Genomic DNA, 144,179 nt, shown 5'->3' on the forward strand with positions numbered 1-144,179 from the left:
AAGGCCTTTGATTTTTTTGCGACATAAGTGAGAAAAGAGCGAAAATTGACTGTTCTGTTCAGATGATTCCCAACAAGGTTGGAGAAGCTGAGCACAACAAGACCCCGACCAACAAGCCTGTAACCCTGACTGTTGGGTTCAGAATATTCTAGATGCCAGAATGCCAGAGGCTCAGAATTTCGGGGGATCGGCATATAACACGCACCCACGATTTTCCCCTGCTTTTAAGGGGAAAAGGGTGCGTGTTATATGCCGATAAATACGGTATTTGCACAATTTTATCATAGAAAAAGTGTTTTTTGTTTTCACAATTTTCGCTCTTTTCTCACTTATGTCGTAAAAAAAAAAAAAAAAAACCCAGTGGTGATTAACCACCAAAAGAAAGCTCTATTTGTATGATAAAAATGTTGTTTGGGTACAGTGTGGCTTGACTGAGTAATTGTCATTCAAAGTGAGAGCACCGAAAGCTGAAAATTGGTCCGGGCAGGAAGGGTGTACAAGTGCCCTGTATTGAAGTGGTTAAAAAAATAAAAAAAAAAAGATGGATTATCAAACGTACAATATATAATAACTTAAAAAAAAAAAAACATGTTGGTTTGAATACCCAAAGGACATTCAATCCATCAACTGTTTTGAGGAAGTCTCTAACCATTACATAGAACTTAAACACTTGCTTTTGTCAGCAGATTCCATTTCCATTGCCTACTGATATTTTGCTCATGGAAAAACTGTGACAAACACTCTTCAAGTTGACATAATGATCCTGTAATGAGAATATTTTTCAAAGCAAAGTGAAAGGAACATTAGCTTTGACTTAAGAAACTTCCGAGCTGCCTTTAAAACATCCAGAAATTATGACACCAATAAAAATGAGGAGTGCCCATAAGTGTATCCATTACAAGGTAATACAAGCCATGATTAAAAGCTTAGAACCACTCCCTGATTTTTAAGAGATGTAGTAGAGATTAGATTATTTATTTCCAGATACCTTTGATGGAAGTGTTCTCCTCTTTTAATGGTTGTTCTCTCGTACTTTCATCTTTATACACTAAACATGTCAAGTGGTTTATCTAGCCAGGATGTTCTGGTTTTAAACAGCGATGCCAGGCAACAAGGAGATACAATTTGTAAGCTACGTAAACACCTTAGCTGTGCTAAAATCAGACATTTTGCTCAATATGTCGAGTTCTCTGTAACCTACGACGGTCAGGATTCAGAGAAGACCTCACGGGGGCTTTAGGAGCATCCAACTTGAGGCTGCTTCTAGTATCACCAGTCGATTTAACGACTTTCAGCCCCGGACCATTTTGCTGGTCAAAGACCAGACCACTTTTTGCGATTCGGCACTGCGTCGCTTTAACTGACAATTGCGCGGTCGTGCGACGTGGCTCCCAAACAAAATCGACTTTCTTTTTTTGCCCACAAATAGAGCTTTCTTTTGGTGGTATTTGATCACCTCTGCGGTTTTTATTTTTTGCGCTATAAACAAAAATAGAGCGACAATTTTGAAAAAAACTCATTATTTTTTACTTTTTGTTATAATAAATATCCCCCAAAAATATATAAAAAAACATTTTTTTCCCTCAGTTTAGGCCGATACATATTCTTCTACATATTTTTGGTAAAAAAAAATCGCAATAAGCGATTATTGATTGGTTTGCGCAAAAGTTATAGCGTTTACAAAATAGGGATAGTTTTATAGCATTTTTATTAATAATTTTTTATTATTTTTTTTTTACTAGTAATGGCGGCGATCAGCAATTTTTATTGTGACTGCGACATTGTGGGGGACCCATCGGACATTTTTGACACATTTTTGGGACCATTGTCATTTATACAGTAATCACTGCTATATAAATGCAGTGATTCCTGTGTAAATGACACTGGCAGTAAAAGGGTTAACCAGTGGGTGGCAGTGTAGGGGTTAAGTGTTCCTAGGGGTGTGTTACTAACTGTGGGGGGTTGGGCTTTCATTTAGTGAACACTGATCTCTGCTCCAATCACATGGAGCAGAGATCAGCGTCACTAGTTGCTAGGCAGAATGGAGAAATGCTGTTTACACGGCATTTCCTCCATTCAGCCGTCCTGTGAGATGATCGCGGGGATGCCCGCGGCGATCGAGTCCGTGGGTCCCGCGACTGGACTCACGGGGGTCCCGACCAGCGTGGGAGCGCGCCGGCGGCGGCGCGCTCCCGATGGCAGGGCGGCATTGAATATTGGACGTACCTGTACGCCAATATGCCTGCCCGTGCTATTCTGTCGACGTACATCGTTGTGCGCTGGTCGGGAACTGGTTAAACTTCCAAGTGTAGGAACCTTGACCCAACTTAGTGCTGCTGGACAGTAACCAGCATCACCCTGCATTTATAGTTCTGATTTCTGTAAGTTTTCCACTAAGTTATAAGTTATTGTTTGCATTTGCCTGCTGCTGGGGAGTGTCTCTATGCCACAGTTGGGGGGGGGGTCAGGCTTAGAGATCAGTAGCTATAGCAGTCAAGAGGCTCCCACCAACCAGCTGGAGATAAGTACACAAGCAGGTTACCATGACGGATGACTTATGCCGCGTACACACGATCGGAATTTCGGCCAGCAAAACGCCGATGAGAGCTTTTCATCGGAAAATGTGACCGTGTGTTACGCTCCATTGGAAATTTAGCTGGCCGAATTCCCGCCAGCAAAAATTTGAGAGCATGTTCTCAATTTTTTCAGACGGAAAAACTTTTTATTGGAAATTCCAATCGTGTGTATGCAATTCCGACGCGCAAGAACACCACACATGCTCAGATTCAGCAAGGAGATGGAAGCTATTGGCTACTGGGTATTGAACTTCCTATTTCTAGTCCCGTCGTACGTGTTGTACGTCACCACATTCTTGACGGTTGGAATTTGGTGTGACTGTGTGTATGCAAGTGAGCTTGAGGGAAATCCCTTCCGGAATTCCATCGGGAAAACCATCAGAGCTTTTTCTGACCAAAATTCCGATTGTGTGTACACGGCATTAGGCTCACCCAAGGTGTGGGGTCTAAGCACTAACCGGTGCTCACCAGAGCTCCTGCGTGTCATTACCAGGTCACGGTCCTCAGGATTGCCTCACCAGGAGCAGATATAGCAGGTAGGAATCAAGCAGAAGCATAGTCGGTAAACAAGCCAAAGGTCAGTAACAAGTGGTTGTAGTTTGGGATGTAGCAGAAGAGTAGTCAAGGAACAGCTCAAGGTTGGTAAAAGAATAGTAGTGAAGATATGGACAGCAGCAGGACCGACAAGAGCAAGAGATTGGCTGGAGAGAGCATTATAACCTGGCAAACAGGAAGTGCAAAGCCATGGCCTAAATAGAAAGTTAATTGGAGGATTTGGGATTTCAAGGTTCACCAGAAACAAAGGCACAAGGTAAGATTGTACAAAAGATCAGACAGCTTGCTGTCCAGCCTCTTAGGAGGCTCAGCATTAAGAGCTACTACCAGGCACAGCAGAGATCAAGGGGTTCAGATCCTGATCCTGACACTCTAGAAATAGTATAAGAATATCCAATAGCCTGAGTTAAAAATAGTTATGTCTCCCAGGCCAACCAGTAGGAGGTCTATTGGCAATGGTGCATGCTGGGGAACAGTATAGATATTCAGGAGAGCTTTCTAGAAGCCCTCTTGCTTTTCAAAGAGGCTGTGTTTACAGTTGTTCTCTGAGAAATCACCAGAGTATCTACCGTGCAAGCTAGAGGATCCCTTGTCTTGGCTATGAATTTATTTAGCGTGGTTGAACTTGAAGGCCAGGATAATCCCCATTTTTGACAGATATTTTGAAAGATCTAAATGTTGGCATTGATGGCTTAGAAAATCTGCCTGCCAATTGTCAGGTACTGTGGACTGCTGAGAGAGCTGAAATATAAGTTTCTGCTCATGAAAGTAATACACTAATTTCTTTTAGGGCTGCTAGGCTTCTGTTACCCTCTTGGTGGTTTATGTGGGCCATTGCTTTGGCATTGTCTAATTGTATTGTAACTGGGAGAAGTTGCAGAAGAGAGATGCAATGTTGTAGAGATATTGTGAATGTTGATGGGATGACTCCCGTGGGAACAATGTCCTCTGAAGAGTCAGGGAGTTGTATCACCCGGCTTGTAAGGCTCGCATCTGTTGTTAACAAGTTCCAAGTCTTGTGAAAGAAAGACGAGACATGTGCAATTCGTTTCGGCCCTAATATAAATTTGGACAAATTTTGGGTTATTCGAAGATTGCATTTGAATCCTCCAATGAAATAGTAACACATTTTGTTGATATTCCTTTCATTTCGTTTCGTAATATTAGTTTCCTAACAAATTCCAAAATTTTGTAACAATTCGGATTTGGATCGCTTGACAAAATGAATGACCGATTCAAATTCTATGTGAAGAATAGCTGGTTGTTAACTAGCGGGACGGGAAGCCGGCCATTGTGTCCTTAACAACGGAAGACTCAGCTGTCAGCGGGCTTCCCCACTGAGAGCTGAAATATAAACAAAAGAATACCGGCAATAGAAAATTCAGAATAAACCAGCCAAAATGTAAAAATAAAACTGCATGTACCCTCCCCCCCCCCCCCCCCAATCCACACCAGACCCTTATCTGAGCATGCAGCCCAGTAGGTCATTAAAAGGAGGGGAAGAGTGAGTGCCTCACCCCCTTCTGAAACATACCAGGTCAAATGCCCTCAACATGGGGGGGGGGGGTGCTAGTCCCCCCTGCCCCAAAGCACCTTGCCCACGTGTTGATGGAGACAAGGGCCTCTTGCCCACAACCCTGGGCATTGGTTATGGGGGTCTGCGGGTGGGGGCTTATAGGAATCTGGAAGCCCCCTTTAACCCCCCTTTAATCCCCCCATGTGAATGAGTAGGGGTACATAGTACATACTACCCCTACCCATTCACCCAAAAAGTGTAAAAAATGAATAAAGACACAACACGAGTTTTTGACAATTCCTCTATTAAAAAATAAACAATATCCATCGTCAATCACACCGTCCACCACACCACCAGACCCGAAAAAAGAAAAAAAAAACCCTCTGGCCTCCTCATTGACTGAATGTTCCGCCATCTGACATCAGTGACGTCACAAAGGGGGGCTTTTAGATTCCAATAAGCCTCCCGTCTGCAGATCCCCATGACCACTGCCTAGGGTTGTGGGAAATAGGCCCTTGACTCCAGCACAGCAACCCCCCCACCCCATATTGAGGGCATGTGGCCTGGTATGGTTCAGGAGGGTGGGGATGCTCCTCCCCACCCTTTCTTGACCTGTAGCTGTATGCTTGAATAAGGGTCTGGTATGGATTGGGGGGGGGGGGGGGCACATTAATTTTTTTCTCAGAATTTTCTATTGCCGGAACTCTTTTGTTTCAGCTCTCACTGACAGCTGAAGAGCCATCGGTTGCTAAGGACACAGCGGCTGGTTTCCCAGCCTGTTCCTAAACAACCAGCTATTCTTGACACAGAATTTGAATTTGGAAATTGATAGAAAATTAATACCGTATTTGCCGGCGTATAAGACGACTGGGCGTATAAGATGACCCCCCTATTTTTCAAGTGAAAACATAGGTTTTGGGCAATACTCGCGGTATAAGACTACCCCCCTTCTGAGACAACACCATTTTAAAAAAACATTAGAACGATTAAAAAATACAAAGCAAGAATGCCAACTACTCATCCGCCATGCTGTGATATGTCATAAAGTAAATCAAACAATAATAACACAAACAGATCTATTGAATGCCACAACACTGGAAAGTAGAATTTTTCACTAACCAAACCTATACCACTTTTGGGTTACATTCTATTGGAATTGTCCACCAAAATGCATTTAATAACCCCCCTGTCATATGTCCCAGATTTACCTGTCCCTCTTGGGTGCCTGGGACCTCAAAGGCAAACAGCAAGATGTCTAGTAGTAGGAGATCAGTGAATGGATTTACCCAGGGAAGTATGGTGAGCGGTGTATTATTTTAATGAATACAACTCCTGCTTGGATTGGCAGAGGCTGTAGCATTGTCAGCCCTTGCCTCTCTCTCTCTCTCTCTTAATAGAATACATCGCTCGCTGGGATTGGCTCAACGACGTATACTGTTTGTAGCTGCAGCCACATACAGTATTAGCAGACATTTGGGGGCTGACATCCATCGGGCAGCATTGTATACCTGTATACCCGGCGTATAAGACGACCCCCGATTTTGGGGCATTTTTTTTAAGTGTAAAAGGTAGTCTTATACGCCAGCAAATACAGTAAACTAAACAAAATTAAACCAAACTGAACAAATTTTGAAACAAATCAACAAAACTAAATTAGTAACATAACAAATCTATCTGAAACGAAACAAATGTCTCTGTTCTGCACATGTCTAACCCTGGGTTTGTAGACGTAGTAGTCAAAAATTAGGAAAATATTTTTCTGAACCCTTGGGGTGCGGAGAAGAGCCTGAGTGACAGCACCACAAACTGGAAGCGCTGGTCTCCAACAGATAAAAATGCAGGAAGCATCGGTGTGATGGGAAATATAGGGATATGTATCTTGTAGGTCTACTGATGTAAGAAATCCCCGTAGTCTGAAGAGATGTCATCTGAAATTTTGGAACACAAAGAACTCTGTTTAGTGATTTTAATTCCAGTATTAGGCAGATTATCCAATTTTGTTTTGGATTTGTGAACAGGTTTAAATAGAAATCTTAAAACTGTTCTGATGAAGGAACTGTTCAACCATTGTGCCTTAAGGTAGTGCAACACCTTCCTTTGGTCTGAATTTGGTAGATTTGAAGATGAAAAGTGAGGAGGGACTTGAGCTGGGATAGAAATTCTATTTTGCACCTCTTTGAAATGACAGATTGGACCCCGAGGTCGGGGACTTCTCCGATACAGATTGGTGCTAATGCCGTCAAGACGTCCCTTTGACTCCAAGGAGAGAGGGCGTCTCTTCATTGTGAAGAGGGTTTTATTGAAGGCTAGGTGTGCCTGAAGGTAGCAGAAGTTAACCCATGGTTTATGAATACCAGTCCTACAGTAAATCCTGTACTGTATGATAAGAATAGGGGGGTTTGGTGAACTGGTGCACCACGCCATTACCTGGATAAAAACCTAAAGTACCGAGCAGCTAGGCTGTCCTCAAGGTTTCATTTTATACATTTTTCTATTTGTCGTTTTAATGTTTGGTTGTCAGGTTAAGAGAAAGAGTAGTAAAAGTAAAATAAAAAAAAAAACAATACTGGAATTTTCTTTTTTAGATGGACTTAGATGGTTTGTGGAACATTTTTCAGAATTTCAAAGCAGAGAGGGGTCTACCAGTCCCACCAAAGCTTTGACCTACAGTATCTACTCAAATCGGCAATTTTTTCCGCCTTACCTAGTGAATCCTGATTTTGATAGGTTTGCCTTTTAAATTACTTCTGTATAATTACAGTGTATTTGTAAAACATCTGCCAGCTGGACCACACATAAGCATTAGAATCCCCATTGATGTCTATAGAATGAGGAGGACCACTGGTGGACAATCTTTCCATGAGGAAGCTGTGTTGGCTGCACAGCTTATTGAAGAGTGTGGGGTCAAGTAAAGTAAGTATAGAATTTGGGAGGAATGATGTGGGAGGTAGGGTTTATTTAAAGGATAAATATGCCAAATGCATTGTATCCCATAATGACCAGATCTTCCTCCTGAAGGACTTGTAAGAGAAGTGAATTGACTTAGTCAATAATTCTCTCTTTTCCTCCCTCATCTCTCCAGCTTATACTGTATCACATGTAGGGCTCTCTCTCTTTCTTAATGAATCTTGTCATTGCTGTACATGTCTTTGCCATAGAACTGTATGTACTTGTCTTGGAAACAATTCATATACAGTGCGTCCGGAAAGTATTCACAGCGCTTCACCTTTGCCACATTTTGTTATGTGGCAGCTTTATTCCAAAAAGGATAAAATTCATTATTTTCCTCAAAATTCTACAAACAATACCCCATAATGACCACGTGAAAGAAGTTTGTTTGAAATCTTTGCATATGTATTAAACAAAAAAAAAAAAATCCCATGTACATAAGTATCACAGCCTTTGCTCAATACTTTGGTGAAGCTCCTTTGGCACCAATTACAGCCTCCAGTCTTGATGAGTATGATGTATGATGTATGATGAGTATGATGAGTATAATGAGTATGATGTATGATGAGTATGATGTATGATGAGTATGATGTATGGTGAGTATGATGTATGATGAGTATGATGAGTATGATGAGTATAATGAGTATGATGAGTATGATGTATGATGAGTATGATGTATGGTGAGTATGATGAGTATGATGAGTATGATGAGTATGATGTATGATGTATGGTGAGTATGATGTATGATGTATGATGAGTATGATGTATGATGAGTATGATGTATGATGAGTATGATGTATGATGAGTATGATGTATGATGTATGGTGAGTATGATGTATGATGTATGATGAGTATGATGTATGATGTATGGTGAGTATGATGTATGATGAGTATGATGTATGATGAGTATGATGTATGATGTATGGTGAGTATGATGTATGATGTATGGTGAGTATGATGTATGATGAGTATGATGTATGATGCTACAAGCTCGGCACTCCTAGTTTTGGGCAGTTTCTTCCATTCTTCTTTGCAGGACCTCTCAAGTTCCATCAGGTTGGATGAGGAGCGTCGGTGTACAGCCATTTTCACATCTCTCCGGAGATCTTCAATCGGGTTCAAGTCCGGGCTCTGGCTGGGCCACTCAAGGACATTCACAGAGTTGTCCCGTAGTCACTCCTTTGTTATCTTGGCTGTGTGCTTCGGGTCGTTGTCCTGTTGGAAGATAAACCTTCATCCCAGGATGAGGTCCAGAGCTCTCTGGAGAAGGTTTTCATCAAGGATGTGCCTGTACATTGCTACATTCATCTTCCCCTCTTTCCTGACTGCAGGAGGTCCCCGAGTTACCAACCTCTGACTTACGAACAACTCCTACTTACAAGCGGCAGGTGGCATCGGCGGGCATATCTGAAAACAGCGGAAAACAATGTCGGAAAACTATGTCGGAAAACTATGTCGGAAAACAGTGGAAAACATCAGAAAACTGTGGAAACCACCTTTCTGCGCATGTTCCTCCGAATTACGAACAAATCCGACGTAAGAACAAACAGGCAGTCCCTAACCTGTTCGTAAATCAGGGACTGCCTGTAGTCTTCCAGTTTCTGTCACTGAAAAACATTCCCATGGCATGATGCCACCACCATGCTTTATTGTAGGGATGGTATTGTCCAGGTGATGAGTAGGGATGGCCGAACAGTTCGCCTGGCGGTCGTTTCGTGGCGAATTTCGGCTGTTCACGGTCCGCCAGTTTGGCGGACTATTGGCGCCGTTTGCCCGGCGGACTTCCGTGTTTTTACTGTGTAAAGGAACTTTGACCTGATGACACATCCATCATGGGGTACAGGACAGCCAATTGAGACATGACAGCACATGGACACTTGGACATTCCCCCTAACTTATAAATACACCCGATCCGGCGGCCATTTTACATTCTTTCTTCTGTCACTATAGGGAAAGGTTGCTGTGTGGAGTAGGGACAGATAAAACGCTAGCTATTTGGTACACAAAAGTTCTTTTCAGGACTGGTATAGGTGTTAGGTGTATATAGGTTTGCTGTGCTACTAATTGTTGCAGCAGCCTGAGTGTCTTTTGTCAGTTTAGAGAAAGGGACAGGACGGTGTGTGCTGCTATTTTAGGGACAGCCAGATTAGTCATCATCATCATCATCATCATCACCATTAGATGTTACTATCAGGTCCACAAAAGTGCTATTCGAGTAACCAGTAATTGTTCCAGTCTCCTCTGTTTTGCAAGTTTGTATAGGGACAAGAAAGGAAGCAGTGTGTCAGGCAGTGAGGGTCAGTTTAAAGAGTTGCTGTTCCTATTAGTTCCACAAAGGTTCTTTTCAGGACTGGTATCAGTGGTATGGTAATAGGCTTGTACACGTATAATATTCTTTCTTCCAAATATAGAAAGAATATTATACTTGACTGCTGCCCTTCTGCTGCAGTCTGCTAATCATTCACAACTCACTTGTTCCACAAAGCTCTTTATCAGGACTGGTAACTTGGTCTGTCTAGGGTGCTACAGTACATAGGGTTGAGTGAGGTACAGTCTGCCATTCTGTAAGGACTGGTATCGGTCCACAATAGATAGGGTTGAGGTGCACCACTGCTGACCGCTGCCCTATACTGCAGCAGTCCTTCAGCAGTATAGGGACTGACGTACAGTCTGCTAATCAGTCACACACAACCTACTTGGTCCACAAAGGTCCTTATAAGGACTGGTAACTTGGTGAAGGGTGCTACAGTACATAGGATTGAGTGAGGTACAGTCTGCTGTTCTGTAAGGACCGGTATCGGTCCACAATACATAGGGTTGAGGTGCACCACTGCTGACCGCTGCCCTATACTGCAGCAGTCCTTCATCGGTATAGGGACTAAGAGTTTTGTCACAGGGTCATTTAAAAAATGACAGGCAGAGGAAGAGGCAGGCCCTTCCGCAGGGGTGGTAGGGGTAGGGCAGGAGCAACAGGCTTGAGCCAAAGTGGGAAGTTGCAGAAGGTGCGTTCAATTACTTTAAAGGACGCACCAGATTTGGTTGAGTGGCTCACTCAGCCTTACTCTTCTGCACCCTCCTCATCCTCTCGATCTGCACCCTCTTCTTCACTCTCTGCTATGTGCACCCCCAAAGACACTACCACCAACAACAACACCACCACCACCACATACCTTCCGCTTGAGTCACAGGAATTATTTTCCGATCCATATCAAGAGGACATTTCTGATGCGCAGCCACTCTTGGTATTGGATCAGGAAGAGGAGGTAGCAACAACCGCTACTCAGCAGTCTGACGACAGTACCCAGATCAGCCCAAGGAGGAGGTTGGTCCCCGGTGTTGCTGCCTACTCCGAGATCTCTACTTATAGCGGTGGGGAAGGTGACGTTGATGATGACGTGTCTAGTGATGTCACGTGGGTGCCCACAAGAGAGGAAGAGGAGGGGAGTTCAGAGGGAGATATGGACCAGCAGATAGGGAGGAGAAGCAGGAATAACTTACATTGCACAGGAGGGACAAAGCAGACTGCAAATGTATCAGGAGCGAGTCATTGACCATGTACAGTCATATCTGGCGCTCCCAGGACACCGGCACATGGCTCTGCAGTGTGGGCTTTTTTTAACGTGTCCGCTGCTGACAGTAGCGTTGCCATCTGCAATCTTTGCAGTCAACGCATTAGTCGCGGTAAGCCCAACACTCACCTAGGGACGACCGCCTTAAGAAGGCACATGAGCAGCCATCACCGAGCCCAGTGGGAGCAACGGAATACACAAAGCCACACTCCAGGCTCTCACCGTCCAGCCTCGTCTTCTACTTCTCCTTCTCCTCTCTCCTCACAATTGTCCTCCACTACACCTTCCATCAGGCCAAGCTCACATTTTTCTGCAAAAAGGCAGGCTTCCGTGGGCCTAATGTTCGAGCGTAAAAAAATGATGACGCCGGATAACCCTCTTGCCCAACGATTGACGGCTGGCTTGTCAGAACTCATAGCCCGCCAACTACTGCCATATAAACTGGTGGACTCCGAGGCCTTTCGCAAATTTGTGGCCATTGGAACACCACAATGGAAGGTCCCAGGAAGGAAGTATTTCTCAGAGAAGGGCATCCCAGAGCTATATGGCCATGTTCAGCGGCAAGTGAATGTATCTCTGGCACACAGTGTCGGTGCCAAGATACATCTGACCACAGACACGTGGTCTAGCAAACACGGGCAGGGAAGGTATATCACTTTTACTGCCCACTGGGTGAACCTTCTGACGGCCGTCAAGCATGTAACCCGTGGCACCCGTGTAGATTTGGTTTTACCGCCATGGATTGCATGCAGGCCTGACTCTTCTTCTCCTCCTCCTCCTGACCGCTTGTAGAGAAGTGTAGAGTCCTTTATCCAGGGGGGCACCCAGATAGTTGCTCGGCTGCATCTGCTGCGTTTGCCATTTCTTTGGGAGGAGATGGAAAAAAACATGTTCTCTTTCTTTGGGAGGAGATGGAAAAAAACATGTTCTCTTTCTTTGAGAGGAGATGGAAGGAGAACATTTGCCCTTTCTTTGGGAGAAGAACTTTTGTCCTTTCCTTGGGAAAAGATGAAAGGAGAATATGTGCCCTTTGTTTGGGAGGAGATGGAAGGAGAACATTTGCCCTTTGTTTGGGAAGATATAGAAAAATACATGTTACTCTTTCTTTGGAAGCAGATGGAAAGAGAATATTTTCTATTTCTTTGGGAGGAGATGTTAAAAACATGTACTCTTTCTTTGAGAGGAGATGGAAGGAAACATTTGTCCTTGTTTTCGGAGGATATGGAAAAAAAACGTTTGCCCTTTTCTTTAGGAGGCGATGGAAAGAATATTTACCCTTTGGTTGGGGGGAGGTTGAAGGAGAACATTTACCCTTTCTTTGGAAGGAGAAGTAAGGAGAACATTTGCCTTTTCTTTTGAAGTAGATGGAAAGAGGACATTTGCCTTTTCTTTGGGAGGAGATGGAAGGAGGACATTTGCCCTTTCTTTGGGAGGAGATGGAAGGAGGACATTTGCCCTTTCTTTGGGAGGAGATGGAAGGAGGACATTTGCCCTTTGTTGGGGGGAGGTTTAAGGAGGACATTTGCCCTTTGTTGGGGGGAGGTTGAAGGAGAACATTTGCCCTTTCTTTGGGAGGAGATGGAAGGAGGACATTTGCCCTTTGTTTGGGGGAGGTTTAAGGAGGACATTTGCCCTTTGTTGGGGGGAGGTTGAAGGAGGACATTTGCCTTTTCTTTGGGAGGAGATGGAAGGAGGACATTTGCCCTTTGTTGGGGGGAGGTTGAAGGAGGACATTTGCCCTTTGTTGGGGGGAGGTTGAAGGAGAACATTTGCCCTTTCTTTGGGAGGAGATGGAAGGAGAACATTTTCCCCTTCTTTGGGAGGAGATGGAAGGAGGGCATTTGCCTTTTCTTTGGGAGGAGATGGAAGGAGGACATTTGCCCTTTGTTGGGGGGAGGTTTAAGGAGAACATTTGCTCCTTCTTTGGGAGGAGATGGAAGGAGGACATTTGCCTTTTCTTTGGGAGGAGATGGGAAGAGGACATTTGCCCTTTGTTGGGGGGGAGGTTGAAGGAGGACATTTGCCTTTTCTTTGGGAGGAGATGGAAGGAGGACATTTGCCCTTTCTTTGGGAGGAGATGGAAGGAGGACATTTGCCTTTTCTTTGGGAGGAGATGGAAGGAGGACATTTGCCCTTTGTTGGGGGGAGGTTGAAGGAGGACATTTGCCCTTTGTTGGGGGGAGGTTGAAGGAGAACATTTGCCCTTTCTTTGGGAGGAGATGGAAGGAGAACATTTTCCCCTTCTTTGGGAGGAGATGGAAGGAGGACATTTGCCTTTTCTTTGGGAGGAGATGGAAGGAGGACATTTGCCCTTTGTTGGGGGGAGGTTTAAGGAGAACATTTGCCCCTTCTTTGGGAGGAGATGGAAGGAGGACATTTGCCTTTTCTTTGGGAGGAGATGGAAAGAGGACATTTGCCCTTTGTTGGGGGGAGGTTGAAGGAGGACATTTGCCCTTTGTTGGGGGGAGGTTGAAGGAGGACATTTGCCTTTTCTTTGGGAGGAGATGGAAGGAGGACATTTGCCTTTTCTTTGGGAGGAGATGGAAGGAGGACATTTGCCTTTTCTTTGGGAGGAGATGGAAGGAGGGCATTTGCCTTTTCTTTGGGAGGAGATGGAAGGAGGACATTTGCCCTTTGTTGGGGGGAGGTTTAAGGAGAACATTTGCCCCTTCTTTGGGAGGAGATGGAAGGAGGACATTTGCCTTTTCTTTGGGAGGAGATGGAAAGAGGACATTTGCCCTTTGTTGGGGGGGAGGTTGAAGGAGGACATTTGCCCTTTGTTGGGGGTAGGTTGAAGGAGGACATTTGCCTTTTCTTTGGGAGGAGATGGAAGGAGGACATTTGCCCTTTCTTTGGGAGGAGATGGAAGGAGGACATTTGCCCTTTGTTGGGGGTAGGTTGAAGGAGGACATTTGCCTTTTCTTTGGGAGGAGATGGAAGGAGGACATTTGCCCTTTCTTTGGGAGGAGATGGAAGGAGGACATTTGCCTTTTCTTTGGGAGGAGATGGAAGGAGGACATTTGCCTTTTCTTTGGGAGGAGATGGAAGGAGGACATTTGCCCTTTCTTTGGGAGGAGATGGAAGGAGGACATTTGCCTTTTCTTTAGGAGGAGATGGAAGGAGGACATTTGCCTTTTCTTTGGGAGGAGATGGAAGGAGGACATTTGCCCTTTGTTGGGGGGAGGTTGAAGGAGAACATTTGCTCCTTCTTTGGGAGGAGATGGAAGGAGGACATTTGCCTTTTCTTTGGGAGGAGATGGAAAGAAGACGTTTGCCCTTTGTTGGGGGGGAGGTTGAAGGAGGACATTTGCCCTTTCTTTGTGAGAAGATGGAAGGAGGACATTTGCCTTTTCTTTGGGAGGAGATGGAAGGAGGACATTTGCCCTTTGTTGGGGGAAGGTTGAAGGAGAACATTTGCCCCTTCTTTGGGAGGAGATGGAAGGAGGACATTTGCCTTTTCTTTGGGAGGAGATGGAAGGAGGACATTTGCCTTTTCTTTGGGAGGAGATGGAAGGAGGACATTTGCCTTTTCTTTGGGTGGAGATGGAAGGAGGACATTTGCCCTTTGTTGGGGGAAGGTTGAAGGAGAACATTTGCCCCTTCTTTGGGAGGACATGGAAGGAGGACATTTGCCCTTTCTTTTTGAGGAGATGGAGGGAAAACCTTTGCCCTTTGTTGGGAAAAGAATTTAATTTGATGCTTATTTGAACTGTGTGAATATTGGATCTCTCCATAATTCACCTTCCACTAAGCAGAAATGGCAATCTCGTCATATTTGGTTTTATGGTTTTGGATTGCTAAAGTTTGCCTTTGTTTCTTAAACTGAACAGAAAACAGACATAAAGACTTATTCCCAGAATCATCCCAGTAATCTCAGGCCGGATGTACAGTCAGCCCCCGCCCCCGCACTACTCTCAGGCCGGGTGTACAGTCAGCCCCCGCCCCCGCACTACTCTCAGGCCGGGTGTACAGTCAGCCCCCCCCCCGCACTACTCTCAGGCCGGATGTACAGTCAGCCCCCCCCCCACTACTCTCAGGCCGGGTGTACAGTCAGCCCCCGCCCCCGCACTACTCTCAGGCCGGGTGTACAGTCAGCCCCCAGCACTACTCTCAGGCCGGGTGTACAGTCAGCCCCCGCCCCCGCACTACTCTCAGGCCGGGTGTACAGTCAGCCCCCGCCCCCGCACTACTCTCAGGCCGGGTGTACAGTCAGCCCCCCCCCCCCGCACTACTCTCAGGCCGGGTGTACAGTCAGCCCCCCCCCCCGCACTACTTTCAGGCCGGGTGTACAGTCAGCCCCCCCCCCGCACTACTCTCAGGCCGGGTGTACAGTCAGCCCCCGCCCCCGCAAGACTCTCAGGCCGGATGTACAGTCAGCCTCCCCCCCGCACTACTCTCAGGGCCGGATGTACAGTCAGCCCCCCCCCGCACTACTCTCAGGCCGGGTGTACAGTCAGCCCCCGCCCCCGCACTACTCTCAGGCCGGATGTACAGTCAGCCTCCCCCCCGCACTACTCTCAGGCTGGGTGTACAGTCAGCCCCCCCCCCGCACTACTCTCAGGCCGGATGTACAGTCAGCCTCCCCCCGCACTACTCTCAGGCCCGGATGTACAGTCAGCCCCCCCCCCCGCACTACTCTCAGGCCGGGTGTACAGTCAGCCCCCCCCCCCGCACTACTCTCAGGCCGGATGTACAGTCAGCCCCCCCCCGCACTACTCTCAGGCCGGGTGTACAGTCAGCCCCCCCCCCGCACTACTCTCAGGCCGGATGTACAGTCAGCCCCCCCCGCACTACTCTCAGGCCGGGTGTACAGTCAGGCCCCCCCCCGCACTACTCTCAGGCCGGATATACAGTCAGCCTCCCCCCCCGCACTACTCTCAGGCCGGATGCACAGTCAGCCTCCCCCCCGCACTACTCTCAGGCCGGATGTACAGTCAGCCCCCCCCCCCCCCGCACTACTCTCAGGCCGGGTGTACAGTCAGCCCCCCCCGCACTACTCTCAGGCCGGATGTACAGTCAGCCTCCCCCCCGCACTACTCTCAGGCCGGATGTACAGTCAGCCCCCCCCCGCACTACTCTCAGGCCGGATGTACAGTCAGCCTCCCCCCCGCACTACTCTCAGGCCGGATGTACAGTCAGCCCCCTGCACTACTCTCAGGCCGGGTGTACAGTCAGCCTCCCCCCCCGCACTACTCTCAGGCCGGATGTACAGTCAGCCCCCCCCCCCCCCCCGCACTACTCTCAGGCCGGGTGTACAGTCAGCCCCCCCCCCCCCCGCACTACTCTCAGGCCGGATGTACAGTCAGCCTCCCCCCCCGCACTACTCTCAGGCCGGATGTACAGTCAGCCCCTCCCCCCGCACTACTCTCAGGCCGGATGTACAGTCAGCCCCCCCCCCCCGCACTACTCTCAGGCCGGGTGTACAGTCAGCCCCTCCCCCCGCAGTATCCTCAGGCTGGATGTACAGTCAGCCCCTCCCCCCGCAGTATCCTCAGGCCGGATGTACAGTCAGCCCCTCCCCCCACAGTATCCTCAGGCCGGATGTACAGTCAGCCCCTCCCCCCGCAGTATCCTCAGGCCAGATGTAGAGTCAGCCCCCCCCCTCGCAGTATTCTCAGGCCGGATGTACAGTTAGCCCCCCCCCCCCCCGCGCACTACTCTCAGGTTGGATGTAGAGCCAGCCAGCCCCCTTCTGCAGTAATCTCAGGTCAGATGTAGTGATGGCCGAACGGTTCGCCCGGCGGTCGTTTCGCGGCGAATTTCGGACGTTCGCGGTCCGCTCGTTCGGCGGACTATTGGCGTCGTTCGCCCGGCGGACCTTCGTGTTTAATGTGTAAAAGAACTTTGACCTATGATCACACATCCATCATGGGGTACAGGACAGCCAATTGAGACATGACAGCACATGGACACTTGGACATTCCCCCTAACCTATAAATACACCCGATCCGGCGGCCATTTTACATTCTTTCTTCTGTCACTATAGGGAGAGGTTGCTGTGTGGAGTAGGGAGAGATAAATCGCTAGCTATTTGGTACACAAAAGTTCTTTTCAGGACTGGTATAGGTGTTAGGTGTATATAGGTTTGCTGTGCTACTAATTGTTGCAGCAGCCTGAGTGTCTTTTGTCAGTTTAGAGAAAGGGAAAGGACGGTGTGTGCTGCAGGGAGAGTCAGTTTAGTCATCATCATCATCATCATCATCATCATCATCATCATCATTAGCTGTTACTATCAGGTCCACAAAAGAGCTATTCCAGTAACCAGTAATCGTTCCAGTCTCCACTTTTTTGCCAGTTTGTATAGGGACAGGAAGGAAGCAGTGTGTCAGGCAGTGAGGGTCAGTTTAAAGAGTTGCTGTTACTATTAGTTCCACAAAGGTTTTTTTCAGGACTGGTATCAGTGGTATGGTAATAGGCTTGTACACGTATAATATTCTTTCTTCCAAATATAGAAAGAATATTATACTTGACTGCTGCCCTTCTGCTGCAGTCTGCTAATCATTCACAACTCACTTGTTCCACAAAGCTCTTTATCAGGACTGGTAACTTGGTCTGTGTAGGGTGCTACAGTACATAGGGTTGAGTGAGGTACAGTCTGCTGTTCTGTAAGGACCGCTATCGGTCCACAATAGATAGGGTTGAGGTGCACCACTGCTGACCGCTGCCCTATACTGCAGCAGTCCTTCATTGGTATAGGGACTGACGTACAGTCTGCTAATCACTAACACACAACCTGCTTGGTCCACAAAAGTTCTTATAAGGACTGGTAACTTGGTCTAGGGTGCTACAGTACATAGGGTTGAGTGCGGTACAGTCTGCTGTTCTGTAAGGACCGCTATCGGTCCACAATAGATAGGGTTGAGGTGCACCACTGCTGACCGCTGCCCTATACTGCAGCAGTCCTTCATTGGTATAGGGACTGACGTACAGTCTGCTAATCACTAACACACAACCTGCTTGGTCCACAAAAGTTCTTATAAGGACTGGTAACTTGGTCTAGGGTGCTACAGTACATAGGGTTGAGTGCGGTACAGTCTGCTGTTCTGTAAGGACCGCTATCGGTCCACAATAGATAGGGTTGAGGTGCACCACTGCTGACCGCTGCCCTATACTGCAGCAGTCCTTCATTGGTATAGGGACTGACGTACAGTCTGCTAATCACTAACACACAACCTGCTTGGTCCACAAAAGTTCTTATAAGGACTGGTAACTTGGTCTAGGGTGCTACAGTACATAGGGTTGAGTGCGGTACAGTCTGCTGTTCTGTAAGGACCGCTATCGGTCCACAATAGATAGGGTTGAAGTGCACCACTGCTGACCGCTGCCCTATACTGCAGCAGTCCTTCATTGGTATAGGGACTGACGTACAGTCTGCTAATCACTAACACATAACCTGCTTGGTCCACAAAAGTTCTTATAAGGACTGATAACTTGGTCTAGGGTGCTACAGTACATAGGGTTGAGTGAGGTACAGTCTGCTATTCTATAAGGACTGTTATCGGTCCACAATACATAGGGTTGAGGTGCACTACTGCTGACCACTGCCCTATACTGCAGCAGTCCTTCATTGGTATAGGGACTGAAGTACAGTCTTCTAATCACTAACACACAACCTGCTTGGTCCACAAAAGTTCTCATAAGGACTGGTAACTTGGTCTAGGGTGCTACAGTACATAGGGTTGAGTGAGGTACAGTCTGCTATTCTATAAGGACTGTTATCGGTCCACAATAGATAGGGTTGAGGTGCACCACTGCTGACCGCTGCCCTATACTGCAGCAGTCCTTCAGCAGTATAGGGACTGACGTACAGTCTGCTAATCAGTCACACACAACCTACTTGGTCCACAAAGGTCCTTATAAGGACTGGTAACTTGGTGAAGGGTGCTACAGTACATAGGGTTGAGTGAGGTACAGTCTGCTGTTCTGCAAGGACCGGTATCGGTCCACAATAGATAGGGTTGAGGTGCACCACTGCTGACCGCTGCCCTATACTGCAGCAGTCCTTCAGCGGTATAGGGACTAAGAGTTTTGTCACAGGGTGATTTAAAAAATGACAGGCAGAGGAAGAGGCAGGCCCTTCCGCAGGGGTGGTAGGGGTAGGGCAGGAGCAACAGCCTTGAGCCAAAGTGGGAAGTTGCAGAAGGTGCGTTCAATTACTTTAAAGGACGCACCAGACTTGGTTGAGTGGCTCACTTAGCCTTACTCTTCTGCACCCTCCTCATCCTCTCGATCTGCACCCTCTTCTTCACTCTCTGCTATGTGCACCCCCAAAGACACTACCACCAACAACACCACCACCACCACCACCACCACATACCTTCCGCTTGAGTCACAGGAATTATTTTCCGATCCATATCAAGAGGACATTTCTGATGCGCAGCCACTCTTGGTATTGGATCAGGAAGAGGAGGTAGCAACAACCGCTACTCAGCAGTCTGACGACAGTACCTAGATCAGCCCAAGGAGGAGGTTGGTCCCCGGTGTTGCTGCCTACTCCAAGATCTCTACTTATAGCGGTGGGGAAGGTGGCGTTGATGATGATGTGTCTAGTGATGTCATGTGGGCGCCCACAAGAGAGGAAGAGGAGGGGAGTTCAGAGGGAGATATGGACCAGCAGATAGGGAGGAGAAGCAGGACTAACTTACATTGCACAGGAGGGACAAAGCAGACTGCAAATGTATCAGGAGCGAGTCATCGACCATGTACGGTCACATCTGGCGCTCCCAGGACACTGGCACATGGCTCCGCAGTGTGGGCTTTTTTTAACGTGTCCGCTGCTGACAATAGCGTTGCCATCTGCAATCTTTGCAGTCAACGCATTAGTCGCGGTAAGCCCAACACTCACCTTGGGACGACCGCCTTAAGAAGGCACATGGGCAGCCATCACCAAGCCCAGTGGGAGCAATGGAACACACAAAGCCACACTGCAGGCTCTCACCGTCCAGCCTCGTCTTCTACTTCTCCTTCTCCTCTCTCCTCACAATTGTCCTCCACTCCACCTTCCATCACGCCAAGCTCACGTTTTTCTGCAAAAAGACAGGCTTCCGTTGGCCTAATGTTCGAGCGTAAAAAAATGATGACGCCGGATAACCCTCTTGCCCAACGGTTGACGGCTGGCTTGTCAGAACTGATAGCCCGCCAACTACTGCCATATAAACTGGTGGACTCGGAGGCCTTTCGCAAATTTGTGGCCATTGGAACACCACAATGGAAGGTCCCAGGAAGGAAGTATTTCTCGGAGAAGGGCATCCCAGAGCTATATGGCCATGTTCAGCGGCAAGTGAATGTATCTCTGGCACACAGTGTCGGTGCCAAGATACATCTGACCACAGACACGTGGTCTAGCAAACACGGGCAGGGAAGGTATATCACATTTACTGCCCACTGGGTGAACCTTCTGACGGCCGTCAAGCATGTAACCCGTGGCACCCGTGTAGATTTGGTTTTAGATTAGATTTGTAGATTTGGTTTTACCGCCACGGATTGCATGCAGGCTTGACTCTTCTTCTCCTCCTCCTCCTCCATCCTCCTCCCTCTCCTCCTCAGCTGCCTCCTCCTTTTCTGCTGCTAGCGTCTCTTCCGCTGCACCGCCCAAGCTCCCCAGAACCTATTCCACATGCCAGGTGAGACGTTGCCATGCCGTGCTGCGTCTGTTGTGCCTGGAAGCCAAGAGCCACACTGGCCCGGCACTCCTTTCAGCTTTGCGTTCACAGGCAGATGAGTGGCTAACACCGCTCAATTTGACAGTTGGTAAAGTGGTGTGTGACAACGGTGCCAATCTGCTTAGCGCATTGAAACAGGGCAAAATCACGCACGTGCCATGCATGGCACACGTCTTAAACTTGGTCGTGCAGCGATTCGTTGTCAAATACCCTGGGGTCCAGGACATCTTGCGGCAGGCAAGGAAAATCTCGGCCCATTTCAGAAGATCTTACACGGCCATGGCTCGCCTTGCTGACATTCATCGGCGACACAATCTGCCGGTCAGACGTCTTATTTGCGATTGCCCGACGCAATGGAACTCAACCTTCTATATGCTTGATAGGCTGCTCCAGCAGAAACGTGCAGTTAACGTCTACATGTATGAACTCTGCGGCAGAAACGGTTCTGGGGAGCTGGGTTTTTTTTCCAGTGGCTGCTCATGCGCGACGCATGCAGACTTCTGCGGCCATTTGAGGAGATCACCAAACTGGTCAGTCGCAGCCATGGCGCCATCAGTGACATGGTACCTTATGCCTTCATTATGGAGCGTGCATTGCGTCGTGTCATTGATCAGGCTGTGGAGGAGCAGGAGCAGGAAGATGAGGAAGTCGCAATGCTGGATGAATTCCCAGGGGGGGCCACTCTATCTGAGACAAGTCAACAACAGGAGTCTGAAGAGGAGTCAGAGGAGGATGGTGCAGGGGCGGATGAGGAGGAGCAAGAAGAGCATGCTTTAAACCTTTCTGGGATCCCTGTTGTGCATGGATGGGGAGAGGAGAATGAAGAGGACGACATTATCCTGGATGATGAGCAGGAGCCAGGCCACCACACCGCTTCCACTTTAGTGCAAATGGGGGCCTTCATGCTCCAGTGTTTTAATAGGGACCCCCGTATAAAAAGCATAAGGGTCAAGGACCAGTACTGGGTGGCAACGTACTTAGACCCCCGGTACAAACACAAAATGGCGGAAATGTTACCGCCGTCGCAGAGGGCTGTCAGAATGCAGCACTTCCAGGCCTTGCTTCGAGAAATGCTGCATTCTGCTTTTGCGTGCGCTGGCAGAGGAGCAATTCCCACTCCCAGAGAAGGATTTGAGGGTACCAATCCAACAGCGCCTGCAAGAAGAGGCCGGTTTGAAGATGTGTTGGTGACTTCGGATATGAGGTCATTCTTTCAGCTGACCCATCGACAGGTGTCATCCGGATCCAGCATCAGGGAACGCCTAGACCGTCAGGTGTCCGACTACATCGGGTTAACGGCCGATGTGGACGCTCTGAGGAGTGACGAACCCCTGGACTACTGGGTGGGCAGGCTTGACCTCTGGCCAGTGTCCAATTTGCAATCGAACTGTTGGCTTGCCCCTCATCCAGTGTCCTGTCCGAAAGGACGTTCAGCGCAGCAGGGGGGATCGTGACCGATAAGCGTACTCGCCTAGCTCACGACAGTGTTAACTACCTCACATTTCTAAAAATGAATGAGGCATGGATCTCGGAGGAATTCAACACATGTGACCAGTAGACCACGTATATGTCTATAAACTATTTTTTTAATCAAGCACACAGACCTTCTTTCTTCATTTGTTTCTCCTGGGCCTGCTTATTATGAGGGGATCACACCATCCCTGTACTGTGCTGAGTTTCTCCTGGGCCTGCTTACGGTGCTGCTGTCAGTGCTGTATATCACGGTGCTGGTGTGAGTGCTTAATGTCACGGTGCTGCTGTCAGTGCTGTATATCACGGTGCTGATGTCAGTGCTTAATGTCACGCTTCTGATGTCAGTGCTCTCTATCACGGTGCTGCAGTCAGTGCTGTATATCACGGTGCTGATGTCAGTGCTGTATGTCACGGTGCTGATGTCAGTGCTTAATGTCACGCTTCTGATGTCAGTGCTCTCTATCACGGTGCTGCAGTCAGTGCTGTATATCACGGTGCTGCTGTCAGTGCTGTATATCACGGTGCTGATGTCAGTGCTTAATGTCACGCTTCTGATGTCAGTGCTCTCTATCTCGGTGCTGCTGTCAGTGCTGTATATCACGGTGCTGATGTCAGTGCTTAATGTCACGCTTCTGATGTCAGTACTCTCAATCACGGTGCTGCTGTCAGTGCTGTATATCACGGTGCTGATGTCAGTGCTGTATGTCACGCTTCTGATGTCAGTACTCTCTATCACGGTGCTGCTGTCAGTGCTGTATATCACGGTGCTGATGTCAGTGCTTAATGTCACGCTTCTGATGTCAGTGCTCTGTATCACGGTGCTGCTGTCAGATGACTCTATCACGGTGCAGCTGTCATTGCTGTATGTCACGCTGCTGGTGATCATCTCCTGCACCCTCTTCTTTGCCTACTCTGGTCCCTGACCTTCCCTCTCCTCCATTGCCTTCATGCGCTCCACAGTCCTGAATTGTCAGAACAATTTCCCATATAAAAAAAGAATGCTTGTAGTTATCGATCCCAAATTCACCTCATACATGTATTATGTCATTGGCCATGTGGTGGGACTATGTTTGCCCAGCTAATAATTATTTTGTGGCTGCAAATTTGACCTAAAGGTTTGCGAAGTTCGCCTCCCATTGAAGTCAATGGGGCCCGTCGCAAACGTTCGGTTTCGCGAACGGTCGGCCTCGTTCGCGGTCCGCGTTCGCGAAACGTCCCGTCGGAAGTTCGTCCATCACTGGTCAGATGTAGAGTCAGCCTCCCCTGCAATATTCTGAGGCCGGATGTAGAATCAGCCCCCCCCCCTCGCAGTATTCAGAGTCAGCCTTCCCCACTGTACTCTCACTCCAGGTGTAGAGTCAGCCCCCCCCGCAGTATTCTCAGGCCAGATGTAGAGTCAGCCCCCCCCCCGCAGTATTCTCAGGCCGGGTGTAGAGTCAGCCTCCCCCCGCAGTATTCTCAGGCCGGATGTAGAGTCAGCCTTCCCCACTGTACTCTCAGGCCAGATGTAGAGTCAGCCCCCCCCCCCCCCCCCCGCAGTATCCTCACGCCCGATGTAGAGTCAGCCCTCCCCGCAGTATTCTCAGGCCCGATGTAGAGTCAGCCCTCCCCGCAGTATTCTCAGGCCCGATGTAGAGTCGGCCCTCCCCGCAGTATTCTCAGGCCCGATGTAGAGTCGGCCCTCCCCGCAGTATTCTCAGGCCCGATGTAGAGTCGGCCCTCCCCGCAGTATTCTCAGGCCCGATGTAGAGTCGGCCCTCCCAGCAGTATTCTCAGGCCCGATGTAGAGTCGGCCCTCCCCGCAGTATTCTCAGGCCCGATGTAGAGTCAGCCCTCCCCGCAGTATTCTCAGGCCCGATGTAGAGTTGGCCCTCCCTGCAGTATTCTCAGGCCAGATGTAGAGTCAGCCCCCCCCCCCGCAGTATTCTCAGGCCGAGTGTAGAGTCAGCCTCCCCCCCGCAGTATTCTCAGGCCGGATGTAGAGTCAGCCCTCCCCACTGTACTCTCAGGCCAGATGTAGAGTCAGCCCCCCCCCCCCCCCGCAGTATCCTCACACCCGATGTAGAGTCAGCCCTCCCTGCAGTATTCTCAGGCCGGATGTAGAGTCGACCCTCCCCGCAGTATTCTCAGGCCGGATGTAGAGTCGACCCTCCCCGCAGTATTCTCAGGCCGGATGTAGAGTCGGCCCTCCCTGCAGTATTCTCAGGCCGGATGTAGAGTCAGCCCTCCCCACTGTACTCTCAGGCCAGATGTAGAGTCAGCCCCCCCGCAGTATCCTCACGCCTGATGTAGAGTCAGCCCTCCCTGCAGTATTCTCACGCCCGATGTAGAGTCGGCCCTCCCCGCAGTATTCTCAAGCCGGATGTAGAGTCGGCCCTCCCTGCAGTATTCTCAGGCCGGATGTAGAGTCGGCCCTCCCCGCAGTATTCTCAGGCCGGATGTAGAGTCAGCCCTCCCCACTGTACTCTCAGGCCAGATGTAGAGTCAGCCCCCCCCCCCGCAGTATCCTCACACCCGATGTAGAGTCAGCCCTCCCTGCAGTATTCTCACGCCCGATGTAGAGTCGGCCCTCCCCGCAGTATTCTCAGGCCCGATGTAGAGTCAGATCCTCTTGCTGTATTTGCTATGCTGTGTCTAGTGGTCAGGATTATTGAGACAAGACAAATGGTCCCTGGTATGTTGCCCTGAGCCCGGCATCCTGTTCTCCAACCAAAGAGCACCAGAGTTCAAGGAATATGAGATCACCTGAGACTTGTGAAGGGTAAAGCAACAGTCAGCTGTCAGATAAACCCAGAATAAGAGTGTTTTCATGACAGCCCTGGGGAAATCCCCCTCCAGCCACAGGCCAGACCCCCAGGACTCAGCCTAAGCCATTTGTTTTTCCATTTCAGTCTTGGCATCGGCTCACACCAAGCAGCGAGCTGCCACCTCTTGATACTCCTGTGCAATTAGTCCCCAACGCTTACTGGAAGCTGCATAGCACAAACCTTAATGATTCCTGATTTCTCGATTCAGCTCTTTTCTTTCTGTCTCATTACTTGAGCTGTTTCATCATTTTTTTTTCTCTCTTAAATAAAACTGGGCCATGTCTGATCTGGAACTTGAAGATTAATTCCTGCTCACTCTGCACCACTTCCTTCATTCTGTCTTTTACAATGACAAACATATTCCACCCCTCCCTATTCTCTGCAATCGCACACTGTGTCCTTTCCTGGAAACTGATTTTCAGCTTAAAAAAATACATTTTGAAGAGCTCTGCGGTGTAGGGAACTCAGCGAGGAACGTCGAGAAGCTCCACAGCCCCCAATTCTTTTCATCGCAGTGGGAGAGGGCTGAAGGTCCCTTAGAAAAGCCAATGGGCTGGAAATAGGAACAGTTTAGAAAGATGTCTTCTACAATGCACACCAGACACGGAGATCATTGGCCTCCTCTGGATTAGTGGAGACATTCCCACCTAGCATCACCTTTTCGGCATTTCCACTTAACTCCAGATTAAGCCTTCTTAGGCGATGCTGGGGCCCGTGCATCAAGCTGGGGCTCGTGCATCATGCTGGGGCTCGTGCATCAAGCTGGGGCTCATGCATCATGCTGGGGCTCGTGCGTCATGCTGGGGCCCGTGCATCATGCTGGGCCCCGTGCATCAAGCTGGGGCTCGTGCATCATGCTGGGCCCCGTGCATCATGCTGGGCCCCGTGCATCATGCTGGGCCCCGTGCATCATGCTGGGGCTCGTGCATCATGCTGGGCCCCGTGCATCATGCTGGGCCCCGTGCATCAAGCTGGGGCTCGTGCATCATGCTGGGGCTCGTGCATCATGCTGGGGCCCGTGCATCATGCTGGGGCCCGTGCATCAAGCTGCCTCTCTGCAGTTCTCTGACCATCTGAGCTAATTCTACATTGCAGGCATTTTTTTTTGTATTGAGCATTTTGTTGTTGTATTACCGGACATCTTTTGTCTGCATATGACGAACGACAGTTGTTCTTATAGAGCAAAAAATATATGGGTGGCCACAAGGTTGCTTCTAGTTTTAGATAAAGTTCGGAAGTTCTGTTCCCCCATTGAGGAGATTCAACTTCTCCATTGTACTGATGACAGAAAGTCATGAAAAATCCAAATTGTTACCATTTATGTTTGTGGTGCTCAAAACACCAAAACTGTACCAACAAAAAGTGTATGTGAACAGGCAAAAAAAGCGCACTTAGCCCTTGTACACACGATCGGAGATTCCGACGGAATGTTGTGTCCGATCGGAGCGTTTTCAAAGCTATTGGCTACTAGCCTGAACGTAGTCCCGTCGTAACGAAATAACGTCATCACGTTCTGAACGATCGGATTTTCCGACAACTTCGTCCGACCGTGTGTATGCAACAGTTTCGGACAAAATCCGTTAGATTTGGTTGTCAGAATCTCCGATCGTGTGTACAAGGGCCTAGGGTGTGTCATACAGTCCCCCTCCCCCCCCGGGCACAAGACTCCTGACTGTGGCAAGGCACATTAAGGTCTACCTAGTCAAAATGCAGGCAGGTGCAGTTGCCTAGTCTGCCACTAGGTGGCTGTGTTTCAGAAAAGTGTCCAATTACAGAAAAAAGTGTCATTAGGTGCTAGGCTCCTTTTAGTTGGTGCCAGGGGCAGACTGACAACTCATGGGGCCCCCAGGGCAATAGGAGATTATGGGGCCCCCAGGCAATCAGAGATTATGGGGCCACACAGTAGACACAAACACACACACACACAGTATACAATCACACAGTATACACAGACATGTTTCTATTGGCTGAGAAGGTACTGGAGAGGTGGGGCAACTATAATCTCAGGATTTTTAGACCAAAAGGATGTCGGTAAGGGACATTTCAGAGACAGATGTAAACAAAAAAAACACACATTTTTACATTACTGTCCCTGGTTTACTGAGGTTGGCAACCCTGATGGGGCCCCCTAGTGGTATGGGGTAGGGTGCCCACGTGTCCCGGATTGCCCGGGATTATCCCGGAATTTACATCTTTGTCCCTGGTCCCGGGCACCTTCATTCCGGGACAATACAGTGTCCCGGAATGAAACAGACAATCTGGGGCGGACCGAGCCGCCATAGCGCTGGCTCCGCCTCCACCTACCCCTGATCACTGGTTGCTATAGCCGCCTTGTGTCTGGCAACCAGTGACGTCACTGCCCAGCATTTAAAGCGGAGGAGGATTTCACATCCTCCACCTCCGCGCCAGTGCTGCTGGGAGTCACTTCCGGTTCTTTTCCGCACTTGGCTCCAGTGACTGGCTTGCAGCTTGTGTGGGGTGTTTCTGTTCCCACACACTGCGATTACATTGTGTACTGCATGGCATCTCTCCCTTCCTCCCCCCTCCTGCCCACCTCACACTAACACCCGGACTGAAGTCCCCTCCCCCTTTCCTGGGCTCGGATGTCACAGACAGGAGAAGGAGAATGGACACAACAGGACGGGATGTGCTGATCTGAGGTCTGTACAGAATATTAATGCTTGGCACTTGAAGGAGACACAGAGAGACAGGGGCCAAGTTGTCAAAAAAGAATACCTGCAGTGATTTTGGGGGATAAGAGTGTGCTGTATGTGCTAGGAGGCACTTTAGGAGGGGAGAGAAATTGTGCTGGGGGGGTCAGATTTTTTATTCAACCCCCCCCCCCCCCCCTTCCTGCATAATTTCTCTCCCCTCCCAAAGTGCCTCCTAGCACATACAGCACGCTCTTATCCCCCAAATCACTGCAAGTATTCTTCTTTAACAACTTGCCCCCTTCCCCATCTTCAAAGAAAAACTGGCTGCTATTGAGGGGACAATTGTACCGTCTGGAATCCTGTGAACTTTGCTAGAGATTCAGGGCAATTCTGGAGGAGGATGTAAGGGGGCTCTGACTAAGTTAGTACCACCCGAGTGCCCCCTTATAACCTCCAGGGTGCCCCCTTAGTGCCTCCAGAGTGCCCCCTTACATCCTTTCAGAGTGCCCAGCCACCAAGGTGGTATAGCAGTGGCTGACAGACTATCAGGAGGTGGTATTGCACTCCTCTTCCTCCTCTCTCCACTAACTACCCCCCGCCATACACACCGCACTCCTCTCCTGTACATATTACCCCCCTGTCATACACTCCGCACTCCTCTCCTGTACATACTAATCCCCGTCATACACTCTGCACTCCTCTCCTGTACATATTACCTCCCACCATACACTCTGCACTCCTCTCCTACACATATTACCTCCCCCCGCCATACACTCCGCACTCCTCTCCTGTACATATTACCCCCCACCATACACTCTGCACTCTTCTCCTGTACATACTAATCCCCGTCATACACTCTGCACTCCTCTCCTGTACATATTACCCCCCACCATACACTCTGCACTCCTCTCCTACACATATTACCTCCCCCCGCCATACACTCCGCACTCCTCTCCTGTACATATTACCCCCCACCATACACTCTGCACTCTTCTCCTGTACATACTAATCCCCGTCATACACTCTGCACTCCTCTCCTGTACATATTACCCCCCACCATACACTCTGCACTCCTCTCCTACACATATTACCTCCCCCCGCCATACACTCTGCACTCCTCTCCTGTACATATTACCCCCCACCATACACTCCGCACTCCTCTCCTGTACATATTACCTCCCTGCCATACACTCTGCACTCCTCTCCTGTACATATTACCCCACACCATACACTCCACACTCCTCTCCTGTACATATTACCCTCCACCATACACTCCGAACTCCTCTCCTGTACATACTACCCCCCACCATACACTCCGCACTCCTCTCCTATACATATTACTCCCCTACCATACACTCCGCACTCCTCTCCTGTGCATATTACCCCCCCACCACACACTCCACACTTCTCTCCTGTACATATTTCCCCACGCCATACACTCAGCACTCCTCTCCTGTACATATTACTCCATGCTATACACTCCGCACTCCTCTTCAGTACATATTACCCCCCGCCATACACTCCACACTCCTCTCCTGTACATGCTACTCACCACCATACATTCTGCATTCCCTATTTAACATTACCATATTCTGCACTATATAAGTCATCTCAGACTCTCTTTAACAACACCCCCTTTAAGCCAATATTTAGCGCAATTTAAGACATGTCCACTGTTCACCACGACACAATTTGCGCGCCATATTGTTGTTCTTCACGGGTCCGCTGATTTCATACACCCCTGCCCCAAAATTGGCAAAAAAAATGTCAAAAATCATCTTTTTTGGGGCGGGGGGGGGGGGTTGGTGTCCCTGAATGGCAGTTTGGAAATGTGGTCACCCTAGTATGGGGCCTTTGGGCAGTGCCCAAGTGGCCCAATGGTCAGTCCACCCCTGGTTGGAGCCCTCTTGTAGTGCTGTCATGGGTAAATCGGGGGCCCAGTTATAAGCTAGATTGGGAGGAGCCCTGGTGCAGTTGGGGCCTCAGAGCCAAACTTCCCACATCTAGGCAGCTAAACCACTTTCTGTGTGCCGTCTGGTCTGAGCTCAGCAGCGAGCACGCATGGGTGCCACCATAGCAAGCAGCTTGCTATGGAGGCACTGGGCGAAGATGAGGAGGGCATGAGCTTCTCTGCGCAAAACCATTACACAGAGCGGGTAAGTATGATATATTTTTTTTTGTTTTTTTTTTGTTTAAATCTACCTTTAAGTTCTTCCCACCAGCCACACACATACAGTATCTCACAAAAGTAAGTACACCCCTCAGTCACATTTGTGTAAATCTTTTCTTCTCTCTTTTCATCTGACAACACTGAAGAAATTACACTTGGCTACAATGTAAAGTAGTGAGTGTACAGCTTGTATAACAGTGTAAATTTGCTGTCCCCTCCAAATAACTCACAGCCATTAATGTCTAAACCGCTGGCAACAAAAGTCAGTACACCCCTAAGTGAAAATGTCCAAATTGGGCCCAAAGTGTCAATATTTTGTGTGGCCGCCATTATTTTCCATCATTCCCCTTATAAAAATATGAGGGGTGTACTCACTATTGTGAGATACTGTATATGCAGCCTCTCAGCAGGTGGGCTGTAATGCTGAGAGGCCACATATATGCAGCCCTTTGTAAGCATGAGACTGTGCTGAGATTGCGCACCCTGCGCGCTCCCGCTCACAGTCACTGGCGAGGATCAGAAAGCTCCAGATGCATACAGGAACTATTCCGGTCATGTGACCGCTGTGACAGCCAATCACAGCAGTCACATGACTCGAATGCATGCCTCCGCCTCCCTGCATCTAGAAATTCTTAGGGGGCCGGGAGGTGGTGGCAGGAAGGGGTTAGTATCACTTTAATGCCTAAAATGTCAGATTTTTCCTAGTTAGTGCAAGTACCTCCCAGTCTCTACTTAGGTAGACTGCAATATCATTAAAAAAAAAAAATTGTAATCTTGAAACAAATTAGTAGACTTTTTTGGAGGTTAATAGAATAAAACTCTTTCAAATGAAGGTGGTATAGAGGAGAAGCGATTTTCCCATCACATAGACTTCCTCCCACCAACCCCAGAGAATAGAACGAAGCTACTTGCTGACATTTGCATTGTCTCGTCCTGCCTACAATAGAAGGAACGTTTGTACAAGGGGCTTCATTTTAAAGGCTAGGGATGAGCTGAACACCACCCCGGTTCGAGTTCGCATTAGAACAGGAAAATAATTTGTGCGAACATCTAAACACCGTTAAAGTCTCAAAAGTGATCATTTTAAAGGCTTATATGCAAGTTATTGCCTCAAAAAGTGTTTGGGGACCCGGGTCCTGCCCCAAAAGTTTTAATAATGTCAGTTTTTTCGGAAGCAGCGGTTTTAATAATGCTTAAAGAAACAATAAAAATGAAATATTCCTTTAAATATTGTGCCCGGGGGTCCCCTTAGTCTGCCTGTAAAATGGTGCATCTTTCCCACGTTTAGAACAACACCGCAGCAAAATGGCATTTCTAAAGGAAAAAAATTGCATTTAAAACTGCTTGCAGCTGTAATGTATTGATGTATTGTTGGATCCCGGCAATGAAAAAAATGGCTTTGTGGTCTGGTATGGTATGAATATTAAGGGGGACCTTGTGCCAAAAATACACAAAAAAAAAATGGTGTGGATGCCCCCCCCCCCCCCCCCCCTTCAGGTCTGATATGGATATTAAGGGGAACTCCTCACCAAAATTTAAAAAAAATGGCTTGGGGTCCCCCAGGCACTATATACTCTGAATAGCAGTATATATACTATACAGTCTGCCCCATATACTCTGCAGAAAAATTGGGCCTTAGGTGTTGGTGGTGCCACAATACTGTAAGCCCTCAATGATACTCTTGTTGGGTGCTGGAGCGGGCCCTGCTGTGAAATATTATATCCAAAATTGTAATTACATGTTAAACAGGGATAGAAAAATTGGGTGGTGGGGCTCTAAACCAAAAATATTGTTGGAAGCTAGCATCATCAAGATTGAGGAGGAATAGGATAGTCAGCATAGGCAGTCGTCAAGGGATCTCAGATCCATAGCAAATTAAATTAGTTACATCAGCATCAGGTGCTTGATAGCTGCTGATCCAAAAGTGATTCATTTTTATAAATGTCAGCCTATCAACGGAGTCTGTGGACAGGCACACTCTTTGATCCGTTACAAACCCTCCAGCAGCACTGAATGTGGGTTCAGAAAGAACGCTGGATGCAGGACGGGCCAGCAGCTCAATTGCATATTGAGCAAGTTCTGGCCAGTGGTCCATCCTCAAGAACCAGTAACCCAGTCTGTTGGAAAGGTTTCCAAGTCTGCTCTTGCCCCTAGATATTCCTGCACCATATAATGAAGACACTGGCGATGGTAGCTGGAACTGATCAGACCTTGGCGCTGAGGAATGAAACATTGTTTAAAGGCATCGGTCAGCCGGCCACCTTCTCCACCGCTCTTCCTCTGACTGAACGAAGCCTCGGCAGCACGTTATCCAGCACCAGGAAATGGTAGCCTCCCAGGGTCTGGAAAATTACACAAACCTTTCTTCAAGGCCTCCTGAAGATGTTTCATCCTCTGCTCCCTCTGCGAAGGCAAGATGAGTTCTTGAACTTTCCCCTTTTAACAAGAAGGGTTGCCAGGCAGTAATGCACTGCGAGATTGCAGTGCATTGCTGTATGATGATTGGCCAATGCTTTGGCCATTCATCATACAGCAATGCACTGCGATCTCACAGTGCATTATGGGGCGTTAGAACAAACGAACACCCGATGTTCCAGGAAGCTGGCGCAGCCACTCATCGGGGCAATGTCTCTCTGCCTGTGATTAGCGCAGTGCTGCGCCGACTTCTTGGCGGGCTCTGCACGTGGAACATGCGAATACGCCTGAGCTCATCCTTATTTAGTAGGAAGGAAATTTCACAGCTGGATTTATTGCACAGGTGTCAACCTATCACGGTAATATGCTTTAATTCACTGAGCTCCTGAGCGACCCATTCTTTCACCAATGTTTGTAGATGCCGTCTGCATGCCTAAGTGCATGATTATATACAGCTGTGGCAGGGGTGTTGCTAGGTGTAAATACCAATTTACCTAAATTGGATAACCCCTCCCATATTTTAAGGTAAGTCCAGCCCAAGCCCGGCATCATGGGGAGGAGTAGGCTCACTTGCTTGTTGCTGCCTGGTTTACCAGTGCCCATCAATGCAGCCTGATCAGTGCCCATTAATGCAGCCTCACCAATGCTCATCAATGCAACCTCACCAATGCCCATCAATGCAACCTCCCCAGTGCCCATAAATGCAGCCTCACTAGTGCCCATCAATGCAGCCTCATCAGTGGCCATCAGTGCAGCCTTATCTGTACCCATCCATGCATCCTCATCAGTGCCCATCAGCTCAGCCTCACCAATGCCCATCAATGCAGCCTTACCTGTGCCCAATGCCCATCAATGCAGCCTCATCAGTGCCCAATCAGCTGAGCCTCACCAGTGGGGGGGGGGGCTAGGCTCACTTGATTTTTGCTGCCTGGTTTAGCAGTGCCAATCAATGTAGCCCTAATTGTGCCCATCAGTCCAGCCTGATCAGTGCTCATCAGCTCAGTCTCACTAGTGCCCATCAATGCAGCCTCACCAGTGCCCATCAATGCAGCCTCAGCAATGCCCTTCAATTCAGCCTGATCAGTGCCCATCAATGTAGTCTCACCAGTGCTCATTAATGCAGCCTAATTTGTGCCCATCAATCCAGCCTGATCAATGCCCATCAATGCAGCCTCACCATTGCCCATCAATGCAGCCTGATCAGTGTCCATCAAAACAGCCTGATCATTGCCCATCAGCTTAGCCTTACCTGTGCCCATCAGGACAGCCTTGCCAGTGCATGGGGAGAGGAGAGCCGCTGATTTACACAGAGCAGGGAACTCCTGCATACCCGGTGCTTGCAATCACACAAAGTCCCACCTATTGGATTGACTTCTATGGTGGACATCACATGTCCAGCATTAGACCAGTGTGACGTCCATCATAGGAGCTGGTCCAGGAGGCCGGACTTTGTGGCACTTGATAATCGGGAGATCCCCGCTCTGTGCAATCCTGTGGCTCCCGCCCCCCTCCTTCTTTCCTACAGAGGCAGCCCGTGAACATCCACAATCGGCCCTGCATAGTGGCCCCAGGCAGTCGGCCCCTATATAGTCCTGAGTTCCCAGCCAACCCCAGGCCTTGGGACTCTTAGAGGGGTGTCCCAATACTTTTGCCAATATAGTGTATTCTGTAACCTACATTCACATTGCATTCGCATGTCTAGATCTTCATTCTACATACAATAAATCACGCCGGCAAGCACAATCTTTGGCCTTTCACCGCCAAGTGCCCAAGAAGCCAACCAATCCCCATTGTGCGCTGCATCTCAATCTATTCATCTTCTAGAGGGACTGGTTGGCTTCTCCATAATACATTTATTGGTTTCACATTCTAGATGAACAGAAACTGATAAAGTAGGCTTCATGACGGATGAACAGCAGGAAGTCCTCCCTACTTCCCCCAGAACAATGGTATTCTGTGTAGATAAAGCTGACAAATCACAGCGGAGAGTTAAAACACACAAATGGCGTGTTTTGCGGCACGATCTCTGATTCACAATGGCCCATACCGTATGAAGTGTTACCGCCGGAGAGTGGGGAGGAACATGCAAGATGAAGGCTTAGAAAACTCTCAGTATGTAATGTGCATGCTGAACACGACATAGTCTCCCGTAATTCATTATTATTATACAATACTACACATTATTAGACTATATTATTGTATTTATTAGTAGTAATTACTGATTATATATACTCTCACCGGCCACTTTATTAGGTGCACCTGTTCAATGGCTTGGTAACAAAAATTGCTAATCATCCAATCACATGGCAGCAACTAAGGGCATTTAAGCATCTAGACGCGCTGAAGACGACTTGCTGAAGCTCAAACTTAGCATCAGAACCGGGAAGAAATTAAATCTCGGTGACTTTGAACGTGGCATTGTTGTTGGCGGCAGACGGGCAGGTCTGAGTATTTCTGGGATTTTCACACACGACCATCTCTCGGGAATTACAGAGAATGGTGGGGAAAAGAGAAAATATCCAGTGAGCGTCAGTTGTGTGGAGGAAAATACCTTGTTGAGGTCAGAGGAGAATGGGCAGAAATGGTTCCAGATGATAGAAAGACAACAGTGACTCCAATAACCTCTCGTTACATCCAAGGTATGCAGAATACCATCTCTGAACGTACAACACATTCAACTTTGAAGCAGATGGGCTACAGCAGCAGAAGACCACACCGGGTGCCACTCCTGTCAGCTAAGAACAGGAAGCTGAGGCTACAATTGGCACAGGATCACCAAAATTGGACAATAGAAGATTGGAGAAACGTTGACTGGTCTGATGAGTCTGGATTTCAGCTCCGACATTCAGATGGTGGAGTCAGAATTTGGCGCATGGATTCATCCTGCCTTCTATCACCGGATCAGGCTGGTGGTGGGGGGTGTAATAGTGTGGGGTATGGGGTATCACTGATTCCAGCGGTGGTAATCCACTCTTGCTATCCAGCGACGTATGATCATCTCTCCGGGGTCCAGTGATGGATGATCTGATCCAGCGCAGCAAATCCATCCATCTTCTCTCTCCACGGAGGAGACACTGCGGGGATCCCGGCGGCCTGACGTTTGTTATATGCGGAGGGCGGGGCCACCCATCACCTGACCCCGCCCCCTCTGACGCAAGGGGAAACCCGGGCTTCCCCCGTGACGTATGGGTGACCCCGCCCCCCTCTGATGTAACACAGGCAGGTTTCCGTTACATCAGAGGGGGGCGGGTCAGGTGATGGGTGGCCCCGCCCTCCGCATATAACAAACGTCAGGCCGCCAGGATCCCCGCAGTGTCTCCTCCGTGGAGACAGAAGATGGATGGATTCGCTGCGCTGGATCAGATCATCCATCGCTGGACCCCGGAGAGATGATCATACGTCGCTGAATAGCAAGAGTGGATTACCACCGCTGGAATCTTTTTTTTTTTATTTATTTTTATTTTTAATAAAGGACTTTTTCAAAAGTGTGTTTGTCTTATTTAACTATTTTTTACACTTTCTTTGTGAAATGGTACGGGTACTTTTGTACCCCTTACCATTTCAAACAGGGGAGGGCGGGATCTGGGGTTCCCCTTGTAAAGGGGGCTTCCAGATTCTGATAAGCCCCCCGCCCGCAGACCCCCACAACCACCGGCCAGGGCATGCTCCCAATGTTGAGGGCATGTGGCCTGGTATGGTTCAGGAGGGAGGGGAGCCGGTCTCTCGTCCCCCCTCTTTTCCTGCGGCCTGCCAGGTTGCGTGCTCGGATAAAGGGTCTGGTATGGATTTTTAGGGGGACCCCTGTCTGTGCTGCCTACCAGTGCCTATATCTATGCCTCCTATCCATACCCATCAGTGTCACCTATCAGTACTGCCTATCAGTGCCTATCAGTGCCACCTCTCTATGCCCATTAGTGCCACCTATCAGTGCCCACCCGTGCCGCATATCAGTGCCCATTAGTGCTGCCTATCAGTACTGCCTATCAGTGCCTTCTCCCAGAGTCCATTATTGTCACCTATTAGTACCCATCAGTGCCTCTTCATCAGTGCTGCCAATCAGTGCCCATCACTGCTGCCAATCAGTGCCCATTAGTGCCTCATCATCAGTGTCACCTATCAGTGCTGCCTAACAGTGCCTATCAGTGCCTCCTATTCAATCCATGCCCATTAGTGCCGCCTATCAGTACCCATCAATACCGCCTATCTGTGCCCATCAGTGCCGCCTATCAGTGCTGCCTATCAGTGCCTTCTCCCAGAGCCCATCAGTGCCACCTATCAGTACCCATCAGTGCCTCTTCATCAGTGCCACCTATCCGTGCCCATCAGTGCCACCTATCAGTACTGCCTATCAGTGCCTTCTCCCAGAGCCCATCAGTGCCACCTATCAGTACCCATCAGTGCCTCTTCATCAGTGCCACCTATCAGTGCCCATAAGTGCCGCCTATCCGTGCCCATCAAGGCTGCCTCATCAGTGCAGCCTATCAGTGCCCATCAGTGAAGCAGAAAAATTACCTGTTTGCAAAATGTTATAGCAAACTATGAAAACGTTTTTTTTTCCTTTTCAAGAAAGTTATTTTTGTGTGTAAAAAATTATATAAAAATGTCCTATTTGTACAGTGTTGTATGACCGTGTAATTGTCATTCAAAGTGGGACAGCTCTGAAATCTGAAAACTGACCTGGGCAGGAAGGTGGGGGAGGGTGGCAATGCCCGGTAGGGTCAGGGTCTAGAACTACACATTTTTCCCGCTTTCAGCCAGAAGAACAAGAACGAATGTCAATGGATATCTGTATTTTCTGACGCCAGCGTTTCTGGAAACACGCCCATTTCCTTCAATACATAGAACTTCCCGGCCTTGTACACATAGATCCTGGTTACTGAAGCGCATCCAACTCTGTGGGGGAGGGGAGAATGGAGTTGCACGCCAATGAAAGCAAATTAAAAAGAACCAGACTGCAGAGTCCGTTGTTGCGAGATTTTGCTGGCCAATTTTTTAGTAATTTGGCTGTAGCTAATAAGGAATCTCCTACCTTGGCAATGTTATTACAGTCTGGCCGATTAGACAAGCCGGACATCAGTGGGACCAGCTGGCACACCTGCTTATCATCATAGATAATTACAAGAAAATGGCGCCCATCACCGCCTTAGATCTCATGCAGCTGCATGTGGAGAGGACAACGGGGGCTTGCTGGGAGATAATATGCATTCATTTGAAGAGATAAGAGGAGACCACCCCTAAAAAAAAATATTTTTATGTTTAATCTCAGCTGAAGTAAAAAAATCAGCACAAAATGTAATCACAAAGATAAAAAGTAAACCGATCAGCCATAACATCCTGGCCACTGACAGGTAAAGGGAACACCATTGATTATTTTATAACAATGGCACCTGAAATTAGGTGGGATGTATTTGGCAGCAAATGAACATGTTGTCCCTGATGTTGATGAATTCAAATCAGAAAAAATTGAAAGTATAAGGATTCGAGGGACTGTGACCAAATTGTAATGTCTAGACGATTTGGTCAGAGCAACTCCAAAACTGCAGCTCTTGTGAGATTTTCCCAGTCTGCAGTGGTCAGGACCGACCAAAAGTGGTCCAAGGAAGGGAAACCAGCCAACTGATGACAGGGTTATGGGCGGCCAATGTTCATTGATGGAGATGGGGAGGGAAGGCTCATTGATGGAGGTGGGAGGTGAAGGCTCATTGATGGAGGGGGGAGGCTCATTGATGGCGGTGGGGGGTGAATGCTCATTGATGGAGGGGGGGGGGCTCATTGATGGTGGTGGGGGGGGTGAAGGCTCATTGATGGAGGTGTGGAGGAAAGTCTTATTGATGGAGGTGGGGGGCGAAGGCTCATTGATGGAGGTGGGGTGGAAGGCTCATTGGTGGAGGATGGGTCGGCCAAGTCTCATTGATAGAGGTGGGGAGGGAAGGCACATTGATGGAGGTGGGGGAAGGAAGGCTCATTGATGGAGGTGGGAAGGAAAGGCTCATTGATGGAGGTGGGGAGGGAAGGCTCATTGATGAAGGTGGAGAGGAAAGGCTCATTAATGGAGGTGGGGAGGGAAGGCTCATTGATGGAGCTGGGGAGGGAAGGCTCATTGATGGAGGTGGAGAGGGAAGGCCCATTGATGGAGGTGGGGAGAGAAGGCTCATTGATGGAGGTGGGGGCGGAAGGCTCATTGATGGAGGATGGGTCGGCCAAGGTTCATTGATGGAAGTGGGGAGGAAAGGCTCATTGATGGAGGTGGGGAGGAAAGGCTCATTGATGGAGGTGGGGAGGGAAGGCTCGTTGATGGAGTTGGGGAAGGGAAGGCTCATTGATGGAGGTGGAGAGGGCAGACTCATTGATGGAGGTGGGGAGGCAAGGCTCAATGATGGAGGTGGGGAGGGAAGACTCATTGATGGAGGTGGGGAGGGAAGGCTGATTGGTGGAGGAGTGGAGGTAAGGCTCCTTGATAGAGGTGTGGAGGTAAGGCTCAATGATGGCGGTGGGGAGGGAAGGCTCATTGAGGGAGGTGGGAGGGAAGGCTCATTAATGCAGGTGAGGAGGGAAGGCACATTGATGCAGGTGAGGAGGGAAGGCTAATTGATGCAGGTGGGGAGGGAAGGCTCATTGATGGAGGTGGGGAGGGAAGCTCATTGATGCAGGTGAGGAGGGAAGGCTTATTGATGCAGGTTGGGAGGGGACGGCTCATTGATGGAGGTGGGGAGAGAAGGCTCATTGATGGAGGTGGGGAGAGAAGGCTCATTGATGGAGGTGGGGAGGGAAGGCTCATTGATGCAGGTGGGGAGGGAAGGCTCATTGATGGAGGTGGGGAGGGAAGCTCATTGATGGAGGTGGGGAGGGAAGGCTCATTGATGGAGGTGAGGAGGGAAGGCTCAGTGATGCAGGTGGGGAGGGAAGGCTCATTGATGGAGGTGGGGAGGGAAGCTCATTGATGCAGGTGAGGAGGGAAGGCTTATTGATGCAGGTTGGGAGGGGACGGCTCATTGATGGAGGTTGGGAGGGAAGGCTCATTGATGCAAGTGAGGAGGGAAAGCTCATTGATGGAGGTGGGGAGGGAACGCTCATTGAAGGAGGCAGGGAAGAAAGGCTCAATCGTTGTATGTCATATTATCATGATTTTATGGATCTTCAGTAAACTTCATGGATGTGCCGCCACCTTTCTTTGTTTCACGAGGAGGGAAGGCTCTATGATGGAGGTGGGGAGGAAAGGCTCATTGATGGAGGTGGCGAGGGAAAGCTTATTAATGTAAGAGAGGAGGGAAGGCTCATTGATGGAGGTGGGGGGAGGATAATCGATAAGGGTAGGGAGTTAAGGCTCATTGATGGAGGTGGGGAGAGAAGGCTCATTGATGGATGTGGGGAAGGAAAGCTCATTGATGGAGGTGGGAAGGGAAGGCTCATTGATGGATGTGGGGAAGGAAAGCTCATGGATGGAGGTGGGAAGAGAAGGCTCATTGATGGCGGTGGGGAGGGAAGGCTCATTGATAGAGGCAGGGAGAGAAGGTTCATTGATGGAGGTGGGGAGGGAAGGCACATTGAATGAGATGGGGGAGGGAAGGCTCATTGATGGAGGTGGGGAGGGAAGGCTTAATGATGGAGTTGGGGAAGGGAAGGCTCATTGATGGAGGTGGAGAGGGCAGACCCATTGCTGGAGATGGGGAGGAAAGGCTCATTAATGGAGATGGGGAGGGAAGGCTCATTAATGGAGATGGGGAGGGAAGGATCATTAATGGAGATGGGGAGGGAAGGCTCTTTGATGGAGGTGGGGGAGGGAAGGCTCATTGATGGAGATGGGGAGGGAAGGATCATTAATGGAGATGGGGAGGGAAGGCTCTTTGATGGAGGTGGGGGAGGGAAGGCTCATTGATGGTGGTGGAGAAAAAAGGCTCATTGATGGAGGTGGGGAGGAAAGGCTCATTGATGGAGGTGGAGAGGGAAAGCTGGCTCGTGTGGTCTGATCCAATAGAAGAGCCACTGGAGTTCAAACTGCTGAAAAAGGTAATACTGGTTCTAATAGAAAGGTGTCAGAACACAGAGAGCATCACAGTTTGCTGTGTATGGGGCTGCGTAATCACAGACCAGTCAGGGTGCCCATGCTGACCTGTGTCCACAGTCAAAAAACATTGTTGGTGACCAAGTACACCCCTTCATGGAAAAGGAATTCCCTGATGGCAGTGGCCTTTTCAGCAAGATAATGCACCCTTCCACACTGCAAAAATGGTTTAAGAATGGTTTGAGAAACACAATAGCGAGTTTGAAGATTTGACTTGTCCTCCAAATTCCCCAGATCTCAATCCAATCAAGCATTTGTGGGATGTGCTGGAAAAACAAACCTGATCCACAGAGGCCCCAACACTCAAAACTTAAAGGACTGAAAGGATCTGCTACTGCTTGGTGCAAGATACCTTCAGAGGTCTAATGGAGTCCATGCCTCGATGGGTCAGAGCTGAAAAGGGGGACCTACTCAATATTAGGTTGGTGGTCATAATGTTATGGTAGATCAGTGTGCAGTATATTATATTGCTTTAAAGAACCCAACAGTGACATAGAAATGCAGCAATTATGGAGACCCTCTTTGTGTCAGTTGATTCTTTGATTTGGGGTTCCCAGTATACGAGATTTATGCCACATTGTGATGAAATAAAATTTTAACGACACTATATTTTCGGCAATATAATCAAATTGCACCGACTGATTAAACGGAAGCCAACAGAAGGAAAGTTAAAAACAAAACGTTGTTACTGACACATCCATGCTGGACTTGTAAAATAAAATGTTCTATTAATTAGCTTTGGAAGTGTGTGTTTTAATTATGGTAATTAATTACTTCACATAATTAGCAACACAAAAAAAAAAAACTGTTGAAATTTTGTGCTTTTTGGATTTGTAATTAACATTTAAGATCAGATTTCTAGATTGACGTTCCCCACTTAATACTGATATTAATAACTGACGGTCTGCAGGTTATAATTTAAAATTATGAGCAACTGGAGGAAAATATAAAAACATAATAAATGGGGCTGAAATAAAAAGAAAACAGAGTTAAATCATTTCAATGAATAATTTAGCAAAATGGACGATCCAGAATAAAATACAAGAAACAAGCCTACAAAAAGAAATCAAATGCAGCCGCCACATCTAAGGCCGCGTACACACGGGCGGACTGTATGGCCTACTTAGTCCGTCGAAACACATTTCAGCGGACAGTCCGCTCGTGAGTAGGCTAGTTCGACGGACTAAGTATGGCGCATGCTCAGAAAGGATTTACACGGCGGAAGGTTGCATTGCAGTGTATTGGACTTCCTATTTCTAGTCCCGTCGTACGTGCCGTACACGTCATCGCGCAAGCTTTCGACGGAATGTTTGTGCATCCGTGTGTGGTCAAGTCCGTTCATTCGAAAGTATGACGGACTGTCCGTCGGATTGTATGACGGGCTAAGTAGGCCATACAATCCGCCCGTGTGTACGCGGCCTAAGGATGGCAATATATTAAACTCTTGATCTTGGGTTTTAATACCATTTAAAGGATGCTTTTATCTCTTTTTCTGAATTCCTGCTCCCTATGTACCAATATACCATTAATATACTTATGAAAAAATAAAAAATAAAACTTTCTATTTGTCTTACACGCCCCTTACCTCAGTGTCTAGCTGGCTGTATTAAATAAAAATAAAACTTCTCTATTACTTCCTTGAGATGTGACACAAGAAGGAGTTCACCAGTTGGTCTCATTAGCACACACCCTTCTTACGAAATACACAGCTATTAATTGTTCATTTGGCAGAGTGTGCAGGAGCTGAGCGATCAGATATGTGGATAGAGCTGTAGTATTGAAAACAGGAGAAGTAGTCCTGGGACGCGGGGTTGTATCTGTTAATAGATCGGGGCTCTAAACTCCCCTATCAATTAGCCTGGGAGGCAGACCTTGGGGAGACTCTTGATGAGGATGTTTGGTCCAAATGGTTGACCAAGGTGCACAAGGGAATTTTGGACACTTCTCTGAGGGGAGGCGAACTACAAAGTATTGGAACGATGGTACCTCGTTCCGATGAGGCTAACTAAAATCTACCCAGATGTGACACCTCTCAGGGAGTGTGGTCAGGAGGGCACAATGCTCCGATGGTCCCGAAACACGTAGAGTTTACAACTACCAATATGTGTATACAAATATCAACTATGTATGGACGTTCCATCTAGACCTGTTCTTCTTTTTTCTTATTCCCAATAAGTGGCATTTCAGTGGGTCACAAATATGTATAGGTACAGTGGTGTGAAAAAGTGTTTGCCCCCTTCCTCATTTCCTGTTCCTTTGCATGTTTGTCACACTTAAGTGTTTCGAAACATCAAACCAATTTAAACAATAGTCAAGGACAACACAAGTAAACACAAAATGCAATTTGTAAATTAAGGTGTTTATTATTAAAGGTGAAAAAAAATCCAAACCATCATTGCCCTGTGTGAAAAAGTGATTGCCCCCCTTGTTAAAACATACTATAACTGTGGTTGTCCACACCTGAGTTCAATTTCTCTAGCCACACCCAGGCCTGATTATTGCCACACCTGTTCACAATCAAGGCATCACTTAAATAGGAGCTGCTTGACACAGTAAGGTCCACCAGAAGATCCTTAAAAGCTACACATCATGCCGAGACCCAAAGAAATTCAGGAACAATTGAGAAAGAAAGTAATTGAGATCTATCAGTCTGGAAAGGGTTATAAAGCCATTTCCAAAGCTTTGGGAATCCAGCGAACCACAGTGAGAGCCATTATCCACAAATGGCGAAGACATGGAACAGTGGTGAACCTTCCCAGGAGTGGCCGGCCGCCCAAAATTACCCCAAGAGCGCAGCGACGACCCATCCAAGAGGTCACAAAAGACCCCACAACAACGTCCAAGGAACTGCAGGCCTCACTTGCCTCAGTTAAGGTCAGCGTTCATGCCTCCACCATCAGGAAAAGACTGGGCAAAAATGGCCTGCATGGCAGAGTTCCAAGGAGAAAACCACTGCTGAGCAAAAAGAACATCAAAGCTCGTCTCAATTTCTCCACAACACATCTTGATGATCCCCAAGACTTTTGGGACAACATTCTGTGGACCGATGAGACAAAAGTGGAACTCTTTGGAAGGTGTGTGTCCAAGTATATCTGGCGTAGAAGGAACACTGCATTTCAGAAAAAGAACATTATACCAACAGTAAAATATGGTGGTGGTAGTGTGATGGTCTGGGGCTGTTTTGCTGCTTCAGGACCTGGAAGACTTGCCGTGATAAAAGGAACTATGAATTCTGCTGTCTACCAAGAGATCCTGAAGGAGAATGTCCGACCATCTGTTGGTGTACTCAAGCTGAAACCAACTTGGGTTCTGCAGCAGGACAATGATCCTAAACACACCAGCAAGTCCACCACCGAATGGCTGAAGAAAAACAAAATGAAGACTTTGGAGTGGCCTAGCCAAAGTCCTGACCTGAATCCTATTGAGATGTTGTGGTATGACCTTAAAAAGGCCGTTCATGCTCGAAAACCCTCTAATGTAACTGAATTAGGACAATTCTGCAAAGATGAGTGGGCCAAAATTCCTCCAGGACGCTGTAAAAGCCTCATTGCATGGTATCGCAAACGCTTGGTTGCAGTTGTTGCTGCTAAGGGTGGCCAAACCAGTTATTAGGTTTAGGGGGCAATCACTTTTTCACACAGGGCCATGATGGTTTGGATTTTTTTTCACCTTTAATAATAAACACCTTCATTTACAAATTGCATTTTGTGTTTACTTGTGTTGTCCTTGACTATTGTTTAAATTGGTTTGATGTTCCGAAACACTTAAGTGTGACAAACATGCAAAGGAACAGGAAATGTGGAAGGGGGCAAACACTTTTTCACACCACTGTATAAATAACTACGAGTCTATTATATGTAGCAAATTCGCTATGTATCCATAAATATTTCCTTGTTGGATTGTATACTACTGTGCAATATTAGATTCTAATGCAATATAAAATATTGATATATATAGCAAAATGCATTATCATTAAATATGTAAAAATATGACGATTTGAATCTATTAAAGCTGTTTTTTTATTCAATTTATTCATTTGCTTCCGTGTGCCTCATATAAAGTCCCGCCTTCTAGCTCTCTCTTTTTCTAAAATTACTAATATTGAACCGGGAAGGAGGAGAGGACTTTGAAAAAAAAATCTTCTTCCTCCTTTTGTCAATGTTTCACATCTGGTGGACATGCCCAAAAGTCAAAAGGTTGTGGATAAGAATTTTTAACTTGGTTTATTCGGTGATTGTGAGTGAATATACCTAAAAACGTTAAGACAGCCTTATTTTCTGATCTTTCCGGTGAACTGCCCAGACATTTTTGAACCCTCATCTTTTTTTTATCTTTTTGGCAGCTAAGACCACCATAGCACAAGCATGGAAAACCCCTCTGATGAATTTAATATTAGTGAAAAAGAAAATTTCCTGGATCACGATAAATTAAAAATTGACTAGTATCCTTTGTGATCAACAAAATCAGTTTGAAAGGGTTTGAACCCCTGGATTAGATATCTTCAGTCAGGGGTGGGGCGGGGGGGGGGTGGGGGGGTTAGTAGTCCAGAGCGTGGTGATCAACCTCTTCTTTCTCTCTTTTTTCTTTCGCTTACTTCTTCCCCCCTTTTTTCTTCTTTTATTCATTCATACAAACTCTCACTTTGCCACTTTGCCCACACGTTAGACCAGGCTTTCTCAACCTTTTAAGCCTAGAGCAGAGATATGCAATTAGCGGACCTCCAGCTGTTGCAGAACTACAAGTCCCATGAGACATAGCAAGACTCTGACACCCACAAGCATGACACCCAGAGGCATGACGGGACTTGTAGTTTTGCAACAACTGGAGGTCCGCATATCCCTGCCCTAGAGGAAGCCCAAAAATGATTTTCAGGTCTCGAGGAACCTTTACTAAAACCAATTCATCAGGGGTCTTATACTGGTGGTCAATGGGAAGTATGTTCCCCTTATAATGGTGCTCAGAATGCCACCCTTAAAGACAGCTAAAAATATATTTGGTGTCATGCTGCTGGCTTTGCTAAGTGATGCTGAACCTGGAACTCTCTAGGCACTCTCAAAAAGGTAGTTTATTAGCCACAGCTCAAGGAACCCCTAGAAACCTCTGGAGGGACCCCAGGGTTCCACTGAACCCTGGTTGAGAATGGCTGCATTAGACAGTGGGCTCTACCGTTACGTTAAACCCAGCTTATACTAGATTATGAGTTTTCTGTTATGACTCTACATTGGGAAATACGGTTCCACTACATGAGAGTCCCTCTGCGGGAGATGATCTCGGTCTTCTTTTATGGAAGGCTTTTCGGAATCATACAAGCAAAGCAGTCTTGACTTGTTATAAATTTTAATAATATTGTTAGGTATACAGTGAACAGTTTTCATCTATCAGTGAGGTCCAAGTGTCTCATGAATCACCACCTTGTTTTTTGGGACGGGGATGGTTATGGTTGGTAACCTTAATATGGTATAGTTATAAAATGTTCAAACCGCACTGATCTGCCACCCGCTATTGTAACACTGTTGTTGACACGATATTTGTGTTATGGAGAACCTTATTGTCTGTTAAAAACTTACTCTCAATAAAAATCACTGAAAAGAAAAAAGAAGTGTGTTCTGTAAGGGCCGGTTCACACAGCAGGCGAGGCGAGGCGACTCCGACTTGCCTCGCCGCGACCTGCCGCGGCCTCAGCGGCGACTTGCAAATGACTTCTGTATAGAAGTCAATGCAAGTCGCCCCGAGGTCGCCCAAAAGTAGTACAGGAACCTTTTTTCTGAGTCGGAGCGACTCGAGTCGCTCCTCTCAGAACGGTTCCATTGTACAGAACGGGGGCGACTTGCGAGAGCGAGGCGAGGCGAGTCATGTCGCCTCGCATCGCCCGCTGTGTGAACCGGCTCTAAAGCTCACCATACACTATATTATCAAAAGTATTGAGCCGCCTGCCTTTACATGCACATGAACTTTAATGACATCCCAGTCTTAGTCTGTAGGGTTCAATATTGAGTTGGCCCCGCCCTTTGCAGCTATAACAGCTTCACCTCATCTGGGAAGGCCGTCCACAAGGTTTAGGAGGGTGCCTATGGGAATGTTTGACCATTCTTCCAGAAGTGCTTTTGTGAGGCCCTACACTGATGTTGAACAAGAAGGCCTGGTTGCGCAGTCTCTGCTCTAATTCATCCCAAAGGTGTTCTATCGGGTTGAGGTCAGGACTCTGTGCAAGTCAGTCAAGTTCCTGCACCCCAAACTCGCTCATCCATGTCTTTATGGACCTTGCTTTGTGCACTGGTGCGCAGTCATGTTGGAACAGGTAGGGGCCATCCCCAAACTTTTCCCATAAAGTTGGAAGCATGAAATTGTCAAAAATGTCATGGTATGCTGACTCCTTAATGCCGCGTACACACGATCAGAGTTTTCGTCTGAAAAATCTTGGATGGTTTTTCCGTCAGAATTCCACTCAAGCTTGGCTTGCATACACAGATGTGAATGGAGCCTCAGTGTTTTTGTGTAAACACGCCAGTTTCAGGCTCCGGTCACACACAGCAAATTGGCAGCGCATGTTTTTTGGCACGGTTTTCCCATGACATGCATCGAGCAGCTAGTTGATTTCGGTGGGCTGAGCTACACGTGGCAAAGTAGCTCATGGGACGTTTTAGCGTGTTGCCAATTGCACATTTTTTTACTGCTGATTTTGCTACCCTTGTCGCTCTTTTACCACGTGGAAAAATGTATGTTTTGCTTCTGTGTTTGGGGTGCCGTTAACAATTAATGGCGGACCTCCCCTGGAAGACATCCAATTAACCACTTACAGACCGGACCATTTTGCTGGTCAAAGACCAGACCACTTTTTGCGATTCGGCACTGTGTCGCTTTAACTGACAATTGCGTGGTCGTGCGACGTAACTCCCAAACAAAATTGACGTCCTTTTTTTCCCACAAATAGAGCTTTCTTTTGGCGGTATTTGATCACCTCTGCGGTTTTTATTTTTTGCGCTATAAACAAAAATAGAGCGACAATTTTGAAAAAAACGCATTATTTTTTACTTTTTGTTATAATAAATATCCCCCAAAAATATATAAAAAAAACATTTTTTTCCCTCAGTTTAGGCCGATACGTATTCTTCTACATATTTTTGGTAAAAAAAAATCACAATAAGCGATTATTGATTGGTTTGCGCAAAAGTTATAGCATTTACAAAATAGGGATAGTTTTATAGCATTTTTATTAATAATTTTTTATTATTTTTTTTTTTTACTAGTAATGGCGGCGATCAGCGATTTTTATTGTGACTGCGACATTGTGGGGGACCCATCGGACATTTTTGACACATTTTTGGGACCATTGTCATTTATACAGCAATCAGTGCTATACAAATGCAGTGATTCCTGTGTAAATGACACTGGCAGTGAAGGGGTTAACCAGGGGGTGGCAGTGTAGGGGTTAAGTGTTCCTAGGGGTGTGTTACTAACTGTGGGGGGGTTGGGCTTTCATTTAGTGAACACTGATCTCTGCTCCAATCACATGGAGCAGAGATCAGCGTCACTAGTTGCTAGGCAGAATGGAGAAATGCTGTTTACACAGCATTTCCTCCATTCAGCCGTCCCGTGAGACAATCGCGGGGATGCCCGCGGCGATCGAGTCCGCGGGTCCCGCGACCGGACTCACGGGGGTCCCGATCAGCGCGGGAGCGCGCCGCCGGCGGGCGCGCTCCCGATGCCAGGGCGGCATTGAAGATTGGACGTACCTGTACGCCAATATGCCTGCCCGTGCCATTCTGTCGACGTACATCGGCGTGCGCTGGTCGGGAACCGGTTAAGAAACGCGTAGGGAGGGGTTGTGGATGTGACATAACCATGTTCTGACATGTTTGGAGTTCGCGGCCGGAGCCAACTTTGCTTGTAACACACTGTGCGGTAGACGGGTGTCAGTGGAGACACACTGAAATGTGAGTTGTTTTTGGATGGAGACATTCAGCTGTCAGGCCCCATTCACATCTCTGAGTAGCAGGAACTCACACTCCAGCGTGCGTTTTCTTGTGGGGCATTTTTCAAGCGTTTTCACTTGTCGCTTGAATAGGTTGCCCTAGAAGCAACAGCATTAGCTCCAGCATTATTTATTTTTTAGAGCGGAGCGTGGTGCGTTTTTTTTTTTTTTGTACTGTGCTTTTTGGTGTGTTTGCAGTGCGTTTCTGATCGATGCCTGTCATCGCACACGTGTGAACCCGAGCCGGAAGCCGAGTGGTTTCTAGGCAGAGCTGCACCAGATTTTGCACTCTCCCGTTTTAGTAAATCTCCCGCCATGGGAATTGATGTTACATTAAAAAAATATCCACAAGAATCGCTCATATGACAAGCTTGTGGTGAACTACATATTGTAAAGTCTTTAGTCTATTGTAAAATACTTATCTGAGTCATAAAAGGTAATAGATAATGTATGATAATGAAAATACCGCCCGGGCTACGCTTTAGTGAACTGACCTTTGTGGAACTTCATGTATAATACCTCAATGAGATGCAGCCCGGCACCGCCAACTGCTGAGGAGGCACAAATCCCCCAAATTTCAGGATAAATAGGTAATCGCTTGTGTCTGCCTGTAATCCTTTAATGCGATTTTTATTGACGAAATAGTCATCTGGAAAATATCTGCTTGCAACAGCAATATACAGTGCCTTGAAAAAGTATTCACACCCCTTGAAATTCTCCACATCTTGTTATGTTACAACCAAAAAACGTAAATGAGAAAAATTTGAATATGACCTCTAATGGTAAGAAGCAGAAATAAAAATATAGAAATTTGTACCTTCATCCAGAAATCAAATAGTATAGAAATTGGTAGCCTGATCCCCAACCAGGTTACCAGAAAATGGGGGCAGTTTGGAATATTACGGTACAATAAAAACAGTGCAATGAATAATGTAACAAAATTATAATTATAAAAGATACAGATGATTTTATTGATGCCAAAAAACAAATCATCGTTTACATATTAAAAGCAATACATGTATATCGTCAGTGAGTAGTCACAATAAAACTGTTGATCACAGATATCAGTTTCCTCGACTAGTTTCCCTTTCCCTACCCTCCCTTTCCCTTCCTCTTTCCCTTCCCTCATTTATTCTCCCCCTTTTTCCAATGGCTTCGTCCTTTCTTGCCTTCACCTCCTCTTTCCCTATCTTCCCCTTTTCTTGCCCCATGTTTCCTTTTTTTCCCCCATTTCTATTCTCCCCTTCTAACCCCACCCCTTTATCACATAGTGACCACTTTATTCCTTATCTTGTTTCATCACCCTTACCGTTACCTTATTTTAAATTTCACTAATTTTCACTTTTCTACCATCACTTTTCATTTGTTGTTCCTCCTCTTTCACACATTCTCAGTACACAAGTGCAACTGTTCCCTCTTTCCCACTAGTCTCACTTGTGCGTTTTCCGCATTCACATCCATTCACTTCACTTGTTTTACCCCGATAAGCTGATAGTATACTGATTTCTTTTATTTTATTTTATTTTAGTTCATTTTATCTACCTAGACCCCCAATCATCACACTATGTGGCTTCCCCCGAGTTGCCGCGGGGGACTATTTATCAGGCGGTAGCACTATGAGCTTGAAGCCTGCTGGAGCATGGGTAAGCTGTGCCGCTCTTTCCCCATCTTTACCCTTTCTAAAGATCCTCCCAATTATGATGCTGTATGTTAACATTTTATTATTTTTTCAATGTTTTGATTACCTTATTGTTATTTATTTTTTATTTTTTTATCTAATCATAGATAAACCTCCTGATGAAGCTGCAAAAGTCTGTGAAACTAGTCGAGGAAACTACTGTGACATTGGGGTGTTTAGCTCAAGTGGTTAGAGGCATTTTTCAGTCCACATCAGGCATTTATAGTTAAGGGCCTGGTAGCCCACGTTTATTAAAAGGAAAAACAAAATAGTCCATCCAGGAATCCCACGCAGGGGTCCAATCTTAAATTAAGTACACACAATCCAAATGAAAATGCTAGCCCACCTGGCTACTCTTCAGCAGTAGTGCTGCTATAGGTACTTGCCCCTCAAATGAGCTGCTTGGATACACACAGTCTTAGGCTCCTTGGACGCACACAGCTTCAACCCTTCAACGCACACAGCTTTGGGCTCTTTGGACGCACACAGCTTCAAGCTACTCTACTCTACTCTACTCTACTCTACTCTACTCTACTCCACTCCACCATCCCTCACACTCTACTCCCAACAGCCCCTTCGTTATATGGGCTGTGTGCAGCTGGGCTGTCACGTACCTTTAAGCAGAGCCCGGAGTGCAGGGAGTGGTCTCTCGTAGACCTCTGACTCGAGAGACCCTGGTAGTGGTGACAGGGGCTCAGGAGCACAGAGGGGCACAAGTGCCTGACTGGATAGCAGGTGGTAGAGGCAGAAGACCGTTGAAGGAGGAGGTGTATTGTAGTCCGGTGTCTGAATGCAGGCAAAGGTGAGATAAGTTCCAGCAGACCGCAGAAGGGTTCCTGTAGTCCAGCAACGGCATACAAGTGATTGCAGGAAGTGACAAACAACGGAGGGGTATTGTAGTCCAACAACGGATGCAGGTGCAATGGATAAGCGGAAGCGGAAGAGTCCAGTAGTCTGCGGCCAGAGGTGGAAGGCTACAAACGCAGAAGGAGTACAGCCAGATATTGCGGAGGACTGGGAGGTGTCCTGTAGTACAACAGCAAGCAACTTACAGTTGACGGATGGTGTAACAGTCCAGGTCAGGCACAGGCGGGCAGATCAGGTACAGAAACGGAATCCAGAAGAGTAGTCGGGTACAAGCCAAAGTCGGGGGGCAGGCAGCAAACAGCAGAGTCGGGAACAAGCCGGGTTCGATACGGATCAGGGTACAGATACAGATACAGGTACAGGTTCAGGTTCAGATTCAGATACGGATCACCAGGACGCACAGGAACGCTGTTGATCAGGCAGCAAGGCAGTGAGGCATGGATCCAGTTTAAATAGCGCTATTGGCGCCAATTTGCGTCAAACGGCCGCGCTCGCACCCGCGTGCGCGCTCCCGCGCGCACACGCACGTGCACGCGCGCACCGCCGATCGCGGTAACGCTCCTGGAACTGGGCAAGAGATCTTCTGCGACTTTCGCCGCTCGGACGTCCGTGAGAAGGATCTTCCTGACATGGGCACACACCCTGCTCGTTATCATTAAGACCTGGACACAGGGTTGGAGATCCCTCTTTCCTCCAATTTCACAGGGACAGAGCCTCGCTCTGTCACACTACTCACTGACGATATACGTGTACGGCTTTTAATATGTAGGCAAAAAACGTAAATGTATTTTATTGGGATTTTTTATGTGATGGACCAACACAAAGTGTCACATAATTGTGAAGTGGAAGGAAAATGATAAATGATACAAATAAATATGTGAAAAGTGTGAGGGGATGGGGCATTTGTATGGCGCCCCCCCCCCCCCAGAGTCAATACTTTGTAGAACCCCCTTTCTCTACAATTACAGCTGGGATGTCTTGGTTTGGGGGTGTCTCTACCCAGGAGCGGACTGACAACTCATGGGGCCCCCGGGCAATAGGAGATTATGGGGCCCCCAGGCAATCAGTGATTACAGGGCCACACAGTATACAATCACACGGTATACACAGACATGTTTCTATTGGGCTGAGAAGGTACTGGAGAGGTGGGGCAGCTATAATCTCAAGATTTTTAGACCAAAAGGATGTCGGTAAGGGATATTTCAGAGACAGAAGTAAAAAAAAAACACAGATTTTTACATACTGTCCCTGGTTTTACTGAGGCTGGCAACCCTGATGGGGCCCCCTAGTGGCCCTGGGCCCTCGGGCAGTGCCTGAGTTGCTGAATGGTCAGTCTGCCCCCTGTCTCTACCAGCTTTGCACATCTAGAGAGGGAGATTTCTGTGCATTCTTCTTTGCAAAATATCTCTGTTTCAATGTTTTTATTCGATATAAAATTCAATGAACAAGAATACAGGATGGACCAATAGCCCTGGAGCGACCAACATGGCCGTTAAAACATTCGGAGAAAAATAAAGGGTAGTACAGGGCTTTTTTTTTCTCAGAGAATAGGTGCTGGAACTCCCGCTTTTTGACTACCCCCTTGTCTCCGCCCATGCCCACCTCCGAGCACTGTTGCTTGGTTCCATCCCCTACCCACCTCTCAGTACTGCCCTTTTAGAGAATACAGAGCCAAGTAGAATTTTGTGGCTATGGAATTTGTAATGATGAAAAGAAAAGCAGTAAACTAGATCCCCTGCAGCTAGCAACAATAGACCCTCCCCCCCAACAACAATAGACCCTCCCAACAACCATGGACCACCCACAACAAAATATCCCCTGCAGCAACAACAGATCTCTCTGCAGCTAACGTCAATAGACTAGACATGGGCGCCATCAAAAAATGTGTTTCGCATCGTTCCGTTTCGTTCCGTATGAAAAAAAAATCATATTTCGTAATTCGTGTACGAAATTCAATTGGGATTTGCACGAAATACGAATTTTTTTCGTAAACTTTTTCGGTAAAATAACGAAAGTTTGTTATGATGAATTTATCATTATGAGGGGCTCCCTGTGCTGTGTTGACTTCCTGGGTTTTTAACTTTTCGTAACAATTAAGAATGTTCGTTATGATGAATTTATCATTATGAGGGGTCCCCACCATCCCTGTGCTGAGTTCCCGGGTGTGTATGCCCGCTGTGCCTATTATGAGGGGTCTCCACCATCCCTGTGCTGAGTTCCTGGGTCTGTACGCCCGCTGCGCCCATTATGAAGGGTTCCCACTATCCCTGTGCTGAGTTCCCGGGTCTGTACGCCCGCTGTGCCCATTATGAAGGGTTCCCACTATCCCTGTGCTGAGTTCCCGGGTCTGTACGCCCGCTGTGCCCATTATGAGGAGTTCCCACCATCCCTGTGCTGAGTTGCCGGGTCTGTACACCCGCTGTACCCATTATGAGGAGTTCCCACCATCCCTGTGCTGAGTTCCCGGGTCTGTACACCCGCTGTGTCCATTATGAGGGGTTCCCACCATCCCTGTGCTGTGCTGACTTCCTCTGATTGGTAAACAAAACACCATTCCTGTTTCTGTTAATTTGGATCCGAAATTCCGAAATTCATTAACGAAATTTTGTATTTTTCCTATGAAATTCGTAAGCATAGACATTCCCCATAGGGTTCCCACCATCCCTGTGCTGTGCTGACTTTCTGGGGTTTTTAACTTTTAGGTTCGTTAACTTTTCGTAACAATTACGAATTTTCGTTATGAATTTGGATCCGAAAAGTCATAAACGAAATTTCGTATTTCCTATGGAATTCATATGCATAAAACTTCGTATTTTGGATTCAAACTAATGTACGAATTTGCGGAAATTCATACGAATTTCCCAACAGTAGATTCCTCCCAGTAACAATTGACCATCCAGCAACAATAGACCATCTTGATAAATATATCACCTCCAATGACAATTGATCCCCCCAGCAGCCAGCATCCATAGACTTTCCAGTGCACCCCAGCACCCCTTGCCATTACATACAGTGTTGGAGGTGCCGGAACTGCGTTCCCCCCTGCGTTCCTGCTGAAAAGGTAGTGCATATAACAATCACAGTTTGAACATGTAATCTGCAGTACAGTACAATCGATGTCTTCAGATTTGTTATAACGATATGATGTTGAGCAACTGAAATTAGTGAGGGGGGGAGGGTCCAGGGGGAGCGGGGGAGCTACTCCGCCATCCCAAAAGGGACCACAGTGTGGCCGGAGCTCCCCGCGCCTCTGCCCCACCGCCCGAAGGATATCTATATGTTGCTCAGCGTTCTAATGCCCTGTACATACGATAGGATTTTCCGATAACAAAATCCATGCTTTTTTTTTTTCGACAGATGTTGGCTCAAACTTGTCTTGCATACACAGGGTCACACAAATCTTTTTTGGAAATTTCCAAACGTCAAGAACGTGGTGACGTATGACGAACCGCGAAAAAAGTTCAACAGCCAGTGCGGTTCTTCTGCTGGATTGCGAGCATGCGTGGAGCTTTGAGCGTCAGAATGGTGTACACAAGATCGGAAATCCAGATCTCAAATTTTGTGTGTCGGAAAGTCCGATGGAAAATGTCCCTTGGAGCCTACACACGGTCAGAATTTCCAACAACACGCTCCCATTGAACGTTTTCCATCGGAAAATCTGATCGTGTGTACGAGGCATAAGAGTTTAGATCCAGGCCCAAAACAAACCAGGAACAATCAAAAGAAAAAGGCGGCTCTACTGCAAAATACATGGATAACAGGTAAGGAAAGACTAAATCAGTACAAGGAAACAGTAATGCCGTGTACACACGATTAAACTTTCCAGCGGACTTGGTCCAGTGGACCAGAATCCGTCAGACAATTCAATCGTGTGTGGGCTTCAGCAGACTTTTTCTTCCCCAAAGTCCGGCGGACCTAGAAATAAAACATGTTTTAAATCTTTCTGCCGAAAGTCCACCGGGCCCAGTTCCTGTCGGGAAGTCCGCTCGTCTGTATGTTGGTCTGACGGACCAACTACGGTGCAATGGCAACTACAGCCCTTGCCCGCGAGAATGTTTCCAGCACGATCCTATCGTGCTGGTTCTCTGCCACAGGGCACTGTACACCAGGCCTTTAGGTCTGGTATGGAATTTAAGGGTAACCCACTATGCCAAAAAAAACGGCATGGGGGTCCCCCCAAAATCCATACTAGACTGTTATCCGAGCAGCCCAGCCAGTCAGGGAAGGGGGTGGGGATGAGCGAGCGACCCCCCCCGAACCGTACCAGTCTGCATGCCCGCAACATGAGGGAGTGGGTGATTTTGGGAAGGGGGCGCCCTATGGCCCCCCCACCCTAAAGCTCCTTGTCCCCATGTTGAGGAGGACAAGGGCCTCTTCCTAACAACCTTGGTCACTGGTTGTTGGGGTCTGCGGGCGGGGGGCTTATCGGAATCCGGGAGCCCCTTTTAATAACCCCTAACCCTATGTGAATGAGTATGGGGTACATCGTACCCCTACTAGGGTTGCTACCTTTTCTTCATGTCAAACCCAAAAACTTTAGCGGCGCACAGCAATATTTAAATTTTTTTGTATAAACTATGCATATATTTTGGTAATAAATAAAATTTCTAATCATATGAAGTTAATAACAAGAGTCCCCCTTTACATCAGAGTCCACAGAGTTCCCCATTTACATTTGAACTTGCAGAGTTCCCTTTCTTTGTAAGGGGGGGGACTCTGCAGACTCTGATGTAAGGGAGAACTCTGGGGACCCCAACATAAGGGATGCTCTGGGAACCCTGATTTAGGAAGGGGGAACACTGAGAACTCCGATGTAAGGGAAAACAATGTGGCCTCTCATGTAAAGAGGAACTCTGATGTAAGGGGTGCTCTGAGAACCCTGATTTGCCTTAGTGTACTCAGAGGCAGGAGAGAAAAGGGGGAAGACTTCAGTCACAGACAGGGATGGATGGTGAGCTCACTTATCCCGTGGCAGTCAGCACCTCTCATCCAGATGTATCTGAGGCTGCTGGACTTCAAATTTCCAGCCCACAAATGTATTTTCTGAGGCACAGCCCTGGGGATTGGAGTGTGGCCAGACACAGAGGAGTAGGGGCGGAAGGAAGAGGTGCAGATCGAGCCCTCTCTCCTCTCCCGTCTGTGTGTGTTTGTGGGGGAATTGTAAGTGTTGACTTTGGGCAGCATGTAAGAAAGTGTAAAAGACACTCTCAGTTTAGGCAATTGCAGCCAGCAACCATGCTGGGAAGCCATAGTCCAGTCTGAATAATGTGTCCGGGTTCCAAGCAGTCTGAAACCTGGACACTGTCCGGGTGAATCCTGGACAGGTGGCAACCCTAACCCCTACCCATTCACCTGGGGGAAAAAGTGTCAATAAAAAAAACACACTACACAGGTTTTTAAAGTAGTTTATTAGACAGCTCCGGGGGTCTTCTTCCGACTTCAGAGGTCTTTTTCCGACTTCTTTGCTCTTTCCGGTTCTTCTCGCCGGGTTCCTCCATTATCTTCTGCTCTTTTATTAGCGGAGGAGCCCGGCTTTCTCCTTCGTCATCGCCATCTTCTTCTGTTCTTCTGATGTTGACACAACGCTCTCTGAAGAAGAAGAAGAAAGTCCAGAAAGTCAGTTTGTGTGTTTGTGCAGGTCCGCTCGTTTGGAAAGTCCGGCAGACCTCCGCTGCAAAGTCCGGCGGATTGTCCGTCGGACCAAGTCTGCCAGAAAGTCCGATCGTGTGTACATGGCATAAGATGTCTTCCGCATAAGTCTTCTGGCAACCAGGCAACATGCATATAGTAAGGAGAAAAGAGTAACTTGTCCCAAGATGAGACTGAACCCTTACCTTGGCTAGGTCCTTAGAGGATTAGGCCGGAGCCCATTTACAGAGGAGAGAGGCAAGAAAGAGTAGGAGAGGAGAGGTGGGGGGGGGGGGTACAGAGAAAGGTGTGCCGACTGGGGAAGAATATGAGCGCGCTTGATTAACTCAACATTTTGTTCCAGATGTTCCATATTCTAGGGAAACCCCACCACACATGATAAATATCACCCCCGAAGTCACACCTCTGATAACATAGGGGTGTGACCTCATATGGAATTAGGTACCATCTGGATATCACTTTTATACTTGTTTCTATGAGGCTAGAATTGAGGATGCCTTTGTATGATTGGAAAAAATTGGCAAGTTTCTAATTTCCAGTGGTGGGATAGATCCTCCTCCCAGACCAGCGTGTAGGGTGCTTTGAAGCGCCTTGTAGATCACCGTGATTTCCCCCCTCTACTCATCAGCTTGGCCACACCATTGCTCATAGGCCATGATTTGAGGTCCACTGGGTAGCGATTTACAAAGTTTGTGCAATAAGTAGGAGGTCTGGGTGCATCGAAAGAACTCAGAAGGTGGCATGTCTAGGTTACTAACGCAGAATGCTTTGGAGAGCGGGTCCATGGGTCTAAGGAAGTGTCCTATTCTATATAGCCCTTTGTCTAGCCACCACCTGAAGGCTTTGATGTTTAGACCTGGCGGAAATGCTGGGTTTTGAAATAGGTGCTGTAGCGGTTCTGTGGGGGAGGTCAGTTGGTTATTACCCTTTAGGCCGTCCCAAAGGGCGAATGAATGAGAGAGTGTTGGGGATAAAATTGGGGGTCTCAATTCCTTAATGCACCATAGGAGGTAATTTGCAAAATATCTCAAGCTCTGTCAGATTGGATGGAGAGCGTCTGTGAACAGCAATTTTCAAGTCTTGCCACAGATTCTCAATTGGATTTCAGTCTTGACTGTGACTGGGCCATTCTAACACATGAATATGCTTTGATCTAAACCATTCCATTGTAGCTCTGGCTGGATGTTTCGGGTCGTTGTCCTGCTGGAAGGGGAACCTCCGCCCCGGTCTCAAGTCTTCTGCCGACTCTAACAGGTTTTCTTCTAAGATTGTCCTGTATTTGTCTCCATCCATCTTCCCAACAACTCTGACCAGCTTCCCTGTCCCTGCTAAATAAAACCATCCCCACCACATGATGCTGCCACCACCATGTTTCACAATGGGGATGGTGTGTTCTGGGCAATCTGCAGTGTTAGTTTTCCACCAGTGTTTTGCTTATTGGCCAAAAAGCTCAATTTTGGTCTCATATGACCTGGGCACCTTCTTTATCTGACCTGTACCCCCCACATGGCTTCTTATGAACTGCAAACAGGACTTCTTATGACTTTCTTTCACAAATGTCTTTCTTCTTGTCACTCTTCCATAAAGGGCAGATTTGTGGAGAGACGACTAATAATTTTCCTGTGGACAGATTCTCCCCCCTGAGCTGTGGATCTCTGCAGCTCCTCCAGAGTCACCATGGACCTCTTGGCTCTTCTCTGATGAATGCTCTCCTTGCCCGGCCTGGTCAGTTTAGGTGGACGGCCATGTCTTGGTAGGTTTGAAGTTGTGCCCATACTCTTTCCATTTTCTGATGATGGATTGAACAGAACTCTGTGAGATGTTCAAAGCTTGTGATATTTTTTTATAACCTAACCCTGCTTTATACTTCTCCACAACTTTATCCCTGACCTGTCTGGTGTGTTCCTTGGCCTTTATGGTGCTGTTTGTTCACTAAGGTTCTCTAACAAACCTCTGGGGGCTTCACAGTACAGCTGTATTTATACTGAGATTAAATGACACACAGTTGGACTCTGTTTACTAATTAGGTGATTTCTGGAGGCAATTGGTTTCACTAGATTTTAGTTAGGGGTATCAGAGTAAAGGGGGCTGAATACAAATACCCCCACCCCACACTTTTCACATATTTATTTTATCATTTTCCTTCCACTTCACAATTATGTGCCACTTTGTGTTGGTCCATCACATAAAATCCCAATAAAATAAATTTACGTTTATGGTTGTAACATGACAAGATGTGGGACATTTCAAGGGGTATGAATACTTTTTCAAGGGACTGTATGGACTGCAGCAGGAGAGCCAAGAGTGGTATTTTGGCTGGAGAGAGCACAGCAATTTGGCAAACAGGAAGTGCAAAGGAGTGGCTTAAATAGGAAGTCCATGGGAGGAGCAAAGAGTTCAAAGTTCACCAGAAACAAGGGACAACTCAAGATTGTCCAATGAATTGTCCAGGGAGCTGTCCAGCATCTCAGGGGGCTCAGAAAGAAGAGATCCCACCAGACATCGCAGAGGTTGCAGGTCTAGATTTAGGTCCTGAGAGTGGATAAGCCTCCTTTGGCCTTGAGGTTTGATTGAGCCATTCTTAGTTTCTACTTCACTGACTGAGTGGAGAAGCAGAACTACAAGCCCCAGCTTGCTGTGTCGCTGTGTGGCTGCCACATTGCAATCCCAGTAGGAGAACAGAGCTATATTCAGTAGTATACTGTGATTGGAGAGACTGTGCCTGTGAGTGCCCTTATTGTTTCACCCCAGGGACATAACCAGAATAGGGAACTCTGCGTGTTGGTGTTTGGCACAGGAAGCCCTGGAACCGCGCCATTGTTAAACATAGAGGCTGTGTGCTTCCAGAATGCAGGAGGAGGACTGAGAGTCTTGCAGGATTCATGGTGAGAGCCTGAAGACCCACTCATCACATCGGAGGGTGCTCCCAAGTCTTCAGTAGTGGTGAGAGGCATTGTGGCCATCAGAATATTTTGTATTGACATATTTATGAGGGCCTCAGCCAATCCCCAGCAAATGGGCTAGCAGGAGGGAAGGCCACCTCATAAATAGGCATGAGTCCTGCCAGCAGGGGCAGTCGGGGTGAAAGATGGAGATGGAGTGCCGAGGAGGCTGTCGGAGGCCCTCGCAGGGCACCTCGTTTTGGGGGGACCTCTCGTTTGGGGGGGGACCTTGGACCTGAGGCTCGGGTGCTGGAAGGATGCTGGAAGGATCTCCCACAACACACAGGGTAGTCCTGTCCTGGAGGCACGGCAGCAAGGAGAGAACAGCGGGAGCAGGTCTGCATGTCTGGCAGATCTCCTGAGAAGTCAACTGGGTGGCCTGGTGGGTGTTCAGTCTGGGAGGACTGTGGAGAAGTGAGCCAGGAGGGCTAGTGAAAGAGGCAGCTTCTGCTAAGCCGCCTGGCAGTGCCTGAAGAGGTGGTGCTGGGATCAGTAGCCACAAGGATGTTTCCTGGACACTAACTTTTTGCAAAACAACTAAGGGGCCTTGGGTTCCTGCCTATAACAGGCTTTTGCCCAAAATCTGAGGCTATCGGGGGCCCTTGCCAGGGCCGGATTAAGAGCATTATGTGCTTGGTGCTGAGAATTTTGGTGGGCCTTTTACTGGACACCCTTCTGCTTTCCAAGAGCCTGTGCTGGCATGTGCCCAAACTCAAAAGTAGCGCAGCCGCACAGGCATAACACTAGGGAAGACTGGCATTTGATTTGCCAAGTTTCTGTAAGGGCCGTGCATCGGAGTGCCCTCTGAGCTGAAAGAGTGCAGCTGCACAGGCCTAACACTATGGAAGCCCCAGACTTCTGTAAGAGCCCTGCATTGGCGTGCCCCAGGCTTCTGTTAGGACTGCTCATGCAGTGCCCATTATCAATCCCACCACCCTGCCCAGGCGGTGCATGCGGAATGCAGGGGCCCGTCAAGGGAGATCTCTTCCCGTTGACCTATTGCTTTCCATGTCCTTTTTGGGTGGCTGGGCCTATATTAAGGTAGGGGCCTGGAGCTGCAGCTCCAATAGCCCCTATGTTAATCCAGCCCTGGCCCTTGCAGACGCCCCCTAGTTTGGGTGGGAGTGACCTCGGGTCTGGGGCTTGGGTCCTGGAAGGATCCCCCACAATACACAGAGGAGTCCTGTCCTGGAGGCACGGGAGCGAGGAGAGGACAATCGAGCAGGTCAGCACATCTAGATCTCCTGAGAAGTCAGACCGGGAGGGCTGGTGAGTGTTCAGCCTGTTGAAGACTGTGGGGAGACGTTAGCCAGGAGGGCTAGAGAAAGGGCCGGCTGCAGCCAGGCAGGTTGGCATTGCCTTAACAGGTGGCCAGAGGGATCTATGCTGGACAACATAGTTCTGCAAGCAAGCTAGTGCTGGAGGAAGAAGAGGAGCTGTATATAGGACTGTATATAGGAATATTTGTCCCTAGGGTTGCCACCTGTTTGGATTCACCCGGACAGTTCGGGTTTTGAATCATGTGTTCGTGTTTCAGTCCACCTGAAACCCGGACACAATATTCAGACAGGAATGTGGCTTAGAACAGGGCCCGATAGGAGGGCGATGGGGCACTATGCATGCCACATTACTATTCTCTTTGGAGTGCCCAAAGGTGTCCCAGGCCTGTTACAATCCTATAGATCGGGGTCTCCAAAAGAAAGGGCCAGTTTACTGTCTTTCAGACTTTAGGGTGGCCGGACTGTGCCCAGTGGGAGTAAACAATGCCCGATCTTTGGTATTAGGGGGGGAAATAGTTGGTATCCATGTGAGGAAATGTGCCCAATTTTTGTTGTCGTTAGAAGAAATGATGCCCAATCGTTGGTGTCAATGGTAAGAATAATGACTCAAGGGCCCAATAAAGGCAAGCAAAGGGCTGCAGTTTGGAGACCACTGTTATAGTGTATAAAATATACAGTATATTTTTATAGTATATAACCCTAGTTGTCCCTGAAGTTGTTCTGAAGTGGGCATCCCATAATTCCCCAATCCCTATCCAAGTTATTATCAATAAAATAACAAAAATAAAGTACTGACCTGTTTTCTGACTCTGGAGTGCCTGTGACGTTGTGCTGTACCGACATCTTCCATCGAAAACCAGCCTGGTAAAATATTTCAACCTCAGTTGGCGGATGATGTTTGTTTGTTTGTTTGTTTGTTTTTTTTTTTTTTTTTTTTTCCTTTGTTTTTTTAACAAGCTTTGTATTAAAGTCAGTGTCTCGGTCATCATTTATGATCAATTACAGTCGGCGTTCCCCCGGAGAGGCCGCTCGGAACATGGAGAATAACCCTGTCTGTATAGTTTAGAAGCTCATAAGTAAGCTGTCTGCATACATTAGGCGATGCAAATGGAATCAGACAGAGATTTAGCGCTGTGCTGTGTGATGGTTCAAACCCGGAGAGACAAGTTAGTGGCAGCCGAGACACACCAGGAAATCCGAGATCGAATCTAAATGTATATTTATTGAATGATCCGCTTCCCCCCGATCGGGCTTCTCCCATCATTTCCCTAGGCCAGGGATCTGCAATTAGGGGACCTCCAGCTGTTGCAAAAACTACAAGTCCCATCATCCCTCCGCCTCTGGGTGTCAGGCTTGTGGCTGTCAGAGTCTTGCAATGCCTCATGGGAGTTGTAGTTCTCCAAACAGCTGGAGGTCCGCTAATTGCATATCCCTGCTCTATGCAGTCCTCCGAAATGACTTCAAGATCTTCAACACATCGGAGTCAGGGTCACGTTGTACCTGAACCCCAGAAGAACATTCACAATGGCTGAGCTAGATGGACTTGTGTCTTACTTCAACCTCACTGACTATGGAATTCGATGTTCAGGATGTAATATCCCAAAATCTGGGCTCATTAAAGTGATATTAACCCCCCTGCCTACCGGGCATTTTCACCCCCTACCTGCCCAGGCCGTTTTTCAGCTTTCATCGCTGTTACACTTTGAATGACAGTTACGCGGTCATGTGACACTAGATGGACTTGTGTCTTTTTTCAACCTAACTATGTAACTATGACACTGTACACAGATGACATTTTTCATACTTTCTTGCACACAAATAGAACTTTCTTTTGGTGGTATTTAATCATTATTTTTTGCTAAATAAGCAAATAAAAACTGAACATTTTGGGGGGAAAAAAAACTGTTTTATAGTTTGTTATACAATATTGGAATTAGGTAATTTTCTCCTTCACTGATGTGCACTGATGAGGCATCACTGGTTTGCACTGATGAGGAGGCACTGATAGGCGGCACCAGGGATTTTTTTCAGCGGGAATGTGGGGGAACACGATTCCGGCACCTCCTGGACTGACTGTATGTAATGGTACGGGGTGCTGAGGTGTGCTGCAGGGTATTGATGCTCACTGCTGGGGGATCTATTCTAGCTGGAGGGGATCTATTGTTGCGGGGGGGGTCTATTGTTGCTGAGGCGGTCTATTGTTGCTGCTGGGGGACCTATGGTTGCTAGGGGTGGGTCTTATGTTGCTGGGGGGTCAGTTGTTGCTGAAGGAGATCTACTGTTGGGGGAGGGGTCTATTGTTGATGGCTGGCAGAGAGTCTATTAATGCTGGCTGTGCTGAAGGGGATCTATTTTACTGCTTTTCTTGATATTATTACCAAATTCCATACAAATTACTTAGCACCACAAAATGATACTTGTTTCTGTATTGTCTAAAAGGGGCGGTACTGGGAGGTGGGTAGGGGCGGGGGAAGGGGAGTTCCTGCACCTATTGTCTGAGAAAAAAAAGCCCTGGGCGGCACTGATGGGTGGCACTGATGGGCACTGGTAGGTGGCACTGATAGTTGACACTGATGAGGAGGCAGTGATTGGCAGCACTGGTAGGTACAGATTGGCAGCACTGGTGGGCCTTGATGAGGAGGCACTGATAAGAAGCACTGATGGGCACTGATGAGGAAGCACTGATAGGTGGCACTAATAGGTGGCACTGATAGGTGGCACTGATAGGCAGCAATGATGAATGGGCACTGGTAGGTGGCACTAATAGTTGAAACTGATGAGGAGGCACTGATTGGCAGCACTGGTGGGTACAGATTGGCAGCACTGGTGAGCACTGATGAGGAGGCATTGATAGGCGGCACTAATGAGGAAGCACTGATAGGAGGCACTTATAGACACTGATAGGCAGCACTGATGAATGTCACTGGTGGGCACTGGTAGGTGGCATTGATAGTTGAAACTGATGAGGAGGCACTGATGGGCACTGATTGGCAGCACTGGTGGGCACTGGTAGGTGGCACTGATAGTTAACACTGATTGGCAGCACTGGTGGACACTGTTTGGACTGCCTTTGATAATCAGTGCAGATGTCCCTTTTGGAGAAGCCGGTTATCGGCTCTCTTCTCCCCTCCACACGCTCTCAGCATTAGGAAAGGAGTGCCGATAACCGGCTTCTATTTACACCCGTGATCAGCTGTGATTGGACACAGCTGATCACATGGTAAAGAGCTGCTTATTGGCTCTTTACTTTAATCCGTGATCAGCAGTGTCCTCCAGACACTGCGATCACAGAGCATGCCCCACACGCCCAGAAGGGGGCACGCAGCAGGCGCTATCACAGGAGACCATCGTATTGCGGCCTCTCAGAACTAGCTGTTTGCGCTGTAGCCAGTTATTTGGCTATAGCGCGGTCGGTAAGTGGTTAAAGTCAAAATTGTAAAAAAACAAAGATGTTATACTTACCTGCTCTATGTAAAGGTTTTGCACCCCATTTTCCCTCTTCTCGGGTCTCCCTCCGGCATTGTTGGCCCCTCCCTCCTGCCGAGTGTCCCCCAGATCAAGCATGTTGCAATAGGGGCACCCGAGCAGGTTCGTTCCTGAGCTGCAGCTCTGTTTGTCCATTTACACATAGCGCTGGGGGTCGGCACTGCCCCCCTCTCTCCTCATGGGCTCACTGGCTGTGATTGACAGCAGCGGGAGCCAATGGCTCCCTCTGCTGTCTTAGCCAATGAGGAAGGAGAGTCCCAGAGAGCTGAGGCTTTCCTGCACATCGCTGGAGGAAGATATCGGGCTCAGGTAAGTATAGGGGGGGGGGGGGCTGGGGGGATGCTGCACACTGAAGGTATTTTACCTTCATGCATAAAATGTGTGCAGAAGCCCCCCCCAGCCCTATCCTAATACTTACCTGTGCCGCCTCTCGATCCAGCGATGTCAAGGAGAAACCTTGGCTCTCCGGGGACTTGCACTCCTGATTAGCTTTTGGCAGCAGCAAGAGCCAGTGGCTCCTGCTGCTGTCAAACACAGCCAGTGAACGAATCAGGAGACGAAGGGGGTGGGGCCAAGCTGCAACTCTGTGTGTGTGTGTGTAAATGGACACACAGAGCCGCAGCTCGGGAGTGCGCCTGTTTGGGTTCAAAGGTGTCATGAAAGCCATAAGGAAGGCCGATAACTTTGAAAGAGACTTAGTAACACAAAAGAAGATAGTAAATAGAAACATTTTATTTTACTAGCATGGTGGCCGAAACTTCAAAAAGGTTTCCAGAGGCACCTTCTTTTTTCTGTGTATCCAGGAAGCCATTGTGGGTGGAGCATGATTTAATTGGGGGCGGGGAATTCATGTAAAATAGGCGTATCATTAACATGAACGAGATGGGAAGACTCGAGGAAGCAATGTTTGTGATCCATTTTCCCCACATTCTGCCCACATGCATTTTTGAGGCCGCATCCCTTCAGGGAAGCTACAGTAGAGAGCACCAAACGTCAATGTTTTCTGGGGAAACAATGTACTTTCTATTCCAGCAAGGTCAGCAAGAGAGGCAGAAGAGTAATTGATCCCACGGGCTGATACTTAAAGTCTGCGTATACCTCCCTCAAGGCATCCAATGCACAGAGAGAGCTCTCTCACACCAGATACATGTATCTTAGCATGTTGCTTGTGTCGTTAAGGACCCCATTTGGTTGTCTTGAATTGAAACCAATTCTGTTCCGCTTTGTGTTGGTCTATCACATAAAATCCCAATAAAATACTGTGACAGGAGGGCCCGCGGAACCAAGAATCCATTGGAAAGGTTGGGAAACCCATGTTTCAGCTCCCCCGTGCACCTCTTATGTCTAAGTCACCCTGTGCCATCTTGGCACAGGGTGGCTGGAAAAATATATATTGGATTACTTAAAGTGGTTATAAACCCTTACAAACCACTTTGACCTGCAGGTAAGCCTAGATGAAGGCTTACCTGTAGGTCCAAGAAATATCTCCCAAACCTATACGGTTTAGGAGATATTTGCCCGAAGACGGGCACCGCTATCTACTGCGCATGCGCGCGATTGACGACGATGCCGCGCGATGCCGCGCAATGCCGCGCGTCTCGGCTCCCGTGCGCATGCGCGGGAGTGACGTCATCGCTCCTCCGGCGAATCACAGCGCCAGAGCAGCGAGACCCACGGAGACCCCACCAAGAAGATGGACGCTCGGAACTACAGGGGACAGCGGTGACTTCGTTGGCTCCTGTGTCAGGTAAGTGACACATAATGGACTACTATGTGATGCGATGCGATGCGATGCGATGCATAGTAGTCCATTATGCTTTACCTTTGCAGGGAATGAAAGAGGAAGTAACACCCATCAGGGTTTACTTCCTCTTTAAAATGGGACAGTAATATTTATCCACAATATCTCCCAGAATATATGTAAAGACTATTCTTGGTTTGTTTGATGCTGAACTCAACATGTTTGTAAGAGAAACAGTTGCTCCTGTCCATTACGCACTCGCGCGCACACGTGGGCGTCCGCACATACCTGTGCGCATCAATGCGCGGCGGGTTGCGTACAAGCGCTGGCGTGTGCCCATGGTGCAAATTGCTGCCAGAAGGCCTATTTAAAGGAGTGCTCTGACCCCAGATGGTGACTGATCTTCAGCTGTTACCCCGCACTCGCTAGTCTTCTGCCTGATACCTCCTGATGAACCAGGCTTGCTCTGACCCTGCTTCTGGATCCTGTTCTGGCTCTGGTCCCCGGTTCCTGACTCTGGCTATACTTGTGACCTCGCCTCTGCCTGCTGACCTGTACCACGTTGCCCACCTGCTGCCGAACCTGGCTTCCTACAAGACCCTGTTTTCGCTGCTGCTCTTCCTGCCGGTGCCTGCTACCTTGATCCAGCGACCTTCTGCGATCTTCTGCTGTAAGCCTATCAAGGACCTAACCACACTGCACGATCCAGTTCCACTGTTCCTGCCGAGTTCCCCTTTAAGTCCAGCTAATCCTTGGTACCAGACGATCCATCCAGTCCTGACAGCTCACCTGCCAGTTTGCTTCCTCTGCTGCAAAGCTCCGGGTCCCCAGTTGCAGGCACTCGTGTTCCTTCTGGCCCTCTGTTCCCTCTGACCCACTCCCAGTGGGGCCTGGGCGGAAGATACAAGAGAGGTCGACCTCGTCAATTCAGTCTCCTCCAAGGTACGTGACAATGTTAGTTGAGAGAGCTAATCACATTGGCCTCTAGAACTGGGTAGGAGCCGGACAGTCTACTCCTACTATAGTTTGTTCGTTACAAATACATTTTTGGTTTTAACATGACAAAATTAGGGAAATTTCAAGGGGTGTGAATACTTTTTCAAGACACTGTTTGTATAGACACTGCCAGCCCGGTTCACCGTCGCTGTTTTTTAACATGTCGTGGCACCTATAACTCCATCTCCCATCAGACACAGTCACACTGCACACACTCCAACCATTATTCCTAAGAGGACGACTGATTCTTCATACATGTCTCCTTCACAGGAGCCATTTTACCTGAGTGTCCCATGTACCCCCGAACTCTCTATAATGGACTGTCAACAGACATGTACAGTCCTTGACCCAGTTTAAAGTTGTTGCTGAGCACTTTTTTGTCAATGTAATGATCTCGAAGAGCCTACAATGGGCACGCGAGCATCAGAACTGGATCACGGGCCAATGGAAGAAGGTGTCTTCCATGTGTTGGCTTGGCCTCTAGACTCTCCAGATCTTAATCCAATCAAGTCTGGTCCATGAAGGCCCCAACGAGCAACTTAACGGTCTTAAAGGATCTGCTACCGATGGTTTAATTCCACATACCAGAGCATACCTTGAGAGGTTTAGTGGAGTCCACGCCTCAAAGGATCAGGGCTGCTTTGGCAGAAAAAGGGGGACCTACTTAATATCATGTGGGTGGTCATATTATGGTGAGTAGTCATAAAGTTACCGTATATACTCGAGTATAGGCCGACCCGAATATAAGCCGAGGCCCCCAATTTACCCCCAAAAAAACTTGCAAACTTATTGACTCGTGTATAAGCCGAGGGTGAGACATGCCTGTCCATCCCTGTGTGTGTGTCCGTCCATCCCTGTGTGTCCGTCCATCCCTGTGTGTCCGTCCATCCCTGTGTGTGTGTCCGTCCATCCCTGTGTGTCCATCCATCCCTGTGTGTCCGTCCATCCATCCCTGTGTGTGTGTGTGTCCATCCATCCATCCCTGTGTGTGTGTGTGTCCATCCATCCATCCCTGTGTGTGTGTGTCTCCATCCATCCATCCATCCATCCCTGTGTGTGTGTGTCTCCATCCATCCCTGTGTGTGTGTGTCTCCATCCATCCATCCATCCCTGTGTGTGTGTGTATCCATCCATCCGTGTGTGTGTGTGTGTGTGTGTGTGTGTGTGTGTGTGTGTGTGTGTGTGTGTGTGTGTCCAGCCTACCTGTGTCCCGAGCCTGTGTCCCGTGCCTTGCCTCCTTGCCTCTGTCCCGTGCCGTGCCTTGCCTCCGTCCCGTGTCGTGCCTTGCCTCCGTCCCGTGCCTTGCCAGGATCGCCGCTCTTCGTCGGCGCCTCGGCGGACATTCTACCATTCAAACGCCGCGCCTCCGCCTCCGCCTTCGCCTGTGATAGGCGGAACACTGAATTTCCCAGCAGCCTGTGTTCCGCCTATCACGGACATCGTCTCATCCTCGTCCGTAGTACGAGGATGAGACGATGTCCGTGATAGGCGGAACACAGGCTGCTGGGAAATTCAGTGTTCCGCCTATCACAGGCGAAGGCGGAGGCGGAGGCGCGGCGTTTGAATGGTAGAATGTCCGCTGTCTGTCTGCTCGACACGCTGATCGAGCAGGCAGACAGCGATGACTCGAGTATAAGCCGAGGGGGGCACTTTCAGCCTCAAAAAAGAGGCTGAAAATCTCGGCTTATACTCGAGTATATACGGTATGTGTTTCAGCGCTCTGGAGAGCTCAGGAATACATATGGACATTCTAGGCAGCCCAGTCATTATTCATGCATATAGAGGGAGATGCGTAGGCTACCTCTGCTAACGTCTCCTTCTAATCTTGGTTACCTGGATGTTATGTCGGTATTTTAGCTTCAAAACTTTGGGTCACTGACCCAATAGGATAGCCATTATGACTTCACTCTTACTCCACTGGCCACATTTGTGTGTTTATCACATGTTGTCACTGACATAGAGTTTTGGGGGGCAGAGACAGCCAGGCAACCAGCACTTTTAGCCCTTGTACACACAGTCGGAAGAATCCGTCGGAATGTGTCCTATCGGACCTTGTTGTCAGATAATCCGACTGTGTGTGGTATGCATCGGACTGATTCCGTCGGGAATATCCGTCGGACCAAATTTTCCAACTTGCTGGAAATATTTTCCGACAAACTGGTCCGATAGGACATACTCCGATCATGTGTAGAGAATTCCGATCGGACAAAGTGCCACGCATGCTCAGATCAAATTCCTACATCAAAGCTATTGGCTACTAGCCTGAACGTAGTCCCATCGTAACGAAATTACGTCATCACGTTCTGAAAGATCGGATTTTTCGACAACTTTGTCCAACCGTGTGTATGCAACAGTTTCGGACAAGATCCGACGGACAAAATCCGACGGATTTGGTTGTTGAAATGTCCGACCGTGTGTACAAGGGCTTAGATGGAGGTCAGCAATAACAGCCCCTATATTTATATTTTTTTAAACAGCATCATAAATTCAGCAAATATTACCAATGACTGGCCATCTTGCAGATGTGTGATCAATGTGTTAGCCAGTTAATGTCTGGCCGGTGTTCTCTAAATATAACCAACATGGCCTCCACAAAAAAATAGGATTTCCATTGAGTAGATTTTACATCTTAAATATAAATCTTCAGATTTAAAGGTCACAGTAATTTTTTTTTTATTTTTTTTTCCGGCAGTGATGTGACATGTTTTGGCATCTCACCTGCAAGCAGTCGTTTTATAGAACACGAACAAGATCGGTGGTACGTCTCGGTAAACAACGGCTTTGATTCGAGTTTTCTGATTAGAGCAGAAGAGACACTCGAGCTCGGCATGCAGAAGAGCAAACAACGACTTTTCACAGCAATCTAAAAGTCAAAGTACATACGCGCGAATTAACCGGCTTACTTCAGTGTGAAGTCTGTAAGAAAAGACACGATCTACAATTGTTGGATGACAACGAGAGAAAAGTCTAGAACATTCTCTTTCTGTAAACACGACCCGGAGGGGGCTGAGAGAGCCAAGAGATGCTGAACATCACAACAAAACATCATAAATAATACACAACAACACTAATTACTCTATTATGGCCACAGCTTTTATTAACCTCTTGACTCCGGCGCCACACATATAGGAGGACTCGGTTTGATTTGAACTTTGGGTCATGAATGGCCCCTTTTTTCTCAGAGAATAATATATCCATGATTTAATATAAGAAACGTGTTAGAAAGTTTACCTAATTGGGTTATGTATGGCATCAGGAATGGGTGAAGGAGCATTCCTGGCAGTAGGCCCTCAGCATCTATAATTATCTTTTATTAGAGCTATTAACAGTTACTGAGACACACTCGACCTCTGAAGGTGTGCTGTGGTATCTGGCACCAAGCCATAAGTAAGTAACAGATCCTTTCAGTCCTGAGGTGGGACCTCCATGGATTGGACTTGTTTTTCCACCACAGATGCTTGATGGGATTGAGATCTGGAGAACTTGGCTTGATTGGATTTAGATCTGGAAAACTTGGCTTGATTGGATTGAGATCTGGAGAACTTGGCTTGATGGGATTGAGATTGGGAGAACTTGGCTTGATGGGATTGAGATCGGGAGAACTTGGGTTGATGGGATTGAGATCTGGAGAACTTGGCTTGATGGGATTGATATTGGGAGAACTTGGAGGTCTATAGTCAATGCTGCAAACTTGTTGTGTTCTTCAAACCATTCTTGCAGTATGCCAACAATGTTTGGGCAGATGTTCCTTAACCCATTTATGCAGTGTGGCAGGATGCATTATCCTGTTGAAACATATTTTATTTATTTATTTCAGGTACTTACGTAGCCCCATCAATTTACACAGAGGTTTACATATACATTGTTGTCAGTCTGTGTTCTCAAGGAGCTTACAATCTAATGTCTCTAGCTTGCATTCATACATACACATACTAGGACCAATTTAGACAGGAACCAATTAACCTACCAGCATGTCTTTGGAGTGTTGGAGGAATTATCCAGAGGAAACCCACTCAGTCACAGGGTGAACGTGAAGACTATATGCAGGTAGAGTTGTAGTAGGGATTTGAACCCGCAACCCTTTTCTTCTTAGGAAAAAGTGCTAACCACTACACCACTTTGCTGCCCACAGCACAGTACTGAAACTTGGGTTTACTTGGTCACCAACAATGTTTAGGGAGGTGGTTCGTGTCAAGTACCACCCACATGAATGGCAGGAGCAGTGGCGTAGCATGAAGGGGTGCAGGAGTTGCCATGGCAACCCCGTATTTAGCTCCAGGGGACCTGTGGCTCCACACTCTCATTGTAAACGCTGGATTTTTCAGTTACAAAATCCTGGAAACAGAATCCAGCCCTTGAGTTCCTGGTCTCTCACTTGACTCTCTGGCTCACTGGCTCTGAATCCTGTGAGCTCCTCAAGGCTTTTGCAGTGGTATTTCCCTCAAGCGTCACCCACCCTTCCCTGCTGGGTCCCTAGCTTGGCACTCCAGATACCTTTCAAGCTTCACCCCTGCTGACTTGCTCGGTCCCTGGCTTGACACACATGGCTGCTCTGCAAACGTCACCTCCGCTGGTTGGGTCCCTGACTTGATCACTGCCTGAAGTTTCCTGATTCTTCACCGTGCCCGTTCGGTGAGAATGTTGCTCCGGTACTTGTTTCAGTTACTCATTGAGGTCCCTGGTAAAGGTTGGTCCCTTAGTGGCAACAGCTTCCCTTCTACCTCCGACCATGACTACCGTCACTTTTGGTTGGACTGCAAGCCGCAACCAACCCTGCCCTGCTTTCTTACTTCTGGATAGGCCCTCCACAGCCTGGCAGCCTGATGACTTGACCTTGAAATGTCATTCTCACATCTAATGCCACCAAGTGCCCAGCCACCTACTGGCATAAGAGAAAAGTACAACAAGGCCAAACTTAGGGAGAAATCAATGGATCTCTAACAACTATGTACAGTAGCTACTCCTGACAAGGAATTTAGTGAGGAGCTCCCTGACTAAACCCCAGGGCACTACATCTAAATCAATGGGTTTAGCTCCACTTTAAGACCTACCAAAGGGCCTCTGGAAGGCAACGTGATGGGTATAATAGTATAATAGTAAAAAAAAAATTGTATAAAAAATAAATTGGAAGATATTGTTTTCAGAATTGGGAGATTTGTAAAATGTAAGTTCTGGTTTAGCTCTCCAGTTCTGGTCCAATGTCATGACACATGATGGCACAGAGCGACACTGACAGCAGAATCCACTTCCGGAGAACTGATAAAATAGAGTCCACTGTGTATTTAAAACCTAAGTTCACCTTTTACATAAATTGGCAGACAAGGGGCTCCAGTATTTTAGAACTCAACATAGTAAGAAGGGTAGGATGGAGCGCTTGCAAGAGATAAATAAATAGATAGCTAATAGTACTGGTACTCGGCCCTTGGCTGACGATTTTGTGACATACTGCAATACCAACAATTTAGGTCTATCTTTCACGTCAGTCAGTGACCCTGACATTTTAGCCTTTCTAGACCTATAACTCAGCCATACTGACAACATCTTCCATGTAAAAACTTCACAAAACCAACACCAGGTAACTCATATCTTAATTTCTGTAGCTGCCACCATCTGAGATGGATTTCCAATATACCCAAAAGCCAATCCTGTCACTTAAAACATAACTGCACCCGCGTAGAAGATTATCAGGATCAGAGTGATCTCTTCAAGAAGAAGTTTCTGGAAAAGGGTTACCCCGCCCCTTTAATTTAGGGCACTTATAACCATTTTCTGAGTGAAGCACCCAGAAACAACCACCATCAGCCCACCCCATCTTCCCAGACACCCGGATTCATTACCCAGCTCCACACACAGCATAAAAAGATGGAACACATCTTCCATATACATTGGGGCATACTGCGAGAAGATCCCCACCTCCAAAATAGCCTTAGTGATATACCAAAAATCACATACAGAAAGGCCAAAAATATAAAAAGAAAGATAGCACCCAGCAAACTAAAACCCCACAAATCAAAATTAACTTCAACCCCCACTTTCCTAGACATAAAGGGAATGTATCAATGCCATAAGTTTAATTGTCTAACCTGCAAATTTGTCCAACACAGATAAAAACAATTTACTACAAAAGGTAAAACATACCCCCTGGGGGAATTTTTTTAACTGCTCAACGGAATTTGTTGTATATTGCCTCTCTTACCCCTGCGGCCTGCTTTACGTAGGACGCACTACTAGAACCCTACGAATAAGGTTTGGGGAACATAGACGTTCTATTGAAGGCAATAGCCATCCTTAGACGTTTCACCGAATTTCATAACTGTTCCACTAATGGCCTTCAGGTCTGGGTCATTGAGACCATTCCGGGGAGTCTCCCTCGAAGCCGAATGCATAAAGCGTCTGTGAAAGAGGGAAACTTTCTGGATCTACACTTTAGACAGTCTAAAGCCTGGGGGCCTAAATGAAGAAATTGAAATACATTCAATTTATTAACGTATAACAGTACCCTCAGATCTTTCCATCATAATCTGAGACATCCCCTATAAGCGTACCACCAGCCCTCACCCAACTCACCCAACTTGCCAGTTATACCCCAGACTCCTCTAACCCCTTCCTCCCCAACCTACCCCCTTACCCATCCCCCTTTCCTTCCCTCCCCCCTCTTCCCTGCCTGTTCTGTAACTAGACATGTATGGGTGTGGATGTGCTCTCGAACCCCTTCTAAATAGTGAGTTTATTTGGTTTTACTCGCAAAGATTTATAATTACGCTACATAAAAATTAAATAGTAAACAATAACACCAACATATCCTCCAAAATCCAAAATTAAATAATTTTCTCAAAAATAATCTTTTAACAGGTTTTTGTGGCCAGTGAGATTGTCTCAACATATATCTGTAAAGCCCCGTACACACAATCGGAAAAAAGCCGGGCTTTTGCTGACGGAATTTCGGCCAGCAAAAGATTGAGAGCAGGTTCTCTATTTTTCCAATGGGCAAAATTCCTACGCATACTTGGAAACAATTCAACACATACTCAGAAACTTTGAGCTACATATTGTCGGCTCCTCCTAGTGTTGTACATCACCGCTGCTCTCTCTCTCCCTTAGAAATCAACACAGGCCTACCTCTCAAAAGGGTATCCCCTCTTCAGTCTATTGTGAATGTTAATGCCGGACTCATTTACCTTACCAACCGCTCAGTTTGCTCCACCCCTCTCTTCCAATCTCTCCACTGGCCTCCAATCAGTGTCCTCCACCCCGCTCTGCCAACCCCATCCGCTGGCTTCTGCTCAGTGTCCTCCAACAGTCTCTGCCAATCCCTCCACTGGCCTCCAATTCATGTTCTCCACCCTCTATCTGCCAATCCCTCCACTGGCCTCCAATTCATGTTCTCCACCCCCTCTCTGCCAATCCCTCCACTGGCCTCCAATTCATGTTCTCCACCCCCTCTCTGCCAATCCCTCCACTGCCCTCCAATCACTGTCTTCCACCCCTCTCTGCCAATCCCTCCACTGGCTTCCGCTCGGTGTCCTCCACTCCTCTCTATCAATCCCTCCACTGGCTTCTGCTTAGTGTCCTCCACTCCTCTCTGCCAATCCCTCCACTGGCCTCCACTCAGTGTCCTCCACCCCAATGTAAAGAATTAGGTCAACAAACAACAAAATGGCCTTATTTGCACTGGGCCAGGACCAGTGTCAGCTGGTGCTGGAGGATTTTTGGGGGGGGGGGGGGGGGGCGTGGATGGGTCCGTCCAGGTCCACACTGACCCTACGGGTGATGCCCTCCAGCTGTCATGGCTCCCCTGGTGCCCGGTGCTACGGCTTTTGTCTTGACCCAGTCCACTTTCCAGGTTCCGGGTCTTCGGCCTCCTGTCCTGATTGGCCAGGAAGTTGAAAGCCGATGCCTATCTACTGGTATCGCAGGATGGGAGGGTTCGGGGTGCAGAGAACAATGTGAAACTGGCCAATTGGGGCCTTGGGATGTGATCATGTGCTTGTGGGGGGGGGGGGGGGCGATGGACCTGTTGGTTGGTCCGGGTGACCCCACATAGTGCATGACCACACAAATGGTGTGGGCTGGGAGGGGGTGCCCCTGCGCCCCTTGTGGACCAGCCACAACTGGTCGAAACTGGAAGTGACATAATGCCATCACTCCAGTCCTCCTAGACCAGTGGTTCGCAACCTCAGTCCTCAAGTACCTCAACAGGACATGTTTTGGGAATTTCTTTCCAAAATACCAAGCTATTGTGCAAGCACCTGTGCAAGATAAAGGAGAACCTGTAAACATGGGCCTGTTAGAGGTACTGAGGTTGAGAACAATTGCCTTTGACTATAGCGATGAGTGGCAGCCATCTTTCCTCTGCTCATCTCTGTTACCAGCTGGGGCTACCGATCATCCAGGTAAACCTGAGAACCACCAGGAAGTGGACCACTTTTATCGGTTAGAGAATAGCCGGCTGAAAAAAAACATTAGGTTTATGGTGCAGCCATAATCCCGGTATTCCACTTTCAACCAAGGGCGTCTTTTCTTTATGGCCCGGGCAGCAGGTGGTCCCAGGTAACAGCTAAGTATAGGGCAGGGCCATTTTTAATATTGACTGGACCCTGGGCAAACATTTTCTTGGGCCCCCTCTTCCACACAATTTGGCTCTCCACATGCTTTGAGACATAAATAAATAAATAAATAGCAGCTAAAAATCAATTTACTGATTCAGCTCAGGCAGTGATTGCGATTGGTTGCCTGAGGTTACTTTGTTTGTATCATTACCACTCACTGACTGGCTGCTAGAGATTACGGCACACATTATGGCTCACTGTTATTTTCTAGAGGTTACAGCACATGACTTCTGCTTGTTTATTGGTTGCTAGAGATTACTGTACATCAATACAGCTCACTGATTGATTGCTAGAGGTTATTGAACACCTATACCACTCACTAATTGGTTTCTAGATATTACTTTACATCAATACTGATCACTGATTAATTGCTAGAGGTTACTGAACACCTATACCACTTACTAATTGATTGTTAGAGGTTACTGCACATTATTACTACTCACTGATTGGTTGCAAGAGGTTAGTGCACAGCATTACTGCTCACTAATTGGTTGCTAAAGGTTACAGCACATCATCTTCTCATTGCCTGCCTGCGTGTTCACATGCACCAAAATTTAGGGTGCTGTGGCACCATGTTATTTTGAACAAGGGTTCCGCCTCCAATTTGCTTACTTTTGCAGAATAGGCTGATGTTAAGCTTAATGACCACAATTGTAGGCAGGACTTTCAAGCATGCTCCTTTACCTCCCCAGTGGGCAGCATTCAGCAGAAGTAATGGTGGATGTGACCTCAGAGGGATATTATATACATATGACGATTTACATATTACTGCCGCCACTATTTACATTTCAATGCGGGTTATTAACATGTAAACACAGTGTCTGCAGGTGAGTCATCTGTACATGACAATAGGGCAGAGCTGGGCAGCAGCAGCAGAAGTTTATACTGAGATGTCGGGACACAGCACGGGACTAAAACGTCAAGGGATAAGTAAATTTAAACTGGGATAGTTGGCAAGTATGAGGCAGCTGCTTTGGGCCCCATTACAGTGATGGGGCCCAGGGCAGCTGCCCCTTTTGCCCTGCCTTAAAAACGGTCCTGGTATAGGGAAATACATGATTACAATATACAGTTGCAATACATGATGGATCCTGGTGCTCGTGAATTGGATTTTTTTCTATTTTTTGATGCGTTTTGTTTCCCTGAGCCCTCTGTAACACCATTCCCTCAGTCCCATGGCTCTTCACCTTGATGTAGATGAGGCTGTATAGCCGGAACACCCCCGAGGCATTGTGACCCGGTGAGGTGAACTCTTCCTTGTCTCTCTGAGCTCTGCCAAGTCGGTTCTTCGCCTTCTGCTGACAATTTTTTGATGAAGATGTATTTTGAAATTTTGATCTCATGCCAAACACACGAGGAACTTTGCAGAACAATTAATATTAATCAAAGAGCATTGGAGAGCATTGGAGAGCCTTGGAGGAGATCCCGAGCTCCATACTAATCCGTTCCTTCCATTGGAAGAGCGGTCTGACCACACAACGGATTCCTGTTCCCTCTAATGCACGAGGCAGTATATTACGGCCACAACAGAGGAGAGTTTTTATCTGCGTTCCTAATAGTCGTGCCTTATTTTCATACATTACTTCCTGTGCCTAATGAGAGCGCTTATCGCCGGCATGGTAATGAGGGCGACTTTTTTATGCTTAGCCAGCTATTTAATCTACATGCATTACAATCCTCCGGCAATACACCCATTTCTCTGTTCACAAGATGCCGGAGATACGGTACGGGGGTGGTGTGCGCGTATTTTACAAGTCTTCTTGTGATTGGGTTGGATGCTGGATCCAACCCCAAAATAGAAATGGAATATATTACAGCTTAGCGACCCCTAGAGGTAGCAGCATTTCTTTCTTTCTTTTTTTCAGGCTTTTTTTCCCCATATCTTTACCTGGTGGTGTGGTCAGTATAACACTTCCTGTTCTCAGGTGACAACGCTTTCTTATACCTCCCAAATCCTGAGTTTGACAGAGAGGGACAATTTTTAAAGGGGCGGAATGGTGTGCACCTAACACAGCCCAGCAGAATGTGGTGTAGTCAGCTAAGTGTAACGCACAGAGTGCAAGGGTCAGGAGTGTGTAACACACAGAGGGCAGGGGTTAGGAGTGTGTAACACACAGAAAGCAGGGGTTAGGAGTGTGTAACATACAGAGGGCAGGGGTTAGGTGTGTGTGTAACAAACAGAGGGCAGGGGTTAGGAGTGTGTAACACACAGAGAGCAGGGGTTAGGAGTGTGTAACACACAGAGAGCAGGGGTTAGGAGTGTGTAACACACAGAAATCAGGGGTTAAGAGTGTGTAACATACAGAGGGCAGAGGTTAGGAGTGTGTAACATACAGAGGGCAGGGGTTAGGTGTGTGTAACAAACAGAGGGCAGGGGTTAGGAGTGTGTAACACACAGAGAGCAGGGGTTAGGAGTGTGTAACACACAGAGAGCAGGGGTTAGGAGTGTGTAACACACAGAAATCAGGGGTTAAGAGTGTGTAACATACAGAGGGCAGAGGTTAGGAGTGTGTAACACACAGAGGGCAGGGGTCAGGAGTGTGTAACACACAGAGAGCAGGGGTCAGGAGTGTGTAACACACAGAGGGTAGGGGTCAGGAGTGTGTAAAACACAGAAATCAGGGGTTAGGAGTGTGTAACATACAGAGGGCAGAGGTTAGGAGTGTGTAACACACAGAGAGCAGGGGTCAGGAGTGTGTAACATACAGAGGGCAGGGGTCAGGAGTGTGTAACACATAGAGGGCCGGGGTCAGAAGAGTGTAACACTCAGAAGGCACTATTCGGTCAGCTAAGTGTAACTTACAGAGTGAAGGGGTCAGGAGTGTGTAACACACAGAGGGCAGGGATCAGGAGAGTGTAACATACAGAGAGCAGGGGTCAGGGGTGTGTAGCACACAGAGGGTAGGGGGCAGGAGTGTGCAATGCCACGTACACACGACCGGACTTTCCAGCCGACTTGGTCCAGTTGACTTTTTTTCCCCCCAAAAGTCAGACGGACATAAAACTAAAACATGTTTCAAATCTGTCCGATGGACTAAAAATCGGGAAAACCATTCGTCTGTGTGCTGGTCCGACAGACCAAATACGATGCAAGGGCAGCTATTGGCTACTGGCTATTGAACTTCCTTGTTTAGTCCCGTCTTACGTCATCATGTTCAAAACTAACGGACTTTCGAACGGACTTAGTCCTGTCGTCTGTGGCCAAGTCCATTTTGTTCAGAAAGTCCGTCGGACCTCCGCCGAAAGTCCACCAGGAAGACAGTCGGACCTAGTCTGCCGGAAAGTCCGGTCGGTCGTGTGTACGCGGCATAACACTCAGAAGGCAGGGGTTGGGCAGGAGTGTGTAACACACAGAAGGCAGGTTTTAGGAGTGTATAATAAGTAGAGCCCAGGAGTCAGGAGTGTGTAACACAAACAAGGCAGGGGTCAGGAGTGTGTAACACACAGAGTGCAGCGGTCAGGAGTGTGTAATGCACAGATTACAGGAGTCAGGCGTGCGTAACACACAGAGAGTAAGGGTCAGTAGTGCATAATGCACAGAAGGCAGGTGTAAGGAGTGCGTAAAACAGAGGGCAGGAGTCAGGCATGCATAATGTCCAGAGTGCAGGGGTCAGCATTGTATAATACACAAAGCACAGGGGTCAGGAGTGTGCAATTAAGGCCAATTTATAAAGTACAACTGAAAATGACACCCTCCTCCCAGAGTAAAGCCCCTCTCCCCAAAAGCTCATATTCCCAACCAGTACAGATTTCCCTCCACAGCCCCAAATCCTCAATCAGTACAGATTTCCCCTGAAAGCTTAAGCCCTCCCTCAGCACAGACCACCCTCTCAGCCCCTTCTCAATATAGACCCCTCCACAGTACAGACCCCCTCCTTCCCACCAGTTTAGACCTCCCCCCTCCCCACCATGCAGACCCCCCCTCTTCCAGTACAGTGCTCTTCTCCAGTACAGACCCCCTCCTTCCCACCAGTTTAGACCCGCTTTCCAGTTTAGACCCCCCCTCCCCACCATGCAGACCCCCTCTTCCAGTACAATGCTCCTCTCCAGTACAGAGCCCCTCCTTCCCACCAGTTTAGACCTCCCCCTCCCCACCATGCAGACCCCCTCTTCCAGTACAATGCTCCTCTCCAGTACAGAGCCCCTCCTTCCCACCAGTTTAGACCCGCTTTCCAGTTTAGACCCCCCCTCCCCACCATGCAGACCCCCTCTTCCAGTACAATGCTCCTCTCCAGTACAGAGCCCCTCCTTCCCACCAGTTTAGACCTCCCCCTCCCCACCATGCAGACTCCCCCTCTTCCAGTACAGTGCTCTTCTCCAGTACAGACCCCCTCCTTCCCACCAGTTTAGACCCGCTTTCCAGTTTAGACCTCCCCCTCCCCACCATGCAGACCCCCTCTTCCAGTACAGTGCTCTTCTCCAGTACAGACCCCCTCCTTCCCACCAGTTTAGACCCGCTTTCCAGTTTAGACTTCCCCCTCCCCACCATGCAGACTCCCTCTTCCAGTACAATGCTCCTCTCCAGTACAGAGCCCCTCCTTCCCACCAGTTTAGACCCGCTTTCCAGTTTAGACTTCCCCCTCCCCACCATGCAGACCCCCTCTTCCAGTACAATGCTCCTCTCCAGTACAGAGCCCCTCCTTAAGCTCACTCACCTGAAGAGATGCAGTGGAGTTCTTCCCTTGGCTGGGCCCGAGGAGAAACTTCCCTCAGCTTATCATATGAATGAGCTGCAGGGAGATTTGCATATGAATGAGCCAGTAAACACTATTCATATGTAAATCAAGCAGTGTCCTTTTACCCCTCTCTGCCAATCCCTGCACTGACTTCACTTAACATCATTCCTCTCGTGTCAATATATATTACCCATAGCGTTCTCCTTGCCCCTCCCAGGACCTCCTTCTCTCTAGCTCCCTCATCATCTCCTCTCATGCTCACCTGCAGGACTTCTCCGGAGCCTCTCCCATCCTTTGGTATTTCCTACCCCAGTCTACCAAGATATTTTCTACTTTGTCCACCTTTGGGTCACCCCTGAAATCTCTTCTCTTCCGGGAGGTTTATCCCTCCTCCATCTAACAAATGCATTTTACTTGTTTGACTTTTGGCCCTTTAAGTCTCTCACTTCGAGTTTATTACGGCACCACAGTCACTGCACTCCTGTCTCTTTAAGCCGAGCCTTTTAGCGAGGACCAGTAGAGGTATTTTTTTATACCAGGTGAAGGGCCAGCCATTGTATAATACACTGGCACAAATCCCTTACCCCTCTCCTTTTTTTTTTTTTTGGATAGCAGGATTGCACTTTACTGGTGAGGTTTAGGTCCTCGGACTTGCCCTGTAGCTGGCTCTTTTGTCAGTTTCTCCCCCTCCCATGGGGGTCTACCTTCAGGGGAGCCCCACCTAGTACTTGAGTAGATATTGCTTCAGCAGGCCTCCCTTGTTTTGGGTATTTGGACCATACCCCCAGTCCCTGTCAGGTGCCTTGTGCTCTGGGGGGGGGGGGGGGGTCAGGCACATGGTCCTTCTCCTCGGAGGAGGACCATGTGTACACCCTGTGCACTTTTTTTGTGTGCTTCACTTTTGTGTGCTCCTTTTTTATGCACCGGGTGTCCGGTTGTGAGCTCGCTCACTGCACCGCGGAGCTTTGAATATATTGTAGCGCCTCCCCCCAAGGGGCCACTGGATTTTTGAGTCCCTCTATTCCTGCACAGCCAGGCAACACACATTTTCCAACTTCCATACAGAGTTAGTAACCAGTTCATGGGCATGTTTTCATGGTTTGATCGAGGGAAAACAACTTGGATGGGGATGAGGGATTATGGGAGGCCTAACTTGACTTGGTATAACAGCTTGGAGGGCAAACTTCCTTCTCTGGGCACACAACAATGCAGATCCTGGACTGTACTCCCTCCGGAGTGATATCAATCTCTAATAGATCAGTAGGAAAGTTTCGTACTTTCAGGAGCACTATGTCCTCTTGGTGAAACTCACAAAGTCCCAACACTTGCAGATGTAGCAGAATCTCCGACCTCTTCCAGTCTAATGAGAACCTTCAAGGCCAAAAGATAGCCGACATCCTTCTCTAAGTGGTAGGTTGTGAGGCATAGTGGGTGCAAAGGTGGTAAAAGTCATTGGGCGCCAGACACTTCTTGGATGTAAAGAGGTTTTATTATCTTTGACTGTCCTTTTTAGATTTTGTAGGGGAAAGAGGGTTAGGGACAGGACACCCTTAAGTAGATGCAATTTCAAATGGCAAACTCTGAGACTTCAATAGGAGAACAGGGAAAGGCCCCAGCAAAACGCCACTTCTGCACATGCAGGATTGATGTCCGCAATGGTGACAGTTAGGGCTTTTTTTTCTCAGAGAAAAGGCGGTGGAACTCACCCCTCCCCTGGCCACGCCCCTACCCACCCCTAGGACCGCCCCCCCCCCCCCCCCCCCCCCCCAAGAACTGCCTCTTTAGAGAACAGGGATGCAAGTAAAACTTGGGGGGCTATACAAGTAATGTGCAGCAGAGAGACATTCCCAGTGCATAAGAGACAACCACAGTCCAGCAAAGAGACCACCCAGCAAAGAGACCACCCAATCCAGCAAAGAGATCACCCAGCTTAGTCCAGCAAAGAGACCACCCAGCAGAGAGACCACTCAGTCCAGCAAAGAGACCACCCAGTTTAGTCCAGCAAAGAGACTGCCCAGCCCAGAAAATAGACTACCCAGCAAAGAGACCATCCAGCCCAGCAAAGAGACCGCCAGAAAAAAGACCACCCAGCTTAGTCCAGCAAAGAGACTGCCAGAAAAAAGACCACCCAGCTTAGTCCAGCAAAGAGACTGCCAGAAAAAAGACCACCCAGCTTAGTCCAGCAAAGAGACTGCCCAGCCCAGCAAAGAGACTGCCATCAAAAAGACTGCCCAGCTTCGTCCAGCAAAGAGACCACCCAAGTTAGGCCTGCAACTCACATGGACCAAAACACGCGCCCCCATATACTGAGCAAAGACACATTCTCAATTGTGCAGCAGAGAGACATTCCCAGCAAAGAGACCACCCAGCTTAGTCCAGGAAAGAGACCGCCAGCAAAAAAGCCACCCAGCTTAGTCCAGCAAAGAGAACGAGCAGCCCAGCAATAAGACCGTCAGCAAAAAGACTGCCCCGCTTAGTCCAGCAAAGAGACCGCCAGGAAAAAGACTGCCCAGCTTAGTCCAGCAAAGAGACAGCCCAACAGAGACCACCCAGTTTAGTCCAGCAAAAAAAACCGCCCAGCCCAACAAAGAGACTGCCCAGCTTAGTCTACCAGAGAGACTTCAGCAAAAAGACTGCTTAGTCTAGCAAAGAGACTGCCCAGCCCATCAAAGAGCCCGCCCAGATTAATCCAGCAAAAAGACTGCCCAGTAAAGAGACTGCCCAGCCCATCAAAGAGCCCGCCCAGATTAATCCAGCAAAAAGACTGCCCAGTAAAGAGACTGCCCAGCCCATCAAAGAGCCCGCCCAGATTAATCCAGCAAAAAGACTGCCCAGTAAAGAGACTGCCCAGCATAAAGACTACCCAGCAAAGAGTGTCCAGCAAAGAGACAACCCAGCAAAAAACGCCCAGGAAAGAGACTGCCCAACCCAGTCAGGAGACCACCCAGCCCACAGACCACCCAGCCAAGTACACCACAGCACAACCCCATTCAGCAGCATTTTTTTTACACCACACAAACCTGGGGCTAGTGAGGAGGAGGAGGAAGACCGCCTGACAGGCTACCATAACCTACCACTATCCACGATCCATCATCCAACCTGAACTCCCACACAGCACTGAGGGGCAGAGCAGAGCCGCGGAGTTCAGATCACTCCGCCTTCCACTCTAACAAGCTCCATTCGATCCCTCGGGGCAGTGCACAGCAGACGGCATAGGAGAAGGAGGAGGAGCCGGGTAGGACTATACAGATACAGCAGTTTTGTTTGATCCCTCCGCGGGAGGCAGGGTGCAGGCTATACAGTTAGGATTAGGAGGAATGCCTGGCATAGGTGATGGAACGGCTTTCCGTGCATTCCGCCAGAAAAAAAAGCCATGGTAACAGTACTTAAACAGTTCCTAACTCAAAGTAATGCTGCGTACACACGGCCGGACTTTTCCGGCAGAAAAGGTCTGAGGGTCTTTCCAATGGACTTTCGGCGCAGTTCCGACGGATCTTCCGAACAAACGGACTTGCCCACACACGCACGGGCTAAGTCAGTTCGAAAGTCCATTAGTTTTGAAGGTGATGACATAAGACAGGACTAAAAAAGGAAGTTCCATAGCCAGTAGCCAATAGCTTCCCTTGCGTCGCATTTGGTCTGTCGGACCTGCACACAGACAAACGGTTTTCCTGATAGGAATTGAGTCCATCGGAACAGATTTGAAACATGTTCTATTTCTAGGTCCGTCTGAATTTTTATGTGAAAAACGATCGCATTATCCCACACACGATCGGATTGTAGGACCGAGTCTGCCGGAAAGTCCGGTCGTCTGTACGCAGCATAACAGTTCTCTCAGCTGTACTACAACTTCTCCTTGTGGTTCTTCAGCTCCTTGAGCTCCTGGTCTCTCGCTGGACCCTCTGATTCACTGGCTCTGAATCCCGTGAGCTCCTCAAGGCTTTTGTGGTTGTATCTCCCTCAATCATCACCCACCGCTTCCCTGCTGGGTCCCTAGCTTGGCACTTCAGATACCTTCAAGCTTCACCCCTACTGACCAGCTCAGTCCCTGGCTTGACACACAAAAGTGCACTGCAAATGTCACCTCCGCTGGTTGGGTCCCTGACTAATGAGGTATTACTGGATCAGAAATGTTTAATTTACCTTGATACAGTATTAAACTAATCTTTGTACCGTAGGTCCAGTCCTCTATAACTGCATTATTGGGTGACTGGTAACTGTGTCCATACAGGGTGTTGTTTGTATGTTTTTTTAACTATGTTGTAATAAAATGTATACTTTATTTTACTGATTCTTTCTCTCGGTTTCCATACTATGATCTAAATCATGATGGCTCATCGCATCGCCCATGACCCTAGGAAGATGTCACGTATGACGAAACATGTCGGGTGGTGCTATGAGCTGACATCATTACACCATACAGGGTGTCGTTTGTATGTTGTTTATATGTTTTTTTTAACTATGTTGTAATAAAATGTATACTTTTTTTTTTACTGATTCTCTCTCTCTCATTATGTGCCCACAAAGTCCGTAAATTTTTTGACTTGGTCAATCCTTGAATATATATTTTGGATGTTGGCATGGTGAGAGTCTTCCCTACATTTTTTTTTGTATCCAATTTACTGATTCCGGGCCTCTCTAATCTATGTGGTTTGACCAATGATCACATCAAGACTTGACCCTTAGTTCATATTGAGGCTTGGCTCGTTTAAATACGCGATGAGTGGTAATGAGATATAGACTCAGCGCAATATGGTTGCCAAAGAAAAATGAGGCTCGGTTTCCATACTATGGTCTAAATCGTGATGGCCCATCGCATCGCCAATGACCCTAGGAAGATGTCACGTATGACGAAACATGTCGGGTGGCGCTATGAGCTGACATCATTGCACCATACAGGGTGTTGTTTGTATGTTGTTTATATGTTTTTTTTAACTATGTTGTAATAAAATTTATACTTTTTTTTTTACTGATTCTCTCTCTCTCATTATGTGCCCACAAAATCTGTAAATTTTTTGACTTGAATATATATTTTAGATTTTGGCATTTTCCCTACATTTTGTGGATCCAATTTATTGATTCTGGGCCTCTCTAATCTATGTAGTTTGACCAATGATCACATCTAGACTTGACCCTTAGTTCATATTGAGGCTTGGCTTGTTTAAATATGCGATGAGTGATAAATGAGATATAGACTCAATATGGTTGCCGAAGAAAAATGAGGCTCGGTTTCCATACTATGGTCTAAATTGTAATAGCGGATCGCATCACCCATGACCCTAGAAAGATGTCACGTATGACGAAACATGTCGGGTGGCGCTATGTACTGACGTCATTACACCATACAGGGTGTTGTTTGTATGTTGTTTATATGTTTTTTTTTTAACTATGTTGTAATAAAATGTATACTTTTTTAGTGATTCTCTCTCTCTCATTATGTGCCCACAAAATCTGTACATTTTTTGACTTGAATATATATTTTGGATGTTGGCACGGTGAGGGTCTTCCCTACATTTTTTGTATCCAATTTATTGATTCCGGGCCTCTCTAATCTATGTGGTTTGACCAATGATCACATCTAGACTTGACCCTTAGTTCATATTGAGGCTTGGCTCTTTTAAATACGCGATGAGTGGTAATGAGATATAGACTCATCGCAATATGGTTGCCAAACAAAAATGAGGGTCGGTTTCCATACTATGGTCTAAATTTTGATGGCTCATCGTGTCGCCCATGACCCCAGGAAGATGTCACGCATGGCGAAACATGTCGGGTCGGTGCTATGCGCTGACGTCATTACGCCATACAGGGTGTCGTTTGTTTGTTGTTTATATGTTTTTTTTTTTACTATGTTGTAATAAAATGTATACTTTTTTACCGATTTTTTTTTTTCTCTCTCATTACGTGCCCACAAAGTCCGCAAATTTTTTTACTTGGTCAATCCTTGAATATGGATCCAAAAAAATAATATATAATATGTACAAATATAAAATATTAAGTAATAAAGAATAAAAGTTACATTTAAGAGTTGCGAATTAAATCGTAGCACAATAGATCCATATTCTTTGGGAAGAACCATTGTGGAGACAAAACTCCATTTGTTGTTGCCACCGTCCCGCTATATTATATATAAAGGTAAGTACCCCCCCCGGTACAAAAGGGACTTTAAGGGGTGAACTTTTTGAAAAAATACAAATGTTTAGAAAAATAGAAACTGTATTTAATAAAAACCCTGTCATAAACAAATGTGACAGTGATGCATGGATCACAATATACAATATTCATGTGTAGCATATAAGCAAAAACAGAACACTTCTCCTGTAATCGACGCGTTTCGGGATATCCCTTCTTCAGGGCCATAGAGGAGACAATAATTGGAAATGCTCTGAAAATAAAAATAAAATCTAGACTTACAGTAAGAAGAAAGACAATTCAAACATGGAAGACATCATGGCTATGAAAAATGTACATACCAGTGCTATTTCATGAGATAAAATATTAAACTTAGATAGTTTAAGATGGTACCAAATGGGTGTAGAGACATATATCCAGGCAGGGAAGATGGTTACCCAAGTAAAACAACGCAAGTCCTCAAGACTTGAGAGATACCTCACAAGGGTCCCCCCGAGAACAGCATGAGTCCTCTTAACCTCCTTGGCAGTTTTCCCGAGTGTGGCTCGGGGGTTAAATTTCAGCACCATTAGCGGTAACTCCAGAGCCACACTTGGGATTGCATTGCAGGATCCTGGTGCAGTGTACTTACCTTGTCCCCAGGGTCCTGCGATGTCCCTCCCCGCTGTGTCCGTGGGCTGTGTCCTCTGCCCGATGCCTCTGTGTCCCGGGCTCAGTTCCCTGCGAGCGTCGCAACGCACGGGGCGGAGCCCAGCGGCAAATTCAAAAAATTTAAATTTCATAACACAATACACTGGAATCTTCTAGATAACATTACTGTATGAAATAATTTCTGCGTGCAGTTTTATATTATACTGTTCTTTCTGCCTGGAACCTTGAGATTGTCCATAGTAACCAAAAAGCGTCCCTTTACATCAAAAGTGGTTTTAGACCAGCTAGAAAACAGCGATAATAAATTAGAACACTTGAGGGATAGTGAATCCTGGGGAAATTCATTTTATTATTATTATTATTATTTTATAATTGTTTATAGTTACTTATTATATTATAATTTATTATTTTGTGATTCAAACTTTATAATGCCCGGGATGTCTACTAGACTCTGGTTTGGACAGATTTAAGTGAGTTATTGCAAAGAATTACAGGCCTACAATACAAAACACAAAATTTCTGTGCAAAACAATTGTACCGCTTTGAGAGGCAAAAATTTTACAAGATCATCCCGCCAGGGAGGCTACCAAGAAAGTGAAAACTAAATATATAGCTGCACTTGTTGAAGAGAATCGATCCTGCAGAACAAATAACAAAAAAATAAATGAATACATTTTATACTTTTTTAAAGCAAAGAAGGCAAAGCGAGAGCATGTGACATATAACGTACAACAAGCATTGCCCCCATTTTAATAAGAATTCGGATTTATGATAATGAAGAGCAGGGGCATTGCTGGGTCTACAAAAGATCTGGGGCTGGAGCCCATAGCAGCGTAGTAAAGAAAGTCACATGCTTGGGCGGGCATACACGTATATACAGTAATATACGTGTGTGTGTGTGTGTGTATATATCCGCAGAGAGCCCCCCACTTACATCAGAGTCCCCAGAGAGCCCCCCTTACATCAGGGTCCCTAGAGAGCCTCCCTTACATCAGGGTCCCTAGAGAGCCCCCCCTTACATCAGGGTTCCCAGAGAGCCCCCCTTTACATCAGGGGTCCCTAGAGAGCCCCCCTTACATAAGGGTCCCAAGAGAGCCCCCCTTACATAAGGGTCCCAAGAGAGCCCCCCCTTACGTCAGGGTTCCCAGAAAGCCCCCCTTCACATCAGGGCTCCCAGAAAGCCCCCCACTTACATCAGGGTCCCTAGAGAGCCCCCTTCATCAGGGTCCCAAGAGAGCCCCCCTTACATCAGGGTCCCAAGACAGCCCTCCCTTGCTTCAGGGTTCCCAGAGAGCCCCCCACTTACATCAGGGTCCCTAGAGAGCGCCCCTTTATCAGGGTCCCAAGAGAGCCCCCCCTTACATCAGGGTCCCAAGGGAGCCCTCCCTTACATCAGGGTTCCCAAGAGAGCCCCCCCTTACATCAGGGTCCCAAGAGAGCCCCCCCTTACATCAGGGTTCCCAGAGAGCCTCCTTTTTACATCAGAGTCCCCAGAGAGCCTCCCCTTTGGATCAGGGTCCCCAGAGAGCCTCCCCCTTGCATCAGGGTCCCCAGAGAGCCTCCCCCTTGCATCAGGGTCCCCAGAGAGCCTCCCCCTGGCATCAGGGTCCCCAGAGAGCCTCCCCCTTGCATCAGGGTTCCTAGAGAGCCTCCCCCTTGTATCAGGGTCCCCAGAGAGCCCCCCTTACATCAGGGTCCCAAGAGAGCCCCCCCTTACATCAGGGTTCCCAGAGAGACTCCTTTTTACATCAGAGTCCCCAGAGAACCCCCCCCCCCTTTGCATCAGGGTCCCCACAGAGCCCCCACTTACATCAGGGACCACAGAGAACCTCCCCTCCCCTAGGGGACCCCTGCAGAGGCTCGGGGCTATGGGCCCCAGATTCTGGGCTATAGCCCCAAAAGCCCCCCCCCCCCAGTGACACCACTGATGAAGAGGATTATGATAGGTCTCCCTATTACTTCTAGGGGAAAAGAGTAAAAAAGACGAATTATATAGTAATTGTAGTTATGTAAATGGAAGGCTGTGCCTTAGTGGCGGCATTTGTCTCACACTCGGTAGGTAGCATCCGCACGCAGCAGATGCGCCATCCGGGGGTTCTATAGAGACGCCAGCGCATGCTGTCCAATCAAATTAGACATCGTATTGAGACGAGGACCTCTAGTGGACGTTATAAGAAAGGGGTTAGAGACCACTAAAGAGGTACGAAAGGCAGTAACTCAAAGTAACCGATCAGATTTTGAATTGAATATTATCCTTGGTTGGCGGCTCTGGATGGCGGCGTTCTATACGTCTTCATTGTTCTCTTGTCGTGTTTTATTGAATATCGCCATTACCATATATAATACATTTTTATCTTCTTCCTCATGACTTTTCGGAATATTTTACGGCACTTCCCGGTCGCGGTTGCAGCAGAACACATTGAGATACACGGAGGTGTCTGAGATAAATTTCCCGAGCCCGAGCTCTCTGGTTAAACGTCGGGAACGAACGTGCGAGCCATCCAGCGGCGCCCTGTAGAATAGACGCTCCTCCACGGCGGTGGCGGCGGCAGTGGGGGGGGGGTGGGGTGGGATGCGTTTGGTGCAGTCTTGCCTCGATGTCTCCTTACTCCTTTACCGTTCTGTTTTCAAACTGCCTGGAGCTGTTCATTATTTATTGAAGCCCTCAGCCCTGATAAAGATAAACGGCAGAGAATTTGCGCATGATTTACGATTCCTGAAAGGTGTTAAGTAAGCAGTATTACATTTCAGTGCATGCATTAATGGATCCTGAAGGCGACTGCGGTTTGTGAACATAGTTGTAGTGGAATTAAATAAAACACTTTGAAAGGAAAAAAAAAAAAAACAGCGGTAAGCAAAGTTTGTGGCGGTGCAGAATGTCCGTGTCTTGCATTTATGGAAATAAAGAAGTCTCTGAAGGGGAAACAACCAAGTACTTCATGTGTCTAGGATGGAGGAGGGACCTGGGGGGAGAACCTCTGGGGGGATGTAGGATGGAGAAGGACCTGGGGGGAGAACCTCTGGGGGGGTCTAGGATGGAGGAGGACCTGGGGGGAGAACCTCTGGGGGGATCTAGGATGGAGAAGGACCTGGGGGGAGAACCTCTGGGGGGATCTAGGATGGAGAAGGACCTGGGGGTCCTAGTAGATGATGGGCTCAGCAATGCCAACAAAGCAAACAGAATATTGGCATTAAAAAGGGGTCAACTCCAGAGATAAAAGGATAATTCTCCCCTCTACAAGACTCTGGTCCGGCCGCACCTGGAGTATACTGTCCAGTTCTGGGCACCAGTCCTCAGGAAGGATGTACTGGAAATGGAGCGACTACAAAGAAGGGCAACAAAGCTAATAAAGGGTCTGGAGGATATTAGTTATGAGGAAAGGTTGTGAGCTCTGAACTTATTCTCTATGGAGAAGAGACGCCTGAGAGGGGATATGATTTCATTATATAAATACCGGACTGGTGACCCCCCAATATATAAATACCGGACTGGTGACCCCCCAATATATAAATACTGGACTGGTGACCCCACAATATATAAATACCGGACTGGTGACCCCACAATATACAAATACCGGACTGGTGACCCCACAATACACAAATACCATACTGGTGACCCCACAATATATAAATACCGGACTGGTGACCCCACAATATATAAATACCGGACTGGTGACCCCACAATATACAAATACCGTACTGGTGACCCCACAATATATAAAGACCGGACTGGTGACCCCACAATATATAAATACCGGACTGGTGATCCCACAATATATAAATACCAGACTGGTGACCCCACAATATATAAATACCGGACTGGTGACCCCACAATATATAAATACCGGACTGGTGACCCCACAATATATAAATACCGGACTGGTGACCCCACAATATACAAATACCGTACTGGTGACCCCACAATATACAAATACCGAAATGGTGATCCCACAATATATAAATACCGGACTGGTGACCCCACAATATATAAATACCAGACTGGTGACCCCACAATATATAAATACCGGACTGGTGACCCCACAATATATAAATACCGGACTGGTGATCCCACAATATACAAATACCAGACTGGTGACCCCACAATATATAAATACCGGACTGGGGACCTCACAATATATAAATACCAGACTGGTGACCCCACAATATACAAATACCAGACTGGTGACCCAACAATATACAAATACCGGACTGGTGACCCCACAATATATAAATACCAGACTGGTGACCCCACAATATATAAATACCGGACTGGTGACCCCACAATATATAAATACCGGACTGGGGACCTCACAATATATAAATACTGGACTGGTGACCCCACAATATACAAATACCGGACTGGTGACCCCACAATATATAAATACCGGACTGGTGACCCCACAATATATAAATACCGGACTGGGGACCTCACAATATATAAATACTGGACTGGTGACCCCACAATATATAAATACCGGACTGGTGACCCCACAATATATAAATACCGGACTGGGGACCTCACAATATATAAATACTGGACTGGTGACCCCACAATATACAAATACCTGACTGGTGATCCCACAATAGGGGGAAAACTTTTTTGCGGAAGGGAGTTTAACAAGACTCGTGGCCACTCATTATAATTAGAAGAAAAGAGGTTTAACCTTAAACTATATAGAGGGTTCTTTACTGCGGCAAGGATGTGGAATTCCCTTCCACAGGAGGTGGTCTCAGTGAAACTAATGCCGCGTACACACGGGCGGACTGTATGGTGTACTTAGTCCGTCGAAACACATTTCAGCGGACAGTCCGCTCGTGTGTGGGCTTCAGCGGACTTTTTCAGCGTGCAGTCCGGCATACTAAGAATTTCGTTTTTTTCGAAATTCTGTCCGTCATACTTTGGTTTCAGCGGACAGTCCGCTCGTCAGTAGGCTAGTCGGACGGACTAAGAATGGCGCATGCCCAGAAAGGATTTACACGGCGGAAGGGTGCTTTGCTGTGTATTGGACTTCCTATTTCTAGTCCCGTCGTACGTGCTGTACACGTCATCGCGCAAGCTTTCGACGGACTGTTTGGGTATCCGTGTGTGGTCAAGTCCGTTCAGTGGAAAGTATGACGGACTGTCCGTCGGATTGTATGACGAACTAAGTAGGCCATACAGTCCGCCCGTGTGTACGCGGCATAATAGTTATCTAATTATCTAATAGTTTTCAAGAACCTATTAGATAATCACCTGAACGACCGCAACATACAGAGATGTACAATGTAATACTGACATATAATCACACACATAGGTTGGACTTGATGGACTTGTGTCTTTTTTCAACCTCACCTACTATGTGACGGACCACCCAAGGATTAATATTGCAGACCCCGGAGGATGTGACAAATTGTCCACTGTTAAATGACGAGGTGAGCCTACTGAATTTATACTGTTTTTGTATAATATGTAATGTTAAAAAACTCTTTTTTACAAATGAATTCTTGCATGTTAGACAAAGTATTAATGACGTGTTTATAGCTCATATACTATAGATGAAATCATAGACGTATACAGTACCCTGATGAAGCATTTTTAGCGAAACATGTTGGCTACCTCTACACATCTACGAATCTGATTTCATACATCAAATGTCAACTTATGCCGCCTACACACAGCCGGACTTTTCAACAGCAAAAGGTCCCGGCGGAACGAATCCGTCGGACAATTCGATGGTGTGTGGGGCTTCATCGGACCTTTGCTGTCGAAAAATCAGACGGACTTCAAATTTAGAACATGTTTCAGATCTTTCCAAAGGACTCAAGTCTGGTCGAAAAATCAGTTCGTCTGCGTGCCGGGCCGACGGATGAAAACCGGCGCTATTGGCTACTGGTTATGAACTTCCTTATTCTAGTCCGGTCGTACGTCATCACGGTCCAATCTGTCGGACTTTGGTGTGATTGTGTGTGGCCAAGTCCATTCATTTGGAAAGTCCGTCGGAACTCCTCCGAAAGTCTGTCAAAAAATGTGGTCGTGTGTACGCGGCATTATGGTCTAAATCATGTACCGTATATACTCCAGTATAAGCCGAGATTTTCAGCCCCTTTTTTTAGGCTGAAAGTGCCCCCCTCGTCTTATACTCGAGTCACCGCCGTCTGTCTACCCGATCAGCGTGTCGTCAGACAGACGGCGGCCATTCCCCTATTCAAAAGCCGCGCCTCCCTGTCTGTGATAGGCGGAACACTCAATTTCCCAGCAGTCAGTGTTCCGCCTATCACGGACATCCGCTCATCCTCATACTACGGACGAGGATGAGAGGATGTCCGTGATAGGCGGAACACAGACTGCTGGGAAATTGAGTGTTCCGCCTATCACAGACGGAGGCGCGGCTTTTGAACAGGGGAATGGCCGCCGTCTGTCACAGACGAGAAGAGGTGCGGCGATCCTGGCATGGCCGCCGTATATGCAGAAGGACACAGGCTCAGGACACAGGTAGGCTGCACACACAGGGCTGGACACACAGGGCTGGACACACAGGGATGGACACACAGGGATGGACACACAGGGCTGGACACACAGGGCTGGACACACAGGGATGGACACACAGGGCTGGACACACAGGGCTGGACACACAGGGATGGACACACAGGGATGGACACACAGGGATGGACACACAGGGCTGGACACACAGGGATGGACACACAGGGATGGACACACAGGGCTGGACACACAGGGCTGCACACACAGGAATGGACACACAGGGCTGGACACACAGGGCTGGACACACAGGGCTGCACACACAGGGCTGCACACACAGGGATGGACACACAGGGCTGCACACACAGGGATGGACACACAGGGCTGGACACACAGGGCTGGACACACAGGGCTGCACACACAGGGCTGCACACACAGGGCTGGACACACAGGGATGGACACACAGGGCTGGACACACAGGGCTGGACACACAGGGATGGACACACAGGGCTGGACACACAGGGCTGGACACACAGGGATGGACACACAGGGATGGACACACAGGGCTGGACACACAGGGCTGGACACACAGGGATGGACACACAGGGATGGACACACAGGGATGGACACACAGGGCTGGACACACAGGGATGGACACACAGGGATGGACACACAGGGATGGACACACAGGGCTGGACACACAGGGCTGGACACACAGGGATGGACACACAGGGCTGGACACACAGGGATGGACACACAGGGATGGACACACAGGGCTGGACACACAGGGCTGGACACACAGGGATGGACACACAGGGATGGACACACAGGGCTGGACACACAGGGCTGCACACACAGGGCTGCACACACAGGGCTGCACACACAGGGCTGGACACACAGGGATGGACACACAGGGCTGCACACACAGGGATGGACACACAGGGATGGACACACAGGGCTGGACACACAGGGCTGGACACACAGGGCTGCACACACAGGGCTGCACACACAGGGATGGACACACAGGGCTGGACACACAGGGATGGACACACAGGGCTGGACACACAGGGATGGACACACAGGGATGGACACACAGGGATGGACACACAGGGCTGGACACACAGGGCTGCACACACAGGGATGGACACACAGGGCTGGACACACAGGGCTGCACACACAGGGCTGCACACACAGGGATGGACACACAGGGCTGGACACACAGGGCTGGACACACAGGGCTGCACACACAGGGCTGCACACACAGGGCTGCACACACAGGGCTGGACACACAGGGATGGACACACAGGGCTGCACACACAGGGCTGCACACACAGGGCTGGACACACAGGGATGGACACACAGGGATGGACACACAGGGCTGGACACACAGGGATGGACACACAGGGATGGACACACAGGGCTGGACACACAGGGATGGACACACAGGGCTGCACACACAGGGCTGCACACACAGGGCTGGACACACAGGGATGGACACACAGGGATGGACACACAGGGCTGGACACACAGGGATGGACACACAGGGATGGACACACAGGGCTGGACACACAGGGATGGACACACAGGGATGGACACACAGGGCTGCACACACAGGGCTGCACACACAGGGCTGGACACACAGGGATGGACACACAGGGCTGCACACACAGGGATGGACACACAGGGCTGCACACACAGGGCTGCACACACAGGGCTGGACACACAGGGATGGACACACAGGGCTGCACACACAGGGCTGGACACACAGGGATGGACACACAGGGCTGGACACACAGGGCTGCACACACAGGGCTGGACACACAGGGATGGACACACAGGGCTGCACACACAGGACTGGACACACAGGGATGGACACACAGGGCTGGACACACAGGGATGGACACACAGGGCTGGACACACAGGGATGGACACACAGGGATGGACACACAGGGCTGGACACACAGGGCTGGACACACAGGGCTGCACACACAGGGCTGGACACACAGGGATGGACACACAGGGATGGACACACAGGGATGGACACACAGGGCTGGACACACAGGGATGGACACACAGGGCTGCACACACAGGGCTGGACACACAGGGCTGCACACACAGGGCTGCACACACAGGGCTGGACACACAGGGATGGACACACAGGGCTGCACACACAGGGCTGGACACACAGGGATGGACACACAGGGCTGCACACACAGGGATGGACACACAGGGATGGACACACAGGGATGGACACACAGGGACGGACACACAGGGATGGACACAGGGATGGACACACAGGGCTGCACACACAGGGCTGGACACACAGGGATGGACACACAGGGCTGCACACACAGGGCTGGACACACAGGGCTGGACACACAGGGATGGACACACAGGGCTGCACACACAGGGCTGGACACACAGGGATGGACACACAGGGATGGACACACAGGGCTGCACACACAGGGATGGACACACAGGGATGGACACACAGGGCTGGACACACAGGGCTGGACACACAGGGATGGACACACAGGGCTGGACACACAGGGATGGACACACAGGGCTGGACACACAGGGATGGACACACAGGGATGTACACACAGGGATGGACACACAGGGATGGACACACAGGGATGGACACACAGGGATGGACACACAGGGATGGACACACAGGGATGGACACACAGGGATGGACACACAGGGATGGCTGGACACACAGGGATGGACACACAGGGATGGACACACAGGGATGGACACACAGGGCTGGACACACAGGGATGGACACACAGGGCTGGACACACAGGGCTGCACACACAGGAATGGACACACAGGGCTGGACACACAGGGCTGGACACACAGGGCTGCACACACAGGGCTGCACACACAGGGATGGACACACAGGGCTGCACACACAGGGATGGACACACAGGGCTGGACACACAGGGCTGGACACACAGGGCTGCACACACAGGGCTGCACACACAGGGCTGGACACACAGGGATGGACACACAGGGCTGGACACACAGGGCTGGACACACAGGGATGGACACACAGGGCTGGACACACAGGGCTGGACACACAGGGATGGACACACAGGGATGGACACACAGGGCTGGACACACAGGGCTGGACACACAGGGATGGACACACAGGGATGGACACACAGGGATGGACACACAGGGCTGGACACACAGGGATGGACACACAGGGATGGACACACAGGGATGGACACACAGGGCTGGACACACAGGGCTGGACACACAGGGATGGACACACAGGGCTGGACACACAGGGATGGACACACAGGGATGGACACACAGGGCTGGACACACAGGGCTGGACACACAGGGATGGACACACAGGGATGGACACACAGGGCTGGACACACAGGGCTGCACACACAGGGCTGCACACACAGGGCTGGACACACAGGGATGGACACACAGGGCTGCACACACAGGGATGGACACACAGGGATGGACACACAGGGCTGGACACACAGGGCTGGACACACAGGGCTGCACACACAGGGCTGCACACACAGGGATGGACACACAGGGCTGGACACACAGGGATGGACACACAGGGCTGGACACACAGGGATGGACACACAGGGATGGACACACAGGGATGGACACACAGGGCTGGACACACAGGGCTGCACACACAGGGATGGACACACAGGGCTGGACACACAGGGCTGCACACACAGGGCTGCACACACAGGGATGGACACACAGGGCTGGACACACAGGGCTGGACACACAGGGCTGCACACACAGGGCTGCACACACAGGGCTGCACACACAGGGCTGGACACACAGGGATGGACACACAGGGCTGCACACACAGGGCTGCACACACAGGGCTGGACACACAGGGATGGACACACAGGGATGGACACACAGGGCTGGACACACAGGGATGGACACACAGGGATGGACACACAGGGCTGGACACACAGGGATGGACACACAGGGCTGCACACACAGGGCTGCACACACAGGGCTGGACACACAGGGATGGACACACAGGGATGGACACACAGGGCTGGACACACAGGGATGGACACACAGGGATGGACACACAGGGCTGGACACACAGGGATGGACACACAGGGATGGACACACAGGGCTGCACACACAGGGCTGCACACACAGGGCTGGACACACAGGGATGGACACACAGGGCTGCACACACAGGGATGGACACACAGGGCTGCACACACAGGGCTGCACACACAGGGCTGGACACACAGGGATGGACACACAGGGCTGCACACACAGGGCTGGACACACAGGGATGGACACACAGGGCTGGACACACAGGGCTGCACACACAGGGCTGGACACACAGGGATGGACACACAGGGCTGCACACACAGGACTGGACACACAGGGATGGACACACAGGGCTGGACACACAGGGATGGACACACAGGGCTGGACACACAGGGATGGACACACAGGGATGGACACACAGGGCTGGACACACAGGGCTGGACACACAGGGCTGCACACACAGGGCTGGACACACAGGGATGGACACACAGGGATGGACACACAGGGATGGACACACAGGGATGGACACACAGGGCTGCACACACAGGGCTGGACACACAGGGCTGCACACACAGGGCTGCACACACAGGGCTGGACACACAGGGATGGACACACAGGGCTGCACACACAGGGCTGGACACACAGGGATGGACACACAGGGCTGCACACACAGGGATGGACACACAGGGATGGACACACAGGGATGGACACACAGGGACGGACACACAGGGATGGACACAGGGATGGACACACAGGGCTGCACACACAGGGCTGGACACACAGGGATGGACACACAGGGCTGCACACACAGGGCTGGACACACAGGGCTGGACACACAGGGATGGACACACAGGGCTGCACACACAGGGCTGGACACACAGGGATGGACACACAGGGATGGACACACAGGGCTGCACACACAGGGATGGACACACAGGGATGGACACACAGGGCTGGACACACAGGGCTGGACACACAGGGATGGACACACAGGGCTGGACACACAGGGATGGACACACAGGGATGGACACACAGGGATGGACACACAGGGATGGCTGGACACACAGGGATGGACACACAGGGATGGACACACAGGGATGGACACACAGGGCTGGACACACAGGGATGGACACACAGGGATGTACACACAGGGATGGACACACAGGGATGGACACACAGGGATGGACACATAGGGATGGACACACAGGGATGGACACACAGGGCTGGACACACAGGGCTGGACACACAGGGATGGACACACAGGGATGGACACAGGGATGGACACACAGGGATGGACACACAGGGATGGACACACAGGGATGGACACACAGGGATGGACACACAGGGATGGACACACAGGGCTGGACACACAGGGATGGACACACAGGGATGGACACACAGGGATGGGCACACAGGGATGGACACACAGGACTGGACACACAGGGCTGGACACACAGGGATGGACACATAGGGATGGACACACAGGGCTGGACACACAGGGCTGGACACACAGGGATGGACACACAGGGATGGACACACAGGGCTGGACACACAGGGCTGGACACACAGGGATGGACACACAGGGATGGACACACAGGGATGGACACACAGGGATGGACACACAGGGCTGGACACACAGGGCTGGACACACAGGGATGGACACACAGGGCTGGACACACAGGGCTGGACACACAGGGATGGACACACAGGGATGGACACACAGGGCTGGACACACAGGGCTGGACACACAGGGATGGACACACAGGGCTGGACACACAGGGCTGGACACACAGGGATGGACACACAGGGATGGACACACAGGGCTGGACACACAGGGCTGGACACACAGGGATGGACACACAGGGATGGACACACAGGGCTGGACACACAGGGCTGCACACACAGGGCTGGACACACAGGGCTGCACACACAGGGATGGACACACAGGGATGGACACACAGGGATGGACACACAGGGATGGACACAGGGATGGACACACAGGGATGGACACACAGGGATGGACACACAGGGCTGGACACACAGGGCTGGACACACAGGGATGGACACACAGGGATGGACACACAGGGATGGACACACAGGGATGGACACAGGGATGGACACACAGGGCTGCACACACAGGGATGGACACAGGGATGGACACACAGGGATGGACACACAGGGATGGACACACAGGGATGGACACACAGGGCTGCACACACAGGGATGGACACACAGGACTGGACACAGGGATGGACACACAGGGATGGACACAGGGATGGACACACAGGGATGGACACACAGGGATGGACACACAGGGATGGACACACAGGGATGGACACACAGGGATGGACACACAGGGCTGCACACACAGGGATGGACACACAGGACTGGACACAGGGATGGACACACAGGGATGGACACAGGGATGGACACACAGGGATGGACACACAGGGATGGACACACAGGGATGGACACACAGGGATGGACACACAGGGATGGACACACAGGGATGGACACACAGGGCTGCACACACAGGGATGGACACACAGGACTGGACACAGGGATGGACACACAGGACTGGACACAGGGATGGACACAGGGATGGACACAGGGATGGACACACAGGGATGGATGGACACACAGGGATGGATGGACACACAGGGATGGATGGACACACAGGGATGGACAGGCATGTCTCACCCTCGACTTATACACGAGTCAATAAGTTTTCCCATTTTTTTTGTGGTAAATTAGGGGCCTCGGCTTATATTCGGATCGACCTATACTCGAGTATATACGGTACCTTTTTTGCTGTTTCTTATTTTTATTTTTGATACCATTGAATAAATTTATACCTTTTTAATGAACCGTTGTCTTGGGTGCTCAGCTTTATAACAGACACACTATCTCCACATAAATCCCATTTTTAGAGCTCTGTTGCTTCTTTTTTTCCTCCTCTTTCCCAACTATAAACATTGTAACATTTTGTTCTTTAGCTCAAAGGAATGAACTGTAAATCATGGAAGTTTAACCACTTAAAGATTAAGTTCTGACACTTGTTGGTTTCAAGTTAAAATAATTTTTTTTTTGCTAGAAATTTACTTAGAACCCCCAAACAGTATACATTTTTTTTTTTATAGCAGAGACCCTAGAGAATAAAATAGCGATTGTTTCAATATTTTACGTCACACTGTATTTGTGCAGCAGTCTTTCAAATGCAATTTTTTTGGGGAAAACAAATACACTTTAACTAGTTACGGACCGACTGCCGCAGGTCCCAGGGTTGACTCCCCTGTGTGCATCGCCATCGTTGTATGTTGGCGTACAGCGTCATGTGGGCGCACGCCCATTCACGAGCGGGGGGAACCAACCAGCGGGTCCCTGCGGACTCAATGTCAGGCGGCCACCCGCAACCGCTCCAGAGACAGGCAGAACGGGGATCTGTCAGTGTAAAACAAACAGATCCGGGGAGGAGGGAGAGATCGTCTGTTCCTAGTGATCAGGAACAGCGATCTCTCTCCTCCTCCAGTCAGTACCATCTCCCCATAGAGTTACCAACACCTCAGAGGGAACACACTTAACCCCATTGATCGCCCCCCCCCCCCTAGTGTTATCCCCTTTCCTGACAGTGTCATTTATACAGTAATCAGTGGCTATTTTGTAGCTCTGATCGCTGTATAAATGTCACTGGCCCTGAAAAAGTGTCAAAAGTGTCCGATCTGTCCGCCGCAATGTCGCAGTCCCACTAAAAATTCCAGCTCACCACCATTACTATTAAAAAAAATTAAAAAAAATGCCATAAATATATCCCCTATTTTGTAGATGTGATAACTTTTGTGCGAACCAATCAATAAACGCTTATTGCAATTTTTTTTTTACCAAAAATATGTAAAGGAATACATATCGGCCTAAACTGATGAATAATTATTTTTTATTTTTTGGGGATATTTATTATAGCAAAAAGTAAAAAATATTTTATTTATTTATTTTTTTTTTTTTCGACAGTGTTACTCCTTTATTTATAGCGCAAAAAAATTCAATCACAGAAGTGATCAAATACCGCCAAAAGAAAGCTCCATTTGTGGTGAAAAAAGGACGTCCATTTTGTTTGGGTGCAATGTCGCACGACCGCGCAATTGTCAGTTAAAGCGATGCAGTGCCCTACCGCAAAAAATGGCCTGGTCATTAAGTGGGAAAATCTTCTGTGGTTAATGAATAAAAAAAAAAATTAAAAATGAAACAGTAAACTTAGCCCAATTTTTTTGTAGAATGTGAAAGGTGATGTGACGCCGCGGCAATCTCATTTTTACCAGAATCGTACTAGGTGCGTGATCTGGAGCAGGGGAGCTGTCTTGCCACCGTATATGTAAGTTATACAGTAATAAATAAAAAAATAATAATTTCCATAAATCTATCTCATATTTTGTAGACGCGATAACTTTTGCGCAAACCGATCAATACACGCTTATTGTGATTTTTTTTTTTTTTTTTTTTTTACCAAAAACATGTAGCAGAATACATTTTGGCCTAAATTTCTTTTATTGGGAACGTTTTATAGCAGAAAGTGATATATATATATATATAATTTTTTTATTTTTTTTTGTTTATATCGCAAAAAATTTAAAACCGCAGAGGTGATCAAATACCACCAAAAGAAAACTCTGGTTTTAGGGGAAAAAAAATAATACCAATTTTATTTGGGTACAGCGTCGCACGACCGCGCAATTGTCAGTTAAATTAACACAGTGCTGAATCGCAGAAAATGGGCTGGTCGTGAAGGGGGGTAAATCTTCCAGAGGGCGAGTGGTTAAAGAAGATGCCACAGAGGGCAAGAATGTACAGTACACACTAACCAATCAGCTCTCTGCATTCAGCAATTATATATAAGTCGTTTAAAGAAAGGTTATCTCTGATTGGTTGTTATTAAATACTAGAGAAGGTTGAAGTTTGGCAGATAGTCGTAGACCCCGCATTGAATTGGGGGGGGTGGGGGAAGGAAGTCTTGAGCGCAGGAATAAAGCGGGGACACCGAGGAAACAGAGGCAGACAGAAATCAACCAATCAGCTTCCAGCTGGTGCATTTACAGTCCGAGTTTAAAGTTTAAGAAATCGGGGAAGGTGATAGGTTGCCACGGGCTGGAGAATTTATATTTAGCTCACTTTTCATAAATCAGGTCCTCGGGTCTCTTCCATGTCTGAGGCATTTGAGGTAAGGGCAAAACTTTTTTATTTTTCATCTGGGGGGGGGGGGGGGGGGGGGACTGACTGTATAACCTCTGTCAGGTTTTTTGACCATTGTGTCACACCAGGGGGATAATGTCCCCATTGGAAGATTTCCCCTCTTCTCCTGTTTTGGTGACAACCCAACATTTTTGATTTTCTTTCATGTTCAGTAATGATGGTCATCGTGAGAAATAGAGAGATTCATATTCTCTAACAGGGGCAGAGGTAGCAATAAACACCTGACAGGGTTTTCATCCCTCTCCCCTCCTCTGGGGGCTATGATTGCATCCACTGACACCAATGCTGGGGGTTATTATTGCATCCATTGGCAACAATGCTGGGGGTTATTATTACCTCCATTAGCACCAATGCTGGGGGTTATTATTGCATCCATTGATACCAATGCTGGGGGTTATTATTGCATCCACTGACACCAGTGCTGGGGGTTATTATTGCATCCACTGAAACCAATGCTGGAGTTTTTTCCAACTTTTCCAGTGTAGATAGCAAAAAAATGCATCAAGACCAACATTTTTGGACATTGATGTGTGAAAATGCTCTGCTACCGTGCGGCCCTCCAGAGGTATCAAGGGATGCACTTGAGGCCCTATTAGGGTTGCCACCTTTTCTTCAAGTCAAACCTGAACACTTTAACAGCGCACAGAAATTTGTTTTTATACATTTATTTTGCTATTAAATAACATTTCTAATCATATGAAGTTCATAACAAGAGTCCCCCTTTACATCAGAGTCCACAGAGTTCCCCTTTTACATCTGAACTCACAGAGTTCCCTTTCACTGTAAGGGAGGACTCCGCAGACTCTGATGTAAGGGGGAAATCTGGGGGACTAAGGGATGCTTTGGGAACCCTGATTTAAGGATTAACACTGAGAACTCTGATGTACGGAGAGGACCCTGATGTAAGGGGGAAACACTGTGACCTCTGGTGTAAAGGGGAACTCTGATGTAAGGGGTGACCTGAGAACCCTGACACTCTCAGCTTAGACAACTGCATGCAGCAACCCTGCTGGGAAGCCATAGCCCAGTCTAAATAATGTGTCTGGGTTTCAGGCAGTCTGAAACCCGGACACATGATTCCAAACCCGAACTGTCCAGGTGAATCCTGGACAGGTGGCAACCCTAGGCCCTATATAATTTTCTAGTTGACCACCACTGATCTGCTTTCCAGACTATAATCCTTCCCCTTGATGTTACAATAATGGAAATACTGATGCCTGTGCAGTCTTTATGGTTTGGGCTATGTGCACATATCTTGTCTCACATAGATCAGCCCCCTGTTATTGGCTCTCACCGTGTGACTTGCTTGGAGAGAGGAGACTGAGGAAATGCTTCCTCCTGCCCGCAGCAGACAGATAACAGCACTCTTCCACGCTGCATCGCTCAGCCTTGGTACAGTATAACGATTTTCTTGAAGTTCAAGGACTGCTTTTAATCTTAAAATGTAGAGCATTGGTAACCCTGGTCTGCAGCATTTAGCAGTGGGCCGCACTATTACTGCTGCAGCCACCCCCCACCTCTTCTCTCTTCCCCTCAGGCAGTTGTAGGGAGGGATATAGAGAGCACACAGATCAGTGCTGAGCTGTGGAATGACAGAGAGCAGGAGAGAAGCTCCACCCACCATCAGGAGCACACAGAGGAAGGGGATATGGACTGCTGTGCATCCTGGGGCAACAAGAGTCTGCTGGGAGGAACAGAGACTTGTGGCAAATGTAGTCCTTAGACAGACTGAGCCTCTCCCTACACTTTCTCTTTTACTCTAGGGCAGCTGATGGGAGAGATAAAGTGCCCGTTCACACTACCGCGACTTGTCAGGCGACTTAGCCGCCTGACAAGTCGCGCTCCGTTCTGTACTATGGAACCATTCTAATAGGAGCGACTCAAGTCGCTCCGACTTAGAAAAAGGTTCCTGTAGTATTTTCGGGGCGACTTCAGGCGACTTGCATTGACTTCTATACAGAAGTCATTTTGCAAGTCGCCGCTGAAGTCGTGTGCAGGTCGCGTCTGTGAGACGCGCTGCAAGTCGCGTCGCCCCTGTGTGAACGGGCACAAAGGAAAGAGAGCTGTGGAGTGACAGAGAGCTGAAGGGAAGCTCCACCCACCATCAAGAGGAAACAGAGGAAGGGGATATGGACTGCTGTGCATCCTGGGACCACAAGAATCTGCTGGAAGGAACTGAGGCTTGTGGGGGATGTAGTCCTCAGCAGGGGTGTGGCCCATCCATAAGGGGTGCACGGGTGCCTCCCCCTATCCATGTGTTCAGCCCCTAATCTACATGCAGGACGATGGATACATGGATTCCTAAGGGGGGGGGGGGGTTGTGGCTATAATAGGCTTCAAAATAGAGTGGGCTTGAGGTACATAGCACTGTACTCCGAGCCCACCCAGTTGTGTGACAGTAGCAAATGCATATTCACTATTGTCACACTATCAGGAAGTGGGTCTGAGACCCGTTTCCCGATTGGCCAAAATGAGAAGCTATGGAGGAGGAGGGAGGAGATGTGACAAGAGGAGAAGCAGGGGAAGCTTGCAGACCACCCAGAGGGAAGCCCAAAGTAAGTGTTGGGGGGTGGCTGGCTGTGCACTGTCCCCCCTCCCACCGGGGGAGAGATAGAGGAAATACACTAATCAGTGCTGAGCTTTGGAGAGACAGAGAGCAGGAGGGAAGCTCCACCCACCATCAGGAGGACACTGAGGAAGGAGATATGGACTGCTGTGCATGAGAAAACAAAATTTTCTGCAAAATTTTATAACAGAAACTAAGAAAAACTTTTTTTTTTTTTTCAAAATTTTAATGGGCTCTGGGAACAGGGGGCCTGAAGAAACAGCGACTTCTTCAGGGGTAAGAAGCGCTACACTTTAAAGATACATTTTATTGCTGTTTATTGTGTCATCTCATTAATGCAAACTTATAAAGTTTAATAATAATTGGTTCACTTGAAGCGGAGCGTAGATTCGACTTTTAGGTTCCATTTATAAAGAACAGAATGTGACTATCAATGGCGAATATACAGAAACGCTCTGCAAGAGTTGTATTTATTCATCCTTCACCAGCCTGGCCGGTGATTACCGCGCATGGAGAGGATTGTTTTAGGGGTCTGGGCTGGCCGATATTGCTGCACAAACAAGTTTTATCCAGTTGAGCAAAGAAAGAAAGAAAATAAAAATCAATACCTGGCTGCCATATTTCAACAAAAGCCTGCTGAGTCGGGATTATTGCCGCGTGCGTTTTGTGATTGTAGAACGGAGGATCATTTTAACGGGTTCGGTTTGACGCAACAAGAAAATGACACGACAAAAATCTATCATTGGAAGAAAAAACCTTGTTCTATTTTTAATTCTGTGTACAAAAGAGAAGAGAACCCTTCTGTCTAAATCAAAGATTTTATGAGGCGTTTATGTTGGGAGAAAATCATTTGAAAAGTAGTAAAAGTCGTAATGTTGGGTCTCATATCACACCTAGAAATATCCACGTTCCAGACCGCCGTCTTGTGCGGTGAAGAGACAACCCAAGTTTTTTTTTTTGTTTATTAGATCCCCCCTTCAATGGCTCGGTAACACAAACTGCTAATCAGCCAATCACACGGCAGCAACTCAATGCATTTAGACCTCTAGACGTGGTGAAGACGACTTGCTGAAGTTCAAACCGAGCCTCAGAATGGGGAAGAAAGGGGATCTCGGTGACTTTGAACGTGGCATGGTTGTTGGTGGCAGACGGGGTCAGTCTGAGTATTTCTGGGATTCTCACACACAACCATCTCTCGGGATTACATAGAATGGTGGGAAAAAGAGAAAATATCCAGTGAGCGGCAGTTATGTGGAGGAAAATGCCTTGTTGAGGTCAGAGGAGAATGGGCAGACTGGTTCCAGATGATAGAAAGACAACACTAACTCAAATAACCTCTCGTTACACCCAAGGTATGCAGAATACCATCTCTGAACGTACAACACATCCAACCTTGAAGCAGATGGGCTACAGCAGCAGAAGACCACACCGGGTGCCACTCCTGTCAGCTAAGAAACAGGAAGCTGAGGCTACATTTAGCACAGGATCACCAAAACGGGACAATAGAAGATTGGAAAAACGTTGCCCGGTCTGATGAGTCTGGATTTCAGCTGCAACATTCAGATGGTGGGGTCAGAATTTGGTGCATGGATCCATCCTGCCTTGTATCACGGTTCAGGCTGGTGGTGGGGGTGTAATGGTGTGGGGGATGGGGTATCACCGGTTCAGGCTGGTGGTGGGGGTGTAATGGTGTGGGGGATGGGATATCACCGGTTCAGGCTGGTGGTGGGGGTGTAATGGTGTGGGGGATGGGATATCACCGGTTCAGGCTGGTGGTGGGGGTATAATAGTGTGGGGGATGGGATATCACCGGTTCAGGCTGGTGGTGGGGGTGTAATGGTGTGGGGGATGGGATATCACCGGTTCAGGCTGGTGGTGGGGGTGTAATAGTGTGGGGGATGGGATATCACCGGTTCAGGCTGGTGGTGGGGGTGTAATGGTGCGGGGGATGAGATATCACCGGTTCAGGCTGGTAGTGGGGGTGTAATGGTGTGGGGGATGGGATATCACCGGTTCAGGCTGGTAGTGGGGGTGTAATGGTGTGGGGGATGGGGTATCACCGATTCAGGCTGGAGGTGGGGGTGTAATGGTGCGGGGGATGGGATATCACCGGTTCAGGCTGGTGGTGGGGGTGTAATGGTGTGGGGGATGGGGTATCACCGATTCAGGCTGGAGGTGGGGGTGTAATGGTGCGGGGGATGGGATATCACCAGTTCAGGCTGGAGGTGGGGGTGTAATGGTGTGGGGGATGGAATATCACCGGTTCAGGCTGGTGGTGGGGGGGTAATGGTGTGGGGATGGACACACTTTGGGCCCCTTAGTACCAAGTGAGCATGGTCTAATCACCACGGCCTACCTGAGTATTGTTGGTGACCATGTCCATCCCTTTATGACTAGTGTGCCGCCATCTTCTGATGGCTCCTCCCAGCAGGATAATGCCCCGTGTCACAAAGCTCCAATCATCTCACCACTGGACAATGAGGTCCCTGTCCTCCAATGGCCTCCACACTCACCACATCTCATCCAATAGAGCACCTTTGGGATGTGGTGGAACGGGTTTAATGAATGTGCAGCCAACAAATCTGCAGTAAGGATAGTCCCGATGTTTGAGTCGAATGTAAGGTTGACTCAAACATCGGGCTTTCGTTTGTTTGTAGAACAAACTAACATATGGGGCGCTCGCGTGACGTTTGCATGCCGACGAGCGCTCCATAAAGCACTGCGAGATTGCAGTGCATTGACGGCTGCTGATTGCCCAAAGCGTACATCTGACCTGCATGTTTTGGCCAATCACAGCGCGATGCACTGTCAGAGCCATGATTGGCCAATCTTAGGTCAGGGGCTAAGTCCACGCCCCACACTATATAAGGCTGCTTACACTGCAGCCATATGTAGTATGTTAATGTGGAGACTGGAGAGAGATTAGGCAGGTTAGTTAGTAGATAGAGCGTGCAAGCAGTGTATAGTATATATTACAGTGAAGGCGGTGTACAGTATATAATACAGTGCAGTCGGTGCACGGTATATATTACAGTGCAGTGTACAGTATATATTACAGTGAAGGCGGTGTACAGTATATAATACAGTGCAGTCGGTGCACGGTATATATTACAGTGCAGTGTACAGTATATATTACAGTGCAGTCGGTGTAGAATATATAATACAGTGCAGGCAGTGTACAGTATATAATACAGTGCAGGTGGTGTACTGTACAGTATATAAGTGTAATCAGTGTACAGTATATACCGTATATACTCGAGTATAGGTCGATCCGAATATAAGCCGAGGCCCCTAATTTACCACAAAAAAAATGGGAAAACTTATTGACTCGTGTATAAGCCGAGGGTGAGACATGCCTGTCCATCCCTGTGTGTCCGTCCATCCCTGTGTGTCCAGCCCTGTGTGTCCGTCCATCCCTGTGTGTCCAGCCCTGGGTGTCCGTCCATCCCTGTGTGTCCGTCCATCCCTGTGTGTCCGTCCATCCCTGTGTGTCCGTCCATCCCTGTGTGTCCATCCATCCCTGTGTGTCCGTCCATCCCTGTGTGTCCGTCCATCCCTGTGTGTCCGTCCATCCCTGTGTGTCCGTCCATCCCTGTGTGTCCATCCCTGTGTGTCCAGCCCTGTGTGTCCGTCCATCCCTGTGTGTCCGTCCATCCCTGTGTGTCCGTCCATCCCTGTGTGTCCGTCCATCCCTGTGTGTCCGTCCATCCCTGTGTGTCCAGCCCTGTGTGTCCGTCCATCCCTGTGTGTCCAGCCCTGTGTGTCCGTCCATCCCTGTGTGTCCGTCCATCCCTGTGTGTCCGTCCATCCCTGTGTGTGCAGCCTTGTGTGTCCAGCCTACCTGTGTCCCGAGCCTGTGTCCCGAGCCTGCGTCCCGCCTCCGTCCCGAGCCTGCGTCCCGAGCCTGTGTGCTTCTGCCATGCCAGGATCGCCGCTCTTCCCGTCTGACAGACGGCGTCGGCGCCTCGGCGGCCATTCCACTGTTCAAAAGCCGCGCCTCCATCTGTGATAGGCGGAACACTCAATTTCCCAGCAGTCTGTGTTCCGCCTATCACAGACATCCTCTCATCCTCGTCCGTAGTATGAGGATGAGCGGATGTCCGTGATAGGCGGAACAACTGACTGCTGGGAAATTGAGTGTTCCGCCTATCACAGACAGGGAGGCGCGGCTTTTGAATAGTTGAATGGCCGCCGTCTGTCTGCTCGACACGCTGATCGGGTAGACAGACGGCGGTGACTCGAGTATAAGTCGAGGGGGGCACTTTCAGCCTCAAAAAAGAGGCTGAAAATCTCGGCTTATACTCGAGTATATACGGTAATACAGTGCAGTGAGCATAGAATATATAATACAGTGCAGTCGGTGTACACAGTATATAATACATTGCAGTCAGTGTACAGTATATAATACAGTTCAAGCGGTGTGCAGTATATAATACAGTGCAGTCGTATACAGTATATAACACAGTGCAGGTGGTGTACACACAGGGCAGGAGTTACCATTGGGCTTGACTGGGCTCAAGCCCATGGGCCCCACCCAATAGGGGGCCCCACAGAGATACATAGCCAAGTGTACTCGGCTCGGCTCCGCTCACAGTCCCGCCCTATGATGGACATAACACGGGGACTGGGCGTGACTGTGAGCCGAGCCGAGTACTCTCGGCTACTCTCGGCTCCGCTCGGGACGGCGAGAGGACCCGAGAGCCACCGAGAGGACCCGAGAGCCGTCAAGAGAACCCAAGAGCCGGCGAGAGCCCCCGAGAGAACCCGAGAGCCGGCGAGAGCCCCTGAGAGCCGCCAAGATACACAGGACTCTGTATCTCGGCGGCGCCATTTTTAAACTTCAAGACTGCAATGACAAGGCTGCAAATGACACTGACAAAGCTGCAATGACACTGGACAAGGCTGCAGATGGACACTGATAAGGCTGCATTGATGGGCATTTAAATGTAAGTTTTTTTCTCTTAAACTTCCCTCCTAAAAGTTTTTTACCTTAAAATTCCCTCCCAAACTTGCGGTGCATGTTATACGCCGGCGTGTGTTGTACGCTGATAAATACGGTAATGTATAGACGGTAGGGCCCCAAAGTGACTCAAGCCCAGGGGCCCCCACCACCCTAAGTCTTGCCCTGTGTACACAGTATATAATACAGTGCAGTCGGTGTACAGTATATAGTGCAGTGCAGAGTATATAGTACAGTGCAGTGTAGAGTATATAATGTAGTGCAGTGTGGGAAAAAAAATCCATATCATGTCCAGAAGGCCACTAAGGAAAGGCTGATGCTCACAGGCCACTAAAAGAGGGCTAGCAGGCTTTGTGTCTACAGTGAACAGTGGTGGTCATGGACATGGTGAAGGTGGCCGTGGGGCATGCTTTTTTGTCTGCTGCTGGTTGTGTTATTGAGCCACAACATGCAGAAGAGTTGGTGGAGTGAATAACTAAGCCGTCCTCATCCATCTCATCCTCTGTCACCGAGGCTCATACTAGTTTGTCTTCCAAAGCAGCTGCCAAAGCGACCTATTCCACCGTCTCCATGTCTACAGTTACTCCTTCCATAGCCCCACCATTATGCATGGAGGAGTCACCAGAATTAATCGACCGCAGTGTCGGTTACATGCTGCTGAAGGATGTGCAGCCATTAGAAGGCTCCGATGTTGGTTCCCAGGTTGAGGAAGGGAGTAATGTGAGCTTAGAGAGAGGGGGTGCCACAGAAGGACAAGAAACTTACAGTCATGTCCCCAGCTGCAGCATACTGCCAAGTTTGCTCCACGACGAGGAGAGAGGGGATGATGAGGTCACCGTCTCTACTTGGGTGCCTAAGAGAACAGAGGAGGAGGAGGCAGCACAACTCCAACAAGGAAGTATGTCCTCCAGGGGCTGGCTTGAGGGCAGCCACCCTATTGCATCACATCGCAGAGCTCCGCAAGTGCAGGGCACTGTTAACTCCCCGCTGACTACCAAAAGTTCATTGGCGTGGGCTTCCTCTGGATACTTGCTGGGGGCTCTGTAGCTTACGCATGTATTTGTGCAACTAAACCCCTGTTTCTAAATGCATGCTGTTTGACAGGTTAATCTGGTTGGTCGCAGGCTGGTTGGAGGAGGGATCCTGTTATTGGAAAAGTCAGTGGATACAACGCTTTGGGCCAAGTGATCCTTCCTGTGTGTGCCTAGCCGATCTCTATAATTTGATATCCATCACATCTGGTAAGCCGCACTGTTTTTACTTACTTTGATGAACAGAAAAATCGTTTGTTCTCCTGGGAAGTTTGTCCCGATTGTTCACATTGGGTCAAGCACTTTTTGAACTACACACATTTTTATTAGTTTCTGCTTTTTGTTTTTTTGTTTTTATTTTTGCATTTTTGAGCACATTGGTTTATTGTAGTGCATGCTGACATTTGTATGTACCTCCTTGTTTGATTTTTTTGGGTTGCGCATCTTTATTAGATATACACATTTATGGACTGAATGTTTTTTGTTTTGTTTTTTAGATGCAGCACCTTTTCTTTTATATATGTATTTGACATATTTATATGTATGCACTGTTTTGTTTGTTTATTGGGTCTAGCGCAGATTTCCTGTTATGCATATGTTTACAATCTCTGAAGCGGATCAATCTTGGCCAGAATAGCAGCCACTTGGGCACCACATGCTTGACTTATGACGACCCGCCATGCAGTCCATTGGCAACATCACCTAAAAGACCCACATCTAAAAACAATGTAGACTTCCCCTTGCTCCTCATCCATTATCTCAACCCCTCTATACCTCCAGTCCTCTCAAAAACCTGCACTGAGAGGAATGATGGTATAGCAATAGGTGTACTTGCAGCCAATCTGCTAGCAGTACACCTCTTGTTGATTTCACCAGGCAAATTTCCCTACCCCAGTTGCTGAACCGTTAAAAAAAAAATCGGTCCCAGCCATCCACATGCTCAGCATCTAAATGCTAGCTTGGCCAAATTCCTGGCACTACAACTGCTGCTTTTTCAACTGGTAGACTCTGCCCCCTTTCGTGTAGTCGTGGAATGTGCTGTACCACAGTGGCATGTTCCAAAAAATAAATTCATAGGCACCTAAAGGGCCTGGTATGGACTGGGGGGGGGAGGGACAAAGACCAATTTTTTCATTGATTTTTCATCTATATTGCTGGGAGCCGGCAATAAATTACAACTGCGAGCAAGTTTAAATGACATTTTTTCCTTTAGAAATGTCATCTTGCTGTGGCACTGTAAAGACACAAATGCGCCACTTTACAAGCAGAATAAGGGGACCCCTCCAGGCATGATATTTAAAGGAATATTTCATTTTTATTGTTTTGCTTTAAGAATTATTAAAATCACTGCTCCTGGAAAAAACGTTTGTTTTTAAAAAAAATGTTTTGCATTGATACATGTGCCCTGGGGTAGGACACGGATCCCCAAACACTTTTTATTTTGCATATAAGCATTTAGAATGAGGACTTTTGCTTTTTAATGTTCATGTCATATAAACTTTAATAGGGTTCGCAGGTTCGCTAGAACTTTTTGCCCGTTGGCATGTTCTGGTGTGAACCAAACTGGTTCGGCCTATCCCTACTATACGGTATACAGCACTGTGTTCCGGCAGTGAGATGGGGACTTCCTGTAACACTCACACAAAAAAACAGAGTCACTCTCTGCCCCAGCCAATCAGAAGAGCTTTGTATTCCTTCGTAGAATACACATTTACCTGTGAATGGCTGAGCAACACTCAGCCCTACTCTATTTGGTTCCGAGAGCACGACGTTAAGTCCCCATCTTACTGCTGGAAAACAGCCCTGACTGCTGTATAGCTGAAGCTACAAAACAGTTCATACAGCTTCAGAAATCAGGGGGATCTACTGGACACACACAGCATAGAGCAGCAAGCTGAGTGTAATCTGAGACCTGAGTGAGGGGAATGGACAACCCCTCCTCTATACAGTCTCATAGGGAAACATGCACAGCCGAGGGCTATCAATCACTTGCTGTGGGCTGGAAGGGGGGTGTCTTCTAGGATTGCTTGGTATCGGCATAAACGGTCAGAAGTAACTCATGCATGCATAGTAGGTGCTTAGGATCGAGGATAGTAAAGTAGACAGTACATACGGTGCTCCTAGGAGAAGTGCAGAGTCACTTGGTCTATTGGAACTTTCATCTGTATCTGTAGACCATCAACAGGGTAGAGGAATGGATGAGGCAACTGGATGGATGGCTGAACAGGAGAACGGACTGAGACTGCAACCTCTGCAGCTCCCACAAAAGATCTGTATACAATAACTTCAATGTAAAAGAAAACAGCAGGGTGCTGAGGTCAGTATCACATAAAAATCACTTTAATAAAATAAGCAGCACACTTACATTGAAGTTAGCATGAAACAGCATAGATAGGGAACACCTGAGACCAAGCAGCTGTGATCAGTGTGAGGCATCACTGAGCAAACAGAGACTGAGGATGACAAGGAGCTAGCCAGCTCAAGGTATTGATATTAGTGGTGGCTTTCTCAGTTGCACACAAGGATGACTGCTGTCAAAATGCCTGGTGCATGCCGGGATGTATTTGAAAAGAGGACAAAGTCCCTGGAAATGTGCCATGCACACCCCCTCTCCCGACATCCACCAGGCATTTTGACAGCAGTCATCCTTATGTGCAGCCTAGAAGTCCGTCGCTAATATCCATATTTTGACCTGGCTGGCTCCTCGTCATCCTCAGTCTACGTTTGCTCAGTGGTGATGCCTTTAGCCTTACACTGATCACAGCTTCTTGGTCTCAAGTGCTCCCTATCCATGCTGTTTCATGCTAATGTAGCACCATCCTAGTTCGGCTGGGTTGTGCTAGTTTCCACTTGACCGTAGGTGTCGCTGTCACCACCGTGTTGGACATGCAACAGGCTGAATGCATTGAGTACCCCTTTTACTCAGGAACAGCCCGGTGGGAGTGGTTCACCCGCTGTGCTTTCTGGGTAAGGGTACTTAATGAATGAATGAATGAATGAATGAAATACTTGTATAGCGCACAATGCGAACTGAATCGCCTCTAGGGTGCACTTAAGGTGCAGGCACCATATTTTTGGGGCTCGTTATCCCGACCTCATGGCCCTCCTAGCCTGAGGTGTGTGCTGCCTTCCTCTATGTCTCAGGGCCGGCTGGCCCGAGGCCTTGCGGCTGAAAGGGTGGGCACAAAAGTCTTGGGGCCCACCGATCCAGGGGTGGTCCTGTGCTGTCTTGCCTGCGGGGAGAAGCCAAGCAACTGGAGGATCCAGGGGAGGACTTTTTCAGGAGAGGACTGAGCAACAAGGCTGGTATCTCTGGAAGAGCCTGGAAACTCAGTTAGAGGACGCATCCCGGGTCACCTACCACACATTCCCACCGGATCGGCTGAAAGAAACTGGTACTGCGTGACAACTCTTTAACTTTACAACAAGTAGCTGGTTGTGCTTTCCTGTGGCAGAGGATTGCACAACTATTCCATTGAATTGACAAGTCTGTGGCAGAGACTTTGTTTGAGCTTCTCACCGGCTGCTAGGTCAGTGAGAGAGACCTATCCGGTGATTGCTGGATCCAGTCTATGGAAGCTGTTTGTCCTCTGGATCAGGGAAATACCTCTAACCCGCAATTACAAGATACCTGAAACCCCCTTAACCAGGCCTGGACTGGGACAGAAATTTGGCCCTGGAATTCATCCAGTCCGGCCCACTTACATTTTGAGTGTCCCATCAGCACTCCTTTACATCAGAGTGTCCCATCACCAGCCCCCTTACATCAGAGTGTCCCATCACCAGCCCCCTTACATCAGAGTGTCCCATCACCAGCCCCCTTACATCAGAGTGTCCCATCACCAGCCCCCTTACATCAGAGTGTCCCATTACCAGCCCCCTTACATCAGAGTGTCCCGTCAGCACCCCTTACATCAGAGTGTCCCATCACCAACCCCCTTACATCAGAGTGTCCCATCAGCAGCCCCCTTACATCAGAGTGTCCCATTACCAGCCCCCTTACATCAGACTGTCCCATCACCAGACCCCTTACATCAGAGTGTCCCATCACCAGCCCCCTTACATCAGAGTGTCCCATCACCAGCCCCCTTACATCAGAGTGTCCCATTACCAGCCCCCTTACATCAGAGTGTCCCGTCAGCACCCCTTACATCAGAGTGTCCCATCAGCACCCCCTTACATCAGAGTGTCCCATCAGCACCCCCTTACATCAAATCCTAGTGTTTGATTTTTTATATAAAAAGAGAAAGAAAAAGAAAAGAGCTGTTGGTGATACCGTGAAAAAAATATATATCCTAAAGCAATTTTATCCAAAACAAATTGTGTGTGATTAATGTGGAGTCAGCATTCATGTTCCATTATAATAAAAACAAAAAATGAGTATTAAATTATCATATACGTATCAGCCTACTAAAAACATGTAAACCTTCATTAAATGTGCAAATTAGTGGAAATAATGTTAATATTCAACAGTATGTTAGTGTAAAACAGATTGTGCAAACATGTGCAAAAAAATGTACAAAAAAGCAACTAAAGGTCAGAACAACCAAGGATCAGAAATAATTTAACCATAAAATCGCATGAAGTCGCTAAATGTGCGAATAGACAATATTTTCAACCAATAATCGCATGAAGACGCATCTGTGTCCAATATAAGTCCAAAATTAATATTTGGCTTGGTAGTGCTGCCTCTTCAGACTATTGTTGTAATTGTTACAAAAAGTCAATGGGGGGTATTTGATTTATTCGTGCAAATAGTGCGGGCTTTCAATTAGAGAACTTCATCCCCGGTGCGCCACTCTGTGCTATAGTATGTGAATGCTCTCACCAGAGTTAATGCCCCTGTGGGGCTGGATGGACCTTCACAATGTAAGCCACTGTGTCGCTCTCTGGCTGCTGCTGGTGCACTGGGTGAAGCTTCGTTGTTCCGTCCGTATGGTATCCAACGTTAATTATATAAGGGAAGACATATCCATAGTGTAATACGTTCTTAACCAAATCGTTCGTTTATTAATATTAAAATCTACTCACATTTTACATTAAAAGCATGTGCATATAGGAAAAACTCCGCCGTTCGTCTCAAACGAGTGCACACAACGTGGCCACGCCCTACGCGTTTCGTCACTACGACGTCCTCTGGAGCGGCCATATTGGTGCACCTTATTGCTTAAATAGGGTGCAGTGCTCCACTACGCCTGCGCTAAAATAACAGCGCCATTTTGGGTGTGGGATGCCCTTACTCTACTGGGGATGAATGCCATTACTCCCCCTAGTGTCCTTAGGGAAGACTGATATACTTAGCCTTGGAGCACTGCAGCCTACCCATAAACCATACTCAGTTTAGATGACATTCTTTAGTATTTCCCATTTAACCGGACGTTTATAATTAAGAAAAAATAAAAATAAAATTAAATGACACTAAAAATACATTGAATAAATGTATGTATAGGAATACATACATAAAATTCACGTATATAAAATTCATACATATATAAAAATTCTTACATAAAAATTCATGCATAAGAAAGGGGGGTATACATTAATACTGAAAAAACGCATAAATTTGTAAAGATTATAAAAATTATAAAAATTATTTAAGAGGTTTTTTAATATTATTTGATTATTTAAGGGGTTTTTTATGTTTAAAAAAGTTTTTTATGCATACTAATATGTGAATGTAAATGGAGAAATTATTCCAAAGGAAAGTTTTCCAAGAGGAAAGTTTTTTTGGGAAGGAATTAAATAAAATAAAATTCTTAAGAAATAGATATATATGAAGGTGCTAAGAAGGTCTGTTTAACATCGTCCTATAGGTGATTGTAGTATTTGTGACTGTATGTTTGATTCCTACAGGGGAACTTTTAGATAATTTTGATCAGTCTTGTTGTAATTCCGACACGTCCAATGTATTTTGAATGAATAACATTCGACCTGAACCCGAAGGTGTGGGCCATGTGATGTTAATATTGGGGTAGATAGGTTACTTATATATGTGGTTAGATCTTATCGGGATCCTGTAGTGTTATGTATGTGTATGGGTAACATTCGACTACGGAATGTTCGTCCAGCATTATCTAATGCTGAGGCAAACAGTTGACTGTTAAAAGTTAGTTAAGAAGCAATTGACTATTAAAAGTTAGTTAAGAAGCAATTGAGGTCTAATTCTATGTTCATTCCCCTTGGCTGGAGGGTGTCTAAATTAAAAATCCATTTCGTTTCGTTCCTGGATATTTTGATCGTTTTGTCTTCCCCTCTCCAGTGGCCTCTTATTTTGTCTATTCCGTAGAAAATCATTTGTCCAGGGTCCCGATTGTGGAAATCCCTAAAGTGTTTGGAGACACTGTGTTTCTGGAAGCCTTTTTTGATATTTGCAATATGTTCCCAATAAGGAAGTGAGGGCTTCAGGCACAGGCAGCTCTAACCCAGTATATTTTTATTTTCAATTTATTTCACATATTTCTATCACTTAGGAGATTTGCTTTTTCCATAGCGCGACTTTATTTATTTATTCACCCCTTACATCAGAGTGTCCCATTACCAGCCCCCTTACATCAGAGTGTCCCATTACCAGCCCCCTTACATCAGAGTGTCCCATTACCAGCCCCCTTACATCAGAGTGTCCCATCACCAGCCCCCTTACATCAGAGTGTCCCATCACCAGCCCCCTTACATCAGAGTGTCCCATTACCAGCCCCCTTACATCAGAGTGTCCCATCACCAGCCCCCTTACATCAGAGTGTCCCACCACCAGCCCCCTTACATCAGAGTGTCCCATTACCAGCCCCCTTACATCAGAGTGTCCCATCACCAGCCCCCTTACATCAGAGTGTCCCATCACCAGCCCCTTACATCAGAGTGTCCCATCAGCACCCCCTTACATCAGAGTGCCCCATCAGCACCACCTTACATCAGAGTGCCCCATCAGCACCCCCTTATATCAGAGTGTCCCATCACCAGCCCCCTTACATCAGAGTGCCCCATCAGCACCCCCTTACATCAGAGTGTCCCATTACCAGCCCCCTTACATCAGAGTGCCCCATCAGCACCACCTTACATCAAAGTACCCCATCAGCACCCCCTTACATCAGAGTGTCCCATCAGCACCCCCTTACACCAGAGTGTCCCATCAGCACCCCTTACATCAGAGTGCCCCATCAGCACCACCTTACATCAGAGTGCCCCATCAGCACCCCCTTATATCAGAGTGTCCCATCACCAGCCCCCTTACATCAGAGTGCCCCATCAGCACCCCCTTACATCAGAGTGTCCCATTACCAGCCCCCTTACATCAGAGTGCCCCATCAGCACCACCTTACATCAAAGTACCCCATCAGCACCCCCTTACATCAGAGTGTCCCATCAGCACCCCCTTACACCAGAGTGTCCCATCAGCACCCCTTACATCAGAGTGCCCCATCAGCACCACCTTACATCAGAGTGCCCCATCAGCACCCCCTTATATCAGAGTGTCCCATCACCAGCCCCCTTACATCAGAGTGCCCCATCAGCACCCCCTTACATCAGAGTGTCCCATTACCAGCCCCCTTACATCAGAGTGCCCCATCAGCACCACCTTACATCAAAGTACCCCATCAGCACCCCCTTACATCAGAGTGTCCCATCAGCACCCCCTTACACCAGAGTGTCCCATCAGCACCCCTTACATCAGTGTCCCATCAGCACCCCCTTACATCTGAGTGCCCCATCAGCACCCCCTTACATCAGAGTTCCCCATCAGCAGCCCCCTTACATCAGAGTGTCCCATCAGCACCACCTTACATTAGAGTAGCCCACTGAGCCATTGGCCCACCGGGAAACTCCCGGTAGTCCCGATGGCCAGTACATGCCTGCCCTTAACCCTCCATCCCTCTACTGCACAACTTCATGTTCTTTCAAAATAAATCTTTGGAAAAAGGACTAAGGCCCCTTTCACACGGGGCGGATCAGTAAAGATCCGCCCCGTGATGATCCGCTGGCTCAGCGGGGATCGCTCCGTTGTCCCCGCTGAGCTGGCCGCGGACAGGGCGGTCTCCGCACACTGTGCGGGGACCGCCCTGTCAGCTCTCCGCTCTCCTCTATGGGGATCGGATGCGCACGGACCGTCTGTCCGTGTTCATCCGATCCGCTCTGCAGACGGATAGAAAAATAGGATTTTCCTCCGTCTGGAGAATCGGACAGTAGCGGAGGCGGATGAAATCGGGTGTCTGCGGATGTTCATCCGCAGACACCCGCTATCCCATAGGAATGAATGTATGCCCGTATTTCATGCGCAAACGGATGGATGAAATACGGACATATCGTCCGCATGTGTGAAAGGGGCCTAAGTGTCGGAGCTAACATTCTTTAATCCACTCTACAACGGGGGACCCCGAAGATGGACACAGTGATCAGGTGAGGTAATGGTAAGCCCGAAGCTCCTTCGGGGGCGAGTGATACGTGTTGTTCCAGGAAAATGAAATACAAAATCTGTTTTTTTTTTGGGGGGGGGTGTTTTTTTTTTTTACGTAAGATGTAAAAAGCTACATTAATGGCTGTTATTGTTGATGCACATCAGATCTACACCAGCGAGGTGTCTTTTTTTTTGTTTTCCCGGGAATACATCAGAGATCTCTGAATTTTCTCGATGACCCTTCCATGTTTTTTAACTGCACTAATTAAGATCAACAAATGGAGGCCTTCACCCATCACATCCATTCAGACGGTGAATTCTTGCTCCCGGTACACGGCTACTCTATCCTAGACAATGATTTCATTACAAGACCAAAAAAAACGTGGAGCTCCGTATCCGAAGGACGAACCACGCCGCCTCGTTAATTGGCTTCTACCTGAGTTCACTATCGATAAAGTGTAATTGCAAGGACTTTCACACACAAAAAATGTAACACTTCCTTGACTTCATGAACAAATACAGTAAATACTCTTTTTTTTTTTTTTTCTCCGAACATACATATCAATAACAAGTAATAATATGAATATAAAATATATAATGATATATTCAACATGTACAGTACCTGACAAAAGTAAGTACACCCCTCAGTCACATTTCTGTAACTATTTCCTTCTATCTTTTCATGTGACAACACTGAAGAAATGACACTTGTCTACAATGTAAAGTAGTGAGTGTACAGCTTGTATAACAGTGTCAATTTCCTGTCCCCTCAAAATAACTCAACACACAGCCATTAATGTCTAAACCACTGGCAACAAAAGTCAGTACACCCCTAAGTGAAAATGTCCAAATTGGACCCAATTAGCCATTTTACCTCCCCCCGGTGTCATGTGGCTCGTTAGTGTTACAAGGTCTCAGGTGTGAATGGGGAGCAGGTGTGTTAAATTTAGTGTTATCGCTCTCACTCTCTCATACTGGTCACTGGAAGTTCATCATGGCACCTCATGGCAAAGAAATCTCTGAGGATCTGAAAATAAAAAGAATTGTTGCTCTACATAAAGATGGCCTAGGCCAGGGGTGCCCAACCTTTTGAAGAGTGAGGGTCACTTAAGTGACTTGGTAACCGGTCGAGGGCCACAATGAAATGGTACTGCTGTCAGGTATCACTGGTGGGTACTGCTGGCGGTTATCACTGGCAAGTACTGGTGGGTACTGCTGGCAGGTATCACTGGTGGGTACTGCTGGCGGGTATCACTGGCAGGTACTGGTGGGTACTGCTGGTGGTTATCACCGGCAGGTGCTGGTGGGTACTTCTGGCGGGTATCACTGGCAGGTACTGGTGGGTACTGTTGGTGAATATCACTGGTGGGTACTGCTGGCGGTTATCAGCGGTGGATACACTGGTGAGTACACTGGCTGGTACAGTGGTGGGTGCACTGGCTGGTACACACTGGTGGGTTCACTGGTAGGTGCACAGGTGGGTACACAGGCTGTTACACTGGTAGGTACACTAGCGGGTACAGTTGCAGGTACACTGGCTGGTACAGTGGTGGGTACTGGCTTGCCTGGTACAGTGGTGGGTACTGGCTGGTACAGTGGTGGGTACACTGGTAGCTACACTAGCTGGTACGATGGTGGGTACCCTGGCTGGTACAGTGGTGGGTACCCTGGCTGGTACAGTGGTGGGTACACCAATTGGTATACTGGTGGGTACCCTGGCTGGTACAGTGGTGGGTACACTCGCGGGTACCCTGGCTGGTACAGCCGTAGGTATACTGGTGGGTACAGTGGTGGGAATACTGGTGGGTGCACTGGCTCAAACAGTGGTGGGTATCCTGGCTGGTACAGTGGTACTGGTTGGTACAGTGGCGGGTACACTGGTGGGTACCCTGGCTGGTAAAGTGGCAGGCACACTGGCTGGTATAGTCACGGGCACACTGCCTGGTATAGTGGCGGACACACTGACTGGTATAGTGGCGGGCACACTGTCTGGTATAGTGCTGGGCACACTGCCTGGTATAGTGCTGGGCACACTGCCTGGTATAATGTTCACTGTGTATAGTGCTCAATACTCACTGTGCAAAACAGAGCCCGCGCTACAGGAAGCATGCGGCTGCAGTAGAGAGCAGAGCCGATGCTTCCAGTATAGCGCCGGCCACTGTCATAGGCAGATTGATAACAAATGCAATCCGCCTATGACGGAAGCTATAGGAAGCATCGGCTTTGCTCTCTGCTACAGCCGCATGCTTCTTGTAGCGCGGGCTGTATTCTGCACAGTAACACTCGGAGATAACGGGCGAAAATCCGCGATCTAGCGGCGGGCCACATCGGAGCGGGCTGCGGGCCACCGGTTGGGCACCCATGGCCAGGGCAGGACTTAGGGTGGTGGGGGCCCTTGGGCTTGAGTCACTTTCAGGCCTTACCTTCTATACATTACCGTATTTATCGGCGTATAACACGCGTATAACATGCACCCCAAGTTTAGGAGGGAATTTTAAGGAAAAAAAACTTACATTTAAATGTCCATTAATGCAGCCTTATCCATGTCCATCTTCAGCCTTGCCCATCCATCTGCAGCCTTGTCCAGTGTCATTGCAGCCTTGTCAGTGTAGCCTTGTCATTTGCAGCCTTGCCCCAGTGTCATTTGCAGCCTTGTCATTGCAGTCTTGAAGTATAAAAATGGCGCTCGGGTCCTTTCTTGGCAGCTCTCGGCGGCTCTCTGCGGCTCTCGGGCCCTCTTGGCAGCTCTTAGCGGCTCTTGGGTCCTCTTGGCAGCTCTCGGCGGCTCTCTGCGGCTCTCGGGCCCTCTTGGCAGCTCTCAGCGGCTCTTGGGTCCTCTTGGCAGCTCTCAGCGGCTCTCGGGTCCTCTCACAGTCCCAAGCGGAGCCGAGAGTAGCTGAGTGTACTCGGTTCGGCTCACAGTCACACCCAGTCCCTGTATTATGTCCATCATAGGGCGGGGCTGGGCATGACTGTGAGTGGAGCCAAACCGTGTACACTCGGCTATGTATCTCGGCAGGGCCTGCGGGGCCCCCTATTGGGCGGGGCCCATGGGCTTGAGCCCAGTCAAGTCCAATGGTAAGTCCTGCCCTGCCCATGGCCTAGGCTATAAGAAGATTACCAAGATCCTGAAACTGAGCTGCAGTACGGTGGCCAAGACCATACAGCGGTATAACAGGACAGGTTCCACTCAGAACAGGCCTCGCCATGGTCCACCAGAGAAGTTGAGGTCACGTGCTCAGCGTCATATCCAGAGGTTGTCTTTGGGAAATAGACGTATGAGTGCTGCCAGCATTGCTGCAGAGGTTGTAGGGGTGGGGGGACAGCCTGTCAGTGCTCAGACCATACACCGCACACTGCATCAAATTGATCTGCATGGCTGTCATCCCAGAAGGAAGCCTCTTCTAAAGATGATGCACAAGAAAGCCTGCAAACAGTTTTCTGAAGACAAGCAGACTAAGGAGATGGATTACTGGAACCATGTCCTGTGGTCTGATGAGACCAAGATAAACGTATTTGGTGTCAGATGGTGACAAGCGTGTGTGGGGGCAACCAGGTGAGGAGGACAAAGACAAGTGTGTCTTGTCTACAGTCAGGCATGGTGGTGGGGGTGTCATGGTCTGGGGCTGCATGAGTGCTGCCGGCACTGGGGGGCTACAGATCATTGAGGGGACCATGAATGCCAACATGTACTGTGACATACTGAAGCAGAGCATGACCCCCTCCCTTCAGAGACTGGACCGCAGGGCAGTATTCCAACATGATAACCACCCCAAACACACCTCCAACACCACCACTGCCTTGCTAAAGAAGCTGAGGGTAAAGGTGATGGACTGCCCAAGCATGTCTCCAGACCTAAACCCTATTGATCATCTGTGGGATGTCCTCAGAGGGAAGGTGGAGGAGGGGAAGGTCTCCAACATCCACCAGCTCTGTGATGTCATCATGGGGGAGGGGAAGAGGACTCCAGTGACAACCTGTGAAGCTCTGGTGACCTCCATGCCCAAGAGGGTGAAGGCAGTGCTGGAAAATAATGGTGACCACACAAAATATTGACACTTTGGACCCAATTTGAACATTTTCACTTAGGGGGTGTACTGACTTTTGTTGCCAGAGATTTAGACATTAATGACTGTGTGTTGAGTTATTTTGAGGGGACAGGAAATTTACACTGTTATACAAGCTGTACACTCACTACTTTACATTGTAGACAAGTGTCATTTCTTCAGTGTTGTCACATGAAAAGATTTACAAAAATGTGAGGGGTGTACTTACTTTCGTGGGATACTGTGTATGGGCATCATTGTCTTATCCGGTCAAATGTTTCTAATATAGTTTATGGACTAAACTGTTCTGTTTTACTTTACATAATATTATATTTAAATGATGCATAGCACTACAAAATATACCTTTAACGCTTACACTATATTGTCAAAGGTATTGAGACGCCTGCCTTTACTCACACATGACCTTTAACTGCATCCCAGTCTGAGTCCGGAGGGGTCAATATTGAGTTGGCCCTTTGCAGCTATAACAGCTTCACCTCTTCTGGGAAGACCGTCCACAAGGTTTAGGAGGGTGTCTATGGGAATGTTAGACCAATCTTCTAGATTGTAAGCTCTAACAAGCAGGGGGCCCTCTAGTCCCTCCTGGATTGATTTGTATTGTAATTGTACTGTCTGCCCTCATGTTGTAAAGCGCTGCACAAACTGTTGGCGCCGTATAAATCCTGTATAATAATAACAATAATTCTTCCAGAAGCGCATTTGTGAGGTCAGGTCAGGTGAGGCACTGATGTTGAACCAGAAGGCCTTGGCTCGCAGTCTCTGCTCAAATTCATCCCAAAGGTGTTTTATCAGGTTGAGGTCAGGACTCTGTGCATGGCAGTCAGGTTCATCCACCCCAAACGCGGTCATCCATGTCTTTATGGACCTTGATTTGTGCCCTGGTGTGCAGTCATGTTGTTGCAGCGGATGACATTTGGGATCAAATGTCACACGCATGTAAATTTAGTTTTTGGTCTCAGAAAAATAAAGGTTCTGAGGGTTAATTATGTTATGAAATTGTCCAAAATGTCTTGGTATGCTGACGCCTTAAGAGTTCCCTTCACTGGAACTAAGGGGCCAAGCCCAACCCCTGAAAAACAACCCCCACACCATAATCCCCCATCCACCAAATGATTTGGAGGGGTGGCCCAATACTTTTGGCAATACAATAAGTGAGCTTGAGGTGGAGGAACTTGACTGGCCTGCACGGAGTCCTGACCTCAACCTGATAGAACACCTTCAGGATGAATTCGAGCAGAGACTGCAAGCCAGGCCTTCTCGTCCAACATCAGTGCCTGACCTCACAAACGCTCTTCTGGAAGAATGATCAAACATTCCCATAGACACATCTCCTAAACCTTGTGGACGGCCTTCCCAGAAGAGGTGAAGCTGTTATAGCTGCAAAGGGCCAACTCAATATTGAACCCTCCGGACTAAGACTGGGATGTCATTAAAGTTCACGTGCGGGTAAAGGTGTCCCAATACGTTTGACAATATAGTGTATTTTGAGACTAGTTTAGTGGCGTAGGTGTGGGCAGAGTTGTGTTTTTTTTTTAGGTTGTTGTAAGTATTTTGAATTGTATTCGATGAGTGAGCAAAAGTCAGTGGAGAGATTGGCAGAGAGGGCCGGAGGACACTGAATGGAGGTCAGTGGAGGGATTGGCAGAGAGGAGTGGAGGACACTGAATGGAGGTCAGTGGTGGGATTGGCAGAGAGGGGTGGAGGACACTGAATGGAGGTCAGTGGTGGGATTGGTAGAGAGGGGTGGAGGACACTGAGTGGAAACCAGTGGAGGGATTGGTAGAGAGGGGTGGAGGACACTGAATGGAGGTCAGTGAAGGGATTGGTAGAGAGGGGTGGAGGGCACTGAATGGAGACCAGTGGGGGGATTGGCAGAGAGGGGTGGAGGACACTGAATGGAGGCCAGTGGAGGGATTAGCAGAGAGGGCCGGAGGACACTGAATGGAGGCCAATGGAGGGATTGGCAGAGAGGGGTGGAGGACACTGAATGGAGGCCAGTGGAGGGATTAGCAGAGAGGGCCGGAGGACACTGAATGGAGGCCAATGGAGGGATTGGCAGAGAGGGGTGGAGGACACGGAGTGGAGGCCAGTGGAGGGATTGGCAGAGAGTGGTGGAGGACACTGAATGGAAGCCAGTGGAGGGATTGGCAGAGAGGAGTGGAGGACACTGAATGGAGGCCAGTGGAGGGATTGGCAGAGAGGGGTGGAGGACACTGAATGGAAGCCAGTGGAGGGATTGGCAGAGAGGAGTGGAGGACACTGAATGGAGGCCAGAGGAGGGATTGGCAGAGAGGGGTGGAGGACACTGAATGGAGGCCAGTGGAGGGATTGGCAGAGAGGGGTGGAGGACACTGAATGGAAGCCAGTGGAGGGATTGGCAGAGAGGAGTGGAGGACACTGAATGGAGGCCAGTGGAGGGATTGGTAGAGAGGGGTGGAGGACACTGAATGGAAACCAGTGGAGGGATTGGCAGAGAGGGGTGGAGGACACTGAATGGAGGTCAGTGGAGGGATTGGCAGAGAGGAGTGGAGGACACTGAATGGAGGCCAGTGGAGGAATTGGCAGAGAGGGGTGGAGGACACTGAATGGAAGCCAGTGGAGGGATTGGCAGAGAGGGGTGGAGGACACTGAATGGAGGCCAGTGGAGGGATTGGCAGAGAGGGGTGGAGGACACTGAATGGAAGCCAGTGGAGGGATTGGCAGAGAGGAGTGGAGGACACTGAATGGAGGCCAATGGAGAGATTTGCAGAGAGGGGTGGAGGACACTAAATGAAAGCCAGTGGAGAGATTGGAAGAGAGGGGTGGAGGACACTGAATGGAGGCCAGTGGAGGAATTGGCAGAGAGGGGTGGAGGACACTGAATGGAGGCCAGTGGAGGGATTGGCAGGGAGGGGTGGAGGACACTGAACGGAAGCCAGTGGAGGGATTGGCAGAGAGGGGTGGAGGACACTGAATGGAAGCCAGTGGAGGGATTGGCAGAGAGGGGTGGAGGACACTGAATGGAGGCCAGTGGAGGGATTGGCAGAGAGGGGTGGAGGACACTGAATGGAGGTCAGTGGAGAGATTGGCAGAGAGGGCCGGAGGACACTGAATGGAGGCCAGTGGAGGGATTGGCAGAGAGGGGTGGAGGACACTGAATGGAGGCCAATGGAGGGATTGGCAGAGAGGGGTGGAGGACACGGAGTGGAGGCCAGTGGAGGGATTGGCAGAGAGTGGTGGAGGACACTGAATGGAAGCCAGTGGAGGGATTGGCAGAGAGGAGTGGAGGACACTGAATGGAGGCCAGTGGAGGGATTGGCAGAGAGGGGTGGAGGACACTGAATGGAAGCCAGTGGAGGGATTGGCAGAGAGGAGTGGAGGACACTGAATGGAGGCCAGAGGAGGGATTGGCAGAGAGGGGTGGAGGACACTGAATGGAGGCCAGTGGAGGGATTGGCAGAGAGGGGTGGAGGACACTGAATGGAAGCCAGTGGAGGGATTGGCAGAGAGGAGTGGAGGACACTGAATGGAGGCCAGTGGAGGGATTGGTAGAGAGGGGTGGAGGACACTGAATGGAAGCCAGTGGAGGGATTGGCAGAGAGGAGTGGAGGACACTGAATGGAGGCCAGTGGAGGGATTGGTATAGAGGGGTGGAGGACACTGAATGGAAGCCAGTGGTGGGATTGGCAGAGAGGGGTGGAGGACACTGAATGGAAGCCAGTGGAGGGATTGGCAGAGAGGGGTGGAGGACACTGAATGGAGGCCAGTGGAGGGATTGGCAGAGAGGGGTGGAGGACACTGAATGGAAGCCAGTGGAGGGATTGGCAGAGAGGAGTGGAGGACACTGAATGGAGGCCAATGGAGAGATTTGCAGAGAGGGGTGGAGGACACTAAATGAAAGCCAGTGGAGAGATTGGAAGAGAGGGGTGGAGGACACTGAATGGAGGCCAGTGGAGGAATTGGCAGAGAGGGGTGGAGGACACTGAATGGAGGCCAGTGGAGGGATTGGCAGAGAGGAGTGGAGGACACTGAATGGAAGCCAGTGGAGGGATTGGCAGAGAGGGGTGGAGGACACTGAATGGAGGCCAGTGGAGGGATTGGCAGAGAGGAGTGGAGGACACTGAATGGAAGCCAGTGGAGGGATTGGCAGAGAGGGGCGGAGGACACTGAATGGAAGCCAGTGAAGGGATTGTCAGAGAGGGGTGGAGGACACTGAACGGAAGCCAGTGGAGGGATTGGCAGAGAGGGGTGGAGGACACTGAATGGAGGCCAGAGGAGGGATTGGCAGAGAGGGGTGGAGGACACTGAATGGAGGCCAGTGGAGGGATTGGCAGAGAGGGGTGGAGGACACTGAATGGAAGCCAGTGGAGGGATTGGCAGAGAGGAGTGGAGGACACTGAATGGAGGCCAGTGGAGGGATTGGCAGAGAGGGGTGGAGGACACTGAATGGAAGCCAGTGGAGGGATTGGCAGAGAGGGGTGGAGGACACTGAATGGAAGCCAGTGAAGGGATTGTCAGAGAGGGGTGGAGGACACTGAATGGAGGCCAGTGGAGGGATTGGCAGAGAGGGGTGGAGGACACTGAATGGAGGCCAGTGGAGGGATTGGCAGAGAGGGGTGGAGGACACTGAATGGAGGCCAGTGGAGGAATTGGCAGAGAGGGGTGGAGGACACTGAATGGAAGCCAGTGGAGGGATTTGCAGAGAGGGGTGGAGGACACTGAATGGAGGCCAGTGGAGGGATTTGCAGAGAGGGGTGGAGGACACTGAATGGAGGCCAGTGGAGGAATTGGCAGAGAGGGGTGGAAGACACTAAATGAAAGCCAGTGGAGGGATTGGCAGAGAGGGGTGGAGGACACTGAGTGGAAGCCAGTGGTGGGATTGGCAGAGAGGGGTGGAGGACACTGAATGGAAGCCAGTGGAGGGATTGGCAGAGAGGGGTGGAGGACACTGAATGGAGGCCAGTGGAGGGATTGGCAGAGAGGGGTGGAGGACACTGAATGGAAGCCAGTGGAGGGATTGGCAGAGAGGGGTGGAGGACACTGAATGGAGGTCAGTGGAGGGATTGGCAGAGAGGAGTGGAGGACACTGAATGGAGGCCAATGGAGAGATTTGCAGAGAGGGGTGGAGGACACTAAATGAAAGCCAGTGGAGAGATTGGAAGAGAGGGGTGGAGGGCACTGAATGGAGGCCAGTGGAGGAATTGGCAGAGAGGGGTGGAGGACACTGAATGGAGGCCAGTGGAGGGATTGGCAGAGAGGAGTGGAGGACACTGAATGGAAGCCAGTGGAGGGATTGGCAGAGAGGGGTGGAGGACACTGAATGGAGGTCAGTGGAGGGATTGGCAGAGAGGAGTGGAGGACACTGAATGGAAGCCAGTGGAGGGATTGGCAGAGAGGGGCGGAGGACACTGAATGGAAGCCAGTGAAGGGATTGTCAGAGAGGGGTGGAGGACACTGAATGGAGGCCAGTGGAGGGATTGGCAGAGAGGGGTGGAGGACACTGAATGGAAGCCAGTGGAGGGATTGGCAGAGAGGGGTGGAGGACACTGAATGGAAGCCAGTGAAGGGATTGTCAGAGAGGGGTGGAGGACACTGAATGGAGGCCAGAGGAGGGATTGGCAGAGAGGGGTGGAGGACACTGAATGGAGGCCAGTGGAGGGATTGGCAGAGAGGGGGTGGAGGACACTGAATGGAAGCCAGTGGAGGGATTGGCAGAGAGGAGTGGAGGACACTGAATGGAGGCCAGTGGAGGGATTGGCAGAGAGGGGTGGAGGACACTGAATGGAAGCCAGTGGAGGGATTGGCAGAGAGGAGTGGAGGACACTGAATGGAGGCCAATGGAGAGATTTGCAGAGAGGGGTGGAGGACACTAAATGAAAGCCAGTGGAGAGATTGGAAGAGAGGGGTGGAGGACACTGAATGGAGGCCAGTGGAGGAATTGGCAGAGAGGGGTGGAGGACACTGAATGGAGGCCAGTGGAGGGATTGGCAGGGAGGGGTGGAGGACACTGAACGGAAGCCAGTGGAGGGATTGGCAGAGAGGGGTGGAGGACACTGAATGGAAGCCAGTGGAGGGATTGGCAGAGAGGGGTGGAGGACACTGAATGGAGGCCAGTGGAGGGATTGGCAGAGAGGGGTGGAGGACACTGAATGGAGGTCAGTGGAGAGATTGGCAGAGAGGGCCGGAGGACACTGAATGGAGGCCAGTGGAGGGATTGGCAGAGAGGGGTGGAGGACACTGAATGGAGGCCAATGGAGGGATTGGCAGAGAGGGGTGGAGGACACGGAGTGGAGGCCAGTGGAGGGATTGGCAGAGAGTGGTGGAGGACACTGAATGGAAGCCAGTGGAGGGATTGGCAGAGAGGAGTGGAGGACACTGAATGGAGGCCAGTGGAGGGATTGGCAGAGAGGGGTGGAGGACACTGAATGGAAGCCAGTGGAGGGATTGGCAGAGAGGAGTGGAGGACACTGAATGGAGGCCAGAGGAGGGATTGGCAGAGAGGGGTGGAGGACACTGAATGGAGGCCAGTGGAGGGATTGGCAGAGAGGGGTGGAGGACACTGAATGGAAGCCAGTGGAGGGATTGGCAGAGAGGAGTGGAGGACACTGAATGGAGGCCAGTGGAGGGATTGGTAGAGAGGGGTGGAGGACACTGAATGGAAGCCAGTGGAGGGATTGGCAGAGAGGAGTGGAGGACACTGAATGGAGGCCAGTGGAGGGATTGGTATAGAGGGGTGGAGGACACTGAATGGAAGCCAGTGGTGGGATTGGCAGAGAGGGGTGGAGGACACTGAATGGAAGCCAGTGGAGGGATTGGCAGAGAGGGGTGGAGGACACTGAATGGAGGCCAGTGGAGGGATTGGCAGAGAGGGGTGGAGGACACTGAATGGAAGCCAGTGGAGGGATTGGCAGAGAGGAGTGGAGGACACTGAATGGAGGCCAATGGAGAGATTTGCAGAGAGGGGTGGAGGACACTAAATGAAAGCCAGTGGAGAGATTGGAAGAGAGGGGTGGAGGACACTGAATGGAGGCCAGTGGAGGAATTGGCAGAGAGGGGTGGAGGACACTGAATGGAGGCCAGTGGAGGGATTGGCAGAGAGGAGTGGAGGACACTGAATGGAAGCCAGTGGAGGGATTGGCAGAGAGGGGTGGAGGACACTGAATGGAGGCCAGTGGAGGGATTGGCAGAGAGGAGTGGAGGACACTGAATGGAAGCCAGTGAAGGGATTGTCAGAGAGGGGTGGAGGACACTGAACGGAAGCCAGTGGAGGGATTGGCAGAGAGGGGTGGAGGACACTGAATGGAAGCCAGTGAAGGGATTGTCAGAGAGGGGTGGAGGACACTGAATGGAGGCCAGAGGAGGGATTGGCAGAGAGGGGTGGAGGACACTGAATGGAGGCCAGTGGAGGGATTGGCAGAGAGGGGTGGAGGACACTGAATGGAAGCCAGTGGAGGGATTGGCAGAGAGGAGTGGAGGACACTGAATGGAGGCCAGTGGAGGGATTGGCAGAGAGGGGTGGAGGACACTGAATGGAAGCCAGTGGAGGGATTGGCAGAGAGGGGTGGAGGACACTGAATGGAAGCCAGTGAAGGGATTGTCAGAGAGGGGTGGAGGACACTGAATAGAGGCCAGTGGAGGGATTGGCAGAGAGGGGTGGAGGACACTGAATGGAGGCCAGTGGAGGGATTGGCAGAGAGGGGTGGAGGACACTGAATGGAGGCCAGTGGAGGAATTGGCAGAGAGGGGTGGAGGACACTGAATGGAAGCCAGTGGAGGGATTTGCAGAGAGGGGTGGAGGACACTGAATGGAGGCCAGTGGAGGGATTTGCAGAGAGGGGTGGAGGACACTGAATGGAGGCCAGTGGAGGAATTGGCAGAGAGGGGTGGAGGACACTGAATGGAGGCCAGTGGAGGGATTGGCAGAGAGGAGTGGAGGACACTGAATGGAAGCCAGTGGAGGGATTGGCAGAGAGGGGTGGAGGACACTGAATGGAGGCCAGTGGAGGGATTGGCAGAGAGGAGTGGAGGACACTGAATGGAAGCCAGTGGAGGGATTGGCAGAGAGGGGCGGAGGACACTGAATGGAAGCCAGTGAAGGGATTGTCAGAGAGGGGTGGAGGACACTGAACGGAAGCCAGTGGAGGGATTGGCAGAGAGGGGTGGAGGACACTGAATGGAAGCCAGTGAAGGGATTGTCAGAGAGGGGTGGAGGACACTGAATGGAGGCCAGAGGAGGGATTGGCAGAGAGGGGTGGAGGACACTGAATGGAGGCCAGTGGAGGGATTGGCAGAGAGGGGTGGAGGACACTGAATGGAAGCCAGTGGAGGGATTGGCAGAGAGGAGTGGAGGACACTGAATGGAGGCCAGTGGAGGGATTGGCAGAGAGGGGTGGAGGACACTGAATGGAAGCCAGTGGAGGGATTGGCAGAGAGGGGTGGAGGACACTGAATGGAAGCCAGTGAAGGGATTGTCAGAGAGGGGTGGAGGACACTGAATAGAGGCCAGTGGAGGGATTGGCAGAGAGGGGTGGAGGACACTGAATGGAGGCCAGTGGAGGGATTGGCAGAGAGGGGTGGAGGACACTGAATGGAGGCCAGTGGAGGAATTGGCAGAGAGGGGTGGAGGACACTGAATGGAAGCCAGTGGAGGGATTTGCAGAGAGGGGTGGAGGACACTGAATGGAGGCCAGTGGAGGGATTTGCAGAGAGGGGTGGAGGACACTGAATGGAGGCCAGTGGAGGAATTGGCAGAGAGGGGTGGAAGACACTAAATGAAAGCCAGTGGAGGGATTGGCAGAGAGGGGTGGAGGACACTGAGTGGAAGCCAGTGGTGGGATTGGCAGAGAGGGGTGGAGGACACTGAATGGAAGCCAGTGGAGGGATTGGCAGAGAGGGGTGGAGGACACTGAATGGAGGCCAGTGGAGGGATTGGCAGAGAGGGGTGGAGGACACTGAATGGAAGCCAGTGGAGGGATTGGCAGAGAGGAGTGGAGGACACTGAATGGAGGCCAATGGAGAGATTTGCAGAGAGGGGTGGAGGACACTAAATGAAAGCCAGTGGAGAGATTGGAAGAGAGGGGTGGAGGGCACTGAATGGAGGCCAGTGGAGGAATTGGCAGAGAGGGGTGGAGGACACTGAATGGAGGCCAGTGGAGGGATTGGCAGAGAGGAGTGGAGGACACTGAATGGAAGCCAGTGGAGGGATTGGCAGAGAGGGGTGGAGGACACTGAATGGAGGTCAGTGGAGGGATTGGCAGAGAGGAGTGGAGGACACTGAATGGAAGCCAGTGGAGGGATTGGCAGAGAGGGGCGGAGGACACTGAATGGAAGCCAGTGAAGGGATTGTCAGAGAGGGGTGGAGGACACTGAACGGAAGCCAGTGGAGGGATTGGCAGAGAGGGGTGGAGGACACTGAATGGAAGCCAGTGGAGGGATTGGCAGAGAGGGGTGGAGGACACTGAATGGAAGCCAGTGAAGGGATTGTCAGAGAGGGGTGGAGGACACTGAATGGAGGCCAGAGGAGGGATTGGCAGAGAGGGGTGGAGGACACTGAATGGAGGCCAGTGGAGGGATTGGCAGAGAGGGGTGGAGGACACTGAATGGAAGCCAGTGGAGGGATTGGCAGAGAGGAGTGGAGGACACTGAATGGAGGCCAGTGGAGGGATTGGCAGAGAGGGGTGGAGGACACTGAATGGAAGCCAGTGGAGGGATTGGCAGAGAGGGGTGGAGGACACTGAATGGAAGCCAGTGAAGGGATTGTCAGAGAGGGGTGGAGGACACTGAATGGAGGCCAGTGGAGGGATTGGCAGAGAGGGGTGGAGGACACTGAATGGAGGCCAGTGGAGGGTTTGGCAGAGAGGGGTGGAGGACACTGAATGGAGGCCAGTGGAGGAATTGGCAGAGAGGGGTGGAGGACACTGAATGGAAGCCAGTGGAGGGATTTGCAGAGACGGGTGGAGGACACTGAATGGAGGCCAGTGGAGGGATTTGCAGAGAGGGGTGGAGGACACTGAATGGAGGCCAGTGGAGGAATTGGCAGAGAGGGGTGGAAGACACTAAATGAAAGCCAGTGGAGGGATTGGCAGAGAGGGGTGGAGGACACTGAGTGGAAGCCGGTGGAGGGATTGGCAGAGAGGGGTGGAGGACACTGAATGGAGGCCAGTGGAGGGATTTGCAGAGAGGGGTGGAGGACACTGAATGGAAGTCAGTGGAGGGATTGGCAGAGAGGGGTGGAGGACACTGAATGGAGGTCAGTGGAGGGATTGGTAGAGAGGGGTGGAGGACAATGAATGGAGGTCAGTGGAGGGATTGGCAGAGAGGGGTGGAGGACACTGAATGGAGGTCAGTGGAGGGATTGGTAGAGAGGGGTGGAGGACACTGAATGGAGGTCAGTGGAGGGATTGGTAGAGAGGGGTGGAGGACAATGAATGGAAGTCAGTGGAGGGATTGGCAGAGAGGGGTGGAGGACACTGAATGGAGGTCAGTGGAGGGATTGGTAGAGAGAGGTGGAGGACACTGAATGGAGGTCAGTGGAGGGATTGGTAGAGAGGGGTGGAGGACACTGAATGGAGGTCAGTGGAGGGATTGGTAGAGAGGGGTGGAGGACACTGAATGGAGGTCAGTGGAGGGATTGGCAGAGAGGAGTGGAGGACACTGAATGGAAGCCAGTGGAGGGATTGTCAGAGAGGGGCGGAGGACACTGAATGGAAGCCAGTGAAGGGATTGTCAGAGAGGGGTGGAGGACACTGAATGGAAGCCAGTGGAGGGATTGGCAGAGAGGGGTGGAGGACACTGAATGGAGGCCAGAGGAGGGATTGGCAGAGAGGGGTGGAGGACACTGAATGGAGGCCAGTGGAGGGATTGGCAGAGAGGGGTGGAGGACACTGAATGGAAGCCAGTGGAGGGATTGGCAGAGAGGAGTGGAGGACACTGAATGGAGGCCAGTGGAGGGATTGGCAGAGAGGGGTGGAGGACACTGAATGGAAGCCAGTGGAGGGATTGGCAGAGAGGGGTGGAGGACACTGAATGGAAGCCAGTGAAGGGATTGTCAGAGAGGGGTGGAGGACACTGAATGGAGGCCAGTGGAGGGATTGGCAGAGAGGGGTGGAGGACACTGAATGGAGGCCAGTGGAGGGTTTGGCAGAGAGGGGTGGAGGACACTGAATGGAGGCCAGTGGAGGAATTGGCAGAGAGGGGTGGAGGACACTGAATGGAAGCCAGTGGAGGGATTTGCAGAGAGGGGTGGAGGACACTGAATGGAGGCCAGTGGAGGGATTTGCAGAGAGGGGTGGAGGACACTGAATGGAGGCCAGTGGAGGAATTGGCAGAGAGGGGTGGAGGACACTGAATGGAGGTCAGTGGAGGGATTGGTAGAGAGGGGTGGAGGACACTAAATGAAAGCCAGTGGAGGGATTGGCAGAGAGGGGTGGAGGACACTGAGTGGAAGCCGGTGGAGGGATTGGCAGAGAGGGGTGGAGGACACTGAATGGAGGCCAGTGGAGGGATTGGCAGAGAGGGGTGGAGGACACTGAATGGAGACCAGTGGAGGGATTGGCAGAGAGGGGTGGAGGACACTGAATGGAGGCCAGTGGAGGGATTGGCAGAGAGGGGTGGAGGACACTGAGTGGTTGGTAAGGTGGATGAATCTGGCGGCAGCATTCATGATGGACTGAATGGCGGAAAGCTTATGTAAAAGGTAAGCCAATGAGGAGGGAGTTGCAATCGTCGAGGTGAGAGATGACCAATGAGTGAATTAGAAGCTTTGTGGTGTCATTGGTTAGGAAGGGGCGTATTTTGGAGATATTGAAAAGGTTGAGGCGGCATGATAGGACAGTCCAGAATTACTCCCTGGCATGTGGAGATGGACTGATAGTTGTGCCAATTGATCTTGACAGAGAAGTCAGGGGAAGGGGCACGTGGGGGGGGGGGGGGGTAGGGGGGGGAAATATTATGATGTTTGAGGGCTCTATGTCATTTTCTAGCAAAAAATGCAGATTTCTACATGTAAACAAACGTGTCCGAAAAGGCCAGGTCTTCAAGCTGATAGATAGTACAGTCAATATTCTATTCGGTGCTCTTCATCTTCATATGAATACCGCTAACAACTTTTTGTTGTTTTTTCGGGGGGAAGAAATGTGAATTACGCAACAGCACACTAAGCTGTTCCCCTCGCTGAGTAGATTTTAAAAAAAAAAAACACTTTAACTGGGAAATGAAAAGTCTCCCTGGCAACACTAACTGGGCGCTCCTTGGCATCACAGAATGTTCTGTTCTCCAAACTTTCAGTTCCCAGAATGTTTGCTGGAGTGGTAATGGGCTCAATTAACCTCAATTAGTTCCACGTCACGGGACAAAAGATTTAATTAGTAACTGTTAGGAGTGGTGGGGACGAAATCCAGGAACTTGGTTGGTGGTATTGCCGCATTTAATGCGCACTAGTCAAGAACAAAAAGCACATATAGCTGGAGCCCTGGCCAGGCTAGCCGGAAAAACAAAAAAACAACATAATTCTCCCAACGTTAATGGATTTTCACAATGCCGGTATTTAGAATACCCTGCAGTTGAGTTTTGACCTCATGATTAGGCACACGTGTGACAGCTGCAAGAGATGAAAAACAAAAGCCCACTTATTCGTTGGGTAAGGTTACCGTGGATTGCCGGCCAGTACAACACTTAGCTGGTAACTCTGAAGAAAAGACACTCCAAAATGGAAATTGAAAAACTGCAAAACCGGGGAAATCAATATCGAGTCTGACTTCTCGGCTTCCGTGTTCAGTCCCTAATGCCTCGGTGATTCTGATTAAATTCTGGTAATTCTTGGCATTTGACGGGTTGTACTGATAATTGAATCAAGAGAATCTTTCATTTCGTTAATTGTTGATTCAAATGAATATCTTGGCATGCAGATCCATCTTCTTTCTGAGCAGAATTAACCAATCTAGGAAGCCAAGGAGTCCTGAATTGTACACAAGACAGATCCGCGAGCGTATATGAAGGAGAATCAAACAAACCCGAATGTCTAATAAAATAAAATGTAAAAAACATATAGCTGAAGAAAGCAGCCACCATGCAATTGTGATAGCAAACGGCCAATAAAGAAAGAATATCAAACGGCTCATTTCACAACACAAGTCCACAATTCTGTAGACCAATAAGTAGCACCAACAAAAACAAATCAAACAGCAATCTCAATATTATGCTTGTGCAATTCGTTTCGTAACGATTTAAAATTCGGCCGAATTTTGCATCTTTCGGACATTCGGATGCATCCGAATGTCCGAATAAAAAAAATAACAACTAACAACGAATTACGAAAGAAATATAATGAATGAATTCTAATGAATTTGGTAATTATTTAACCACTTCAATACCGGGGGGGCACTTAAACACCTTCCTGCCCAGACCAATTTTGAGCTTTCAGCGCTGTCGCACTTTGAATGACAATTGCGCGGTCGTGCTACACTGTACCCAAATGAAATTTTTATCATTTTTTTCCCACAAATAGAGCTTTCTTTTGGTGGTATTTGATCACCTCTGCGGTTTTTATTTTTTGCTAAACAAATAAAAAAATACCGAAAATTTTGAAAAAAAAAAATGTTTTTTTTTTGTTTCAGTTTCAAAACTTTGCAAATAAGTAAGTTTTCTCCTTCACTGATGGGCATTGATGGGGCTACACTGATGGGCAATAATAAGGCGGCACTGATGGGCACCGATGAGGTGGCACCAATGAAGTGGCACTGATGAGGTGGCATTGATGGACACCGATATGTGGCACTGATGGGCGGCACTGATGGGTGGCACTGATGGGCGACACGGATGGGCACTGATAGGTGGCACGGATTGGCATGGATAGGTGGCACAGGTGGGCATGGGTTAGGCGGCACAGGTGGGCATGGGTAGGCACTGATAGGCGGCACAGATGGGAACTGATAGGCGGCATTGTATTATAATATATTTTACTAATGGATGCCAATTAGTGCCAATCAATAATGCATGCCAATCAGTGATGCCCATTGTGGGCACTGATTGGCATCCATTATGGGCACTGATTGGCATCCATTGTGGCACTGATTGAAATCCCTGGTGGTCTAGGGTGGCATACCTTGTCCTTGGCATCCCTGGTGGTCTGGTGGCGTCCCTGGTAGTCCAGTGTGGGCATCCTCGGGGGGGCTGTGCTGATAATCGATCAGCACAGACCCCCCCTGTCAGAGGAGCAGCCGATCGGCTCTCCTCTACTCGCGTCTGACAGACGTGAGTGAGGGAAAGCCGATCACCGGCTCTTCCCATTTACACTGTGATCAGCCGTGATTGGACCGTCGGAGACTCTTTACCGAGATCGTAGTTGCCGGGCGTCAGACTGACACCCCGCAACAACGATCGCCGCGATGCGCGCCCCCGGGGGCGCGCAGCGGCTCATAATCCTGATCATGTCATATGACGTCCGGTCAGGATTATGCAACCACTTTGCCGCCGTCTATTTGCTATAGGGCGGGCGGCAAGTGGTTAAAGATCTAATGAAACAAAAGGTCAGCTTAAAGTAAATCTTATAGTCCAATCAGCTAATTAATTTTGTGCCGGAGGTTGGATTACTGGCGAAGTGCATTCCTGAGAACTGAGTTAGAAGGGTGATGTGTTGTATTTGAGCCGAGGAGAAGAGACGTTGTCATTGTGTGTTAAAAGATTCAATAAACAAAAACAACTTTCCAAACTACGAATCATTATCACGAATGTCTATACATACATAAATAGCGAATTTCAACTAATACGAACAAATGAATTCGACACTCTACGAATAATAACGAATTATCCGAAAACGTATTAACGTAACATAACGAATATAACAGAACGAAATGATGTATTTTACGAATGACAACGAACCAAAACTAAACAAAATTTTCCGTTGTGCACAAGTCTACTCAATATTGCGCAAAAAAGAATATAAGTAAAGTCCACGTAATCAATTCAGGAGTTGCGACAGACATATCATCTCCCCCCAGATCATTTCAATTTAGGTATTGGCCGTTGAGGCACGCCCTTAAGACTCAGTTTCCTAACCCGGTGGATTCTGGAATCTTCTCCAGTAGAGCGTCTTCTGATCTCTGGGGTGACGGGGGAAGCCCCTTTCTTCCTTGTACCTATCTCTGACAGCAGGCATGTACTGGCCATCGGGACTACCGGGAGTTTACCGGTGGGCCGATGGCTCAGTGGGCCACTCTGATGTAAGGGGGCTGGTGATGGGACACTCTGATGTAAGGGGGCTGGTAACCGGACACTCTGATGTAAGGTGGTGCTGATGGGACACTGTTGAAAGGGGGCAGGTGATGGGACACTCTGATATAAGTGGGCCGGTCTGGATGAAGTCCAGGGCCAAATTTCTGTTCCAGTCCAGTCCTGGTGACGGGGAAGCCCCTTTCTTCCTTGTACCTATCTCTGACAGCAGGCATGTACTGACCATTGGGACTACAGGGAGTTTCCCGGTGGGCCGATGGCTCAGTGGGCTGGTGACAAAGTAATGGCTGCACGGCTCGCCCCCAACTTCACGCATTGATGTGAGAAAGATGAGAAAAATACAGAGGAGAATACGTGAAATAATAAAAGAGGCTAGTGAGGACTCCTTATGTTATGCTACTTATGTTTTTTTGCACAATTACGTATAGTTTTATATACTGTTTTTGTGCTTGTTTGCGAAATTAAAGTGGGCTGGTCTGGATGAAGTCCAGGGCCAAATTTTTGTCCCAGTCCAGCCCTGTCTGACAGTAACCCATGACGTTAAGCCTACCTGTTCATTGAGCAGATGGAGAGTAGACATTCCTTCATTGGGGGGATGAGGAGCGGAAGGATTGTGCCACAACATTTATTCCTTCTATGATCTTGGCCAAGGACCGATTTATCCAGCTAAAATTTTTACATAGGGCTTACTACCCCCTGCTGTCAGGGCTGGGCTCAGCCCTTCCTTCTCAGAGCTGGTCGCTCAGCTGTCGGCTAATTGCCAGCCCCTATCTCTCCACAGTTACTCAGCTGTTGATGATATCCTGCTCGTCAGTCCTGCCTACGTATGTTGTTCAGCCCAGATGATCTCTGCCTTCACCTTGGTCAACATCACAGAGACTATCTCCTGCGTTCCTGTTTAAAGACTTGCTTTGCTGACATCCCTTCTGGCTCCAGATCCTGCTTGCTGTTCTACTACGTTGATGCCTGACTTGGCTGACTATTCGTTCCTGTTACTGAACGTTGGCTATGTCTTGACTATGTTTGTTCCATTTACTTTTATTATTAAACAAGTGTGATTTAATTGTACTTCTGTCTCGGTCTGATTTCATGGTTTCTGACACCTGCAGAGGCTAGCTGATATATATCCCAATCTTAGCCCATTGTGTACTCGATGCAACCTTGAACCGGGAACCTTTTTTCATATGGTTTGGTCCTGTCCCAGCCTCCGTCCTTACTGGCAGGCTGAGGCAGATATCCCAAGAGTTATACGTGGATTTGATATACCTCTGGATCCTCTGATCCTATTACTGAGCTACTTGGAGGATCTGGATGGAGACGGGTACACCAAGCTATGCATTACCTTCACCCTGTTTTATGCCAAGAGAGAAGTCCTGCTGAGATGGAAGAGGAAGGATCCTCGTTCGCAAGACTCATGGCAGCAGACGATTAATAATGCGCTACCACTGTGTAAGATCACGTACGAGAAAAGGAATTGCCCAGGAAAGTTTGACAAAGTATGGTCAAACTGGATAGATGCTTGTGGTTAATCCCTCGACGACCCACTGTATGTAGGACCCTATGTTTCATATTTATATTCGGGATGGGTGCCCCCCCCCCCTTTTTTTTTTTGAGATCCTGGTTGTTTTACCTGCTGGCACAGGATTAGGGGTACCTATCAGTTTAAACTCCTAATTTAACTTTCTTTGTGCGTATTTTGCCCCCTCTGTTTTATTGTATGCAGGTAATCAATACTATAAGTGCTACTTTCGCTCTGATGCTTTTGTTATGACATTGACTGTAGTGCATGACCTTTCATTGATATTTTGCTTATGTTTTTGTACTGTCATTGTTGGTTAGAAAATCTTTTCTGTTAAAAAAAAGAAAGAAAAAGTGCACGCAATAATAAAAATCAATCCTAAAAAGTCAGGGGTAATTGGTATTAAAACACAACTTACAGAATATAAATAATATACATGCAAAACTAAGCAGAGTGAAAGAAAAAAGTCCAATAATCCATGATAAATAACAACTTATATGTGACAAAGAGAATGTTGCTAGAAGTGTCCCCACACTCCTACTTCCTGTTAAAGAAAGCGAGCATCCACCACCAGGTGTCACCATTCTAAAGAGCCTCTTACCGGACAGTGTGGACCATTATATCATCCACCTCAATTCCACCCCCAATTTCACCCCCTTCCTGCCCAGGCCAAATTTTCAGCTTTCATCACTCTCACACTTTGAATGACAATTACGCGGTCATGTAACATTGTACCCATATTACATTTTTTAGCATTTTCATCAGACAAATAGAGCTTTCTTTTTGGGGGTATTTAATCATGGACATTTTGTTTATTCTTTGCTAAAGAAAACAAACAGAAAAAAAAGACTGAAAATGAAAGTAAAATTTTTGTAAATAAGTAATTTTTCTCCTTTGCTGATGGGCACTAATGAGGCTGCACTGATAAGGGTGCACTGATGAGGCGGCACTGATGGGCAATAATGAGGCAGCAGTGATGGGGCTGTACTGATGGGCAATGATGAGGTGGCACTGATGAGCACTAATGAGAAGACACTGATAAGGTGGCACTGATGGGCAATGATGAGGTGGCATTGATGAGGCTGCACATGTGGGCAATGATGAGGTGGCACTGATGGGCACTGATGAGGCTGCACTGATGGTCCCTGATAGGCTGCACTGATGTGCACTAATGAGGATGCATTGATGGGCACTGATGAGGTGGCATTAATGGGTACTGATGAGCACTAATGTGGGTGCATTGATGGGCACTGATGAGGTGGCACTAATGGGGCACTGATGAGCACTAAGGAGCAGGCACTGATAAGGTGGCACTGATAAGGCGCCCTCAAGCTGTAGCGATTTGACACTCTCCCCAAAGTGTCTCCTCCAACCTCACACCCAGCTCCCCTGCAATGCCTCATCCAGAACTCCACTGTGGTCCAGTCACCGACCTTCTCTTGCCCCGAGTCCATGATGGAGAACTTTAACTGGACAGCTTCTCCAACCCCTCTGTTCCAGAACACTTCATCCATGACCATGTATGGATGAAGATCCTGCATCCATGACCGTGTAAAGATAAAGATCTTTCCCAGCTATCCTGGACCCCTCCGCTAGGCCTCCCACCCCCTCCCCCCTATATGGGGATGGGGCCCCTGCTGCTGCCTAGTACTCCATTCTCCACATCTGCCAGGCAACAACCCCCCCCCCAACGGCCTGGTACCTCAGCTTATATGGGAGGCCTGCCCCCCTGCCAATACCAGTTGGGGATTGGTCAGGGCTCCTCACATGAGCTGTATGCCACTCCAGTTCTAGGCCCAGCCCCTCTTCCAGAACATTCTTCCTGGAAGCAGGAGCGGCGCCTCAGAACTGAAGCACAGGTGGTCACACCCACTGCTACTCTGACCGCTCCCAGCCCCCCAGATCAAAGCGTGCAGGCCTAGCCTGAAGCATAGGCCTGCCTAAATTTATCTGCGTTGACAGTTTCCCTCACAAAGATCCTCACTCTAGCACCTACCTATGGTAGGGGGTGCTACATTTTAAAAGAGAGAAAAAAAAGGGAAAAAATTCCCATCTTGTAGCAAAAATAAATATTACAATTGCCATTACAAACAAGATCGGGTCTGTAGGTTTGTTCTTAAGTTGAATCTGTTTGAAAGTCGGAACAGGGACATTTTTTAAGTGTAGCTCCAGCCAAAAAAAATCTTTTTTTAAGCTTTTTGGATAACATAGGGAAGGGTTATCACCCCTGTAACATTTGTTTTGCTGTCTGTGCCCCTGTTCAGAAGATTTCACCTCACTTTCTGTCCCAATGAGAATTGGATTGTGAAAATTTTGGGTTGTTGTGGAAACAAGGATTGGTGATAAATCAGTGGAGGAGACACCTTTTTCCCATATTAACTCTCATGCCGCGTCCACACGACCGGACTTTCCGGCAGACTAGGTCCGATGGTCTTCCCGACTGACTTTTGGCGGAGTTCCGACTGACTTTCCGAAGGAACAGACTTGGCCACACGCGACCGGACTAAGTCCGTTCGAAAGTCCGTCAGTTTTGAACGTGATGACGTAAGACGGAACTAAACAAGGAAGTTCCATAGCCAGTAGCCAATGGCTGCCCTTGCGTCGTATTTGGTCCGTCGGACCAGCACACAGACGAACGGTTTTCCCGATTTTAGTCCGTCGGAATTGAGTCCGTCGGACAGATTTGAAACATGTTCTATTTCTAGGCCCATCGGATTAGCCCACACAGGATCGGATTGTCCGACGGACTAATCCCTTTGGACCTAGTCTGCCGGAAAGTCCGGTCGTGTGTAAGCGACATTACAGGAGAGAATTTCCCTTCCTAAGGGGAGATTTCCTCTCACTTCCTGTTGTCTCCCTCCATTTGTAAGTCAGATTTTTGTAACCTGGGGACCACCTGTATAGCTAAAAGGGGAAAAAAAATCCTTTTTTATAACCAAGATATTAATAACACAATTTTGCCCTCAGCCTGCTACATCGGATTAATGTTGATGAGGACAAGGGCCTCATCCCCACAACCCTTGCCCGCTGGTTGTGGAGGTCTGTGGGCAGGGGGCTTATCAGAATCTGGAACCCCCCTTTAACAAGGGGACCCCCAGATCCCATCCTCCCCTCCTGTGTGAAATGGTAAGGGAGTACAAATGTATCCCTACCATTTCCCCCAAAAAAGTGTCAAAATGGTACAAAAGACAAGACACGCCTTGGGACAAGTACTTTATTAAAAAATAAAAAAAATGCAAATGTTCCACACAGTTCATTCATCTTCTCTCGCTCCGCCGACGGACCGAAAAAACTCCCAAAAAAACTGCGATCCTCCCGCCTCCATGGGAGGAGCGCACCGTATGATGCGTCTTCGCTTTAACAGTTCTTATATAACTGAGGGCGGGGCCACACAGTGATGTTCCCGGGTGACCCCTCCCCCTCTGATGCACGGGGACTTCCCCATGGCTTTTCCGGGACGTCAGATGGAGAGGGGGTGGGGCTATTCGGGTTTCGTAAATGGGTGGCCCCGCCCCATCTGACGCCCCGTGAAAGCCATGGGGAAGTCCCCGTGCATCAGAGGGGGGCGGGGTCATCCTGGAATGTCACAG

The sequence above is a fragment of the Lithobates pipiens genome, unplaced genomic scaffold (genome assembly GCF_037356315.1).
Source record: "Lithobates pipiens isolate NorthernLeopardFrog02 unplaced genomic scaffold, aLitPip1_a1.2 Scaffold_162, whole genome shotgun sequence".
Classification (NCBI taxonomy): Eukaryota; Metazoa; Chordata; class Amphibia; order Anura; family Ranidae; genus Lithobates; species Lithobates pipiens.